We start from the raw sequence: 121896 nt of genomic DNA, 5'->3' as shown, positions 1-121896 counted from the left end.
TCAGGTCAAGAACTCATTGCGCTGCTTCGACGCGTCGCGGTCCGGCCGGGCGGTGGTGAAGGGTCTGGGAGTTTTTCTTGCCAAGCGCCCCCGAGGGCGCAGCCAGGGGCAGGAGGCGCGCCCCGCCGGGCCCCAAGCCGCGGAATTCGGGCTGGAGTGTCGTGGAGCGTCCGCTAACCCTAAACGTTAGAGAGCCAACCGGGACCGCAGACGCGCGGCATAACCACCTATTCCCGCTTCCCGCCGTCCCACCCCTCTCTTAGGCCCCGCCTCTTCCGCCCGTCCCGTCCTCCCCCCGTTGAGCCCGCCCCTTCCGCCGGCCTCGGCTCCCGAGGCCCCGCCTCTTCCGCAAGTCCACGCTCTTTCCTGCCCCGCACGTGAACCCGAGGTGCTTGTCGGCTGTGTGTGTGCCTCTTTTTGCCAGGTCCTCGCGGGTGTGTGATTTCCGTCGCGCCCCAGCCCTCTCGGCCATGGGGGTCCCCAAGAGGAAGGCCCGGGGCGGGCAGGCTTCCTCCGCGGGCGCAGCCAAGCGGGCCCGCAAGGAAGAGCTCACGGGCGTGCGGTTCAAGGCTCAGCTGAGGGACCCGCAGGGCACTGGGCCAGGTGAGTGCGGGGCGGCGGGCCAAGGCAGGGATCGCGTGCTTGCGAGGTGGCCTCCCGGCCTGGGTCTGGGCGGGGCCTCCTGTGTGCCTGCACAACCTCTCTTTTTTGCAGCTTTTGGGTCACCTAGGGTCAGTGCCAAGCCTGCAGTTTTGCAGAAAAGTGGGGCCTTGGTGCCTAGCGTCCAGGGCCCCGGGCCTTCCAGGGCAGCTGCAGGACTGCGTGCTGCACTTCCTTGCCCTGAGCTGTCAGCGACAGCAACAGGGCCCCAACATCCTTGGTTGCGACAGTTTCGTGGGGTTCCACATTTCCCTTGTGCGGGCAGCATCCCTCAGCAAGCTCTAAAACCTCCTTATTGCAGGTGTCAGGCAAGTAAATGTAGCGTCTCACTCATTCACACAACAAATGTTTATTGAGTCAGCTCAGGGCAGTTCAGTGAGACAGTCTGCTACTCTTTGGGCTGTCAGCACCATTTTTAATAACATGTAACAAGCTACCAGAAGCCACTACAACTACTTGTCAGTTGACCAAGATGGGACCAGTGACTGAGATAAAGCAGATTCTGTAATTGAATTTCGCTTTTTATAAAGCGTGACCCCCCTTCACAATTACTTGCAATCCTTTGGAAGGTAACACAATTTGGGAAAAACACAGTTGAACATGTTGCCGTGTGGAAACATTGTGCTAAAATAAAACAGTGAAAGTGTTTCTCCCAGGTTACAGGGAATAAATTAATGGCCAGAATATCTTCAGTTTCCAATTTTTCTACAGATTTTGTTTTTAAACTTTTGATACTTGCACCTGCTAGTCAGTGTTAGGAAGATGATACCTACTTTACCACAGAATTTATACATTTCAGTATTCATTCAATAGGTACTAGGGGCTATTATTTGCTAGGATACAGATAAAATGGTGAAGAAGAATCTGACACTGGCCTTGCCATTGTGGGGTTATAGACAGTCAAGTGGGGAAGGCAGATATCAATCAATAAAGTCACATGCATACAGTTTCAAATAAAAGTCCTACAAAGGAGTGGTACATGGTGTCTGAGGGTGCCTAATAGGCCTTGGATCTAACCTGAGAGATCAAAGAAGGCTCCCCTGAGGAAGTGGCTTTTCACAAGGGTGGGACAGGGACAAGAACCTTCCTGGCAGACGAGAGACAGTGTTTAATTATTGAAAAGATGTAGTATCCATATTTCATGGTCTTGCACAGATAGCATCACAGCATTCAGGTGCTACATCATTTGAACAGGTGTCAGAAGGAAACCTGGGTTGACAGGTGATGGATGTAGGTGAAGTAGTTGAAAGATGGGGCAAAGCTGAAGTCAGTGGTTGAAAGTGACTCCGTTGTGTGAGGCTGTGTTGGATTTGTGTTTGAATCTGGTCTCTGTCTTGGATTCTCTCCCTTTTGGTATGTTCTTATAACTTCATGTGATAGGATCACTGGAAGATCAGGGAAGTGGAATTGATGAATGTTTAGGGGATTTTGTTTTCAAGGCATGAGGGAAGGTTTCTGATTATGCTGCCTTCATGTAGCAGAGGAACGAGAGCTGCAGGGTTAGACTGGTAGAGACTCAGTGGCTGCTCAGGAGTGGATCCATGTCAGCTTCAGGGAGGTTCCCAGATCAAGAAGGTTCTGCTCCAAGCCAGTGCCTTTGAAAGTTTTTGCCCATGACTTCTCTGGTGACAGAGAAAAGGCCGTATTGTAAATATGAGTATACCAGAGGTTAAATTCTGGATCTCCCTACCTGCACATTGCTTCTGAGTTCCCCGCTGGAGTGTGTGATAATTCCAGTCACCTGGATGTTCCTGCCAGAAACTTCCCTCTGCTTCAGTCCATCCCCTGCCCTTGGCAATTCTCCTTCTGAGTATTTCTGGAGCTTCTCTGCTCCCCTCTCATCTTTGTTGTCATTCTAGTCCAGGCATCAGTCGTAGCAGGAGTTACCTAGAGTTGGCCTCTTTTCTACTCTTGCTTCTCTACAGCCCATGCTACATGCAGCAGGCAGATGATCTTTTAAATTGTCAAATCTGATCATGTCACTCCTATCACAACACTGTTCCATGGTGTCCTGCTGCGCTTAGGATGAAATCCAAAGTCATTACCATCTCTTCATCCTGCTTACTTGTCTTCATCTCAGGCTGCCCTCTCCACCTGCTCCCTTAACCTCCCCAATCCACTGTCTCACCTCCCCACCTGCCCGCCCCTGCCATTCTCACCATTCTCATGTTTGGCATTATTCCCTCAAAGAATACCTTCCCAACCTTCTAACTAAATCACGTTCCAAGTTTTAGCTTCTCATTGCACCCATAACTTTTGCTGTAAGGCACTACTACAGTTCGTAATATGTGTCGATTTAAGTGATTGTGGTGGGTGCTTAATAAATATTTATGAAATGTACATTGGCCTCTAATATTAGAGTGTGAGTGCCATGTGGGTAGGGGCCATTTTCAGTTTGTTAACCAGCATGTTGCAGGCACGGCTATTGCCTGGTATACATGGTACGTGCTCAGTAAATGGCAAATGGAAGGATGAACACACAAGAGAGATGGCAAATGCGATAGACAAGCAGTTCCCACCCTCTAACACCTTGGACTGCTGGGAGTTATGTGCTAGAGTTTAGCAAATGATTCCTTTAAAAAAGAATAAGTATTATTAGCACTGCTCTTCCTACATGAATAGGCTTTGCTGTCACTTGCATTCTGTGTGTTTTTGAGGGAGACAGTAGGTACTGTGAGTGGCTCTGGGGTGCCTGTGAGGCTTGCACCCCTGTGACCCATGGCCACCTCTGCCGGAACACGCATAGCGCTTATTCATAATCATCACTAGACTACCCTGTAGACAGGCAGTGATGGAGTCTGGCCCCAGTGCCCAGAAAGTGCCTGCCCACCCAGCAAAGGCGCTTGGTAGCTGTTGAAGGAATGAGGGTGGTCGCTGCAGAAAATGTTGCAGCATAAAACGGGATCTGAAAACACGTGAGGCTGGCAGAGGCTGAATGTGACCAGATGTCCAAGGCTGCTGCTGCAGACCACTGGGAGCTTTTGATTTTATGAGGGTTTACCTGGCCCTAAGTGATGCTAGATGCTTTACATGTAAATTAGCCTTTTTAGACTTCATACAAACCCTGTCATGTAGGTCCTGTTCTCACTTTACTAGAGGTACCCAGAGGTAAGAACTTAGTGGCTCACTTAACACCACGCAGCTAGTAAATGGACAAGCTGGTGTGCATGCCCAAGCGTCTGGCTCCAGTTTACTTTCTTACCTGGTGTGTTCTTAGCGTAAGATCCAGGTCATGAGTCCCAGGGTGGATGTTGCTTATTAGCACTGTGTGCGCATTGGGTGCTGAACGGAGACACACATAGTTGCTGTCTAGAAAGAAAGATGTGTTGTTGGTCTGCTTTGCCCAGCTGGTGGCCTCACCTGCAGTACCCAGTACCAAGTCCTATTCTGGGCCTCATGCCTCAAGGGGACATAGAGATTGATCTGAACACAAAAGGATCTCAAAACTGTAACCTCTGGAGAGAGGTTGAAGGAAGCATTTGGCCTTTAGAGCTGCCGACTGACTCCGGGATGGTAGCTAGTGGGGAAAGAAGGAACCCATTACTTGTGGCCCCAGAGGAGGCAGAGGAAGAGTCCCTTGGGGATACTGGGGTGCTTTCAAAAGCAGAGCACCCTACCTTGGTGTTTATATGAAGACTGTGTACTGAATTTTGTAAAAGCTGTTGGTATTTTGCATTTTACTCATTGATAATGACTAAGAGTGTTTTTAATGGAAATATTTGGTCTCTTCCCTTTTTTTCTAATAAGATTAGGTCCTCCCCCTCCCTTAGAAAAGATGAAGGCCCTAATAAGATGTGCCACCTTTAGCCTGTGGTTTGAGAAGTGTGAACCAAAGAGAGGCAAAGTGTTGAAACAGAGAGAGAGCAGTTTTCTGGAGCTCAGATTCTAAAGGGAGAGTTCCGTGGGCAGCGGGCACCCAGGCGGCTCCCCATTGGTGGGGTGGGGGCTGTGGGGGTTCAGATATTAGCTGGGGGGGTATGTTAATGGGAGGAAATGTAATGGAATCCTCAAGCTGTTGGCAGGGCAGATTTTTGAGGAGGGAACTTCTGGGGTGGCCTGTGCGGATATGAACCTGTAGGGTCTACCCCTTTGGACTTCTGAAGAGCACGACTGTCAGCTGAAGTTCCTGGTGTGCTGATGTGGGCCCAGTGCCGCGTGGACATTGCGTACCCATCTCACTGACAGCAGCAGGTGTCAGTTCCGTGGCGTGTGCAGGAATTGTCCAACTTTAGAAGGGAGAACATGGGCCAGACTGCCTGGGTTTGAGTCCTGGCTCTGCCATTTACTAGCTGTGTACCTTGGACAAGGGCCTCAGTTTTCCCATCTGTAAAATGGGAAATGTTTCATTACTGTATTATCATTTTTATTGTTATATCCATTCAGTGGATGAGGGAATGAAAGCTAAGAGGGGCTCTTAGTAATATTTCATTACCATGTTATCATTTTTATTGTTATATCCATTCAGTGGATAGGGAGTGAAAGCTAAGGAGGGATCCAGGTGAGTACTTTTAGTTTGTTTTATTCCTGCACTGCCTTCATCATTTGTGAGTGTTTTTATAATGTCCGTATGGATTAGTCTACAAGGTCTGCCATAACAAAATACCATATACTGCGTTGCTTAAACAATAGGAATTTACTTTCTTTTAGTTCTGGAGGCCACAAGTCCAAGATGAAGGTGCCAGTGTAGTTGGACCCTGGTGAGGGCACTCTTCCTGGCTTGCAGACAAACTGCCTTTTGCCATGTCTACATGCAGAGCGAGAGCTTGCTACTCTCTCTTCCTCTCCTTGTAAGGACACCAGTCATATTGGATTAGGGCCTCTTATGACTATATGAATTTTGGGGGAAACAGTTCAGTCTATAGCATTCATAGTAGCTTCTGTGCTGTGTATTTAGGTTGGGGAGGGTCACAGAACAGAAAGCAGGTTGTGATTATTTCTAAGGAGAGTGACCTTGTTGACGCTTGAACATAATTCTTATTTTAGCCTTGGAAGCATTTGTTTCTGCTGCCAAGAAGCTACCACGAGAAGACATGTACGATGTTGTGGAAGGTTATATAAAGATTTCTGTTGAGTGTGCTGAAATTTTCCAGCTCCTGAGTGGAGAGAAGCGACCTGAAAGTGAAGTATGTTTTTCCTTACTGGCTTGGGGAAGAGATTAATGCTACTCTTGTGTTAAGCTTGATGAAGAGAAATGTGATACAAATTTCTAAGACATTATCAACTTTTTACAGAAAATTTTACTTTGTCACTGTGTTATAGGAATATATTCATTTTTGCCTCCATGACCTTTGAAAGTGTTTTAGTGGAAACTGGTAACTTCTTATTATTCATAAGGAAGGATGATAGATTCTTAATCAAAATACGCTTTGTTTCCATATGGTTTGTTTAAACAAAAACACAGGTAAAAACTTTGTGTCACAGACTCAGAACACATACTGAATTAATTGTTGTCTTTTGGGGTTAAAATTTGGGGTATTTATGAACCTGTTGAAATCTTAGGGTTCTTGGTATAAGGCTGTAGACCTGCGTATCCCTAAAGCAGCAAGGTCCAGTCCTTAAGAGAAATTTCTCCTTTCGTTTCATTTTGTGTAATTGTGAGTAAGCTGTTCTCTGCCTCGCTAGACTGTGGGAGCAAGGCTAAGTCCAGAGCCTGGTCCTGGCAGGTCAGCCTGCCAAGCTGTCACCCCCTGCCTTTGTCACCTTTGGCTCAGGATCTGGGTAGACTTAATGTTGCACGTTGAAGGTTTGAAGCCTGTGAGTAACTATGGCTAAGTGAGGAGGAGCATGTATATAGGAGGGAAGGAGATGAGATGATGTCTAAGCAGTTCAATTCTGGCTTTGCAGATGCTGTTAATATTTCAAGTTTTCGAGGCCATATTGTTGAGGACAGCAAGTGATCTTTCACATTTTCATGTTGTGGGAACCAACATTGTGAAAAAGCTGATGAACAACCACATGAAGCTCATCTGCGAGGCCCTGTATGCCTCGGGGTACAGGTGAGTTGTCTGCCTCCGTGCGGCAAAGGACTGAGCCTCTGGGTTTGGTCTGCTTGGCTGTCCCCTAGTGAGTGTGATCTCTGCCTCTGCTTGCAGAGGAGCGCTGAGCTGTTTCCAAGGCTGTCATGACTATGTCTCTGTTTCTTCCTCTGTGGACCAGCCCCTGCTATCCCTGAGTCCCCTCCTACCTGTTGTCCTTCTCTCTCTGTCCTGGGGACGCCCCAGACATGCCTTTCCATTGCTGGTTCCTTCTACCTTGATGGCAGAGACAGCCCAGAGAGTCCTGGCTGTCTCTCGGTCCTCAGGCCTTTGCAGAAGTGTCACCCAGCAGGGCTTCCCTTGGCCATCCTGTGTCCAGTAGCATTCCCATTGTCCTTTTCTGTCCCTTGAGCCAGCTTTAATTTTCTCCGTAGAGACAAATAACTATTGGTACAACTGTATTGTTCACACGATATTCTATAAATGTCTGCCGTCTCCCTCCACTAGAATGCAAGGTGCGTGCAGGCAGGGGTCTTGCCTGTGTTATAAAATGCCGCTTTCCCAGCACCTGGAACAGGGTCTTGTATGTAGCAGATGCTCAGAAAACCACAGATTCTGGGTAACTGCAGAACAGCAATGCAGCCAAGGGCTCTCTTGGAGACGCCTCTGTGAAGAAGTCTTACTCTGTGTCCCACATCCCAGGGACTGAGGTGTGGCCTCAGTCACATGATGGTTTACTCTAGAGAAATTTCCATCTTTGGATCTTGATCCTACTCGGTATTAATTTTTAGTTTTTTTTTTTTTTTAAGTTTTTGTTATGCTTTTTTTTTTTTTTAACATGTCATCTTCCTTTTTCTGGTTTGGGGGTAGCAAATTATACAACCACACATGCAGTTGGCTTTGTGGTGAAGTGGCTGTGTGCTTCTGCTGTCCTTGACTGTCTGATCTCCTCATTGTCCCTGTCCCTGTGCAGGTTGGCACGAGCCTGCCTGAACCTGATGGCCGCCATGGTGACTCAGGGTCCCGAAGCTGCCAGGGATGTCTGCAGCCATTTTGATTTGAATAAAAAGACCTTGTACGCCCTGGTGACCAAGAGGGATTCAAAGGTGAGGAAGCCTGAGTGTCTCATGCCTCCCATGTGTCTCTCTGCCCTCGGTTCCCACACAGACAAAGTGAGAGGTGTCTGTGGAGAGGGGTATGCTGTGGCAGCCACAGCATCTGTCTGTGAGGAGGGCAGGCCTCAATCCTGCCTGGCGATGGGGCCAGCCGCCCGGCAGAGCTTGAACAATGGGGACATCTGAGGAAGTTTCTGGTGTGTGTGTGTGGGGGTGGTCAGTGACATGGTGCCTTCCTGGCTGTGAGGGTGACTTAGTTTGTGAGCATCTTTTCTGCTAAGTATGCAAAGTAACCTCCATGTGCCTCCTGGCCATGAAGCTTATAGTGGGTCCCAGCCCTCTGTTCCCGTTCTGTCCACTTTGGAAAAAAACCCTTGGAACTCTAAGCCAGTGACATCCTCAAAGAGGACTTTTATGGCTCATTGTTTAATAAGCGACTCGTGCCTCCCAATTATAATCTTGTAATGGGTAAGGGCTGGATTGTGCCAAAGGGAGTGGGAATGTGGATAGGTGGTTTTCAGGAGAGATGTGAAAGAAAGATTCTATGATGGTTCTGGAAGTTTCACTTGGGTTTGGAAAGGTTCTTGGGGAGAAAGCACAGTTTGAGGACTCATCAGCTTGAGAGAGGGCATGCTCCCATCCTGTGTGCCAGCTACAGGTTGTCAAAGGCCTCTTCCTGCTTGCCAGATCGGCTTCCCTGCTGGCACTTGGCGCTATTAACAGCCCCGGCCAGCATCTCACCCCCTCTCGTGACCATAAAGAACAGGTGGACGGTTACCAGCCCACATTAGAATGATTCACTTCTCTGGGACCATATGCTGCCTTGTTCTCTCAGTATTCTTGGGAATTAAGAGTTTCTACATTGCCAGAAAATAGACTGAAGAATTAATAATAACACCTAGTAACTGTTAATGGCTCTGTGAGATTGGCCTGGTGTTGACGGTTTTGCTGGAATTACAAATAAGGTATTCTCCAAAGAAGAAAATTCCAGGTCTTAGTGTCTCTTAGATACTATGTGTTATTAAGATGTCAACAGATTCCATTCAGTGAATAATGGCTGCTGACATTTAAGTGCATTTCTCATAAAAAGAATGTGTGTGCTATTTGCACACTAGGGCAAATACCATGGCTCTTTGGTCTTACCTGGCAGTAAGCCTGGCAGTAATTGCATCAAATACCCTCCCCCTTCCCATCCCTGTCTTCAGCCCTCCCAGCCTTCTGAGTGAGAAAGGCTTAAGTACCCAGGCCACCCACCAAGCCCAGACACCATAGGAAAGCCCACCTAAGGCTTCCCTTCCTGAACCCTGGCCCTGCACACAAGCTCTCTTATCTCCGGTATCAGTGCAGGTTATTTTACTTCTCTAGGATCTGCAAGATGGGAGTTATTGTCAAATTGAAAGTGTTTTTACTTTCTTTTGTATAATCTTCTGTATCAAGTATCTTAAATACTTTATATGTTATAGGAAATGGAGTCTTGACATTAAGTATTTTTTTAATATAGGAAATGTCAGGGACATTCAAAAATAAAGAGTGCAACATGAGGCCCCCCCCCACGTACCTGCCATCCAGCAGCAGCCTCTGTCTCCCCCATCTTCTCAGTTTGTTTGGGGGAGTCTATTATGGCAAGTCCCAGATGTGAATCACGATTCAGCATAAATATTTTAGCAGGTACTCTAGCAGAAAAAGACCTTTTGAAGATAAAAAAATCACAGTACCATGATCGCACCTAACACCATTAATAATTTCACAATATCATCTGTTACCTAGTTTGGTCTCGGATTTTTCCTGACTATCTCAAAAATGTTTTTGCACTTTGTGGTTCAGGCCAGACAAAGTCCACATGTTGCATTTGGTTGATTTGTTTCTTAAATCTCTTTGACTCTTTGAGTTTTTCTGCCCCACCCCACCCTCTGCTTTTTTTTTTTTTTTCAATGCCATTTAGTTGTTGAAAATACTGGCAGTGATTTTTTTTTTAAATGAATGCATTTTAGCATTTTGAAGGGAATTATTAAAGCCTCATGAAGAAAGAGGATATATTCATCTAGCCAAAGAAAGCATTGTTAAAATCCTGTGCCAAAGAGCAGTTTTACCAAATATGTTTTGGTCTATTTTAGACAGTGTTTTGTAGAACAAGCCCTGAAGAGTTCAGGACGTTTTCTTCCTGGGATAATAACCCTGTGAGGTCACAGGGAAGGAACGAGGAGCAGGCATGTGGCCCTCGTGCAGTGGGAGTGGGATGTCTTTGATGGAGTGTGCTGGAGGGGGAGGGCAGAGGCCTGAGCAGCTGAGCAGGAGCCATGGCAGTGGTGAGCCTGGGGCAGGCGTCTCACCTAGTTCCTCCACAATGTTAGGAAACTGAAATTTGGGGTTATCTGGGATATACAAGGTAAGAGCCAGAAGGTGATAACTAAATCCCTTTTCATTTAGCAGTTCATTGATAGAAGGACCCATGAGAGGATCTAGTCCAATTCTGCTCTGTACTAGCAGGATAGAAAGATCCAGAATGGCAGAAAAACTGGGACGAGCATTCCAAGGCCCTGACTCCCAGTACTGTTACTTTAGCAGTAATCCCTCCACAAAAAAAGTGGAACCTTTCTACTAGCAGGCAAAGGATAAAACCTAATTTAATTTTGCTAGGCAAGTTTTAGCATTTTACCAGCATTCGTTTGAAACACAAGGCATATGTAGACCAAGATAACAAATTAGCTGCTTGAATTAGGTGACATGTTTATTTGAGCGATGAGGCATCTAGATGGCATGGGATCAGTGGTCATTTTAATCCTCCTGATGACAGGGATAATATCTTAGTCATCTTTGCATCCTCTTTAGCCTGAGATGACGGCATCTTGAGTACAGTGGGTGTTTTATAAACATTGAGTTGGTCATTGAAGGCATTGGAGTGTTGCTGGCACTCTAAGGAAGTGTATGTAGCTCATTCCCAATACTGGTTATCATCATACCTGAATTCCTTGTTGTGAGGAGGCACCCAGATAGGTCCCCCAGAATAGAGAGAATAGTTTAAAGCTCTCAATGTATTTGGAGTAAACCCACATTGGTCTAATAAGGTCTTGCTGAAATGCTATGTAACATGAACAGAGATAGACTCAGTAAATATGAGTATGCAAGGCCATGATCCAGTTGTTAGAGAGCATCCTTCCTTTTCTGCAGAAGAAGCATATACCCAAGAAAACAAGATGGAATTAATTAGATACTTGCACAGAGACCTACCTGGTGCCAAGTATGGTCCTTGTACCCTGAGAAACAGTGAAATGAAAATGTCATAGGAACTCTGAACAGAAGAATTTCTCTAGTCCAATGTAAAGCAGTATGTTTGTACAATTTATTACCCCAACTCTGGTACTTACTTACTTAGTAGCTGTGTGACCTTGAGTGAGTTTTTAAAGCCTCAGTTTTATCATCTGTAAAATGGGTGTGTTGTAAGCATCTCTACCTCAGGTTGTTATGAGGAGTAAGTGAGATAATAGATGTGTAGCATTTTGCATGGTGCTTGGCACATAGTATGTGCTCAATAAACATCACTACCATCATTGTCATCACTATGACTTCTGGCAACACCTCTGCTTCTACTACTAAGCGGGCTGGACCTATCTGGAAGACAAAGAATACTCCTTAATCTTTCCAGGCATTCAGGGCAATAATTTGTTGTGATATTAACATATTTCTTGGGAGTGCAGTAAGGTACCTTTGGAATAACTGAAGCAGAGAGAAGTTTCTGGTTTAAGCAGTAGAGAATGTAAATATTTGCGCTAGTTCTAGCACAGCTGATGAGAGACCTGCATGACCACAGCCTTGGGTTCCTTAAATATAAAACAAGAGATAATGAAACACAGCTTTGATGTAACCATACTGGGTGGGGAAACTGATCAGGTGGCCCTAATGGCTTCCCCGAAGTGTTGGCTGCTGTTGTGGCCTTGGGCCCTCACTGAGTGTACCCGCTGCCCTGGATCACGCTTGATGCACATGGGACAGTGCGGGCTACAGCCCTGGGAAGGCTTCGCAGGGTTTGTAACATCTATGCTTTGGTTTCTGGTATGAGCTAATAACTTATTCATAGTATCTAATAAAAACCAGACATGACCACATTGGTGTCTTATCAAAAGCAGCACTAGTCTTTCCATTATTTCTGGATTTTCAAAATTGCTGTAGATTATTTTCTTCAACAAGCAAGAGACGATGGGTATAGGCAGGCTTAGAATCTTGCTCTACTCCAAAGTGGTCCATAAACTGAAGAAATTTATGTATTACGGTTGGGGAAGGGGACACAACTATTTTTTATCCATACTTTTGTATCCAGAGTAGGGCTTGAAAGAGAAGGTAAAGTAGAGAAGATTGAGGGGGAAGAGCAAAGAAAACCCTTTGCTTGCTGTAAAGAGTGAGCCTTGGTTTCAGACTTGCATCCCTGATGCCTGGGGGCTGGTGACATGGGCATGGAAGTGCACGCATGCCCCTTGCGTTCCTGTTTCCTTTGGCTCTGTGTGGAATGTGCATGTGACATGTGGTCTCCTCTGTCTTCCAGGGAGTGCACGATGTTCGGCTGGCCTACATTCAGTTTGCCCTCTCCTTTTTAATTGCTGGTGATGACAGCACTATAGTGCAAGTGTTAGAAGTGAAGGGTAAGTGTTCCCCTTTGTTTCTTAGGAAAACTCATTTGCGATTGTTTTAAAAAACCTGCTGCAAACAGTTTTTTCCTGGTTAGAAAAGTTTGCAGCCATTGCAGCTGCTATGTCCACTGGAATGAGGATGTGTATGTGTGTGTGTGTATGTGTGTGTGGAGGGGGGAGCGCGAAGCTTTTGTCAGTGCTGTTGTGATAGTGCTGTCAGAATGAACAGCAGGGTTCCTGTTACGCCATCTGCAGTTCTGCTGTAACAAAGCATAAATGCACACCTCAGAGCGGCAAGCTCGGGCAAACGAAGGAGGCTTCATGGCTCTAGAACATGCACAGATTCATAGCCCTGGCTACCTGGCTTTCCTTAGGAATTGCATTTTAAATAAAGTTTACTTACTTTCGTGGGTCTGCCCCACGTTGCCAGAACATCAGTCAGAGGCCTTCAGGAAATTCCAGCCTGACCACCTTCTGTGGCTGTCCCCCCAGAGTGAGGCGTGGCATCATTTAATCTGTTAGGGCCGCCTACGTTTTATCAAGAGATTCAGTGAGACAGTAAATGGCAGCACCTACCTTAGCACATGGCAGTTGCTCAGTAATATTACCCGGAATCGTGTAGTCTGGAAATGAGGAGTGGTCCCATGTCCTGGCCAGAACTCTGGGAACTGTTGGAGGAGGAGTAACAGGTTTCTGTAGTCTAGAGTGGTTGGGTCTCCAGCCTTTCTCCCACCTCCCCCTGAGTGGGAGACCTGAGCTCCCTCTAGAATGTGACTGCTGGGGCCGTTTAAGGGAGGTGTTGGCTTGGTCGGGAGTGTGGGGCGCTCCATCACTGCTGTGGTAGGGCAACGTGGGAACAGAGATGCATTCTCTTCACATGATGCAGCAGACAATTTTTTTTTTTCCTGCTTGTTACCGGGAACTAGATTCAGGATGTCTTGCTGCTGCTGGGGCTAGAAGTTTCTTTAAAATTCCCCTGGGTCATCTTAGCCATCTAGCCTTTTGTTTAAAAAGACAATGGGTACCAACCATTTACACTGTTGAAGAGGGCGGGAATGTACTGCAGTATGTTTCTGCTAGGAAGTTTGGCTGTGTGCATAAAAACTTTTAAGATGCTTATGCATGGGTTTGGATTTCTGAGAGGTCCGTACTCCCTGGGTCTCTCATAGTGCCCCATGCTAGAGCAAACTGGCCCTGAACCATTGCCTGGCCTCTACCTGTAGGCTGCTGGCACTGAAATGGGTCACACAGTGGAAAAAGATAAGGAAAAAAAGAAAAAAAACCTTTTAAGATGCTTGATCTAGCAATTATATGTCTATTCGTTTATCTTAAGGAAATAATTAAGGATGTGAGTAGAGGTTTTGTTAGGGAATATTTTTTCCATGGTACCTGAAAATTGGACTCCTCCTAACTATCCACCAGGAAGGGACTGGCTGAGCAAACTAGTCACAAGGTGGAATGCAGCTGTTAAAGATGACATAGACATGTACTTTACTGATAGTGGCGGTTTGTTAGTGATATGTGATCAGGTGTAAAATCAATTGCTAAAAGTTCAGTAGGACAGTATGGGTACATAAGGTTAACAGTTAATTGAGTGTTAACCTCTGGGTAATGGGGTTATTACTGATTTTTAGTTTTATCCTTTTGTTTTGTCTGGCATTTTCTGAATTTTCTTTGTTTAAAAATAAGGAATTGGCTTTTGTAGAAATTACGTGTGCCCATAAGCACATATATGGAGCAAGTAAAATTATAATTGCTTTGATGCTTCTGTTCACTGTCATCAGTGCATTAGTGATGACCCATTGTCAAGCTCTGGTGGCTGTTTCCCTGGGGATCAAAAAGTATGAAGAGAAAGCAAAAGTAAGCAAACAAACAAAATCACCCAAAATTCTACCGCCAACCAGTAAAATGATGACCATCACTTTAAACATACCTCTGAGCAAGTCTAAGCAAGAAATTTTATTAAGTTTATTATACTGTACATTCTCTTACAAACAGTATTATGTTAATTTTACTTAATGTGAGAAAAGGAAAGTAAAACGGAACTAAGAACTACTGAACCACTTTAAATGTCCTGCCATTGGTTCACCTTTAGGTACTCATGATTTCTTATGTCACAGAAGGTGGTTGTTCCTACTGTGAATTTGTTTAGTTAAAAAGACAAAACTTAAAAAAAAGGGTGAATAGAGTTGTTTGTTGTACAATTTACATAGTAATGTTCTCGCCTCTGTTCTCATTTTCAAATACTTTTGAATTTAATGCTTTGAAACTTTTACTTTCAGAATTTATTCCTTGCATTTTTAGCTCAGGCATAAAAGAAGATAGGATTTCTACTATCAATATTTTGTTGTCCACACTGAAAACAAAGGTATGTGCTTGGTGATCATTGTTTCTGTTGTCTACTTTCTCCTTATGAATGAAGAAATGCTCTCTAGTGCTTTGCCTGACTCTAGAGCTACAACATCTCATGTAGGTTGTTCTAGAGGTTGAGTGGAGAACTGTTTCTTAATCTAAAACTTGTTCTTGGTGATGAGCAAATCCTGGACTAGAAATTTAAAGAGTAACTGGAACAGCCCCTGATGTTCAGGCAAGGCTGCTGTGCTATTGAATTGCAGAAAAGTTGTTGATCAGCATTTCACAGTAACCCAGTATAATAATTGTGAGCTGTAAATTACAAATAATATTTAATTTACACATCTAGCAGAATATTATTTTGTGTCATGTTCCGTATTCTGCCTTTTGCAAGCATCTTACATAAATTTAAAGACTTGCTAAAAGGATCACTTAATACAGAAGCACCTGAAATGATCAGTTAGAAAAACTCTGACCCTTTCAATCTGAAAAGCTGTCAAAAGCTCGGATAAAAATCGCTAATAAACATGAAAAGGCTTTACCTTCATAGTATTTAAAACAGTGATTTTTCACTGGGGGTGATTTTACTCTCCATGGGACATTTGGCAGTGTCTGAAGACGGTTTTGATTGGTTGACACAGCTGGGGGGGGGTGCAGCTGGCATCCAGTGGGTAGAGGCCAGGGATGCTGCTCAACATCCTGCAATGCACAGGACAGTCCCCCCCACAGTTGTCAATAGAGCTGAGGTCGAGAAAACTTAAAGTAATGCAAATGGTGACATATAGGTTTTTTCATCTACCAACACAACATTGACTTTTGAAAGCAATAATATTCAATGCTAGCAAAGTAGCTTTGAATCAGATTCTTTCCTGGAGGAAGTGTTACAGTCCCGTTGGAAGATAGTTCATGGACCCTGCCATACGGTTGTTCTAAACTGGGGCGGGGAGGGTTTCATGGGAACTACCTGGAGAATGTATTTGAAATATATACACTTGGGCCTCATCCTCAGAGATTCAGGAGGGGAGGATAGTTTTGGGTAGAGCTGAGTACTTTTGTGCCACAATTCCATTTATAAGAATCTGTGCCAAGCCCATATTCAGAGCTCCAGTGAAGACTTTGTATAAGGATGCTAATCATGGCAGTATGGAGAATAGGCAGAGTTTGGAAACAACCTAATTGTAAACACCAGGGGACTGGTTAAATAAATTATGGTCCACTCGCTGGATAGAATGATATTTAGCCCTCCAAAATGATGTTCTAAAGGAATTTTTATTGATGTGGGAAAAGCTCATGCTCTATAAGTAAAAGCAGGCACAAGATCACATATAAATATAATCTCAGGCCAAAAAAAGACAGTCGATACATATACATGAATATTGTGTGTGTGTACGTGGGGGCTGAAAGGAAATACACCAAGATAGTAACTGTATCCTAGGATGGTTGGGAATTTTTGTGAATTTTTTCTGTTTATCCTGTTTTTTTGGACCAAACTTTCTACCATTAGCATGCATTATTTTTATAATGATAAGAAAGCAAACACTATTTTAAAAATATTTGAACTTCATTTGTTTTATTATCGTATTCAGGTGGTTCACAATCAAAATATCACAAAAACCCAGAAGGTGCGTTTCTTTACTGGGCAGTTGCTGAACCACATAGCATCTCTCTACAGCTGGAATGGGACTGCTGATGTCAACCCAGAAAATGTCAAGGTGCGGTCACTTTTGGGGCTCAGTTGACCTCATCATTGGTATATGATCCTCAGAGAAAACTGTTGTTCCCTTTGGCTGAACAACATCTTAATTTTCCCTGCAGTGCTTGCCTGATAGATCTATAGGATTGATCCAGGCTCTCTCTTCCTCCCCTTGCTTTACTTCTCCTTTTCCCTCCTTCCATTCTTTCATTTCCAGCTTTTGGAGTTTTAAAGCTTCTTTCTTTTACTTCACAATCCTGTGTGTCTACATCCTCACTGCCACGTATAATTTATTTTGTAATAGTTAACTCAAGTGCTAAATTAAAACAGTTGCTCTCAAATTGACTGAGCGCCAGTATGCATTTTAATTTTCCTCAGGGTGTTTCTGCACATGAACTTGGCCAGAGTAGAGAAGGCTCAGACTTCCTGTTAACTTTATAATAATTTACCTCTCAAGAGCCTACTATTTTACTTCCTTTTATCTTGGAGACTTGCCCGTGTCCTCTTGTTTTGAACATGTTTTTGTATGCTCTATTACCAGGAAGCCTCAGGGGCTTCATAAAAACACTCCCAAATGTGGAATTTTATTCAAAAGTATAAGAGAAATTAAGTCATTTTTAAGCTTTTAAAAATACAGGTTTAAACTTGCCGCTTAAGAGTATTCTTTTATCTGAATCAATGTATCTGTTTGGGGGGGGAGGGTTGTTTATTTTGGGGGAAGATACCAAGTACTTAATTTAAAGTGTTTTCTAAGTTGTCATTAGGCAGGTGATACTGTCCTGTTTTCACTCTGTAGCTATTACTAAGGTTTGTGAGCTTGAGATTTTCATCGACTTTTTTGAAAACCCTCATAGGTTTCTGCTGAAGATGCAGGGAAAAGCATGGTGAGGGAGCTCGTTCATAACTTCCTGATGGATCTTTGCTGTTCGCTCAAGCATGGAATTAATTTTTATGATGCATCTTTTGGTACCTTCGGCAGGTAAAGTATAACACTCTTGTGAACCCTAGGGTGTGTGTTCCTCAGAAGTCATTGCTTGCATGACCGTCTAGTGGAAATTGGTTAAATGATGAAATTGTAGTAGGTTAGAAGTAGAATTGTGGACACTACGTAACTCATGTTAGGGATGAGCAATTGGAGACTCAGAGATCTTCTAATCATTGCATGCCTTCAGGGCAGGAGTCTCAGGGTAGCCATTTATTTAGATAGATAGGTAATGGGATATTTCGCCCAGGGAGGTGTGTATGTGTTTACTTAAAGACAGTGGGGTCAACTGGATCTAAGAAAAAGTCTGTTACTTGGCCTTAGAGAGCGTTGGCCCTGACATGGGCCTTGTGGCAGTCCTGAGGTAGGTGCCATGTTATCCTGATTTTGAAGAGGAGGAAAATGGTCACAGAGAGGTCAAGACCTACCCCGGTAAGTGGCATAGCTTGTGTTGAACCCGGGGAATCCTGCTGCAAAACTAGTCTCATAAATAAACAGTCCTCCTCAGTGACAGGCTGCTAATGAGTTAGGATTTCAAAATTGTGTTTTTACATTTTGTTTCATACTTCACAATTAGGATAATGTTTCATCAGTTAGGAAACAAAGTCCAAATCTAATGGTATTGATTATATTCTTTGCAGCTTTCTCTTTGTGGTCGTGTAACTATAATACAGTTGTGTTAGTCTGCTTTACTTTGCTATAAAGGAATACCTGAGACTGGGTAATTTATAAGGAAAAGAAGTTTATTTGGCTCATGGTTCTGCAGATGTACAAGGAGCATGGCATCATCTGCTTCTGGTGAGGGCTTCAGGGAGCTTCCAATCAGGGTGGAAAGCGAAGGGTACCGGACATGGCGCATGGTGAGAGAGGGAGCAAGAGAGGGGGGGAGGTGCCAGCCTCTTTAAGCAAGCAGCTCTCCCGGGAACTAGTAGAGCCAGAACTTACTCATTACTGGGAGCCCGGCTGGGCCGGGGTGGGGGTCGGGGTTGGGGGGCGCGAGGCACCAAGCCATTCCTGAGGGATCTGTCCCTATGACCCAGACCTCCTACTGGGCTCCACCTCAAACACTGAGGATCAATTTTTTTTTTTTTTTTTTACAAATATATATTTTTTTTCCTTTTTATTTCAATAGATGAAGGGGGTGTAAGTAAGTTTTTGATACATGGATGAATTATATAGTGGTAAAGTCAGGGCTTTCAGTGTACTTGGTCGCTCCAGTAGTATACATTGTACCCAATAAGTAATTTTTGACCCCTCACCCTTTTCCCACCCTCCCTACTTCTGAGTTGCCAAAGCCATTATGTCCCTCCATATGACCATGTATATATACCTATTGTTCGGCTCCCACTTATATGTGAGTACATGTGATATTTGATTTTCCACTTTGAAATCAAATTTCAACATGAGATTTGGAGGGGCCAAACATCCAAACCATATCACAGGTCCATGTAACTTTTTTTTAATAACCAAAATGAGCTACTGTTCATCAACCTGTTTTTTTGTCATTTGACAGTTAAAATATTGGACGTATTTTTTGGTCATTGCGAATGACTTATCTTTTACCCCTTGATTGCGTAGCATTTTATTATAAGGATTTAGGCAATTTGATATACTTCTAGTTTCAACCAGTCAGGAAATGACTGACTCCTTCAGAATGGGATAACATGGTGGGAATTTTTCTGGCTGCTTATGACTTTGGACTTGTTTTGATTCTGAGGTTATTATAATTTAACTGGCCACATCATTTCTTTTTTTTTCCCTTTTTTCTCTGATCAGTAAGAATGAGCTCATTTTCTTGCTAAAATTTAACAGCAGACTTTTATAGTCCAATGCAATACAATACCATGCTTAAAACACTTGCAACCCCCTGTTTTTAAAGCATTTCTTCTTTCCATAACTAGACCCATGAAATAGATGATCATTTAATGAGCATATTGCATCACCTTGGAGGTATGGGTCTGTTTGGAGTAAGCTGTGGTTTATGTGAATTTTGAAGCCACAGACAAAAGACAAAGGTTTGTGCTTAGGGGAGAAGAAGGAGTTTTGTTAGTAGGCGGTAATGGAAAGCTTTAAGAAAATTGAAATGCTTGGTTCCCTGGTAGTCATGTGGCTTGCTCCTTAATTTCATTCATGTCCCTGCGCAAATGTCACCACTTCAGGGAGGCCCTCCCAGGCAGCCCCTCCATTGTCACTGTCCTTTTGTGTGGCTTAGGCTTCTGTCTCTTTATTTGCTGACTTATTTATTGGCTTGTTCATTATCTGATTGGTGGGAAGTGGGGAGAACAGAGACTGGTCTGTTTGGATACCCAGTCCCTAGGACGGTGCCTGGCACAGAGTAGGTGTTCGTTGAAAGCAAGGTATTATAGGGTAGAGCAAGGGTTAGCAAAGTGTTTCTTTGAAGGGCTGGATAGTATTTTAGGCTAGGTGGGATATGTAGCTCTGTTGTGACTGCTGAGTTGTGCCATTGTAGCACAGAAGCAACCATAGACATAAACAGATGGGTGCCGCTGTGTTCCAGTAAAACTTTATTTACAAAGATAGGTGCTAGGCCCCCGTTAGCCGACCCCTGGTGTGGAGGTTAAGAGAGCAGATTCTGAAGTCAGACAGCTGCGCTTCAGTCCTGACTTAGCTCTGAGACCCAGAGCCGGTTATGCATCTTCTCTGCCTCCACTACCTCGTTGGTAAAATGGGAGTAAAATCAGTTCCTGCCTCAGAGAGGTGGCGTGTGGTAACTGCCTAGAGGAGTGTCTGGCATGAATCACATGCTATGTAAATATCAGGGCTTTCCATTTCATGACATTGTTGATTAAAATAATATGTGTAGTATTTTTGTAGATTTAATATTCTGTTCATTTGACAGTACAGACTATATTTTGTTCAGGAAATTCATACAAGAAGGGATATTTTTCTGATCAAAATTATGCTCTAATTCAGTTTTTAAAAATTTTTTATTATACTTGAAGCTGCCATACAGTCTTGCAGTTTCACTCAATTTATAAGGGGATACAAGACACTGAGGACCTATAAACCATCAGCATGGTGTACACATGAGGCAGATTCTGAGGTTTCTCTGAATGTTATGACTTCCTAGGTCAAGCAGATAGGAAAAGGCTTCGTGGCAGGTGCAGCCTAGGGTCTTAGGGTTGTGACTCCCTTTGCGGAAGGTTTACTGTCTGCAGGTTTTCCTGCTTCCTAATTTTATCATCTTCTCATATTTTTGAAGACTGCATACCCCTTTTGGGACAAATTTTGAATATTTTTCTACAGTAGATTTTTTTTCCCCATCCAACTTCTTTTCACCCGCCTAAGTAAAGGTGCAGGAATTTGAAATAAGCTAGAAACGGAGAAGGCAGGCAGAAGACCTGTGCAAAGACCTTGCACTGTCTTGTGAAATTTTAGAAATAATTTGATGGCACTCTGGACCGTGTGACAATTCATGAGCACTTCGTTTTTTCAAGAGAAAAATGCCTTATCTGTATTTTTTATACTTACATGCACCTACATATTTACATAATGCTTTTTCATATGTGATTGGAGGAAAGAGGTCGGTAAAATCTCAAAATGGAATCTGGGGTGTGGATTTCTTCCTGCTGACCTTGCCCTTTATTTGCAGTAGCCTCGACTTCGAGGCAGACTGGTAGGTGGCTGGGGTGGTAGAGAGAATGGTTTTTTCCCTCTTCTTTAGAAATCAAATTGCACTCGAGGGAGGGAAGAAGGAAAGAAGAGATGGGAGCAGGATAATTAGACTCTTTCAGCCACTCACTAGAGGACTGAAAGGAAAGCCCTTTGGTGGAGAGCGGGAGTCCCACAGGCTGTGAAAAGTCCCACTTTACGCTATGGGGGAGATTCAACCGCCGTCATGTCACAGCTGCAAACGTTACGTCACAGTTTTGTGGACGTTCCCTGCTGACCTCTCCCCCTCATCTCTTTCTCTAACAGGGGAGGAAACCTGACACTCTTGCACTTCTTGTTGGGTTTGAAAACTGCCACAGACGATGAGCTGGTGGCTGAGCTGGTGGTGAACATCCTTAAAGTGTGCCCAGACTTACTGAACAAGTATTTTAAGGAAGTAACGTTTTCTTTTCTCCCACGAGAGAAGTCCACTTGGTTAAATAATATCAAACTTCTAAACAAGGTAAAATCATGATATTTAGAACTTCATTAGCTATGTGGGGGGCAGAGCTTAAGGAGTTGGGGGCCTGGCAGGCATTCTGATCTGATAAGCTGTGCCATTGAAGACCTTTCAGGGATAAAAGGGGGATATTTTAGACAATGTAAACTTGGTGTCCTTATCTTCTCTAGCATTTTGCTTTTCATGGAGCTGAATTTTGAAGTTTATTCCTTTGAATCTGTTGAGCCAATTTATCTTGTTCACTGAGATTTTGCTTAGAGCAAAATCTTATTGAGTCTCAGCACAGGCTGGAATTAGTAAAATGTCTGAATTGTCAGGTAGATTTTAAAGATTGTTTGAAGTACTTAGAACAACTTGAAATATGCTGTGAAATGTTGGTCTGTCTGTTAAAGTGGAGATGCGTTAACTCCCCTTTGATCGTAGAGGTCAGCCCATCTGCTCACAGAGGTATTACTGTCAGTTCTCTGGCAGTGATGCCTGGCTGGGTCAGCTTTCTCTCTCTGATTTATGGCCTGCCTAGTGCTAAAATACCTGGGATTGTTTTCTTGGGCTTCAACCTGGGCCTGGCCACGGAGGAAATTTACCCATTGCCATGTCACGACTATGTTTACTTGTTACCCTTAAACAAACTTTTATTCTTGTGTTCTCTGAATTCTGCTTGAGTGCCTATGTGTGCAGTCCTATGTTGGGACGAGAAGGTCTGCATTTGCCCCTCGTTGTGCAGACAACCCTGTGGCCAGTACCCCCATGGGCAGCTGCTTCTGGTGCTTCTCTCCCGGTGCCGGGGAGGGGCAAGCGTGTCCTTTGCCGGCCCGGGTTTGAACTGTTGCTTGGTTGTTTACTAGCTGTATGGCCCTCAGGAAATTACTTATCTTCATTGAGGTCCAGTTTTGTCATCTGTAAACACGTCTGATTTTTAATGTAAAGCGTTCCTACCCCAGAGAGTTGTCAGGAAGCTTTAAAAAGGTGGCATGATTTGTCAGGTGCCCATCACTTGCACCAGTAGCTAATAAATGATGCCATTGGCAGTTCTAGCAGTGGTTTATTTGCCATCAGAGGTTTTATGAGATTACCCAGACCCCAGGCCAAGCTCTGCTTTGAAGGTCACTTCTTTGCTAATGGCCAGTCTCGTGACCTGACTTATCTGTAACAAGTGGATTTGGGGGCTAATCTTCCAAACCCTGTCCCTTGTAGTGTGTCTTGGACCTTTATCACTGTAATTATTTGATTGGAATGGCTTCACTGTTGGGTGCCTAAAATTAGCCTCAGGTTTGAAACTTACTTCCAGCACCAACTAAATCTCTTTTCTCCTTTTTCTAGATCTATGAGGCCCAGCCAGAGATTTCCCGGGCATTTCAGACCAGAGAGTTTATCCCCTTGACTCGGCTCCTGGCAATGGTGACGGTGACTACTGTGCCTCTGGTGTGCAATAAGATCATGTTCACCCAAGCATTAAATGTAAGGCCATGTGGTTGCCTGGCTTCTAGAACTTTCTCCTGCTAAACTCACTGGCTATACTGTGTGATTGTTCTGTGAATGCCAGCCTGGACACATTTGGTGGTATATTGTTAGTGAGCCTCTGAGGCTTCCAGGACAGAGCTTTAGTTTGAAACAGCCCATGAGTGGCAGGTCCACTTGGCCGGGGCAAGGACCTTGAAACATTCTTTCCAGGAGGCAACTGACTTCATCACATCCTCGGCTCTGCTCCATCACACAGCAGGGACCCCTGGGTCCCTCCAGGCCTCTCTAGTTCTGTCTGAGGGTAGGAGAATGTCAGAAACAGAGGAAGGAAAGTTCATTTATTAAAATCTTATTAGCTAGGCCGGGCGTGGTGGGTCACGCCCGTAATCCTAGCACTCTGGGAGCCCGAGGCAGGAGGATATCTCTAGGTCAGGAGTTCGAGACCAGCCTGAGCAAGAGCGAGACCCTGTGTCTACTAAAAATAGAAAGAAATTATCTGGAAAACTAAAAATATATATAGAAAAAATTAGCTGGGCATGGTGGCACATGCCTGTAGTCCAGCTACTAGGGAGGCTGAGGCAGGAGGATCGCTTGAGCCCAGGAGTCTGAGGTTGCTGTGAGCTAGGCTGACGCCACGGCACTCACTCTAGCCTGGGCAACAGAGTGAGACTCTGTCTCAAAAAAAAAAAAAAAAAAAAAAAATCTTATTAGCTGACAGTTTGGGCTGGGTAATTTAAAAAAAAGTCTCATTAGCTTAGAATTTCTGAACAGAGTAGGACTGAAATTTACCTAGCAAATCCTTTCCTTTGTGGTTTAAATGAATGGTGTTAAGATGTCTAGGCAACATTTACTTAGAGGAGCAGCTGTTTTTAGGCATTTTTGGAGGACGTATTCGTGGAAAAAAATTGATACTTAAATTTCACATCATGATTATAAAGGTATCCAAGTCCCTTCAGAAGCCACATGTGAGAGGCAAATGTTTCTTTCCCCACAGCATCATGGGCTTAGGTGAGTGGCTGTGGGTTGCTGGGTCCTGGGTCCTACCAGCCCTTCCTAAGCCCCGGCAGGTGTTAGGCCAGGTGTTCAGAGGGGCGTCTCCATCATTCTAGGCAGGCTGGGTTGTTGTGTGACATCAGTGGGAACAGGGTCGGCTGTGATGGGTCACACAGGTGTGAGTTGGCCCCAGTGGTGAAGGGCACAGTCACTGTGAAGTGGTGTAGACTCTTGAGACTGCAGTAGGATGAACCATTTTTTGATAACCCATCCAGGATTTGTACTGAGTGTGGGCGGCAGGGTGAGGAGTAGAGAGAAGGAGGTCTGTGTGGGACTAGGCAGAAAGGTCTTGGGTTCTGTTTGCCAAATCATCAAGCAAAATTAGGACTCAGTTAGCTTGCCCAGCTGTTTTAATTAATTGGGAGACAATATTTCCCAGGGAGCGTACAGGAGAATCGAGTTGAATATGTCAGAGGTGCCTCCTTTATGGGCTGCATTTGTGCTCCCCTCCAAGTGCTCCTGGCGATCCGAGATATAAAGGCCAACCCCTCTCCTCTCACTGTTGTTCCAGAATGGAGGGGTTGTGCCTCTAAAGGGGTGTTTCATCCCCTGGGCGGAGTGGTTGCAAGGAGTGAGAGAGGACACAGCTTCCCTCCTCCTGTTGGCTGCTGTGTCCAATGCGGGGCCAGAGCTGCCGGGCCTTCCCTGCACGGTGCCTTTCCGGGAGCCAAGACCGTGTTTTCATGCAACTCAGAGGAGAGGGCATCTAGGGGCTGGGCTTATGGGTTGTTTTTTTTTGTTTTGTTTTGTTCCTTAATGGTATTATCTTTAAAACTTTTAATTGCATGTATTTTAGAATCAGAAAGAAAAGCTTTAGCTTATTTTAGAAACAAAACAAGAAGGTCTTTAGAAGCAAGGTCTCAGGCTGGTTGAGCTTTGTGCTCCACACCCTTTGGCTGTCATGTGAATACTTGTTTGGGGCCTACCTTTGGAGTGATTATGGGGGAGCTATTATTGGCTTAGGATAGTTCATATGTCCTGCTTTAGTGTACGATGTGCACACAGAGTGGAACCACAGCTAATTGGAATGCTGGGGCACTGGCGTGTTGTGGGTATTAAGCTAAAAGTAAATCAGAAAGCTGTTTGTTTCTACCTCACTGTAAATCTGCGGTATCCCAGCCAGGGCTTCCCAGACTTTAACGTATGTGGGATCACCTGGGTTTTGAAGATGTAGGTTCTGCTTGAGTTGTCTGGGCCAGGACCTGGGATTCTACGTTTCTACCAAGTACAAAAGATGCCATCACTGTTGCTGGCCCAGGAACACATTGTGACTAGACAGGGCCTGGACTCTTTCCTCTTTTTGGTGATAGCACAGGTTCTTAAGCCTGACTTAGTCCCTGCAGTGAGTGACCCTCCTGGCTGTCATTCTGAATAGAAGTAGAGAACTTTGGATGTCAGAGGTGTGTGGTGTGGGTTGCTTGCGTACTGAGCCTGGAGATGGTTTTTCATGCTAAGTAGCTGGTGCATTGTCTTGCCATTTCTCCACCTGATGTTGATGCTTTTCGTAGTGGGGGAGTGGGCTCTGGGGAGATCTTGCTGCTGCTAGCTGAGTGGTTGTCAGAGAAGGTTTACCGAAAAGCAGACAGTAAAAACAAAACTGCTGTCTGGCTCTACCTTTAGTTGCCGGTTTCTCAGCAACTGCTGAGGTCAGACCCAGAGGATGTTAGGAGGGCAAGGTCCCCAGGTCACCTCTTGTAGAGACCATCCATCTCTTGTGGCTTTCCCGAGGATTGACCCAAGAAGGGACAAGGGCCAGGGCTTGGGGAGTCTGTGTCCACCAGTGTATCCTATATACATTCGTGGATTTAACTCTTTTTCTTCCCAGCTGGACAGCAAATCAGTAAAGCACACAGCTTTGTCCCTTATTTCTGTCATTTTGAAGAGAGCATTAAAAACAATTGACTACTGCCTGAATAAAGACATGTGGCAAGAATCAGGCGTGTACACAGCTGTGATGATGGAAGAATTTGTGCAGCTGTTCAGAGAAGCCTTGAGCAAGGTAGGCATCAAGTCCAGGTTTGGGCTCTCCTTACAGACCTCACTTGTAAGCACACCAGGTACTAAAGGCCACACTGGGAGCACGGAGGGTAGGAACTGTGGAGTGGGACAGGGGAGTGGGCAGCATCGTGTAGGTGCCAGGGGTCAGCTGAGAAGGGCTACTGCTTGTGATTATAGGCAGTATGACGCACTTAGAGCTAGTCCAAAAGTCCTTGTGCAGCCTAAGCATTTAGATGAGAACATGTATTCTCCCACAGGAACAGGACATGGGGTTCTGCTTCTGGCAGGGACCTTGGGTCCCATCAGGGTCTGTGGTTGTGCCCCTGCCCCCACCTGCTGCTGTACACACTGGCTGCAGCATAGCCCCTATGAGAGGGTTGCAGTGGCAGATTCTGGGAAATAAGGAGGGCTGGTCTTCTGCAGGCTGGCCGGCTGCTCTGAGAGCCCTGGTCATGCCGGGGCAGGTTCCCTGAGCCTGCCCTGAGGACTCTTTCTTTGTTCACAGTGTCTTTTGCTCAGACAAATGAGTCTTAAGGGGTTTGTTTTAATTATCAGCACTTGCTTGTCCACCGAATCCTTATGGTGTGCAGTTCTAGAAATTATACTGCAGAGCAGAGCTAACAAAAGAGGAAGCCCGTTCTCACCCCACCCTCCCATGTGCTTCTTACACACGGTCACATGCTCACACTCACGCACGCTCATGTAGACTTGCACTCTCCCTTTTGCTTCTTGTTATATGTGCAGTTCATTTGTTTTCCTTCATTGTTGAATATGACTGATTTTTTTTGCTTCTTTTTCTCTTTCAGATTTTGCCAGACCTGAACACTATTGTGTGGGTCTGGCAGTCACTTAAGAAACAGGAGACCAAACAGGATGATGAGAAAGGGAAGAAAAGGGGTGACAAGGCTCCAGCTGCCCATGTGGCTCCCCAGTGCGGTGAGGGCCTCTGCTGTTTGCCTGACACAGAGCTGACCCTGGCGGCCTGGGACAACTCCTATCTGGAGTAGTTCTCATTTCAAGGCACCTCTGGCTATGAATGTATCTGTCCTTTTTTGCTTAGGGAGGAAAATTAGAATGGGATTGTAGATTGAAATTCAGTGTCTGTTAGAAATTGATATCTAAGCATTGTGTAAAGACTTGAACGTCAGGTACCATATGTGCTGGACTTGCAGTGAGTGGGCAGGGGGCTCTCTTGCTCTGTAGATAGAGGTGAGCTACAGGGTTCCCCCTTGTAATAAAATGTGTTGACTAAGACCTTGTTGACCAGTGGGCTTTGCATCTTAACATTTGTATGGGTAGGCCCTGCTGTGTGTCCCTGTTACTCAGATGAGGACACCTGCCCAAAGTCACAGCAGTGAAACAGGGTTTAAGTGTAAGCCCTTTCAACAGTCTTAACCTTTTTGACAGCATTGACTCCTTAAGTCCAGCTACAGGGTGGTCTCTCTACAGCATTGGGGTTTAGCGTGCAGTTGGCCGTGATGTGGTGTCACAACTGGCTCGGCTGCTCCCCTATTGATGATTGAGAACAGCAGTAGGCCCTTGAATTCAAGCTGGGTTTTTGTTTTGTTTTTTTGGTGCAGACGATGCAGAAACCATTCTTTTGAAAGCCGTTCTGCTCCAGGTCATATGTCTCTACCAGAAGGTGGTCCCCCACGTGGTCGTGCAGTACAACTTTGACTTCAGCAAGCTCCTGAAAGGTGGGTCTCCAGAGATTGCAGACAGGCCGCCACTGTTTCTGCGGGTGGGGAAGGAAGTGCTGATAAACCGGAGCAGAGTCCTCAGAGCTGAGGCTCAGGAAGGCTGGTGGCAGTTCGCTGGCGTGTGTGATCCACCAGCCTGGTTAGTTTTCTTGAGACCAACATTTTTTGAACAGCCAGTCTTCAAGGAACTATCAGATGAACACTGAGGAGTAGTGAGAATGCAGAAGCAGCCAGGCCGCTTCTGAGTGCTGAGTGACCTGCGTAAATGATCCACAAATCAGGTCATATGAAGTTAGCTCGAAAGTCGCTTTTCAAGGGAGCAGGGGTACAGGGTGTATAGCAGAAACAAGTCCTGCAAGAGGGACATCCTGTTCATGCAGACACTTTTGTCGTAATTACTTACTTCCCTGTTTTACTCCAGTGAGGCAGATTCAGACTTGTAAAAGTAACATTATACATGTCTGGTCATTGTTTCCTTGGTGGTAAAATTTGTCTAATAAAATCGACTTTATTCAGTTTGCATTTCCCATATGGAAAAAAATAAAAGTAAAAATACAATTGACTTCATAATTAGGCGTACAGAAGAAGACTTGCAAAAATACAATTCTTGGAATTTATATTATATGAGCTATTTAAATAATCCTTTTCAAAAGCTATAATTAACACTTGAATCGTTTGAAGGTGACAAGTTCTGCTGTGGGCATATGAAATCTACTAGAATGTGGCCACTTAACATTTAGTAGCTGTGTACTTCCCAGCAACGGAGAAACCCAGAGACCAGGCTGGGGGATGAGAGACCAAGCTCGGGTGGCTGCAGTCTCTGTCCACAAAATCCTTGCTGTCAGGGAGCAAGGCCTGTGCCGGGCACGAGGGTAGCATATTAGTGAGAGCCGCAGTGGAGGGCAGCGTGGTGGGTGCAGCGGTTCCAGCTGTGTGGGGTTAGCATGGGCTGAGTGGCAGGGAAGGGCTTGCTTGGGCAAGTGGGATTTGGGCTTTTTGCTTAAGGATTTTGGATAGAGCCCGGGGGCAGGGGAAACAGGTCAGGAGAGGTATGCCTGGGCACGGCCCGTGTGAGGGTGAGCTCAGGATACGGGGAGCAGAACCCCACATCCTCCCTTTTTCTTTCTGGGCATTGAGTTCGTTTTCTGGTCCTTCTGGCCGGGGCCCCAGTTGCTGGGCACTCGCCTCCGCATGACTGTTTCTCAGTTTTCCTCTTTCCCACCCTTAGGCGTCATCTCCGAGCAGGGCCTTCGAGAGGAGGTGCCGCCCATTCTGCAGCACCACATGCTGAAGGTGGCCCTGGAACTGCCCGCCAACAAGTTCTTGTGGTTAAAGGCACAGGTAGGAAGCAGAGATCTCCAGTCTTCTGCCATTAGCTGACATGCTGGGCCTGTGGCCTTCTTGGCCTGATGAATTCCTAACTGCATCAGAGCTGGACAGAGTTGGGGGAATGATGGACGAGGTTAACGGTTCTCGTTTTAGGAAGACGTGGAGCAGAGGCCAGGCCCTAATTTGTGAACCAGGAGGCCTGGGAGCCTGTTTGCTTACAGAATATGGTGTTTACCTTGCCCTAACTGCAAATGTATCTCATTATTGGGTGTAGGGAGTTTTCTTGTTTTTTATTTTGACTGTTTTACATTTTCCTCATCATTTAAAAACCTTTTTGGGATGAAGATAAAATAAATTCCTTCCCCTTTGTCCTCATTCTGGAAGAACTTACGAGAGAGGTGGGAATAGATACCAAGTCAAGAGAGGGTTGAGGCTGGAGGAAAAATCAGAAAATATTGCTACCATTTTTTCCTGTGTCTGTAATAATGTCTTTTAGGACTTTCCGAACGTAATGGTGAATCATAAAGGGAAGCTGAGGATGCAGCAGTTGCTTACCTGTGTATTTAAGCCCAGGATGCTGTAGCACTTCCATGGAACGAGGAGGGAAATGTTCAGGCAAAATTAAGCATTGTCTAAGTGTTTCTCATAATCTGAGCTGATTTATTTTTTTAATGACTTAGATCTTATAAGGAACCAATAGTATGGAAATATATTATTGGCATTTTTACATGTGACATTTCCGGAAAGGTTTGAGAATGCTGTGGCTCTGGGATCTGTGTTTTTCTCCCCTAAGCCTTCTTTCTGAGGCTCCACTGCATTGTAGTTGAGGGAAATTCTTACTGAGAACTTAGTAGTATCCAGGGAGGACACTAATGCATCACATGGCCACTCGGTTCACACCACTTAGAGACAGGGCAGCTGAGCATACAGTGTTAGGAACCTTCTGCAAGGTCCCAACCAGGAGTCATGGGTCCAGGATGGGACCCCAGCAGTGCCACCCAGAGCCCAGCTTGCAACCTTCACACCAACCTGGGGGGTCACTGCCACCAACCTCAGAGAGGTGACAGAGGCCTCTTAATTTAAAAGGACTGGTATTAAGATACTCATTTATATCCTTTGCCCCACCTTATCCTTATAAGATAAATCTGCTGGCTCGGCCTAAGTTAACTCCAGCACTTTATGAGGTTCAGGGTCATCCTCATTGCCAAAAGGCTGCAGGGAAACACAGACTTGATGGAGTTTGGGTCAGGGAGCTGGAGCTCCATGTGGTTCTCTGAGATGAGTGTTCTAAGCCTGAAGGCCTTTTAGGAGGATGAATTATACATAAGTAATCAATTACGTTAGCACCGGCATCCTGATGAAATGCAACAAGGACATCCTTTGACAGAGTCAGACAGCCCCGGGGTCCTCCTTCCCCAGCACCCACCAGGCAGCACAGCAGCTGTGCCAGGGCTCGGTTCCCAGTAACAGCCAGTTACCTTCTCGGTGCCTCAGTTTTTACATATGTAAAATAGGGTAGCAACTGCACCCACATTAAGGGTCGTTGGGAGGATTAAGTGAGTCAGTTTATGTGAGGACGCTGGAACAGTCCAGCACAGGAAGAGGGCTGCCTGTGTGTTCTGCTACTACTTTGTTGTTACTACAACTGCTATTTGGGGGTTTTGAAAGAGTTTTACGTAACTTCTGAGATTCCTTATATGTAAAATCACAGTAATCTTGCCCAGGTGTAGTTAAAATGAGATGAAGTAAAGGACCTGGCAGCATACTGGGTGTGCAGTCACCTGTTTGCTCAGCAAGTGATGGCCTTTGTTATTTGTGGAATATGTTATATAATTATATGTTATTTGTATAATATGTTATATAATTATATGTTTAAAGATATATCAATAATGTTGTTCAAACTCTAGGAAGGCCCAGATGCAGAAATTATTGGAGGCGAGCGGTCAGTGTTTTACTTGCTGATGAAAATGTTTGTGACCAGTAGTCATTTACAGCTGAAATCCTCAACCAAACTTCTGATCATGAAGGTGAGCATTTTGTACCAGCCTCTAATTCTGAAAAGCGTTTTGCATAGGCCTGCTTTACAGAAGGTACTTAGTAAACAATTGTTGAATTGGGGAGGTACCAGGACTGTTGTAAATTTGAAAATAGGAGGTTTTAAGGCAGTTTTAATTTATTGTGTCTTAAACTTAGCTGCATTCCTGAGAGGCAGTGTGGTGAACTGGAAAAAACATGGGCTTTGAAGTCCGATTCCTAGATTTGAATCCTGGTTCTGCTGTTTCCTGGGTGCATTGGGCAAATTACTTAACCTCTCTGAACTTAGTTCTCCCATGGTTGCAGAGTTGATTAAGTGTAATAAACTAGGTCATTCCTAACACATTGTAGGTTCAATAAATACTAGATTTTGTTATCTTGGGAAGCTAACAGGCAGTGCCTCTTTCCTCATTCCCAGGCTCTGGCCTTTTGCTTTTTTGCCCTCATCCATCACCCACAGCACAGGGGGGTCAGGGTCAGGGTCAGTGGAAGGGAATGAAGAGTTTGTTTACATCTTTTCCTTCTTTTACTGATACTTGTTTTTCCAGGGTTACATCAGATCTTGCTGTAGCAGTAGGAAATCTAGTTCCTTGTTTCTGTGCAACAGATATCTTGGGGGGGTGGGGATGGGTACTACAAAAATCACATTCACTGTTTTTAGAGTACAAGGATTTGACCTTTCACGTTTATTTGAAGTGCTGATAATCTTGCTGCACTTTAACCTTCTCACCTGAGCTGCTTGAAGAATGAGGCCATCAAAGTCTTGACCTTCACAGGTTGCCATTTCCTTACAGGTGGTGCAGGTGCGAACCTGACCCCGGCTATGTTTCAGGATCACTCACTGTAGATAGGTGGGATGGGCACAATCAGGTTTTCTTTTGGTGCACGGTGTTGCCAGGCTCTGTGCCATGAGGCCCCTTAGACCCTGAGTCTCCCTCTTCAGGCCATTTGGGGATGACATTTAATCATTTCTGTAGATTCAAGTCCTGCCTCGTATCATATTCTGTTCTGCTGGAAACAGTGGGTGCTTCTTGCCCAGGTCTGAGTCTTGAGGTGCCACACTGCAGTGACAGCATGGAACTGGCTCGTGACCTTGGAGAATTTCATACAGGCTGAGGGCTGATGGGAAGGGTCAACTCATCACATTTACCTGAGTCTTTGTGAAAATCCAGATAGAAAACCAGCCTCTTAAGTAGCAGCCTAATCATCTTATTATTATTTAGGAAATTCTTTAGGAACAGGGATACGCAGCAGCAAGACAAGGGGTTGTGTTTTCTTTGATGAGTATGGAATGGTCGTGCTTCCTATTTCCCTCAACAGGGGGATGTTTTTTGAAAGACTTGCTTTTGGAGTAAAACTTGAGATGAAATTTTCACCCCCCTGATGTTCCCTGGGTCTCTGTGGGGTGCTGGAGCATCATGGAATGCTTCAGCTCCCACGAAAAGCAGGGTCTGTTGTGACTTCTCCACCGATACCTGCTTCCTGACAGATTCTGCAGGACACAGGGGTGTTTGAGCACACCTGGAAGGAGCTGGAGCTGTGGCTAGAGCACTTAGACGGCACCGTGGAGGAGAACAAAGAGACTGTGATTCAGTTTCTGGAACGTGTAAGCACATACTTGCCCTGGAAAGGTGCATGTTCGGAGATAATTGTATTAGGTTCTTGGTGCAGTCGAGGCATTTTTGATGCACCGGCGCCAAAAGGCTTTTCGTCCTGGCTCACTTCCTAACTCTCACTGAGACTGCAGAATGTGTGAAGGAGGAATATGTTACAGTGTGCTGTTTAATTTCCTTTTGGGAATTTGTTTTTGCATAAGAAATAGGAGTATATTAAAAGTGATATTAAAAGCAGTGGTATATTAAAAGAGGATTTTTTTTAAATCCCACAACAAAAAATTGAAAAGAAAAACCACTTTGCAATAAAATTGTTCTAATTAAGAACTGAACATTTTAGTGCTTCCCTTGATTTTGACCAGTGATATATTTTTTTTTTTTTTGGCTTTTTTTTTCTCTTCATTTCACTTGTGACCATCTATGCTTTCCACTTGGTTCTTTGATGCCCAGATTTTGTTGACATTGGTGGCGAATCCCTATTCATACACAGACAAAGCATCTGACTATGTCCAAGAAGCAAGCACCCTGCAGGCCACTGCGACGAAGCAAGATGCTGATGATGTCAGCATTCCCATCTCCCACATCGATGGTAGGTATCGGTCTTCTGCACTGCTGGGACGTCTGAAGATGGAGCCACAGTGGCATGTTAGAGACAGAGGAGAAGAACTGCACTAATGCCTCAGGCTAAGTGCAGATGTCCCATTTCTATGCATCAAAGACTAGCCTATTCTGGAACTGAAATCCCCTTATTTTTTCATGTAATGGGATGTAGAACTTACTTGCTGGGTTGTTTTTATTTGTGCAGTGTTTACTGTGTGCCAGGCACCATTCTAAGCTCTTTACAAATCAAAACTTATGTAAACTTTATAAACCAGGAGAGTGTTACGATTGTCCTCATTTTATGTATAGATAAGGCAGCTGAAAGACAGAGATTTAGGAACTTGCTCAAGCTCACACAGCTGCTATGTAGCAAAGTCAAGATTTGAACCCAGATACTCTGGCTCTGGTTTGTGCTGTAACCTCCACACTTTTTGCCTCTCAGATTTTGGCTTGTTTGCCTAAATATCCAGGTTAAAGTTGCTGGGCTTCTCGTGTCACTTGAGGAAACTTCAACTGACTACCCTGCATTTTGTCAGGCAAAGATCATAAAGACCTTACAGGCAATGTCTTCGTCTGTTTAGGATCAAACTGTATTAAGCATTTTTCCCCGAGAGAAATTTAGCTTTTTTTTTTTTCCTTCCTCTTTTTGCAAATATGCTCTTGCTTCTCCCTCGCGGTGGGGTTATTTGCAGTGGAATCCTTTGGTGACCCTTGCCTCAGCTGCCTCCTCTCTTTCCGTCTCAGATGTGCTCGACATGGTAGATGTCCTAGTGGAGGGCAGCGAAGGCTTGGATGAGGAAATTGGGTTCTTGTTAAACGAAGACATGATCCTGCTCACGTTCCCATTCAGTGCTGTGGTCCCTGCGGCCCTGGAAGCCAGGAATAAATTGCTCCTTGGGACAGAAAATGAAGCAGGTACCTGGGAATAGTCAGGATGTTTTGGCTTCATCAGGCCAGCTGGGTCTGTATGGGGTGGGAGGTGGGATTCCAAAGGGGTCTGGAGTAAGGTGCTGGGCAGCAAGAGTTCAGACCCACCGAAGTGGCAGCTACCCAACCGGTAGAGCTAAAATGCAGGGCCCTGAATCTTGAGGCTGCCTAGGCTGTTGGGAAATTGGCCATTTGAGGGATGAGTCTGAAATAATGTGTTTGCTTGGCTGCACAGACACCAGCTGTCACACTGATGTTTTCTCGTCAACATTTATTCTAGATATCTTGATGCTAAGGATGAATCGTTTATACTTACACAGATAAATAGGCATATAGATAAGCTCCAACCTGTCAGTGGTTTAACGAGTAAAGGTCTGTTTCTTGACCTTGTTATGGTCTAGTATAAGCCAGGTGGCCCTTCTGGGTGGCTCTCCTCCAGGTGGTAGCTCAGGGATCCAGGCTGCTCCCATTTTGTAGCTGTGCCATCTCAGCATGTGGCTCTGTGTCCACCGAGAGAGTGGACAGTCCAGCAGGGGGTGTCGTGGAATTGACTAAACCAGGCCTGTGATCCCAATCTACCTGCAAGAGAGGCTGTGTGCCAAGGGAGGAGAAATGGATTGGCGAGCACCTAGCAAGTCCTGGTTCTAGGTGGCTTTGGCCTTGCCTCTTATATGCCTGCGTCTCCACTTGGGGGCTTGGGAGCTGAAGTCTTTCCATGTGCTGTATATTTAATAAAACGGAGCCTAGTACAGTCTGCAGCATTAGCACCTACCTTCCCATGTGGTTGTGTGACCCCTTGTGGAGTTGGCATGAATTTTTCTGGGTCTTGTATGTATTTGGAAAGAGAGAGTGTTGGTGGATTACAAAGGGCAGTCCCAGTAAGCCTCTTCTCGCTCCTTTGCAGTGGAAAGCGTCGTGGCGTATCTGACAGCGGTGCTGACCGACCTCCTCCACACCCAGAGGGACCCCCTCGCTCTGTGTCTTCTGCTCCAGGCTTATGACAAGTTTGAGCCTTCCTGCCTGCCTTGCTGCCATCAGCTCTCCCAGTTTAACAGATACTACAGCCTCTGGATCCCAGAGCAAGCCCGAGAGGCCTGGGTGAGCTGCGGTCGAGCTCATGGCTCCTGTGCAGGGTTTCTTCCTGGGGGCCGCAGGTGGCTGCACCACAGCTGTGCAGTGGGGTAGCCGGCCAGCCTGCAGGGTGAAATTTCTTAACCTTCTAATTTCCCCTGAGTAAGAGAGGAAGCTCAGTAGTGCTACTGCTACTCAGCTAATGTAACTGAAACACAAAGGGCTCAGTGATGGAGCCAAATTAAATTTTCCACTGGCTCCGTAATAATGATGATTAGCTAAACGCTGTCTCAGCCTGGGCAGGAGGTTGCCTTTTTCTTTTGTTCCTTCCTGAGTGATCTGTGCACACTTGTCTCAGAGCTCCCTTCTGAGGACGTAGCCTGCTCCTAGACCTACCATGCTCAGCTGTCAGACTGGCCCCTCAAGGGCCCTGCAGGCTCCATTCTGCTAAAACTGGGAAAGGAAAGGGGGAAAAAGGTTTCCTTTTGGTGGGGACTCCATTCTTCTAACGGGGTTGGCTGCAGTGCAGAGTATCTGCAAGTGCTGCTGGGGCAAGAAATTAACTTTACAATATGCATTTTTGTGTACTCAGTTTTAGCTGCATTTGCAAAAGCAGACAGCTTAGGGCTGCTTTGTCTCGTGACCTTGGTGGGGGCAGCCACATTGATTGCACGTTTTCTGCGTGTTGACTGGGGGCATGCCAGGCCCCAGACTAAGTGTACTATGTGTATTTTAAGGCATTTAATCCTCAGAGCTCTGAGAAGTACGTCAAAACTCTTACCCTCTTTTATATACATGAGGAAACTGAGGCACAGAGTAGCTCTTGCCAGTCAGTGGTGGAGTCAGGATTCCACCCAGGCAGTCTGGATCCAGAGCCCACTGCCTTAACAGCTGTTGCCACCTCCCTCCGCGCAGAGGCCAAAGTTATAGGCAGACAGCGGCTTACTTAGGTGGAACTGATAGAAGTTCCATGCTGCCCCTTGTGGGTGCACGAAGTGTAAGTGTTTACTCTACATTGAGTAAGTCAGAGCAGTGGTTCTTACCCTTCAGGATGTGTCAGAACTTCCCGGAGGGACTGGGCTCTAGTAGGTCTGCCTGTCTGCTCCAATAGGTCTGGGGTGGGGCCTGAGAATTTGCATTTTTCTCACGTTCCCTGTGATGCTGCTGCTGGTCTTGGGACCACACTTTGAGAACCACTGAGTTCCAGGGCACATACAACCTTGAGTTTTACTGGCCTTAGGAAGTTGAGTGTGTGGAGTTATAATAGTATAAGCCACGTTGGGTAAATAGGCAGGATGTTAGAAGAAATGAACAGCTTCAATTTGAAGCAAAAGGATGCCAGAAATTTCTCTTTATTCTATCCATTGTCTTCCTGTCCTTTAACAAGATGTTCTATTAATACGAGGCTCCTGGGGAGGCCTCTGGAAGCCAAGTTGCTCACAGAGCGAGCTCCTTCATGGGCTGATTTCCCAGGATCCCTGTGATTCAGATCCTGTCCCTGTCACACATGGCTCCCTCCTGTGGGCAGGGTCTGTTCTCCAAGGTGTGGACACCTCTCGACTGGCTGCCTTCACGTTCTGTCAGCAGTGATGCACTCCAGGAAAATACGTGCGACTGATACAGTGTTGGAACTTAAATAAAATGCCCTGTGGTCCGGTATTTGACAGGGAGTGATTCTTGTGAGATGTCTCCCGTGCCTGTGTTACCAGCCGTGACTGGTTCCATCTGTGCTCATCTGTCTCTCCCTTCCCTGGCCGTTTGCCTCCTCAGCCGCTCCAGGTGCCGGGCAGCGCCGCACGCTCTGCTCCTCCCTCGGCTGCCTCCTTCGCCACCCTGCTGCAGACGGCCCACGAGAGCCAGACGCTCCGGGACGAGCACGTCCAGACGCAGTTGCAGGCCGCCCTCCCGCGCCTCCCCACGCACCAGGTCCTGCGCGCGGTGAAGCAGGTGCTGCTCTACCTCAGGAGCACCGTGGAGAACTTCGGCCAGGTCGGTGCTGTCCCTCCCACCCCCACGCGTGCCCAGGGCCCCACTGCCAGAGAGCTCGGCCTGCTCTGAGTCAGGCCCACACTGAGGGACACCGTGTGAGCGCCATTCTCTCCAGGCCTCAGCAGCTGCAGACGGGGAGCCAGGGGCAGCCAACTTGGTCGTCAGGGCAGCGCCTGGTCAGGACAGGGCCCTTCCCACGGTGCACTGGGCCAGCGCCGGCCAGGCCTCCCTCTGCCCTAAGTTTATTAATTCAGTAGTGCATTGTTGAGCTTGTGTCCCTAATATTCACAGGTTTTTGGTTTAGGTTTTGATGTAGGCCTGTCCTTGTCATTTTAGTCAAAGTAGACCTTTGTATTTCATCAAGATTTAGGAAGAGAAATGACTTTGAGGGGATGGGTGTTGTACAGAGGCTGCGTGTAAAGGAGGTGCCCCCTCAGCCGGCCTCCTGAGCCTCCTTGTCAGTGTGGTGGCCGGCAGCCCTTCCCTGCTGAGGGTCGTGTGCTCTCCTCCCCACAGCTGGGCCGCAGTGCCGGCCCCCCGCTCCTGCAGCTCTTCTTGGATCTCCTCCGGCGCCTGGTTGTCCACTGTGAGCAGCTGGATGCCCAGAACCGGCAGGAATTCGAGGCCGCCCGGGCCGAATCCAACCTGTTTTTGGACATGAAGTCCGTGGCCTCGCTGGAGTTGGCCAGTGACCAGGTACCACCTCCCTCTTCTACGGGCTCCAGGTAGCCTTTTTCCAGAAAGCCATGGATAGTGGCTTTCTCTTCACGTCTGATTAAAAGCACGTACATGTTCATTGTAGAAAAATAGGGGAATGCAGTAAACTGTGGCAGAGATACTGACAGCCATTCATAAGCCCCCACCCAGAGATGAGCATGGCTCAACTTGGGCATTCTCTTTCCAGCCACTCTTCTGCACAGTCGCCCTCCCGCAGGCAGCTTCCTCACACTGTGCAGGGGTGCCCTTGAGAAATCTGGGTGAATATTTTCCTCCCATACAGTTGCAGCCTGTGTTGAATAAAGGATAGGCAGCGGGTACGGCTTTTCCCAGGAAGGTACACAGCAAATGTAATGCTCCGGGGAGAGCAAGGCTTTCTCTCCTGTCATTAGTCTCGGGAAGCAGGCTGTTTAGCTGGGTCAGGGTGAATATTTCTCTCGCAGTTGGCCATGCAACTAACCTGTTTTACTGGGTTCAGGAGGCAAACATGTTCCTCATTTCACAAGTTACTTGAAATACGTGGCTGTCTTCCTCTGATGTCAAAGTTGCCTTTCTCTCTCTGTGTGTGTGTGTGTGTGTGTGTGTGTGTGTGTGTGTGTGTGTGTGTGTGTGTGTGTCGTGGAATCGTGCTGTTCTGTTTTTAACTGGCAAAGCTCCGTTGGAAAGTGTGATAAGCTCCTCTTTCCTTCCCTTGAGAATAAATAAGGAAAGAAAATGTTTTCCTGTCCCCGGGGCTGGTGTAGCTTCCTTGGCTAGGGATGGTGTGCAGCAGGCTGTGAACAGTTGAAACAAATCACTCTCGAATTCCGCAAAGGATTGCTAAACTCAGTTGGCCGGGTCAGAGCGAGTTTCTCGGGGGTCAGGTGAGCCCCAGACTTCTCTTCAGGGGAAACAGCATTACCTTCCACTGGGGACCGTGGACTTTCATGGTGGTTTAATCCCAATCCCTGTCCCCAGACACATGGTCTCATCTAAGATGTGACCACCCTGCCCCAGTTGTCAGGAGACACCCACATCCCCCAATGGGACTTATTTAGGAGGGCAAGGCCTCAAGGGGAAACCAGCAGGTAATTGACCCTAACCACATTTTGGCATTTCTCTGTGGCCCGTCCCTGCCGTTGAGTGACTGCGGGGGATGATTTTGCCACATGGTAGATGCGTCCGGGCTGGATTTCTCAGTCACGTGCTTGTGACTCTGGGCAGGGCACTGGCACAACACAGTCCAGCCCTCGGTGCGCACAGGCACAGAGGGGAGGCAGTTATGTTTTGATGGGATGGCAGCTTTGCCTGGGCGTTGCTGGGATGCTAAGAGGGGGACTGGAACTCAGGCTTGAGGGTGGAATGGGGTAGGGAAAACTGCTTTGTGTCCCACTGGTGACAGTGAATTCTTACATGGCAGCCACTGCCCCTCTCCTGGCCCCATGCCCTGGGTGATGTCCATGCCTCGTCACTGCATTTCAGACGCTGGAGGAGGTGCTGGTGGCCATCCTCAGACACCCCACGCTGGAGGGCTGGTTCCTGGCCCTGGAGCAGCAGGCCCTCCCGCCACACACCCTCAGCCCCATCCTTGTGAAGCTGCTGGCCGCTCACTTCAGTGCAGGGGTCCTTCAGCTGCTGACAGTGAGCGCCCCGATTCTCCGGAACATCGGTCAGCTGGGCCTCTTGGCCAGGTACTCAGAAGCCATCACCCAAAGCGTGTTGAAAGAGCTGCGGAGCAGGAGGGTGGGCCCGGCGCCGTCATTGCCAAAGACCTTGCCACAGCTGGAGGCCCTGCGGGAGCTGCACCCATACATGGAGGGCACCCAGCTCCGAGAGATCACCCTGGCTCTGCTGAGCCTGCCCGAGGCCCACCTGGTGACTAAGCAACCCACAAAGTCACCCAGGAAAAAGAGACACCTGAGCCCTCTCGGGAAGAGCCTGGTGCAGCTGTTCAGCAGCAGCCCCCAGGATCGGCTGCAGGGCGGCGAGCTCCTGTGGTCTTCCGAGTACGTGAGAGGCCTGGGGGCTCTGCTCCCTGCGCTGGCCATGGGCGAGCTGGACACTGTCCTCCTGCACACTCTGCAGGGAGACCCCATGCTGGCCCCCGTGGTCGGGGTCGACCTGCTCGACTACTGCCTGGCCCGGCGGACTCAGGCGGCCCTCGGCATCGCTGCCCTTCTCCTTCAGCACAGCTGTACCCACCTACTGTGGTTTGAGCGGTGGTGCCTGCAGGCTGGCGTGGGGCTCGGCCTACAGGAGGACCTGGATGACTTCCTCCCCCTCATCCACTCCTACCTCCAGTGCAGGACTCGGGGCCACTTCACGCGCCCAGCAGGGGGTAAGACAAAGGCTGATTTGGGGCCACTGGGAGTTTTAAGTTGGAACTGCGTGTCCATTTTTAAACCCTAGAACTTCATGTTCTGGGATGTGGAGTAATTCCATTTCTTCTCTAGCATTGACCCAACTATGGAGCTGGGAGAGGTGGAGAGGTTCTCAGCAGCCCTCTCCCTGTCGCCTGGCCTCATGCCGTGCCTTGGGCCCTGTCAGTTCCAGGCTGCCCGTCAGGAGGTTGGGGGAGGGGTGGGCGGTAAGTGGGGATATTTGGGGCTGTGTCTTGTTAAGCTGAAGAAATCCTTCAGGGCTGATCTGTCCCTCATCCCATCCCACTTCCCCACCTTCCAGGGAAACACTGGGAAGTTGATGTGAGTCCAGGCAGCAGGTCCAGCTCTCTCCATCGCTGGGTTTCAGATCTGAGGCACTATTTGATTACCTCAGGTTGAATTTAATTCCTCTTTATCAAGGACATGAATGATTTTTTTTTAACTCACTGTTTTACCTCTGTTTTACATAAGTTCATATCAATGATGACAGGTGTTCTAAAAAGTTAGCCCCCTGCAGCCAGGGGTTCTTGACGCACCTTTCCTTGGGCACCCTCCCTGTCCCCTGCCTTTGAGGAATGAGTCCCATGGGAATCCAGAACTTTGCCACACACGGTCTTACCACAAGCGTGGAACCGGGGGCTGTGCCCAGGGCCCACTGGCTGACGAGGTGGAGGAGGACCCTGGGAGGAGATGAGTTTATAGTTTGCCAGTTTCCACGGTGTCTGAACTCCTGCCAACGTCAATCTCAGGCCCCCAGGGTCACAGGGTACCACCACTGCATGCAGTGATCCCTCCCTCGTGTCTCTGCCCTAGTGTGCGCTGCCGTCGTTCCTGTCCTGAGGAAGACCCTGTGGAGACGGCTGCAGAACAGGCTTCTCAGCGCAGATGGTCCCCCAGAGTCTGGGCTGCATGAGGAGGTCCTGGCCCAGCTGGTCCCATTTGCAAGAGCCAAGGATCTCAGTGTCCTCACGGGCCGCCTGCCCAGCGTGCTGCACACTCCGACCAGTCACAAGAGGTATGAAGGCTTGGGTCGGTTGATGGCTGTTCTCTCAGCTTCACTTTTCTCTTTAGCATTTATAAAATCAGTCAGTGCGAAGCTGCTGCAGTACTGTTGTGCGTATCGATGAGCAGGTGGTTCCTGTGAGAACTCCCTTCCAAGAAGTCGTCTCAGCAACCGGTAGCTCGGTCAGATTCTCCGGGAACAGTGGTTCTCAGCTAGGGGTGCTTTTCCCGTAGGGGACGATTGGCAGTCTCTGACGCCGTTTATCATCATGACTGGGGTGACGGGGTGTTGCTTCTGGCTTCTAGAGGGTAGAATTTTCTGACCTAAAATATCAGTAGTACTGAGGTTGAGAAACCCTGATCTAGACAAAGTATGGACATATATCCTTTTTCTGGTATGCTAACATGTTTTCTTGGTTGTAGAAATTATGGTACATCTTTGGCATTTGATTAAGAGTCTGGGGAAGTCTGTGGTTCGTGTGAGTGGGTTGTGTCGGGAGCAGGACTTGGATATCTGTCCCATGTGGTCCTTGTGATGTTAGATGATACATGAAGCCAGAGGGATTTAAGCTCTCCCTCGAATTCTGTGACTCTTTTTTTTTCTTATTTAAACTTATATTTTATTTTCATTGCAGTGGATCAATGTAAGCATTGGTAACTCATAGACTACAGGAAAAAAAAGTCCTGTATGATAGATTTGATTTCAAGTGGCCTAAAACACACTTGAGTTTTCTGAAGATACGTTCATGTTACTTTCCATTATTTGAAAAGTCATGCGTTATTCAGTCTCAATTTACAGTCTTGCTCTATTTGTGTAGTTACCTTGGCACTAACATCCATGCAGAAAAGCCTTTAAAACAAATACTATAGTATCCAAATAACTATGTTAGAATAGTCTACAGAAAACATGTGCTGCTGCTAGCTATAATCCAGAAAAATCCTTAGCTTTTTCAGTTTTTGCTTTAGGTTTCTCTCTTCCCTTAACTCAGTCATATAATTTACCCGACTAAGGAGAACATGTATAGTCATTGAGATGCTTGTGCATGGTCACATTCCCATCACGTGCTTGTACTCTGGGTACTTGTATAAGAAAAATAACCATTTCTGAGATCTGCTTATATCATAAAGTTATATTTATAAATAGAAATTCTTCTGAAGGTTAGAATTCAAACTGCCTGAAGCTGCAAAGAGATTTTTAAACAAGTTAAAACAGCTTTGCCATGATAAATTGAGAACAGCAAATGCTTAAGCATCATGCTGATGAGACGGAAGGGTTATAACGTCCCTTTACGTGGCACATGAGAAGCCTGCTGAGAGCCAGAGTTTTAAAATCAGTAGCTGAGAAGTACTGCAAGTAGTTGTCCATGGCTCGATTACACTTTTGACATCTAGAATGGTTATATTGCTTTAAATAGTAGTTTTAGTAACTTCCAAGATTTCTGAAGTACCAAAATTATATAAAAGCTGTAAAAAATTAGAGATTCTTAGAGACAAAATAAATCCTTGTAGGGAAAGATACTTAGGTACTAAGGCTTGGGCAGATTAAAATACTTCACATCTTTAAATTCTGTTCCTCTTGCTCAAAAACTGCTAGCGCGTAGATTCACAAAGTTACAGAAAGACTGGTAGAAAAATATTAAGATATCGCTATGTGATTTTGCACTAAGAATGAATAAATGATTTACTTTTAAATTTCAGCTATTCTAGAAATGGGAAATATTTCCAGGCAGTTTTAAATTATATTATCCTGTCTACCAGGTAAGCAGAATTAAACAACAGTAGACCCCCCCCAAAAAAGAATTAGTTATAAATATCATCTTTGCAACAATAATATTAGAAACTACAGAGATTTTAATTTTTAGAATTTCAGAAGGCCAATTTTGCTCTACAAACACAGCCATGTTGTAACTTTTTGCCCGAATTAGGACTTGAAAATGCTTCCAAATACCACTGAGGGAGGATCAGTGCCTCCCCATCAACAGAGCTCCCCATGAGCTGAGCATATGGATAGCGTCAGCTGTATGCATTCTAACCTTGAAGTAAATGCTAAACTCTTTTTCCATCATAGATTTTCTGAAATGTGGTTATTTGGCCTTCAACGTCCAGAAATGAGAATTTTAGTCTATGTAGCAGACAAATACATATAATCTTAACACAAATGCTTTTGTTACTTTTAATCAGCTCATTAAATTCAAAATAGGGAAAGAAAAAAGGGGATTGGGCTGAATTTGCAATTTCTAATAAAACAAAAACTAGTCATGTAGCACTTCATGCACTGGACACTAAGACACACAAACATTGCCATTAGGTTGCAAAATAAAATTTTCTGATTTTAAAAATCTCATGCACAGCACACAGCATCCTCATTTAGTGACATGCCAGGATGGAAGTACAATAACAAGCCACACAGAAAACAAACAGTATGCACAGATTTTTCACTGTGAACCACAAAACTTACCCATTCTCACCATAAATCTTTTGAAAGAGTCTAAGAAACCAGAAAACCAAAAATTAAAAAGTCATTTTTTTCCAGTGGTATTAGTTTGTAAACATTCATTGTCTTTAAGAGTCTAACTGGAGATGGACAGATCTCAAAAGGTTGCTTCTTCAACCACATTCTTGATCATGTCTCAACTCTGCGACTCTTGTCTCCTGCTGCAGGTGGATCGTGGCAGACTGTGTCTCAGCAGCCCTGGCAGGGTCAGTGGAAGAGCTGTGTGCCTGGAGAAGGACCCTTTTGGAGTCCTGTATACAGTGGCTGACCGTGTCTTTCAATGGTGGCCAGCAAGATGATGACAGTACTCAGGACCAGGAGAAGCGAATGCTGTTCAGATTAGACGAGCTGTTGGTAGGTGCCGTTTTTTAGAGATCCTGGTTAAATTTTTAAGAGAGGCTAGGTGTGGTGGCTCATGCCTGTAATCCCAGTCCAAGATAGAAGGATTGCTTGAGGCCAGGAGTTTGAGGTTTCAGTGAGCTATGATGATGCCACTGCATTCTAGCCTGGGCAACAGAGCGAGACCCTGTCTCAAAAACAAAAATATTCTTTTAAGGTGCTAGACACACCAAGCATTACAGATACATTGCAAGGCAGAAGGCATGAATGTGGCCCTATAGAAACTGAGAGGGCCATGTCTGGGGGCAGAGTGTCAGGTGACGGTAGCCTTGGAACTAATGAGCCATCTTTTATCAGGGATGGGTGTTGGATTTTTGCATCTACTGAGATGTTATGTAAGGTCTTGTTTTTTGATTAGTCTATTGATAAAGTGAATTATGTTAATTGATTTTTGAATATTAAACCAACTTTGCATTCTTGAGGTAAACCTACTTGATCGTGATGTAGTATCTTTATTACATATTGTTGGATTTGATTTGTGAATATTTTGTTAAGAATATTTGCATTTGTGTACATGAGGGATGTTAGTTTCTGATCTTATTTTCCTGTAATGTCTTTGTCTGGTCTTAGAATCAGGTAATGCTGGCCTCATAGAATGAGTTGGGAAGAGTTTCACCAGGTGTAAAATTCTAGGTTGACTGGTTTTTTTTCTTTCAAGTATTTTAAAGATGTTGCTTTATTGTCTTCTGGCTTTGTTTTCAATCAGAAATCTGTCATTCTTATCTTTGTTCCTCTGTAGGTTATGTCTTTTTTTCCTCTGGCTGATTTTAGGATTTTTTAAAAACATGATTTAAAGCAATTTGATTATGATGCACCTTAGTGTAGTTTTCTTCAAGTTTCTTGTGCTTGGGATTCAGTGAACTGTTTGGTCTATGGGTTTATGGTTTTCATAAAATTTAGAAATATTTGGCCATTATTTCCTTCTATTAAAATGTCCTTTTTTATAAGTATTTTTGCACAGAAATAATTAACATCCTGAAGGTTAACATAAGTATGTGAGTTATTCCTCAGTGCATGGTATAAAATTACGTTAATAGTCCTAGAGTCTATGACTTGTGTTTGAACTCTGAACCCAGGCCTTAAAGGAACTAACCTTTTAAGGTTAGTAACCCTGGGTAAAGATGAACAAGCGTATGGCAAACATTCATAGGTCATAGACCAAACCATTTGCTTTTTTGTTTTGAGAAACGATAACCTGTACTTTCAGATTTAGTTTGTACAGCACAGGTTTGTAAATGTAAGGTGCACAGGCACCCAAACATATCAAAACTGAGAAAGAGGAGGAAGGTGCTAGAGACCTAGGGAGAGCTGAGCTGTTGAGGGGGGAGTTTGGTACTCTCCAGCTGTTGGCCCACAGGAACGTTCCTGTCTGGCCTCACGGTCATCCCCTTCACCAGCCTGTGGGCTTGATGATGGAGTGACAGCCTGGGCTCTTTTAGGGGTTTGCCTCCGTCCTTATCCCTCTTTTCTTTTAACTGAGGTATAGTTTACATATTGGGAAATATATGTAATCCATATACAGGTGTACCCCACATTCCTATCCAAAAAGATTTTCATCCCAGAAAGTTTCTTGTTACTCTTCCCCAAATCCCCTTTCCTCCAAAGCAACCACTCTTTTGATTTCTATCACCATTAGATTATTGTGCCTGTTTTAGACCTTCAGAGACTTGGAATCATACAGTATAATCATGCAGTATGTACACTTCTGTGTGTACAGCTTGTTTCGGTTCAATGATGCTTTCCCAGTTCATCCATGTTATGGGAATGAGTAGTTTATTACTTTTTGTTGCTGAGTAGTATTCCATTGTATGATGTTCACCCTCCCCAGCCACTCTCACAAAATTTGGAATTACTGGTTTTATGATTATAAAGCTAACAAGCATACTTATGGCATATATAAGCAATGCAAAAAATATGTAAAGAAGAAATTAAAAGTCTTCCATCTCATTGAGGCTATCCCACTGTAAATTTGGTGAATATCCTTCCAGAGATGTTGCTATGTATTGCTGCATGTATACTTGATAAAACTTGTGTAATTTTATGTATTAATAGGATCTTATTTAATATTATGCATGCTGTGTGTAGCCTGATTTTTTGTTTTGTTTCTAGTGTAATACTATATTTAGAGATGTCTTCCCACAACAATGAATGTGGACCTGCCTTGTTAGTGGTGCAGTGGTCTTCCCCTGGGTACATTTGTCATAGCATATTTAGGTAGTTGTATGTTGCTGGACCTGTGAGTGGCTTCTTGTCTTTTGCTGTTACAAAGAACGCTGTGATGAACGTCGTGCATGGTCCATCCTCGCACACTTGATCAGTTATCTCCTGGTGAATCCCTGAAAGAGGAACTGTTGGGGCAGAGAGGACATATTTCAAAACGTGATGAGTGTGAGGTGTGCCTCAGCTGAGGGGTCCAGCTGCTCCGGGATTTCGTTTGCAGTCTTGGCACTGTGGTCTCATCTCCACTGCACGGCCAGCCTGGTAGAGACAGCAGCCTGAGGACACAGGCCTTTAGTGGGTCTCTGACACCAACATCAATTCTTTAGTCCCGCAGACCTCTTCATGTCATGTAGCCAGTGCCCTTTGACCTGGGGGCTGGGTGAAGGTGTCACACTAGCGGTTTTCATTTGCTGTTTATTAAAAAGCTAATTGTAAATCCATTAGTTCTGTCTGGAATGGTAGGCAAAGGAAAAAATAACAGGACTACTCAGGAAATTTCCTTTTGCCTATTCGGTGATCATAGATGTGTTAGTAAAATGTCAGTGTGTTAGCAGAAATAACCAGTTTTTTAAAAAGTAAAAAAAATAAAATGCTCTTGCGGATTGTTTAGATAACTGTGTTTCATATTTACTGACTTTAATTCCATATTCTGCATTTTAGTTTTTGTTTTAAGATTAATCTTGGTTCTGCTCTCCGCCCCTATATGTTTGAGCTGTCATGTGCTTATCAAGAATTACTCAAAGAGGGGTTATCACTCTGTGATTTTCCCCGTGTGTTGATAAGTTTATAGGCTTGTTCTCCAACTAAAAAAAAAAAGAAAGAAAGAAAGGGAAGGGCACAAAGAGGCCTGAGCAGAGGAGCTGCTGGGTGGCATCCTAGGTGTCAGAGCAGGAGGGGACACTGAGCTCCTCTTTCTCAACCTTCTGATCCTGTGTTTTACAGAGGAGGCATTACAGCTGGGGCCCTTCCGTATTTTTTAGATTAATTGAGATGTTTCTTGTATATGTCTTGTTTACTTTATTTGTAGCATGCACTTAGTGAAGTTGATCCTGGTGATTGGCAGAAATTTGTGAAGACAGGACTCAAGTAAGTTGATTTTATTTTCTTGGTGCCATTTAGTAAAGGTATGAATGTCGTTGATCATGCACAACCTCTTTTGTAGCTTGTTATTAGCGTAATACCTGTGGTAAAGCAAGTGTGCTCCCGTTTTTTAGAGATAGAAGATGAGGATTGTTAGAGAAGTTAAATGATTTGCCTGTTGCCATGCAGGGTGCTTCTAATGATGAGAGAAGCAGCCTTTTTAACAAATAGAATATTTTAAAAATACAGAAAAGTTCTGAGTAGCTGGAAGTGAGGAAGGAGGGAGGCTGCTGGGGTGAGGTGAGCTGGGGGCGCTGGGTGTTGTTGGCTTTCTCAGCTCTGCTGTTCCCATGCCTCCTGGCATTTCTGTTAAATAGGAAGTTCATTTGGTGTTTGAGTCATAGAGGAAATAAAAAATGCATTGCATCCCTCCCTTGTTTCCAGAAGGGCTCCCTATGAATGGTGGCCAATGGGACGTGGTAGAGTGAGTGTCGTGCTTTGTCAGTGGTAGGATCTAGGTGTTGGGTACAGGGACATTCACTGCAAATTGCTCAACTTCGTGCTGTGTTTGAAAATTTTCTTAATAAAATGCTGGGAAATTTTTTTTTATTGTTTCATGTGAAATAAAATCCCCCTTTAGTGAAGTTCTTTTCCCTTTGACTCTTGCCCCCCAGGTTTCGGTATCAGGACCACACATTTTTAAAGACCCTCCACGCTGCCGTACAGCTCCTGTACCGCCCAGAAAGCTCCACGAGCGAAAAGCTCGTCCCGCTCCCCGTGGTCCACATGATGCTTACCCAGCATTCTCTGTTTCTGCCGACTCTGCTGAAGTCTGAAGAGGGGGACATCCCAGACGCTCAAGTAAAAGGTAACCCCTCACCGCCACCCTCCGATTTCAGACCCAGATTTCATCCCATGATTTCATCAGGCTAGCTGTGCCCCAAAGCCTGTCTCCCACGGCTCTCAGACTCACCACAACAGTATCAGAGTGTTTTGTTCCTGCCAAATGCAGGGTCAAGAAATGTTTCCTTTGACTTACAGTCAAACAGCACATGCACACCCGTTTCCAAGGCCTCATTTGACTGACAGAAGTCTGATTGCGCCCTTACTGCTGTGTCACGAGCTAGGTTAGAATCTGGGAGTTAGGGGAAGTTAGGAGATGTGGGGGGAAAAGTGTGGGTATCTGACCTGAGGGAAATCGATTAGTTCCATGAAGTTTCTTCATGGGAAGATTGAAACTTTTATCAAGGAAAAAGGCTTAGAAAGTGGCTATTGATATTTCACTGCTAGGGAACTCTTCAAAAGCCCGGGTTTAGCTCCATCCCTGATTCAGCAAGTGTTTGCTTTAGTCCCACAAGTGGGCTTGTGGAAATGGCAGAGAAGATGGTCCCAGGTTTCCTGCCCTCTCGAAGCCATGCTCTATTTAGAGAGGCAAAATTAAGACCCCAAAACTGTTACGAATCACTGCAGGGTTAGTCTGTAACAACCTGATACTTAATGACAGCCATTAGCTAAATGACTGGTGTGAGGGGTAGGAAAAGTAAAAAGGGCTCCACCCTTCTATTCAGACCGAAGCGGAAATAGCAGAGGTTTGGGTAGCATACTCATGGGGGAAAATGCTTGGATTTTAAAATCTTAGGTGGCTTAAAATTTGGGAGGGGAGTGAGCAGGGACTGATACTCAGCCTGTCAAAGGCCTAAGAACAGGTGATTGTTAAGACATGTTTATATTTTTTTAAAAATGGAGAAGGGATTAGATGACAGTCCATACACCAGGATTCAAAGGACGATATGTCAGGCATTTAAATATTCCCTGTGATGCTTCCTCCTCGACTTTTATTCCGAGTACGTACGTCCCCTGTGATGCTTGCGTTTCAGCGCTGTTTTCTTCCAGAAGCGCTGGTAGACCTGATGTCAGCGGTGGTGAGGCTGTGCCCCTCCGTCTGTGAGAGCAGCCACTTTGCGGTGCTTCTCGGGGCCTACGGTGCCACTCTCAGCGTCTTGGGTGAGCGCGGGAGGACCAGGCCGGGAGGGGTGGGCACGAGGGTCTGGCAGTGTGAGCAGCGGGTGTGAGGACCTGGCGACGTGAGCAGGGGGAGGGCGTGAGGACCAAGTGGTGTATCCTGGGGTGTGTGTGCGGGCTTCAGCTTTCTAACCTGACCCTCGTTTGACTTCTAGACCAGAAGATTTTACTTCTGCTCCAGGCCTATGAGCACAACAAGCTCAGCCTCATCAACTTCAGGTGAATGTAGGGGCTGGTGGTCCCAAGACTGTAGCCCCTTCTCCATGCAGCAAGCTCCAGATGCAAGACTTTCTTTTGTTCCATTTTGATTCTCAGGGAAAGGGCGAGGTGGATGGAACTCCCCTCGCTTACACCGGCCCCAGCGTAGGCTGCTCGTAGGCTACTCCAGAAAAGCTTGGCCTCACACCATCAGGGTTGTGTCTCTTGGCAGGGGACCACCAGGGTTGGGCTGTCCCTGCTGTCTGATGAGTGCCTGTCTGTCATGCATCTGCCCCCAAGCTCCCTCCCCACTGGGGCGTCTCATCCTGTTTTATTAGTTTTTCTGAAAACCTTTCTCTTGGTGCCTTACTTTAGGTGGGATGACTTATGCCTTGGGGATTTCTAGGGAATGTGAGGAGGGCTGACTGGACACAAACTCTGCTCTGTCCTGTCTGTGTGCACACACGCGTGTGTGTCTGTGTCTCCTGGGGTCCCTGGCGCTGCTTGGCTGGTGCAGCTTTGGCCCTGAGTGGCTGGCCTGACGCCTTTCCCTGTGGGCCCTGCCCCATCTCTGGGTTGCCTGGGCTAAGCGGGGACTTGATCAGATGTGCTGTTGATGGAAGGTGGTGTTGGATCCTCTGTGCTGCCCTAGATCCTCCTTTTCTTCTCACCTCTTGGGACCAGCACCCTGACATCTGCCAAGTGTGTACCTGGAGAGGGTGTTGTGTGTTCAGACAGGACATGAGCTGGCTGGGCCGTGGAAAGCGGTTCAGGAGAGCTCTAGGGAGGAGAAAACTATCTCCATTTTGGAGTGCTTGGTTTAAAGATAAAAACTGCATTAGTTCAGAAGACACCCCCTCTTGTGTGCTGGCCTGACTCTCACTGTTTGTTTGGGAGCCGGTACTGCGTCAGTTGTGTCCTTTCTGGAGTAGAACTGTCCCTGCTTATGTGGGGAGAGCAGAGTAAATCAAACTGAAGGCAGGTTCTGTCACAGCGAAGAGTCCTTCTGACCATCTGTTTCTGCGTTAGGACACCTTATAACTTGGAAAGTCACATGAGGATGCCCAGTGAATAAACGGGCTAGAGCTGGTTACAAGGGAGTCTGGTATCAGCTCCCAGGAGAAAAATAGTGACTCAAGGAGGTGGCTCTCATGGGCTCTGTGTTTCAAAGGAACACGGAAGCATTTCCTTAGATTCCAAATAAATGTCCCCTCAGCTGAAGGATCAGGCCTGAGCCTGGGGATCTGTGCCGGGAGCTCTGGACGTCCAGGGGGCGGCTCCCTGCCGGTCAGTGGTGGCCGGTCCCACAGGGAGCACCCAGCGTGCGTGCCGCCTGCCTGCCAGACACCGCAGTTGGCAGCCAGCACCCTCTGACAGGATTTGTTCCTTTTTTAATATTAGTAACTTTTGTTTACTTGCATAGAAACAGGTCTGTATTTAGAAGAATTTCGTTCAGAAGTATTTAATTCCATTGATGTTTGCTGAGCACCTGGTGTTTTATGAGGCGCTGGGCTCAGCGCTCGGGAAAACTAAGAGGAGTAAGACACAGTCTTCCCATCTACCGAGGGTGTGAGACTGTCATAAATTTAATCCTTTTTAAAGTGGCAGCTGACTCACGCCGGTGGTGTGAGCCAGCTGTTACAGGAGCACAAGAGCAAGGTCGTGCCACCTGGGGGTGGTCAGGGGACACTTCTTGCCAGGGCTGGCGTGTGAAGGTTAGAGAGGGATCCGATTGCCGTGAGGTCACTGGAGGCGTCCAGAGCAGCAGGGGGAGAGGACAGCACGCGTGACAGCTAGGAGATAGGAGAGTCGGGACATTTCAGAGAACGGTGAGTGGTCAGCTCATCTGCATCATAGGATTCGTTCAGGGACGCGGGTGGGAGGAAGGCCAGATGGGTTGGCTGTGAAGGGCGTAAGTACCAGCCTGAAGCGTTTCCACTTCCCTCCAGGATACAGCAGAGAAGTGGCCCTCATCAGAGCTGGGCTTTTAGCAGTGGGGCAGTGGGTGGGGCTGGGGAGGAAGAAGGAGGCCTGGGTCGTGTTCCAGGAGAAAGGCGAGGTGGGTGCCTGGCAGCAGCACTGCGGGCTATGGTGTGAAGGCTGTGCGTGGTGTGCACACAGTGGACCCGGCTGGCAGGCTTGGGCGGGCAGACCTGGTTCACTCCTGGCCATGCGTAAGCAGGGAGAAGGTCAGGATGCCAGCGCAGACCCTAGAGCCAGACTGCCGAGTGTGAATCCCACCCAGCCCTGCCGCCGACCACTGGGCAGGTGACCAGCTGAGCGGCTTTCTTAACCCTCTCTGTGCCTCTTTCCCCATTTGCACAGGGGGGTAATAATGGTACCTACCTTACGGGCTTGTTGTACAGGTTGAGTGAATTAATACACGTGAAGGGCTTAGGATAGGGCCTGGCACATCGTAAGCTCTGTGTAGGTGCTGGCTTCGTCATCATCAGTGACACTGTCACCCACCCTCAGCGTCGCCGTCATCACCAGCTGCTTCATAAGCTGTGATGGTAGTTCAGTGATAACACACATAACATGCCCAGAGCTGCACCTGACATGAACTTGTGGCTTGACAAATGCTACCTATTGTGGTCATTATCGTCATCACTATTGTTATTAATTCTCCTCCTGGGGGACCCTGTGACCAGTCTGTTTTCACCTTTCTGGCTGTAGGGTGCTACTGTGGGGCCCAGCGGCCGTGGAGCATCACAAAACGTGCCGGAGCCTGGGCAAGTCGCTGTGGCAGCAGCCAAGCATCGGGGACATCCTCCGCCTGCTGGATCGGGACCGCATGCTGCAGACCATCCTGCACTTCCCCCAGAACCGGAGGCTGCTGCCCCCTGAGGTGCGGCTGGTGCTGTTTTGCCCCTTCCCCTCCAAGGGCTCCGTCTGTACCCTCAGCTTTATTTATTTAACTTTTTGTTAATTTCCAACCATATACAAAGGTACAGAGACTGGACCCCCATCTGCTCACCACCCAGCTTCAGTGGTTGTCAGCACTGGCCACACTTGTTTCATTTATCATACCCCTGGCCCCCAAAAATATTTTTTGGAGCAAATGCCAAAGATTCTATCATGTCATGTATAAGCACTGCTTTTTACAGAACCACTTTTGTTTTATGTCCTTAAATATTCAAAATAATTTGAGCTCTGGCAATGTGGGTAAACATTAACATGGTGCAGGTTGAGTGTCCCTAACCTGGGAATTTGAAATCCAGAATGCTGCAGAATCCACAGTGTTTTGAGCACTGACATGAGGCAGGGACATCTTTGCTTTCTGATGCTTCAGTGTACGCAAACATGTTTCATCCACAAAATTACTAAAAATGCTGTACAAAATTGCCTGCAGGCTATGTGTATAAAGTATATATGAAACATAAATGAATTTCATGTTTAGACTTAGGTCCCATCCCCCAAATATCTCATTATGTATACGCAAATATTCCAGAATCTGAAATCCAAATCACTTCTGGTCCCCGGCATTTTGGATAAGGGATACTCAGCCTGTATTACATTTGTGCGGTGGAATGGCCATTTTTGTTGGTTTCCACTTTATCAGGATGCACAGGAGCTGATATTCAAAGACAAGAGCGCGGTGGATCTCGACAGCCTGTACGACCCTTGCTTTCTGCTTCAGCTGTTCAGCGAGCTGACCCGGCCAGGTAACCGCAGCCTCCCTCCCGGGCCAGGCCCTGCGCGTGGCTCCTCCGGGGCCAGGCTGGTTGTGGTGGGTGCTGCCATCATTACCACGCAAGGAGCTGCAGCTTGAAAATAATTCTTAATAGATCTTCAGCCATCTTTTTACCTTTTTGTTCATTTCAGCAGAGTCACAGCGTTTTGAATGTACAGGTTTTAAAAAAAAAAAAAAATTGTAATTTAAAATCTGGGAGTGTCCCTTTGTCCTTGATGTTTTCCTAATTCCTAATGATAAGCATTTTCTGAATTTTTACTAGATAGTGGTAAAATACAAACAGAAATGAGAAACTTTATACTTGGGAATGAGTCAGAGGCTGCTGAGGTTGGCTTTTTCTTGGTTTAAGTATATTTTAGAAATTGTGTTTTGTGTCTAGTGGCCTGAGGGTGGGAGTCTCTGTGGGTGAATGGGGGGTGGAGAGAGAATGAGAACACGTACATGTGCACACATTAACAAAGACAGAGTGATCTTCCCAAATCAGTCAGGTCTGTTGGGTTGGGGCCTTCTGAAATGGTGTAATGGTAGCTCGTTATGGTTTGAATTTGCATGTTTTAATGGCTAATGGTGTTGAACGTCCTGTGGCTTATTTGCCAGCTCCATATTGCTTGGGTGAAATGTCTGTTCATGTCTTTCGCGCATTTTCTAATAGGATTATTATTTTTTTTTTTTGCTGAGTTTTGAGGGGTCTTTATATATTCCAGAGACTAGTCCTTTGAAGGATTTGTAGTTCACAAATATTCTAACAATCTGTAGCTTTTCTTCCTCTTTATAGGATCTTTTACAGAGCCCAAGTTTTTAGTTCTGATCAAGTCCAGTTTATCACTTTTTCTTTTTATGGATCATGCTTTTGATGTCACAGAACTCTGCCTATCCCTAGATCCTGAGGAATTTTTCTTATGTTTATTTCTAAAAGTTTATAGTTTTGTACTTTACATTTAAGCCCATGATCTATTTTGAGTTAGTTTTTATACAAGAGGTGAGGCTTAGGTCCAGGTTCATATTTGATTGCCTATTGATGTGCAGTTGTTTCAGCCCCCATTTATTGGAAAGGGCGTCTTTCCTCCTCGTGGGTGCCGGGCCTGGGGGCGAGTCCCAGCTGCCCGCTAGGCCTGCATGGATCTTTCCTGGCGGGGAGGGCTAGAAATGAGGGGAGCCTTGGCACCCTGAGCAGTGGTGAAAGTCCCTGCTCTCTGCTAGGCTTCCTCTGACACCCCAGTGTGTTGTTACTGTCCAAGTGGGGAGGAAAGTCCTACCTTCCTAGTTGGCCTTCGCCGATGCCGATGCCATCTAGCAGGGGCTTTGGGGCCTCCTTCTAGTCTGGCAGGGGTGGGAGCCTGGGCTCCCTGCTCTGCCTTTGTTGGCATGGCCAGGAGCGGGGCACAGTGAGGTATTTGGCTGGAGTAGAGCCATTATTGTGTAAAAGTTTTCTGTTTTTCTAGGCAGTTCCTTTTCCATTCTTTTTGCTAGAGAGAACAGGCTTTTGTTTGAGCTTTTTTGTTTCAGGCTTGACAGCTTCTTCAGCTCTTCATTTAGGACATACAAGGCAAAAAGACAACCCAGGAACTAGCTGGTCTACTTTTTTTTCTACCTTTCAGAGTCATCTCATCAGAGGCAACACAAAGGGCTTGTTTTATATATAAAGCTCAGAGTTTTTAGTTGTACTTAGTAGGAAGAATAGCGAAAAGTATATCTGCTCCACCTTCACAGAATTAGAAGTACAAGTTTTAGTTATTTAACGTTAGATAATACATTCACTGTTCCAAGTTCAGGAGGCATTGAAGGGTATACAGTGAAAATTCTTCCTCATGTGACCTCTGGCTGTAGTTTTCTGGTTCTAGAGGGAACCCATGGTTCCAGCTCCTTGCATGGTCTCCTGGGGCCGGCTTGCTGTGGAGGCCTGTGAGCGCACGGGTGGGTGTGGTGGTGGGAGGTGGAGACTTGTGTCTCACTTATGTGCCCCTTGGCAGAGCCAGCGTGAGCCCTTAAGGGCTCCCCAGGCTGCTTTCTACCGAGTAGAATTAGGTGCTGTTGGAGAGACCATGTTCCACTGTTTGTCCTGTTTTCCCTCGCTTTAAACTTGCAAATTTCTTTATTGTGCAAATGCTCCTACTTATATACAGATTTGCTGATCCTCCATCACTGCTTTTTATATCCCTTTTAAAAAGATCAAAGGAGGCTGCTGGCTTTTCATAGCAATTTCCCCACAATTGCCCTTTATGTTGGCTCTGGCTCCCCTTGGTGAGCGCTGTGCTGTGTTGCTGAAGCTGGTTTTATTTGCAAGAGAGCAGGGGGCATTTCATACAAGTGTCAGATTATGGTAATAGCCCATGCATATCTTAATTGCCTGGTGAAGATTAAGCAGCAGGCTGACTGAGACAGATCTGTGGCCAGGATGCTCTTCTGATTTCCCCCTGTGCCTTGATGGTGCTGGATAAGTCAGCTTCTCGTCAAACATGAAAATAAATTTTCCACAACCTAAAAATGCTGAACGTTGTAACTTTTGTGAATAATAACAAATCACTTAGTCTATTCCTCTGTCTTGCAATAGAGCTTTTAGTAGACAAAAGGCAATGGCTTGGGAAGTATTTGGTAGCAAAATGAGGTTGGTGTTTTGCACAAAATCTTAAATACTGTACTTTTTTTTCTTGATGTGGGGCAGAGTCTGGGAGGCTATTTGTAAAGAGTGGTACCTAGTACATGGTCTTTCAAATTAGAGAAATGTACTAGACAGCAGTTTTCTTATCTTTAACTCTCCAAATACATCCTATTTTAAGTTTTATTGGTATAATCAGGTAGAAAAATTTATAGAGCATGTCCATCCTAATCTTGAAAAGGATTTGCAATAGCTTAAAATACTGGCTACACTACAAATTCACAGGGAAATGGAACATTTCAAAAATCTAGAGGTGGAGAGGGAAATAGATATACCAAAAAACCAAAACAGCCCCCAAAAGGTAGGTTTATTAGGTGTTGCTCTGGGCTACCTGTCATCCTGAACAAAAAAATTGAGGTCTGATTTGTAAACAAATTTCATTGACTACCAAAAGGAAGGACATCAATTCATTGGCAGGAGAAAATTCTTAGCACTAAAGTTGAAGTGTGACACACAGAAAAGTACACAAATTACATGTGCATGGTTTGAGGTTTGGTGAACCCACTGGCGAGATAAGGAATAGAGCACATTGGCAGCTCCTCAGGCCCCTTTCTCCCCAGAAGGGGCCAGGGCCCTGTGCTTGAACTTTAAATGATTTTATACATGATGTGATTATTTTCTGTTGAGCTCCATTTATGCCACATTGTATCTGTGAGATTTAGCTGTACTGAGCGTAGCAAAAGGTCTCACAGTGTGTTTTTACTTCCTGCAGTGGCACCTGGGTCCAGGCATTGCTAAACTTTTTGCAATCCTAAATTGGGCATGTGATTAGTTTTTCTGTGTGGCTGCCAGTCTTCAGAGTAACTGCAGTCTCACTGCTCCATTTTCAACCCTGCTGAAAATGGGAACCTATTTTCTTACTGCTTCCCTTCTTTGAGTCCTTGGCCAAGAAACAGGGCCAGCCAAGGCTGTTAGCGATGGCAGTGACAAATGCTTTTTCCACAGTGAACTCTTGTCCTCAAGGAACTGGGCTGAAATCTGCAGCTCATTATTCACACACGCCACAAAGCTGCCAGAACAGGAAGCCCATTGGCAGTTCTCTGAGCCTCATCACCAGATGACCAGCGTAAAGGCCCCATGGACTTTTCTCCCTGTGATGAGCCTTACCCAGCAGTACACCTCTGGGGGATGTTGTGGAAGAAGAGGCTTAAGGAAGATTTCTGATGCTCCAACAGCACAGTTGCACTGCTTCTAAAGCCCACTCAAACTTGGGGCACTTTTTTTTTAATCCTTCATAATTGTCCAAGTTAAGACATTTTGATCTGAAGGTCTGTTATTGGAAGGCCAAACTGCTGTTCGTGAGGTTCTTGAAACAAAGAGAATGGCATTTATAACTATTTTTGAGTAGCCTATTATATTTTCCACATCCCAAGGGCAGCTCTTTTCCATAAATGTTACAAAGCCAAGACTTCCATAGACTAGCAGAGATGACCACAAAGCATGAAATTGACTTTTCCTCATGGACACTTGGAAAATCCATTTGTCTTATATATCAGTAATTACTAAAAATATCCCAGCCAGCTGAATACTGGCTGTTTTTAGTGAGTATAATATTAAATGTTTAGACTGTTCTGTTTCCCAAGTGTATTCCATTTATGTGTGCTTGTTATGTAGGTGTCTCTTAAACACATTTCGTCTTTTCCAAAACAATATAATTTTATCCACAGTTTGATGCTTTTAAAGCTTTGGAGTTCTTCTCCCCCCCCATCAAAAATAGTCACGTGTTAAAAATGAGAAAATTAGAAAGTTTTGTTCCTTAGCTGTTGGAGCCCAAGAATCATCTGATTATTTTTTCATCCTTTCACTTTTAATCTGTATCTTGATATTAAAAGTGGTTTTCTTGTAGGTAGCATGTACTTAGGTTCTGCTTTTTATTTAATCTGACCATCTCTGCCTTTTAATTGGAGTGTGTATACCATTTATATTTAATGTGATTATGATATGACTCCATTTTATATCTTTTTTGTTGACTTTTAGCTACAACTGTGTATGCGTTTGTGTTTGATGGTTGCTTTAGGGTTATGGTACATACCTGCAGTTTAAGGCAGTTTACCCTTAAGTGAGATGGTACCGCTTCATGTATAGTATAAGAACCTTGAAACAGTGAGATGTGAAGTATAGATCCATTTTACCCGTTCTGGCTTTTGTGCTATTCTTATTATATATCACACTGCAGTATGCTAAAAACCCCATAATAGGTTGTTATTTTTGCTTCAAGTTATTATTTTTTAAAGAGATAATAAATATTTGATATTTGCCACATAGTTCCCATTTCTGGCTCTCCATTCCTTTGTGGAGATCCAGATTTCTATCTGGTATCATTTTCCTTCTGCCTGAAATACTTCCTTTAAGGTTTCTTATAATAGTTCAAGTCTGCTGGTGACCAATTCTTTTAGCTTTTTGTATGTGTGAAAAAGTCTTAACTTTTGAAATACTTTGATGGGGTTATAAAATTCAGGGTTAACAGGTTTATTTATTTATTTATTTTTAACAGTACTTTAAAGATGTTCCTCCTGGTTTCTGGATTGGATTATTTCTGTCGAGAAATCTGCCATTATTATGTTATATGGCTACTTTTAAGCTTTTTTTTTTTTTTTTTTTAATCACTGGTCTCAAACAATGATTTTCTTTGTGCTTCGTGTGCCTGGGGTTCATTGCATTTCTTGGCTCTGTGAATTTATAGTTTTTTGGTCAGATGTGGAAAAATTTTGGTCATTATTTCTCAGATTTTTTCAGGGACCTTAATTACACATACGTTAAGCTGTTTGAAATTGCCCCGCAGCCCACTGATGTTCTGATCATTTTTTCTTTCTGTGTTTCGTTGTGTGTAATTTTGATTGCTGTCATCAAGTTCACTAATCTGTTTCTTTTGCAGTGTGTAATCTGATAATCCCATTCAGTGCAGTTTTCATCTTGGATATTTTAGTTTGTTTTCATCTCTAGAAGCTTGGTTTGGGTTTTTATATCTTCTGTGTCTCTACTTAACATGCTCAGTCTTTCCTCTAACTTTTAAAAAATGTTATCGATGGAATATATTTTATTAACAGTGTATTCCAAGATTACTCATTTGGCCCAGTCATCTCAGTTGACTTGTGTTTGGTTCCTAGATTTATTAGGTCACTGGTAACTCAACCTAAAGAACATCATTGTGGGTAATTATCATGACTGGTTTAATCATTTTGAACAAGGTGACCTATCTATTCTGAGGTTCTTCTTGACAGTGTTTACCTTGTGAAAAGGCCTGGGTTTTTATTATAGAGCAGTCGCAGTGTCCTGAAGGTTGTGGGAAGGCGGGTCCCCATGTGTGTCTGGCTTCCTCTCTCTCAGCCTCGTCCTTTCCTGGAGTGATCGAGAGCTTCTCGAGGCCTCACAGGTGGCAGGTGGACATTGGCCACTTTTTACTGTGGCTTTTGCTTAAGCTTGGTGGGCCACTCCTCCCTGAGATTTTTCTTACTTGTTTGAAGAAAGAACTAGGGTTGCAGAGTGGATGGAAGAGAATCCGTTGTCAGGCTGGTCTGTGCCGGCTGAATTTTCCCGCTCTCACGGCCTTACGTATTTTCCTCAGTGGTGCTTCTAGACAGGAACCTCGGGGCAGTGGGCTGGACGAGGCGGACACTGGGGGCCGATTTTCTCTGCTGATTCCCCACTTGTGTTTCTCAGGCCGCTGGCATCTCAATAGTGGGTCTCAGTGTCACTTCGTTCTCTGGCTCGTTGAGTGTTTATGAGAAGTAATGACATTGTCCTGGTTGGGATGTACAAATGTTTTAGAAACGAAGGCAGGGTAATTATTGCCATAGAAAGGAAGTCTTTTGTCTAACTTTAGCAGAAATTAGGGGGAGCTGAGAAAAACTTGCATTCCTTGTGCCTAGCACACATAGCTGACATTGGTAAGATGCAAAAGGAAATTTAATTCCCCAGGTTGCACAGAATCATGAAATCACATTGTGTGTGTTTAATGCTGTATTTTGTTTCCTGTAGAATTTGTGGTGGATTGTCGGAAATTTCTGGATTCCAATGCTCTGGGCCTGACTGTCACAGCCCTCAGCAGCTACGACCCCCAGATGCGTGCTGCGGCCTACTCTGTCTTGGCGGCCTACTACTCACACGTGGAGGGGGCACGGTTCCGAGAGCAGTCCCAGGTAAGTAGGAAGAGGGGACATCCTCCGGGGCTGAGGGTAGGCCTGGTGGGCTCCAGAGAACTGGCTGTCGCCCCAGTTTGGTGGAAACCAGGAGACCTGCCAAAGAGCCAAAGTCTGTTCCCTTCAGGAGGTGATGCAGGAGGTTGCCTTTGATCCTCAGCCCTCTGCAGAGGTTGAGAAAGGTTTCTCCTTACAGACTCTCTGCTTGTGCTTGGGTAGAAAAAACGGTTTGACTTCTGTGGAACACTTCTTTGGTCTGAACTCAGTTGTTAAGGTAGCTCTTACAGCACACTGAGCATCAGAAACCCGCACACCCTGGTGGTAGAGAGACAAGAGCGGATTGGATTTTCAGGCCATGGTGCCAGGCTTCTCTCTGCTGTTGAGCACATGCCTGACTCCAAAAAGGAAAACAAAAGGTGTTCCTGAGATGGTGGCAAGCAGAGCGTCTGCCACTGTGAGCTCCGTCTCCGGGGGCCCCAGGGCTGTGAGGAGCAGGCACGTGCTGCAGAGCTGTGGTTCAGCTGCATGAGGCAGCACCAGCCACAGTTCTGACAATGCTCGTCTTGTTTTTTCTTTTCTGTTTTTAAGCTCCTTTACCTGTTGGATGTAGTCCGGAATGGGATTCGAACTCAGAACATGAGACTCACTTTTACCTTGGCTCTCTTCATTGCCAAAGCGGCCTTGCAGATTTTGAAACCAGGTACTGCTGATGGAATTAGGTTGAAGAGAAACTGAAAAGTTGAGGCTGAGCAAGTCCACTCCTAGGAATTAATCCAACAGATACAATCGATCACACATCTGTGAGAAATGACATGTTCAGGGTCACTCAGTTTTCATAGTGGCAAAGGTTTGGAGCCACGTAAATGCCCATCATCGATAATGGACAGTAACTAAACAATGGGTGTGAGGAAGCTCTGTATGGACCCCTGTGGGATGAAATCCAGAAAAAATGAAATGGAAAAGCCAAGTGCAGAACAGTGTGTTCTGGGGGGAAAGGATGCATAATCATCTCTGCTTGTAGTTGTATAAAACTGAAATAAAAACCTGGGCTGATCACAGCGTAGGAACTGTAACCCCAGGGCTAAAAGCGCAGACTCAGAGTGTCCTGGACCTCTCCCTGCCTCAGTCTCTTCTCTGCATGATGCGGGTGATAACAGCACCCCCTGCCTCTGGGACTCCTGTGAGGGTGACACAGATCGTGCTCTGTGCCCATCAGTGTTAGCTGCCGCCATGACTGCAATTACTAATCATTGATTCGTGCTTAGGCTAGAAAGCCTGTGGCCTGTGAGTACCGTGCATGCGTAACCCAAGGCAATGGAACACGGCTCCTTTCTGTCACTCATGAGAACAGGGGTACCACAGCTAAGGTAGTGTGACTAGGAGGAGTTAGTTCATCATAAGACCTATATTTATGTTATCAAGAGAAAAATCATAGAGTATTGTACCATCAGGGCCCACAAGGGTCTTTCAGTGTAATGTGGTCACATTTCAGATGAGGAAACAGCCCCCCAACTAACTTCCCCCCACACCGCCCCCCAAACTGAGGCCCCAAGCCAAGGCCCCATAATTAGTTTGTAATCAGTTGCTATTAGAATTCAGATCTGATTTTCATCTGTTCCCGTTTCATTTTTTTCCTTGCCTTGTAAATCTGGGGAGGAAAGAAAAGAATTAGCAGAGACCAAGATGTTTTTGGTCCCATATGCAGCTCTGTCCCCGTGGGGACATGTCGGGGTGGGGCATGTGTAGGGAGGGCAGCAATCGTCACAGGTGGACTCAGAGGCTGCCCCTGGTCTGGACAGACTGGAGCCCGTGATCCAAGGGTGGGAAGTGGCAGGAGGGGTGACTGTCCTCCTGCCTTGTTGCATTCCAGAGCCCAGGGGCCCGGTCGTGTCAGTGTCGAGCCGCCCCTGCTGTGATAGTTCCTTTCAGTGAGAGGCTGGGGCAGGTGGGGCAGGTGGGTGTGGTATCAGCCCTGATCTGTGCTGGGTGTGGCCCAGTCCCCCTCCGCCCACCCGCTGGTTTGAGCTTGTGCTGTGGGACCACAGCTGGGGAGAGGGCGAGGTCTGTGAAGGGCTCCACTCCCAGCAGTGGTTTCTGAGCCAGGAGAGGAAGCCTGTGTTCAGTGTAGAACTGAGGTGTCTAATTATATTCTCGTTCTCAAGAACTAGTAATCTGGGTAAGGGGACAAAAGCTCCATAGGAACAGTGCCTATGGAGCTTTTGTCCCCAAAATACCTACCCCTGATTCTGCCAGACCGTGGGGTGTCCTGCCGGTGCCTGTTGTGAGTGACTGTTTGCCTGTGTTCTCAGAGGAGCATATGTACTTGAAGATCAGCAAGTTCCTGCTGTCACATGAGTATTTGAATATGGACAAAGTGCCAGGCTTCTACCAGTTCTTCTACAGCTCCGACTTCGAGGTAATGCTTCCAGTCCTCTAAGTCCCCCGGAGACTCCTGGATTGAGTTATTCCGCCACTGTTGTCATTCTGACATTTTCCCCATCAATTCTGTTTGCTGCACAGTCAGCATGATTGAATAAGCAGTGTGAGAGCAAGAAGGTCACAAAACTAACAGCTCATGCAGATGGGCGCGTAGGAATGTTTTCATTCCAGGAGTTAATTTTTACGTAGCTTCTAAACCTTAAAAACTCTACTTTAGAGTCTTGAGTTTTATGGTTCTTGGTGAATCACTGGGTTAAATATTAAATATTCTTTTATAAAACACCTACCTGACTTTAAGTTCAGTGTTTAAACTTGACTTGGTCCTTTATTCCTGAAGAAACAGAATCAAAGGTGAAATTAAGGATGCTCAATAACGCAATCAGAGAGGGAGGTCAAGGCTGCTGCAGCACAGTCTTTGCCACTACTGAAAACAGAGGTGTTTGAAGGATGGTCAGATAAAGGGGCTTCCGCTTATCTAACAGTGGTTTCTCGTGTGCCTGGGTTACAGCAAAAGGTGGAGCAGGAGTGGGTGCTGGGCGTGCTGCGGCAGGGCATCCGAGACAAGCACTGCTACGAGCTGTACGCGCGGCGCGGCGTTTTCCACATCATCCTGTCCTTCTTCCACAGCCCGCTGTGTGACGAAGGGGCGCAGGTATGTGGCTTCTGCAAGGTTATTTACGGCCCAAAGGTCTGTGCCCTTCCTCAAGGTTTTACTCAGAAGCCGAGTCCGTGGGAATTCTGTTCCCGGCCTGGACACCACAGACCCCAACCCGCCTTTCCACTGGGGAAAATGAGGAACTGCTGATGCTCTTCCAGTTGCCGGCCGGTGGCACGGGCGGATTCATCCGAGGCCACAGTGTTGTAACTGCCCGTATCATTTGTCCTCTGATGAAATGCTTTCACTGTGGCCCTCCGGCTGTGTCCTTGGCTGATACGAAGGCCTCTTTATTTTGCCATAGAGAGAGAGGGACTGATCAGCAGTAATCAGGAGTCTTAGGAGCTGGCCAAGAAGTCTGGGAACAGATTCTGCCCATGAGTGATGGAGGGACTTTGTCTGAGGAGCTCTTGAGCCACCAGGATTTCACGTACTGTCCAGAAGCTGTGCGTCACCAAAGCTTGGCTGGGAAGCAGGAGTCAGGGTGGAACGGACCGTCTCCCTGAGCTAATCGGGGAGCCTGTGCGTTAGCTCTGTCCCCTAGAACCGTGAGCTGATCCATGTGTTTTCTAAATACCACAGGTAGTTAGAAGAAGTAAATAGGAAAAGCTTTAGGTATTTTGATTAATTTCTAGCCTGGTCAGCTCATACGTCTGATATTACATAAAATGTGGGTAAATAGGAACAAGTCAGGATGGAGAAACACAGTTGAACAAACTGAATCGGAGCACTACAGTAGCTTTTTGTTCCCATAGCGTGTGAGAATTCTGAAGCAGCCTGCGAACGGTTCAGGAGGCAGTCCCGTTCTATGTCCTCCTTTCCAGGTGGTAAAACCTGGGGGACAAAGTGGACTGCCTGCATTTTCTTCCGGCTCAGGCTGCTGCGTGTCTGGGCTGCTTGGTTTCCATGGTGTATCTTTGCTTGTGGATGGTGCCACATAATGGATTTGCAGAAGTGGGCATTCCCCCTGGGCTGTGATTGCTATAGGAGTCTGTGTCCTCTGGCTGTCACCTGTGGGGAAAGGTGAGTTCCTGCATGGCCACCACTCTGACAGACTTACTAAAGCAAACTTCATTTGCAACAGGCACCTATAATTGTAACATACCATTATATTTTAAAAATTGTTCATTTGATCAAGCAAATAAGGTTTTCCCACTGAAAAGTAACATTTTGTTTTGGGTTTTTAGAATTGTATTCTGGAAATTCTACAGAATGCTGCCCAGGTTGCCAAATCTGCCTATGAAATCATACGGGACTATAGCCTTTTAACGTGGATCTTACACATCCTTGAGAGCAAGTGAGTACCGTTTGCATGAGGGGTGTGTGTCCGATGGGCAGAGAGTGGAACGGAGACGGTGATCATCGTTACTGTCAGTTGGAAATGTCCAGCAAATTCCATGCACTCTGAAACAGTGTCCTTGAACGCCACCATAAGCCTGATAAAAATGGCTCCTGATAATACCAAAATGGTTTTTCCTCCACGTAAATCCCTTTTTTTTGAGTGTCTCTCATCTGCCGTGGAAGGACAGACACCAGCTGCTGTTCACATTTGGCAGAGGCTCCGCCGGCCCTTCTGGCTCTGTTATGTACACTTCGAACTCCCCTGGTGTGCTGGCCGGCAGTACGTGGTCTGAGATAGTGTCCTGTTATCTAAGGCTATAACGACTGCAGCCTCTGCCTGAGGTAGAAAGGTCGTAGTCCCCAGTGTGACTGTGAGTTACAGGGCTCCACTGTCCACACGTGGTCTGGGCGCTCGGTGAGGAGCCGGGGCTGGAACAGTGGTGAGGGGCTGGGGGTGATGATGTATCGTGATTCCTGGTAATCTCCTCCTGGGTTTGAGGCTGTCTGGAAAGGTGAAGGCCGAGTCACAGCAGACAGCGCTTGGCAGGAGGGCTCTGTCTTCCCAAGAACTCAATGCTGTAAGCTGGGGAATTAAGTTGTGTCTTTGGACATCAACTTCAAGACTGTTTAAGATTTATAAATTGCATAATTGGCTAATTATCTATTCTTAGCTGATAATTTTGTTTTAGAAATTTGAGTTGTCAGGAACAGGACAGCTTTTATGAGTGTACTGCAGTGGCTCCAGAATTTCCGGAGGGACTTAGGGCAGTCTTCTGGTTAGAAAGGAACAGGGGGCCTTGTCCTGTATCAAAGCTGCACTTGTACAGCAGGCACCCTGTTTGCTGGGGGTGGGGGGCATGCCAGGCCACTGCTCAGTACCGTCACTGCTGTCATACTCTGTTCTGAGGTTCCCACCCACCCTACCTCTAATGGTCTGATCTAGTTGAAAGACGAGGTTGTGGCCAAGATCGAAAGCTGCTGTGTTTGGTTTCAGGTTTCTGGAAACTCCACTGCTGTCCAACGTGATCTCCTTGCTGCATACACTGTGGGTGACCAACCTGGGGGACAAAGGAGTGGAGTGGGAGAGCCAGCCCCCCGGCCAGCCCAGTCCCCGGGAGCCCCCCAAGCTGCTTGCCCTGCACCTGGTCAACGAGTTCCTTTATGTTCTCCTCATACTCATGAAGCACCTGAGGTGAGCCCTCCCCCCACCAGGGTGACCCCTTAGTGTGCCTGTTTGGTGCTGTGTTGGTCTGTCACCTGTGGATACCATGCCTCAGTCGTGACTCACAGGTGTGCAGGTGTGCTCAGGACGGTGGCCTAGTGTGGACTGGGGCAGAGTGCCAGTGTCAGGTGTAGGTGGCATCAGAACATCTATTTTAGCTCCTTCCTTCTTTTCAGGTTTACAAGGCTTCTCGTCAAGCCCCTGAGTATTTACCATACTTTTAGAAACCTAGAGTGTGTCATATGGGGTCATTTTTAGCAGGCGAGCCATCTACCTCGATGTTTTGATTCAAACATGTGAATAAAGTGATGTTTTGTGGAAAGAACATACTTTCCATGACCCTAACCTAAGACAGGGTGGTCCCAAACTTGCCTTTTTGCCTTTATTAGCCTGCCAAGACTCACTTGTCCATGAATTTTATGGAATATTTCAGTATTTTCATCTGATGTCTTTTAATTATACTTTTGGTTTCCTCAGGAGAGCTAAATGTTTCTCACATTCCTCCATGTTGTAGGAAATACTCATTGTGCACTCAGTATTTCTGATTTGGGAGCTGGGGTATGCTAACTAGAACCAGAAGACTGATAGCAAATGGATTGTGATCTCAGAGTGAAAAATGTTTTCATAAAGAACAGGGCATTTTGTTTCATATTGTTCTAAATTGAATGAAGTCAGTGCTGGATAGTCATGTTTCTTATTTTGGGGCTGTCAGAAGACACGTTGGTGTCTGTGAACTGATTTGAAATAATGATTTTACTTTTAAAATTGTGTGGAACATACGTTATAGGATTTAAAATTTCTTGGAGTTCAGAGAGATCTTCCTGCTGGTGACCGTCACTCCGGTTTGCAGCCGTGGGTGGGAATGCTGTCCCAGGGCCTTCCTGGGCCTTTTTCACATGAGGCTGATAGTCCGTGAAACGGAGGGAAATCAGCAGTCCTGGAGTGGAGTTTGCTGGGCTCTTAGCACCCTGACCCTCAAGCTCTCTCTGCTTGGCTTCCTGCTTTAGCCAAGGTTTCCCAGGAGATTTCTGTGCCTTCAGGGTAGAGATCGGACTCTGGGTTCCCCTTTCTGCCTCCCTGGAGTGGCTCACTTTTTCCTGTTCTGTGTCCCGGGGGCCCACACTAGATGTCTTTTGTAAAGGGAACCTGGTTCCCGGATGGCCTGTTTGTACCTCTGGGTATGCAGGGTTGACAGGCCACCCCAGTCCTGGCTGCCAGGGCAGGAGGCAGCTTTTGCTCAGTCTGTAACATTGGCTCCCAAACAGGCCCACCTTGGCCTCCGCCCAGCTGATCGCCTTCTTCGAGACTCTTGACTCAGTGCTGAGGTACAGGGTTACCGTCATACGGGCCTTCAAGGACATGAACCGATTCACGGTGAATGAGACAGTGCTCTCCACCAAGGACGTCCTTGTCCTCTTGCACAAGTGGAGCCTCATTGAAAGAGACATCAAGCTTCAAGAAGACCTGAGAGCAGCCATTGAGAAGTGCCAAGTCAGGGAGCTAATGAGTGAGTGTGAGAGCCCGTGACTGTCCCCAAACTGTGCTCCAGGTCCAACCAGAGCGGCCACAGTGTGCGTCTCTCTCACCTCCTCTCTGAGTAGCGTTTCCAAAGCCGAGGAGGCTCAGAGATGGGACACTTTAGTGTTCGAGCTCTAGGGAGCGGGTGGGAGCCTCTGCTGCTTAGCCGCTCTTTTCCTCTGGGTAAATCACTTAACCTGCCTGAAGATCAGGGTGCTCACCTGGAAAGGGGGCAGGGAATGGCCAGGAGTTATGTGTCTCCACCTCGCCATATAGCGCAGGGTCAAAAGAACAGACCGGTGCCAGGCCTCCTGGATGTGAGCTCTGATCCCTCATATGTGAAGGAGGATAATGATGGCACCTACCCATGTTGTGAGGATTGATGAGTTCATTATAATAACAATGATGACAGCCCCAGTGAAATATTGTGCACTTGCCATGCTCCGAGTGTGGGAGCAGTGCCAAGTGCCCAGGATAAGTCAGCTTCCTCCTGTCTGTCCCCATCCGCACACACAACCCTCCCCCTGCAACTCTGGGTCTGTGTGGGCTGGAAGGACACCAGTGTCATTGCCCTTCTTCTCTGTGCATTTAACAGAAATGCTCAAGGATAAGAACAAGCCTGTCGTGACAGCCCGAGCCAAAGGCCCTCGGGGCCGAAAGAGGAGGCCCGGGGAGGCAGAGGAAGTGGCCGACGCTGGGCTGAAGGCATCCAGCTTGGAGACGTGCAGAGGCCTCCTGAGGTCCATACTGACTCACTGGGGGCCAGTGATCCCCAGCCCTGAACCTGCTCAGGAGCGCGCGGACTGGGCCAGCCCCGGGACTGAGGTACCGGGTCCCATGGACGCCGCCGCTTCCCTGGCGGCCAGCTGGGTGCTGCGCTCTGTGGCCGAGCACCCGCTCAGCAGGGCGGAGGCTGCAGGACTCCTCGGCTGGCTTAAGGGCCACATTTTGCCACACCGGGTGGTCGTGGCTGACCTTCTTGGGGACAGTGCCGTGAGGAGCAGCATATTCAGGCTGTACAGCCGGCTGTGCGGTGCCGAGGGGCTGGCGGGGCCTGCGCAGGAGGTGGCCTGCGTGTTCAACACGGTCATGCTGCAGCTGGTGGCCGCCCAGGGCCGGGCGGGGAGCCCCCTCCACCCCGCGGTGGAGGCCCTGTCCCTCTCCGCCCTGAGCCAGGAGGAGGGAGCCACGCGAGGTAAGGCTGGTTCTCCCTTCAGAGGCTGAAGAGACACGTGAGTGGGCGTGGGGGTGGGGTCACTTCTGTTCTTAGAGCCTGTTAGGTTTCTGCCGGAAGCTTCCCCAGCGTGGGACTGTAAGTATTGCGGCAGCCCCTCGCCACAGTCCTGGGCGTTGCCGGGAGTTTGCTGTTCGGCGCTGAACGTGAGGGGAGGGAAGTCTCTGCCGTGGCTCTCGGGAAAGCGGCAGTGCCGGTCGTGGTGGCAGGGGAGAAAGGGCCCCTCAAACCTCGGTGTCCCGCCAGGGCCTCCTGCCCCTGCACAGCAGGTTTTCTGACCATTACCCAAATGAAGAAGTCTGCGTCGCACCACACCCAGGTGTGTGTGTGTGTACTTGCACGCTCACGTACGCACGCGTGTCTGCACAAGCACTCGGATACACGAACGGCACCCCACGTGCCTGGCATAGAGCAGGAGCCTGAAGGTTTGACTGCGTGAGTGAGCGAACGAATAAATGAACAGCGCTGGCCTTGGATGGCTGTGAGAGAGTTCGAGAGGTGGCTGTAGCCTCCTTGGCCCAGGAGGGCTGTTCCTTTCGCGGAGGGGAGCAGGGCACGGCCGGCAGCCTGGCAGGTGAACTCGCCTGGTAGCAGGGGTGACCGCTGTCTCTCATCTGGCTGAAGTCTGAGAATTGAGTCTTTTTGCCTGTGAAACTTTCTCTTTTCCTCCTCACCCGTACCACTGAAGAAGTGATAGGAAATGATTCCGGAAGGTGCTTCTCAAAGTTCAGTTCTGGTTCTTGGCCTGGGTGGTGAGAACCAGGAAGAGGCTTGTCTTACGGTAACTCTTTTAGGGGATCCACATACATTCATCAGAAGAAACACAAATGGCAAAGTGAACAAAAAAGATGAACGCGAAAGTTAATTATGTGATTATCAGTGGCACGGCTCACTGGGGTGGGTGGCAGAGCGCCTGGTCGAGGGCGGGATGACTGGCTTTACGCCGAGGCGTGTGCGTGCTGATGGCCTGTTTCTCACCCTCCCCCAGCCTCCGCAGCCTTCCTGGTGTCTCTGTACGTGAAGGACGTCTGGCTGGGGGCCCCGCGGCCAGACACCCTCTTAGCCCACATGCGAATGGTCTGTGACGCCGCGGAGGATGTGCCCAGTGGTGAGGAGGAGGCCATCGTCGTGCTCTGCAGGGACCTCAGTGCCGCAGCCTCGGACGTGTAACTCCCTGCTGGCTGCGGACTCAGCCCGGTGACCAGCGCCTCGAGCACCAGCTTCTAGAAGTCTGGTTCAGCCAAGGGTCTCTGGGGAAGGTGTGTGAAGTGACAGGTTCAGTGCACTGACTCAGTTCTCTGACAGGACGAGTTGAGAAGACTTTATTTAACCAGCCAGTGAATCATAAATTCAAGGGACTGTGTACCGAGCACCCAGCTGTGATGAGTGTGGGGCCCTTCAGGCGAGTTGGGTAAGACCTTCCCTCTCTTGTTCTTCAGAGAAGTACCTCAAGCTGAGGTAGTATAGTCCTGAGTGCAGAAGGGATTCGTGGATGTTAAAGCTAAAATGTCAAAAAATATGTCTGATATTTTTTGATGAGCACAGGAGATGTAAAAGTTTTTTCCTAAGAAGTTGGCTAACAAAGTTTAGTGTGACTTTTTGAATAAATTAGTTCCTACCAGTGTTTGTTATTTTATTAAATAAAGGGATGTTGTGCTGAATTCTTAAAGTATAAAAATGATTACACCTCTGCTTTGCAAAGACAACCCTGTATTTTTTAAAGTTATGTTTCAAGGAGGGGATTTTGAACTTTATAACTTCTTCTTAATAAATGTCTATTTTTGTAAGGTTTTTGTGTTTTGCTCTAATTGAGGTTAACAGTCTATTTTTATTCCACAGAGGCCTGCATTTTGTAGGTCAGAATTTGACGTGTAAGGTTCATGTATTAGTGTTGTAGCTGGAAAAAAAGTCAGTATGAAATTTCACAGTTTTCACAGATAAAATCCTTGTCTGCTTAAAACCCTCCTGCACACACTGGGCTCCTGGGGTCTGCTCTGTCACCTAGGAGGTGGCAGTTTTATTTGCCACATGGTATACATAGCGCTGGAAATGGCTTGGTTTCATCTTACACATTTACCCTGTAATTTACCCTGTATACCACCAGTATTCTTTAGAATTTTTCCTATGTGTTTAGGTGACTTGAGGTTTTAACCAAGGCAAGAGTGATGCTTGTTTGCATGCAGTCCCTTCCCCACAAATAGGGCTCGTTGTCTAAAAAGCAAGGATCACTTACCTCCTCTGTCCCCTTCCCTGCCCTCACCAAAAACCTCAGGGCAGTACTCCTTGAGACTATACTGAGGTGGAAATCCTGCATTTGGATTCAAGCTGCACTCACCCAAGCACTGGTCAGTAAAGGCTGCGTCTTCCTTTCTCTTCTCTTCCTGGTTCCCTGTTATCCTTACCTGTCTGCAGCCTGTGTGCGGAGATGTCCTCTGGTGCAGGCAGTTCTGTGCGCTGGTGCTGAGGGGCGCTGGCCAGAAGGACAGTGGCCTGGGGAAGACCCTGAACTCCAGGCCTCTGGGAGTGCAGGGAGGGGTGGGAGTGGGGCGGGTTTCCACGACTCCAGCCCAGACTCCAGGCCTCAGCTGCCTCCCAGGTTCCTAGGCCCCAACGCCTGGGTGGGATTTGATTCCCCTGCATGGCTGGGTGGGCTCATGCCAGCTGACATGGTGACACCCTTCCCTCTGCTGTCGTGAGTCCTGGGGAAGGGGGAGTTGCCCTGGAGCTCCCTGGTCCTGCTTTCCTTCCCTGGGTGCCCAAGCGCCAGCACTGGAGAAACTCTGTCCCCCGCTCCTTCTCTGTGGTGAGCCGCCCTCCAGGAGCAGAGTTGCGGTGGGCGGTACCCGACAGGAACAAGTCAAACAAGGACAGGTGGCAGCAAGCGCTCCAGAGCTGGCTCTCAGCTGAGTAAAGTGAGGACACATTTCCAGCGTCTCTGGTCTCTGGAGCTCGTTGGTCTGCCTCCCACGTCTTGCCTTCTAGGTCACTGCCCTGGAGGGTGGGGAGGCCGGGCCTGTCCTCACCTTGTAGAATTATATTTTCTGGTCACCTGGGGTAGGGGAAGAGTCTCGCCCCATGGAGAATAGACTGTACATGCTCTTCACTCTGACTTAAAATACAAAACACTAAATTATAATACTTTAAATGCTGTGGTTAAAAAAGCAGAGGTACATTTATTTTAAAAATCCACCAGCCCCCTCCCCTGAGACAGGGCTGCCGGGGACTGGAGCACTAGATCCTTCGAGCATCTCAGATCTGCAGTCACATAAAGTCACATCCCGAATGGGACCCTTCCTGCCGGCTTCAAGAGCTCTCGTTCTGTGACAGCATTTGGGCGTGGGCGCTGGCTGCCAGGCCGGGCTGCCCTCCCTCCAGGGGAGCTGCTGCGTGGGCTCTGTCTTTGAGAGGCTGCAGGGAGGTCAGGGGTGTGACTCGGGTCCCCTGACCCGGCAGGGCAGACACTACCATGTCTGGGCCTGTCAGTGGAAGACGGATGGGGACCCTGCAGGCTTCCCCAACGTCCCAACAAAGCTACAGATGGACCAGGTGAACTTGGGGCTGAGAAAACATTACGGAAGGAATAGGCAAGTGGCACAGTAAATATCAGTAAGCGAGTGTTGTTTTCTCTCACTTCATATATATTTATTTTCCCGTCCTTCCCAAAGCGAACATAACCATAGGTAAGCAGCTTAAGTGCGCTAAATAAAATCAGTACCCGGGACAACTCTTCTGTGCTCGAAGGGCCATTTGCACGCCTTTGTCTGAGGCACGTGGTGCACCTCCTGGAGTCGCACCTGCTGCTGCGTGCAGACAGCCTCTAGACAGACTGTGTGTGCCCAGGTTGGTTTGATTCACCAGTTCACTCAGCTACGGCCTTGGCCTGCTGGTGTCAATTCTGCAATTGAGAGGTTTTGTCTCGGGGGAGGCTCCCTGGGCTTGTTCCTGACGTCAGCTGATGCCTTGGGGCCCACCGTCGAGGGCCAGTTCCCAGAGGAGAGTGGGTTTGGCCTGGGGGTCCCTGGGGGGGCGAGGCTGAGGGGCTCTCCTGCTGCGGCCGCTGGTCAGGGCCAGCTCTGCTCCCTGGGTCCTCCACCGAGCTTGCTGGAGCCTGTGAGGTCCCCTGGGGGGGCCCTGTGGCGTTGCAGGTGCCTCTGGATGCAGAGGGGCAGGTTGAGGCTGTGCCCCCAGGGGCAGGTTTGGTGGTGCTGGGTGCTGTTCCTGTGGACAGAGCAGGAGAGACAGGCGTCAGGGGAGTGGCTGGAGAAGGGTCGGCACCGGGGCGCTTTCCTGCCGCACCTTCCTGCCCGCCCAGAGCCCGCAGGGAAGGCCACGGGAGCCACCTCTCAGGGCCTCGCAAAGGTGGCCATTGTAGAGAGAGCTCAACAGGGAGGAAGTACTTTGTCAGGACAGGTCTAGAGTCTTCTCCTCGGGGTCACTCATCTTACATTCATTTACAATTGGGACAGGTTTGACCTCCCTCCAGCCACGTGTCTGAATGTAGCTCTTTCATAGCCGGCCCCCAAGCCAGCTTGTGTCTTGACTAGAAACGCATCCCTACTGGGTGGATTCTCGCCGCTGGAGGTGCTGGGGCAGGGGACATGGCTGCCTGGCGTGAGCCCCGGCCAGCACTTCCCACCTGCTTTCTGTGTCATCCCTAAAATGGGACACTAATCTCCTCGTAGGTGTCATCAGGATGAAATGAGGTGCTGTATCAATGGCTGTCCAAGCTAGAAAACAAGCTTGCACGTGGTTACGACGCTCGTGTGAACGAAGAGCACCAGGAGGGACCCACTGGGGCAGAGGCCCTCCTTCCACATGGCGCTAGCCCGGGACATGCCTGTCCTCCCTCCCTCTAGCCCTCCACGCCTGCCTTCCTCAGGAGATCAACTCCTCTTTTCTAAATCTCGCTAAGGATCTGCTTTGCTGCGGGAAGCATTCCACGTCTGTTGCAGAGTTCCTCTAGAGCATTTCCTTTAGTGAGCCCTGCGGCTGGTCAGGATGAACAGCGTCATCAATTTGCGCCTTTGAAATTGTAGCCCAGGAGGCCTGTGCCGGCCGCTGGAGCTGGACTTGGCAGAGGCGGTCCCCGTGTGCCCTCCAGAGGAACTTTCCACTGGGAGGGTTACTGACAACCCTTGTAAACGGCCCCTGACACAGGACTTCACCTCGGAAAAGTGGCAAAGAAAGATGACTTCATTCATTTACCCCTTGCCTAGATGTCTTGGGGGAAGGCTTAAAACCTGCTTAAATTCAATGTGAATTCTAAAAACGAACAGAATGGATTCTTCATTGTTCCAAGGCTGCCTCCCACGTGTGGCCAAAGGTAAGCAGAAATGACCCGGTGTGTGCAGACCCGGTGGGCGAGACTCCTGGGGAAGGGTGGGCACTGGGAGGGGAAGAGGCAGAGGCCGCTCCGAGGTAGCTCTGTGCTGTGGCTTGACACACGGTTTGTCCCCACCAAAACCCATGTGCAGGCTTAGTCCCCAGCATAGTGGCGTTGGGAGGTGGGGCCTCTAAGGGGATCGAATAAATTCTTCCCTCAGCACGAGGCCCTCACCAGGAGCCAAGCAGAGGCCAGCGCCATGCTTCTTGGACTTCCCAGCCTCTAGAACCGTGACCCAGGTAAACTTTTTTGTAAATTACCCAGTCTCAGGATTTCTGTCACAGCAACCGTAAATGGCCTAAGTCACCCTGAAATTGCATGAATTCCCATGTTTCTCACAAGAACTGGGGTGGGACCCCATCAGGTACAGAGCCTGCCCTCTGGTTCTCTCAGGGGTTCCAAGGCCCCTCACCTCCTCCTCTGTAGAACAGCTCTGCCCGTCTCTGTCTGACGAGCTTCCTACATTACTCATGGTTTCCGCTGCCCAAGACTTATGTCCACAGGGACATGAAGGTCCATAGTGACACCAGCCCTAGTCCTCCTCCTGGACCACTCAGCACAGGCCCCATAACCACCTGGTCCATGTCTCAGGTTCCTGAATCCAAATTCCAAAGACAGGATCTGGCCTCAGCTCTTCTGCCAGTACATGTGGCATTGGCCAGTCTCTAGGGGATGGGCCCTCTTTGGGGCAGTTGCCCACCATTGGTCCTGTGAGCTATGGCAGGATATAGGGTCCCTTTTAAGAACAGTTAGTAGAATAGCAGCAGCTGTGAGGGCTGATTGACCTAGATGGGAAAATGGGATGTGGCAGCTAATTGTTCAGCACAGGGGAATTAACATAACCAGCGAGATTCTAATTACTACTTGGAGCTCCTGCGTTTCCCCTCCATTGAACCACTGCAGTGCACAGCAGGTACTCAGTGACAGATGGTGGTCCTAGATGCCCGACTTAGGGTCCCGTTTTCCTGGTGAGCTGTAGCTGGCAAGACTTACCTGGAACAAGGGGTTATTTGGCTTTATTTTCTGTAACAGCTTTATTGAGATACATTTTACATACCATAAAGTTCACTCACTTAAAGGATACAATTCAGTGGTCTTTAGTACATTCACAGAGTTGTGCGACCATCATTATAAATCTCATTTTAGAACATTTTTGTCATCCCCAAAAGAAATCCATGGCAGTCACTCCCGCTCCCCCTGTCCTACCCCCAGCTTTCTGTCTGTCTGGATTTGCCCATTCTGGACATTTCATGTGAATGAGATGGTACAACATGTGGCCTTTGTGTCTGGCTCCTTTCCCTTAGCACAAGGCTTTCGAGGTCCATCCGTGCTGTGGCACGAATCTGTACTACATGCCTTTTTATTGCTGGGTGCTTCATTGCATGGGTGTCCAGGCTGAGCATCCCAAATCCAAACATCTGAAATGCTCCAAAATCCAGAACTTTTTCAGCACTGACATAATGTTTAGGGAAATGCTCATTCAGGCATGTCAGAGTTCAGAATTTGGATTTGGGATGTTCTTCTGGCAAGGATAATGCCAATATTCCAAAATCTGAAATCAGAAGCACTTCTGATCCCAGGCATTGTGGATAAGGGATTCTCAGCCTGTACCAATACTCATCATTCGGCATCTGAGTTGCCCACGTACCCACACCCCTTCTTACCTCATCTGCGGGGAGCCCGACCAGGACATGTAGAGCAAGATGAGGAAGAGGAGCACCACGAAGGCAGCCAGGCTCACCCAGAAGGCAATGACAATGGAATCTGCAGGAGGAAGAGATGCAGCTTGATGTCAGCGAGCCCCCAGCTATTGCGGAATTGGGGCCCTGAGTGTAGGTGTCCATGCTCCTTCCAGCCTCTCAGCTGTTACCGTTGGGAAGATTTTCCATTAACCATAAAAAGAAGAAGGAAGCAAGGAAGTGGCTTTTTGTCAGGGGAAACGGTGAATAAAATTGTGTGGCACCACATGGCTCTGCTCAGAGGAAAGACCTGAAGGGTGGGTGGGCCCTCTTTCCCCTTGCCTCCTGGGAGGGAGAAGAAAGGGCTCTGGGCAGCTCTGTGTGACAGGATGGACTCCTGTCCCTGGAAGGGGTGTGGCACCTACCAGGGGCCTTTGGTGGAGCAGCCTCAGAGACCCCAAGAGTTCGAGACTTGGAAGGAGGATGGTGCGGACCAGAGCCCTTACGGCTCAGGGGAGTTAGCCACGGCCTGCTCAGGCCGGGGATCGGTGAGGTAGAAAGAGCGAGTCCCTTTCTCATCTCAGGGGCAGGGGCAGGAAAGAAAACGCACTTTTGGAGCTGGCATTGTGGCTGTGCTTGTGGCCTGAGGCTCGAGGGGCAAGGAAAAATAAGGGAACGTACTTAGCCTCTTCAGGGTCCTGGGTGGAACGTGGCGGGTCTGGAGGGGCCTTTCTGCAGGCTCCAGTTTGGGAACATTTGGCAAGTTGCCAGGGAGCAGCTGCAGTGGGACAGTTTTTTCCTTGGTGGTTGTCTATGGCTACGGGTGCAGGTGCGTCATTGGCGTCTGCAAGTGTCTTATCCAGACCAACTGGATGACCCCAGAACAAGATGCCCCAAGCTGGGATATTCTTCCCTCAGCACGAGGCCCTCACCGGGAGCCAAGCAGAGGCCAGTGCCATGCTTCTTGGACTTCCCGGCCCCCAGAACTGTGACCCAAATAAACCTCTTTTTTGTAGACACCTACATATGTGCCTATTGAAGGATGGAGCCAGGCTCTGCGAGGGGCAGTTAAGGACTCAGATGGGCCAAACCAGCACGTCAGAAATTGCCGATGCCCTTCACCCCTCACCTCCTCTGAACTCCTGCCACACTTCCGGCACTAGCCCTGCACAGCTGTGTTCAAACAAAAAGATGATGATGAGCGAGTGAACAAATGAATGAGGGAGTGGACAAACCACCGAAGGATTGGATGGGGTGTTAGAGACGTGAGTCCTCTACAGGGAGGTGGAGGTAAAAGCTTGAGGGTGAAGAATAGTACTTGAGTAAACGGTGTCATCTCTGCTCTCCATGAGCCCAGACAGGTAGAGGGAGAAACTGAGGACTTGTGAGTTGATCTTCAACCTAACAGTTAACATTGGAAACAGGGTATAATAAAACAGTGCATCATGGGTGCCCACGGCCTTGTAACGCATCGGCAACTCGGCGTTTACACTCCAGAGAGGCAAGCTCAGCAAAGACCACCCCCCGCCAGGCTGGCTCTCGGGGCTTCTTTTTCCTGTCCTGAGCTGAGAAACTGATGGTGGCATCCTAAAGCTTTAAACTGATTAGGGGGACCTCGGGCTCCTGGGGGATGGGAAATCAGAGTGGACTGTCTGTCCTAAGCTTAAGGACTTTTAAAGAAGCCTCCCAACTCTCCTGGCATTCCTTGCCCGCCCACTGCTCAATGTTCTAACTCCCCAAGAGTCACAATTTATTTCATAATCCTTAAAGCATAAGAGTACATGTGCCGGCAGAAAATTGTGTTTGGGATTTTACTCTGTAAGGATATTTTAGCTCTTTTTCCTTCACAAAAATAATGCAGCATTTGAGGTCTTTCGCACCTAGATAAGTTCAGCCAGGGACTCTAAGAAAACAGCTTCAAAAATTCAGCAGCTGAGAGTGCCCCTTCTCCTGGGCTCAGGCTTGTTTGCTTTGCCCTTGTCACTGCCCCCAGACACTGAGCACAAAATGAGACGACACCGTTCATGGAACACAGTGTCTTCAGGTGAGTAGAATTTAAATTTCGTCAGACCAAAAAAGCGATCAGCAGCCACTAGCCATTTTCTGTACTATAATAAAATCGCTTTCATCATGTTCTGTTGAAAAAGGCAGCCAAGAAAATACGGTTCTTTTTCTTCTTCCTACTGAAGGTTCACCCAAGTGCTTGGAGAGAACACTATGTTCCCAAGGGCAAGAACTGCTATTCCCCAGCCACGGAAATGTTTAAACATCCCCATCTTTTCACAACAAGGAGCCCCAGGCTGAGTTGACAGTGAAACTGGTCTAGCCCTGGAAACTTCCCTGTCCTCCCATTCTTTCCTCCTTTCCTTCCCTTCCCCCTTCTCCTTCCCTCGCTCCCCTCCTGCCTCCCTCCTCTCTTTCCTTCCTTTCCTGTCCACACTGGTAGGATGAGGGGAATTAGACATCATCAGTGGAGTGACAAGAAATGGTTCTGGGCGCTGGGTGCAGTGGCCCAAGCCTGTAAACCTAACACTTTGGGAGGCTGAGGTGGGAGGATCACTTGAGGTTAGGAGTTCGAGACCAGCCTCAGCAACATGGTGAGACCCCATCTCTACAAAAAATAGACAAATTAGCCACCTTGTCTCAAAAAAATAGAATAAAATAAAAAAAGAAAACACTTCTGGATGGTGTGAAGGGCTTCATGCTTAGGGTTAGCAAATTAATTCCATCAAAGGGCGCATAGAAGGCACTCAGTTTTGTTGAGTGAAAACTGCTAAGCCTTAGTTTCATGTTCTTCCAAACGCTACCAACATTTGAGTCCCAGAGTCCTAGCAAAAAATCAGTGTTTTCAAGATCTTTCCCTTATTGGGGAATAACAATGTAGTCAAGAGCCCAGGCTCTGGAGATGGATGGTTTTGAGCTCAAATTCTAGCTCTATCTGTGTGATCTTGCTCAATCTGGGATTTTTACACCTCAAAATCTGTTTGCTTGTTTGTAAAATGGGGATGCCAGTACCTATTATACGGTGTATTAGGAGAATTAAATAAAACAATATGTGTGTATGACGCACGTGGCACAGTTTCCTGTTCAATGGCCATGAAATGATTTATAACTAGAAATAAAATTATTTCTGTTAAGAGCATTTTGTGGCAAGTGATATAACTTCATCTTTCAAGCTCACCAAAATGTAAGCTGTAAGCAAAGGTAACTGTGGCATAGATTACTAGTTGTCAATCCTAACGTCTGCTCTTGCATGCCTCCCTGGTAGTAGAACCCTTGCTTTTAGCTGGGCACATGGGTGCCTGGGATAAAGACTACATTTCCCAGCCTTCTTTTCAGCTAGAACCATGTGATGAGTTCTGGCCAATGAGATATGAGTGGAACCATCACAGGGCAGCTAGACTTCAAGTGCCGTGTGCCCTTTCTTACTCCCATACTCCATTTTGCTGCCTGGACGTGGATGTGATGATGGCCAGAGCATGGCTTGCAACATGAGGATGAGGGACACATCACAGGCACGGCAGAGTGACGAGCTAGCAGGAAGCTGGTCCCTAAGGATTTCATGGATTCCACTCAACACCCCAGTCCTGCAGAATTTTATACAAGAGAGAAACCAGCTTCTGTTTCATCGGGTGCTCTGTTTAATTGTAATCAATTTTCTTACCAAGTCAGTAAAGAAACTTGACTTTCTCAATGAACATACCAGAACTTAAAAATCCAGATGAAGGATGACCTTCAAAAGAATCATCCTTTCTCTACCATAGAGTCATATCATTTTTACTAAAATACTTCTGTTGATCAACCATTTATAGAACTCCTCTTTTGGAATTACCTTCAAGGAATAGTTTGTGAATCTCTCTCTCTCTCTCTCTCTCTCTCTCTCTCTCTCTCTCTCTCACTCTCACTCTCACACACACACACACACACACAATTTTGCTATTTTATGAGATTATATTTCATTTTTGATACCCAGATGGTATCAATCAGCTTAATCACCCATTTCATTCATCTAACTTGTCTCTGGGTGAATCTTAACTATTTTCAAAAAGAAAAATCATCCACAAAATATATACATAATTCATCACCACATATGTTTCATAGAATGTGATGTGGCCACCAAAAGTCAGTTCCAAAAAGTTTTTGAGCAATAACAGAATCTATCAAGCATAGCGCCTCCCTGGGGTAGCTTGCTGGAAATGTATTCAGAGATCAACATTCTGGGACTGTTGTTTAAAAATCACTTTCACTACTTATGTCATGTCCGTGAGGCCAACCATTTGCTGAAGAGTTTGAAGTCACGGTTGAAGTTGTAGCCTGAAATCAATTGCTCTGAATGAGAGAAAAGAGTTACATGCAGGTCCTTCGTTCGATCTGTACCTTGAATTCTCCATACTGTGTTGAGCTTGGTTGGTGGTGTGTTTCTGTTCTCCTGCTCACAGCTCTCAGAGAAGCAGATGAACTGACTGTCTTATTATTGAAGTTGCCAGAGGCAGCGAATCAGTGGAAGTCAATATGCACTATGACAAATTCTTCCTAACCCATAATTAAAGGGAAGGAGATATATTGACCCAAAAGGTAAATAATAGAGCATTAAAGCCAGGCATTACTCAAGGGGAATCAGTCCATCTTGCTGCTTCTCTGCGAGTGAACATTAGGCCAGTGCCTGGAGACTCATCCTATTAGAATAATCTGTGTTGCTGCTATAAGGTTAGAATATGGGCTTGGCAGTGCCTGGAGACTCATCCTATTAGAATAATCTGTATTGCTGCTATAAGATTAGAATATGGGATTGATTTTCTCGTAAGCTTAGCCTCTGGAAAGGGCACAGATAGAAAAATCAAACATATAGTTAGTCGATTCAGGCAGAGCCTCAGAAAACAGATTTGCATTTTCCACCTTGTTGATGGTGTTGGGGAAATTCTTAACTTTTCCTTGAAACAGTCAGAAGTCACCTCCAAAACTCACAAGGGTGCAATGATTTTCACTTCCTTATAAAGTGCCCGTAACAAAATCACACCAGATTTTGAGCTGTCCCCAGGAAAGGGCAGCCCACCACCTTCAACTTGGCACTGATTGCTTTATATATATATTAAAAAAAAGTAGAAATCCCTAGATGTTTCCAAATATCTGCCCAACCATGATGGAATATATTCCAGCATATGGACATGAACACAAAAATCTTAACATCCATCCTGCTTGTTAAGTTAACACAGGAGCCCTGGGATTTTTCTTTCTATTTTGACTCCTTTATGCAGCACAAGAGTCAAACCTAGCCTGGCCTGACACATCTCAGCCAGCGGCCGCAGGTGACCTTCTAGTGAGAACATCTGAATCAAACCTTTGCCTCTTTATTCCCACCTTGAAGCGCCCCTGGGCTCTCAGAGCCACTCCCAGCTTCTTCCTGTCTTTGACATGCACTGCTGCAGAGAAGGTTGCAGAACTGGGGCTTGATGTTTTCCAGTTTGTTCGACTAAGGAGGGGACCCAGGTGAAAGTCAGATTCATCAGCAAGGAAGCCAGAAAGGTGACCTGCTCTCTGCAGCATGGTGGCTGTCCACCTTCACCTAAACTCATGCTGACCTGACCCTGCTTCTAAAAGCATGTTACAGAGCATCCCTGAGACCGCCCTACACTGCCTTTTGCCTATTATTACAGAAAACAAAAGTGACATAGTGATAATGATGTCCATCAGACACAGTGTGAATGATGGTTTCTGTTTTTGCATTTTTTAAAAAACTTTTTTAGAGACAGGGTCTCGCTCTGTTGCCCAGGTTAGAGTGCAGTGGCATGATCATAGCTCACTGCAGCCTCCAACACATGGGCTCAAGTGATCCTCCTGCCTCAGTCTTCCAAGCATCTGGGACTACAGGCATGTGTCACCATGCCTAATTTTAAAAAAAATTTTTTGTGGAGATGGGGTCTTGCTATGTTGCCCAGGCTGATCTCAAACTCCTGACCTCAAGTGATCCCGCCTCAGCCTCCCAAAGTGCTGGAACCACAGGTATGAGCTGCCATGCCCAGCCTGTTTTTGCATTTTTTAGAATGTTTTTAGTAGACTTATTTGAATTTAAATACTGAGAACAAAAGTACAGAGGAGATCTTCACTTGACACACAGCAGTGGAAGAAGTTTTACTCTCCTGAAGGCCATTGTTTATAATAGCAAAATCCAGGAAACATTCTGTATGTTCAAAGCCACAAATTTCTAGAATATCATGCAGCTATTTTAAAGTTTGTTGAAGAATATTTAACAACAGGAAACAAAACATTGTTAGGTCAATGAGAAAGGAGTACAAAACACGTACATAGTAAGACATTCTGAGGGACTGGGAGTGAGGACTCCAACATATGAATTTTGGCCCTTAAGATTCGAGGAAAGATGATCTTGGATGGGGTTCAGACCTCTTTGGAGAAGGTGTAGTTTGGCCACCAGACAGCAGAGGTGGCGGCTGGTTTAGCCAGGCCTGGGCTGACCTGGAACTGATGGATCAACAGTAAACAACCTTCTATTGACTAGCCTAAAAAAAAAAAAAAATAGCCAACCTTCCAGAGTGCCCCGGGGGAAGCAGGTGTGGGGGTCCGGCCAGGAGGCAGTGCGTGTCCCCCGCCACAGTGGCTGTGTGCAGGCTGCACAGGGGCTTGGTTTCTGCGCTGAGATGGCTGCACAGAGGTTATTGGCCCACTGAGGCTGCGTGATGTCAGAGGGGCCGCTTCCATCAGATGTCCTCACACTTACACTGCCATCCCCCACCCCACCCTGACCCTCCTCTAATATCTCTTCGGAGCCCTGTCCTGTGAAAGCCCAACACCGCTCACTTTAAAGGAGAAGCGCTGAAAGGAATCCCATCGTTTATCTCAGAGCATATTTTGAAGGGTGCATTCAGAGCTGAGGAGCAATAAATGAACAGCTGGCACAGACATTCATCATGCAAGTTAATAACGTGTGCGAGAGCTGCCCATTTCACGTTGGTTTACCCACTCATCCATTCAACGAGGATGCATTATGTGCCAGGCAGGATTCAGTAGCTGGGTCCAGGTTGCGTTCCCTGGATCATATGTCCTGGTAAGAATCTGCCCATTGGTCACTGCAAGTGTCCTTGGAAGAGTCCTGGAGGCGTCGGAACCCCAGTTCTGTGAATACCTAGCTGGGCAGCCTTGAGCAAGCCGCTTGGCCTCTCTGGGCCCAGTACCCCTACATGCTTCTGTTTCCGTATCTAGGACACTGTAGCTCACTCGCTTATTAAGTCGGCCTCTGCCTCCCAGACTGCCGACTCTTAAGGGCGGGAATCTTTCCAACTTTATATTTCTAGCCCCAGCACCTCACACCTAGTCCTGCCCGGAAGCCACTTACCACCCTCAAATATCCCTTAAACTGGAGGGATGGTTTTAGCAAGCAAACTGGCCCTTGTCTCTCCTGTGCTCACCACGTTAGCTGCCCTAAGGGACATCACAACCAGATGCAGTGCATCAACGTGGGTTGGACAGGGCAGCTCGTAGGCACGTGCTGGGGAAGTTGGGGAAGGTTGAATATAGACTGAGGACTAAATGCTAAGAAATAATCATTGGAATGTTTTAGGTGCACCAATGTTATGTTCTTTGTTAATGGTTTCCTAATGAAGCATTTGGTGGAGGAATGTCATGATGTCCGTAATCCACTTGGCAATACGTCATCACACAATGAATAATAATGGCAACAAAATAGTTCTTGAAAAATAATCAAGGGCATGGATTTAGTCTTTTTGCTTTTGTGCCTCGAGCTCCCGTTGCAATGTCTAGCCCATAACGGACAGTTACACAATTTTGATTGTTGAGTTAAACACAAGCAAAGGCCAGAAGGTAAGAAAAAGCAGAATGTGTCTCTGGTATGGTGAGGAAGTGAGTCTCACTGGGAAGAACAGAAAACTAACTTCACAGGACCAATTTCAGACGGCCCACCTGAAGGAAGAGGGGAGCTTAGGCTTATTGGGTAGGGCAGGAACAGAGAGTGAGGACAGGGCACATGGATGAGCCTGGACTGCCTCCTGCACACGCACCGCGAAGAGTTGCACAGATTGTGCACTGCTCAAGAAACCCCAGCTGGATGGGCTGTGACTAGCTGTGTGCCCAGAGGAAGAGGATTTTTTCTAATTTTCTTTACGATATGAGTTAATGGCAGCTCTGTTCCTATTTTTGTGGGACTTGAGGAAGAGGAGAATTAGGACCACCATGATGCATCTGGCTTTCCCAGGATGTAGAACTTTCCATGCTATCACTGGGACTGTCCTGGGAAAACTCAGAAGGTGGGTCTGTCGTCTTAGTCCATTCAGGCTGCCGTAACAAAATAACATAAACTGGGCGGCTTATACACAACAGCAATTTATTTCCCACAGTTCTAGAGACTGGGAAGTCCAAGATTAAGGACAGCAGATTGGTGTCTGGCGAGGGCCTGCTTTCATAGAGGGAGCTTTTTGCTGTGTCCTCGCAGGACAGAAGGGGAGAACTCTGGCCTCTCCAGCCCCTATGAGGGCACTAACCCCATTCACGAGGGCAGAGCCCTCCCAAAGGCCCCGTCTCCTGATACCATCCCTCGGGGGGGTTAGGGTTCAACACGACGTGAATTTGTGTTAACACAAACATTTAGGCCATGCAGTTGCCCCAAGGAGAATGCAGCGAGGGAAAGAAGACAGAGACTGAGATGGAGACTCCCAGGGGCCGGGGGAGGAAGGACGTGAGGGAGACAGGCTGAGGGTTTCTGAAGGGGTGTTTCGGGTTGGGGGGTGCAGAGCCTAATTGCAGGGACCCAGAGAAGGGGGAAGTAAGGAGCAAGTGGCCACTCACTCAGGAAGGTTTGCATCCGGGAGTGGGAGAGACACTGGCTGATGGTCCAGCGGGGCAGCAGGGATGCGCGTCGTGTGTGCGTTAGACCCAGAGGAGGAAGCCAGTGGAAGGGGTGAGATGCTGGGGGAGGAGGTGCGCCCCCAGACTGAGCATGTGACATGTGGGGGGCATGACGGTGCTGTGGACGCCCCACACTGGGTTCCTGTGCCAGTTCAGCTACGCCCACACTCAGCGCTCTTGTGACCAGGTCTCCGGACATTCTGCTGTGGCTACTGTTCCTGCCACTCAGGGGACTCCCATGTCCCCTCTGCCACCTCAGAATAGTCTTTGGCTGGTGACCAGTTTGTTTGGTTCACATCACCGGGCTGTGAGTGTTTGTTTCTGATGTCAGGAGCCTGTCAACCTCAAGGTGACATCTGTAGAAGTGGCTGCCTGTAAACGCTTTATTTTTTTTAAAATATATTTCATCTTCTCAGAGTGGGGGAGTAGATTAAAAAAAGAAGAAGAAGAATATTTCACTCTGGCCGGCTGAGGCGGCTCACCCCTGTAATCCTAGCACTCTGGGAGGCCGAGGCAGGAGGATTGCTTGAGGCCAGGAGTTTGAGACCAGCCTGAACAAGAGGGGGAACTCGTCTCTAAAAAAAAATAAAAAATAAAAAATAAAGAGGATCCTTGTCAAAAAGATGTCATTTGATCCTAAATCAAAATGTCTAAAATTCTGTCAAACCACCCATATATTAATACCAGCCAACAACATCACAACTTTCTACAGACTCAGGGTCCCTGTCCTCTCCAGCTGAGCTCAGCCCCCCATGGGTGAGGATGGCCCCTGCCCACCCACTGGGCCTGGCTTCACCCAGTCCCAGACAGGCCCAGGGAGGACAGGGCCGACCCAAGGAAATCTCAGTTTCCCCTCAGGAGGGGCCGGCAAGAGGTTATTGGAAACAGCGTGTAGAGCAGGAGTCCATTTGTGTGTGGGTGTGGCTGCGTGTGTTTGCGTGTATGTACATGCACACACGTGTGTGTCTCTGTGCACATGAGTGTATGGACACAGAAAAACCCTCGCTGGCTGGGCACTGAGATGTTAACGCTGAACTTTTTCCTGAGTGGTGGGGCGAAGTCATTTACTATCTAAACCTTTTACTAACAACATTTTCACCTTTAAAATACATATTTCAAAAAAAACATCAAATGTGTTGCCATATTTGATCCAGGTGCTTTTTTTTACGAGAACAGAATAAAAATATTACAGATAGAGCTGGAACCTCCTCTGTCCTATTGTGCCCCCTCCAGGGGAAACCGCGACCTTGGAACTGACGTGCACAGCTGTGCTCTGCCATGCATGTGTGGCCCCATTGACAACACAACACATGGATGTTTATGTTCATAAATTATGTAAACTAAGTATACAATTAATTATAATAGATTCATTTATAATTTAGATGTAATTATAGATGATGTGATTAGTAATAATTAATATCATTTAATTCTGTTGGGTGTATCATTTTGCCTCTTGCTTTTTTCCTTAATTACATTTTAGTGATTTATTCATATCGACACATGTAGATCTGGTTCACGCACTATAACCACTGTGTGTTATTGGTTGTAGTGATACGACCATAATTTATTTATCCCCTCTCCTGTTGGTGAATATTAGCTCATTTTCAGCTTCTGGCTCCGCACACAGTGGACTCCACGGGTTCTAGCATTTCAGTAGGCGGATGCCTACAAGGGGGAATGCTGAACTGTGTGACCTGGGGGAATCTTCAGCTTTTCTAGTCCTTGCCAAGTGGCTCTCTGAAATGTTGGACTCTGTTTTCATCCCATCAGCAACATATGACAATTCTAATTTCTCTACTTCCTACCCCAGCACTTCGAATCTTTTAATTCTTGCTAACCCAGCGGTTGTGACGTGGCGCCTCACTGCGCTTTCCCAACTCATTTCCTCAACCGCTTGTGAAGCTCCATCGTTTCTCATATTCATGGGCCATTTGAGTGTCCTCGTCTGTTACTCTCTTTTTATATCCTTTGCCCACATTTCTACTGTTCTTTTTCTTGTTGAATGATGGGTTGTATCATATTATGAAATAAAGTGATTTCCATTTTAATAAAAAAAATATTTCCAGGGTAGTTTCCAAAATTATGAGATAATAGTCACTTTGTTCCCAGGTACGCGCCTGCCTCAGAACCCTTGCCCAGCTGTTCCTATCTGGAAAGCTCCTTCCTGAGATGTCCTCAAGGCTTGACGCCTCACCTCCTCCCAGGTCACCTTGGGTGGGCTTCACCTGCTGCCCTGTCCAAGGCTGCCCCGGCTCCCCAGCTCTGGTTTTGTTTTGCTGTGAAGCACCTAGTACCATCTGCCATATGTTTCCCGTTGGCGCATTACAGACTGCTTCCCATGGAGAGGTGGGTTCTGATTCTCTCCTTCTGCTGGCTAGTCTTACTAACACGTCTGACCGAGGTCCCACAGCCAGTAAGTGGCAGAGCTAAGACATGATCCAGAGGGCTGGCTCAGGAATCCCTGTGCCCAGTCTCTCACAGCCCCTGCCTCCTGCCCTGTCCCCCAGAAAAAACTCGGCAACCACCTATTTGGGGTTTAAACATTCTTGTGTGTCGTGGGGGAATTTTTGTCTAGTCCCAAACTTCTCTTCTAGAAAACACAGAAATTAAATTCACGTAAGACATGAAGACTGGGATACCTACGATACACACAGGAATAAAAGCGGCCTGAAGGAGCATCTCTCTGTGGGTGTGAAAGACTCCTGACATCTAGGGACTTAGGGGGTAAAATGCTAAGTTATCTTCTGTAATAAATTTGGAATTAACCTCGTAAGAAACTAAGACACTTTTGAAACAAAATATTTTTTTAATATTGATTTCTTGATAGAATTTAATTTGCTTGGGTCTCAAATAAGCTGGTGACTTTCTTCAAATTGTAGAGTTCACATTGTCCATTGTCTGCATGCAGAATTGGGAGAGAGTTATGATGTCTGTCCTCTAAGAAGCATAACTTGAATTACATCTATAAAAATACCTATAGCTGTTTAATCTTCATGGGAGGGACCCAGCAACTGGTCTTTCTCTATAGGTGTCAAGCCCCCAACATTTAGGGTGTCTGGGGGCCCAGCGACTGGCCCTTCCCCGGCGACACGTTCCTCACTGAGATGGTCTTTGTTAGGTTTGGAAGCTAGCGGAGGACTTGTTTGTTTTGCCTCATTTCTATGATCGAGGGCTGTAAACTTCCAACTCCAGTTCATGTGTGCAAGAGAGAACATCTTTTCAAACCTCACACACAGCTTACAGAACACCAACCACTTTTCCCAGAAATGGAAGTTGTTTATGAGAAAGAGGGAGAAGGCTGAGATTGTGGGTTCTAAGATGGCAAACTGACCCCCCCCCCCAGCCAAAGCTTTGGAGCCTACGTGGTGGCCCAGCAGGGTGTCTGGCTCCCAAAAAGATGAGAGTGGCTAAAGCTGACCCAGAATTTTATCTAATTTGTGTTAATTGAAAAAAAATAAAACCTTTTCTGAAGCCTACATTTTGTCCAGATCAATATGTGTCCTGAAGTTCTAAACTTTGGCCATATTTACGAGTGAGCTATCTTTCTTCCATAGAAAAGGCATTTCATTCCTTTGACAGACACAGTAGGTGATTAGCGTAAGTGAGATACCCAAGGAACCCAAGACTTCTTACACCATAGCCAGTGGACAGGTTTCGAGTGCTAAGATCCAGTACTGCAGGCTTTTGTTTTTCATGCTCATTCCCTTAGCTCACTTATTATCTTGACCTAGTAGCTGGACTGATCAGAGAAGATCGTCCACAGAGTGCCACGTTACCCAAGAGAGAAGGAGCAGGAGGGCGGGTGACTGAAAGGATGCTGACTCTAACTCATGCTGGTTTGTCCTTGCAGAAACCATGAAGATTAAACATTTGGTGGCATTTTAATAGAAATTCTCAAGTCCTACATCTTAGGGGTGGAGAGAATAACTCCCCTAAATCTAAACATAAACAATGGAAAAGGCAAAATCTACAAATCTCACTCAGCTTGTTGGAGCCACAGATAAATTAAACTTTATCAAGAAATCTAGCAACAGAGCAAGACCTGGTCTCAAAAATAAATAAATAAATAAATAAATAAAGGGAACCTGGCCGGGCGCAGTGGCTCACGCCTGTAATCCTAGCATTCTGGGAGGCCCAGGTGGGAGAATTGCTTGAGGTCAGGAGTTCGAGACCAGCCTGAGCAAGAGCAAGACTCTGTCTCTACTAAAAATAGAAAGAAATTATATGGATAACTAAAAATATATATAGAAAAATTAGCCGGGCATGGTGGCACATGCCTGTAGTCCCAGCTACTCGGGAGGCTGAGGCAGAAGGATTGCTTAAGCCCAGGAGTTTGAGGTTGCTGTGAGCTAGGCTGATGCCATGGCACTCACTCTAGCCAGGGCAACAGAGTGAGACTCTGTCTCCGAAAAAGAAAGGAAGGAAGGAAGGAAGGAAGGAAGGAAGGAAGGAAGGAAGGAAGGAAGGAAGGAAGGAAGGAAGGAAGGAGGGAGGGAGGGAGGGAGGGAGGGAGGGAGGGAGGAAGGAAGGAAGGAAGGAAGGAAGGAAGGAAGGAAGGAAGGAAGGAAGGAAATCTATCTTAAAAGAAATATGCCAGCCTGAACAAGAGCAAGACCCCGTCTCTACTAAAAATAGAAAAATTAACTGGGTGTGGTGGCGTGCACCTGTAGTCCCAGTGACTTGGGAGGCTGAGGCAGGAGGATCAATCGCTTGAGCCCAGGAGTTTGAGGTGGCAGTGAGCTGTGATGACGCCACTGCACTGTAGCCTGGGTGACAAAGTGAGACTCTGTCTCAAAAAAAAAAAAAAAAAAAAAAATTCTGCTTCCAAAGTGTCTTAGTTTCTTAGCAGGCTGATTCCAAAGTTAGTACAGAAGATGACAGACACAATTTTGCCCCCAAGCCCCATTCATTTTTGTCTACATGTGCACTGGCCATATTGTTGCTTACCCGTGACATCTGCTGGAGTTAAGTGAATACAGAAAAGGCCAGCAGTGCCCAGTCATTTGGGCCAACCCCCTGCCTGCCCGGCTTCCCTAGTTCAGACTTACGTTTGTGGGCTTTCAGCTTTTTCTCGTCCACAGGAATGAGGTCCAGGTAGTCCAGGTAGTACTCATAGCTGTAGTACGGGGCGGAGGCGTTGGTCCCGTTGGCCATGGCTGCAGCACCGGGAAGCCAGTGTCCGGGCCAGAAGGCTCGCCTCCAGAGCCGGGCGCTGCCCCGTGGAGGAGATTGCCCAAGTGATTTCTGTATGAATGACTCATCCAAGTGTGTCTGTGGTCTCCAGGCTCAAGGCTTGCCCACTTATCAGAGCCATTTAGCTGGGAGAAAGGTCAGGGGGTGTGCCTGACATCTGCAGCACACAAGCGGAGCGTCCATCCTGCCCCTTCTTGATAAAACTCCAAAGCAAACAGAGCTGGGAGGCGGGAGAACGGGTTTCCAGGCCAGCTCCCGAATGCCCTCTGCGTCAGGACAGAGAGCTGGGCAGGAATAGGGCTACAAAGGACAATCACTTTTCGCCTTAAATACTTGAAAAGTTAATAAAATCAAAATGAAAGCCCAGCTTTCAAAACGAGTGCCCTTGACTTTGATTTAGGCAATTCTTGGTGCTGTTAAGCAACTAGCAAACTACTCACAGACTTAGATTCAGTATCTCAGGGCAGAAATTGAGTGTTATCGGCTCTGAGCTTGCAACCTCATTCATGTTCTCAGAGACAGTTAATGAAAACCAAAAGAGCCCCCTGCCCAATTGTGTGCACCTCTCATCTTTTATCTAAGCCCCGAAGAACCAGCCAGTCGGCTGCATTTGTTCAGACTGAAGAGGCTGCTTATCCAGCCCAGAGCCGCCCGGCTCGAGCTCTTGGGAAACAGGGTCCACCCGGTGCTTGGTTGGCACTACGTGTGACGGGGATTCTTCTGGGTTTCTGTAGGGACTGACTCCAAGTTACACACTTGCTCTTCCAAGATCCTTAAACGCTATCAAGACAGACATTCTGAACACAGGCTTACGGGGGCTTTCTCTCCACTATCCCAGCTTTCCTGTGTTCTTGATTCAGGTGGACACTGCCAGGGTAAAGCTGGTGTGGACAGTGTAGACAAGTCAACCCAGATAACCTGGGCCCCTCTGCTGGTTTGGGTCAGGCCTGCCATGCCTGAGGCATCCCTTGGGCAGCACCCAGAGGCAGTTCAATTGATAAGAAAAGGAGGAATGAGCTCTTGGGTTTCCAAAGGGCAGAGGCAAAAGGTCCTCATGAAAAGTAAAAGAAAACTCTGGCTTCCTCTACGCTCTATACTTCCAATACCAGATGCCTGGGGTTTATCCACATCAAGCAATTTCTAGTTCTCAGCAAACACTAACTGGGTGTCCTACAATTTAACTCAATTCCTTTTTATGTTGTTGCTTTATTTTTTTATCTTATTTTTTATTTTAATAGATTTAGGGGGTACAACTTGAATTCTGTTACATGTAGATATTGTGTAGTGGTGAAGTCTGGGCTTTTGATGAATTTAACTCAATTTTGACACTAACTGTCCAGAGTTGTCACAGACCGCACAGATTAAGGGCTCAGTCCCACAAGACTGCCCCCACTTCAGACACCAATTACAAGTCAAAGGTTCTCATCTGTATTTTTTTTTTCAAGACAGGGTCTCACTCTGTCACCCAGGCTGGAGTGCAGTGGCCTGTTCATAACTCACTGTAACCCCAAACTCCTGGGCTCAAGGAATCCTCCTGCCTCAGCCTCCTAAGTAGGTGGGACTATGGGCATGTGTTTACCACACCCAGCTAATTAAAAAAAAATATTTTAAGAGATGGAGTCTTGCTATATTGCCCAGGCTGGTCTTGAACTCTTGGCCTCAAGTGATCCTCCCACCTTGGCCTCCCAAAGTGCTGGGATTACAGCTGAGAGCCGGGCTCCACCTATATTGAGGGTGCCCACAACCGCATCCTCAGGTCACTTGTTAGCATGGCTCACAGAACTCAGGAAAACAGTTTAGCTCCTAGATTACTGGTTTGTCATAAAGGGACATAACTCAGAGCATCAGATGGAAGAGACGCATAGGGCAAGGTACTGGGAAGAGGCACAGATTTTTCCTTGCCCTCCCCAGGTTCACCACGTTGCCAGCACCTCACTGTGTTCAGCAACTTGGAAGTTCTCTGAGCCCCGTTGTTTGGGGTTTTTACAGAGGTTCCATCACACACGTGTGACTGATGAAGTCACTGGTCATTGGTGACTGGACTTCATCTCCAGCCCCTGCCCCCTTCCCAGAGGTCCAGGGTGGGGGTGAAAGTTCCAACCCTCTAATCACCTGGTTAGTTCCTCTGACAACCTGTCCCCATCCTCCAGGAGTCACCACATTAGCGTAACTCAGATATTGTTGAAAGTGGCTTATTATGAATAACGAAAGATGCTTCTCTTACCCATCACTCAGAAATGCCAAGGGTTTTAGGAGCTCTGTGCCTCAGAGGAGCCTCAGAACGAAACCAACCGTACTGACAACTTGATCTTGGACTTCTACCTCTAGAATTGTGATAAAATAAATTTCTGTTGTTTAAGACACCCACTTTGTGGCACTTTGAGCTACTAATACAATATCAGTCATCCAGGTCTAATTGCTTATACAGAATACCATACCAAACAGTGGCAGAATGCACATTCTTTTCAAATGTAATTTACTAATGTTTAGTATTAATTTTTTACACTACTATAAATGTTTTCTCCTAGTGTCAAAAATGTAAAATACATAGAAATAAAAAATTAATGGAAGATGTGCAAGACTAAAAACTGCAAAATATAATATTACTAAGATAAATGAAATAAGACCTAAAACATGGAGAGAGATACCAGGCTCATGGGTTGAAAAATTCAGTGTTATTAAGATGCCAAATGACCCCGATTTGATCTATAGATTGTATGCGATCCCAATTATAATCCCAGCAGCTTTTTAAAAAATAGAAATTGACATATTGATAAATTATATTTTGCTGGAATTTAAAACATTTGTTTCTCAAAAGAGATCACTAAGAAAATGAATAGGCAAGCCACATACTGGAAAGAAATATTCAAAAATTATATATACAATAAATAATTTATACTCAGAATACATTAACAATAAAAAAGACAAATAACCCAATTAAAAAATTGGCAGTAGATTTGAACAGACACTTCCCAAAAAAAGATATAAGAATAGCCAATATGAACATGAAAAAATGCTCAACATCATTAGTCAGCAAATTAACTGGGAGATAGCCCTACGCCTAACAGAATGGGTAAAATTAAAAAGACTGACGCTGCTAAATATTGATGAGTATGAAGAACAACTGGGAATCTCAAAGATTGTTCTTAGGAATGCAAAGCGGTATAACTGTTTTGAAGGAAGGAAGCCAGACACATACAGCCTCACACAGTATGATTCCATATATGTAAATGCTCGAATGGGCAAAACTACTAATATGTGAAAAAAATCTTTTTTTTTTTGAGACAGAGTCTCACTTTGTTGCCCGGGCTAGAGTGAGTGCTGTGGCGTCAGCCTAGCTCACAGCAACCTCAAACTCCTGGGCTTAAGCGATCCTACTGCCTCAGCCTCCCGAGTAGCTGGGACTACAGGCATGAGCCACCATGCCTGGCTAATTTTTTCTATATATATTTTTAGTTGGCCAGATAATTTATTTCTATTTTTAGTGGAGACGGGGTCTCACTCAGGCTGGTCTCGAACTCCTGACCTGGAGCGATCCACCCGCCTCGGCCTCCCAGAGGGCTAGGATTACAGGCGTGAGCCACCGTGCCCGGCCGAAAAAAATCTTTTAAAAGCGGTTGCTTCTGGGCATGGCAACTGGAGAGAGTCTGAGGATGTGCAAAAAGGAACTTTCTGGAGGTGATGAAAATGCTTTACACAGTCATGTGCCACATGACGACACTTTAGTCAACAGTGGACTACATATAAGACAGGTCCCATAAGATTAGAATACCGTATGTTTTACTGTACCTTTTCTATGTTTAGACATGGTTAGATACACAAATACTTACCATCATGTTACAATTGCCTGTAGGATTCAGTACAATGACATGCTGTACGGGTTTGTAGCCTAGGAGCAATAGGCTACACCATACAACCTAGGTTGTAGCAGGCTGCACTATTTAAGTACACTCCAGGATGTTTACAAAATGACCAAATCACTAACAACGCATTTCTCAGAATGTATCCCCATCATTAAGTGATGCATGATTGCTTTTCAACACAGATATGAGTTACATAGTTGTATGCATTTTTAAAAACTCATTGAACTGCACACTGAAGATCTGTGCTTTCCACTGTATATAAATTTTACCTAAAAAAAAAAATCTGCAAACAAATTAAATACTGTTTTTAAAAGGGCCATCTCAAAAAAAAAAAGAAAGAAAGCAAAATCCCAAATATAAAGAATCTTGGGTCAACTGCCTCTTTCTAAAGGAATTACATTTATCAATTATTGGAATTTACACACCAGTTTTAAGGGATTATTCTCCATGAGTACAGTTCATCTTTAAGATGGGACAGAGCTCTGGCTGACAGTGTCCTAGCGACATTCCTGGGTGCCACCTGTGCACATGAGTCGGAACCTCCTCCTTTCCTGGGACCCACCTCTGGAGAAGTGAGGCTGGTGGTAGGACACACACTGGACTTACCTCTTAAGGCGTAACACAAGGACTGGGGCCAGGTGGGTGGGGCATGGCTCAAGTGCAAGTTTTCAAAAGGTTATAGGCTTTCCTAAAAGTCATCAAGTTTATGTAAGTAAATCTATAAATTGAAATTAGGAGGTTGGGTGGGGTTTGGGGAGGATTTTTACATTTTTATGTAACTTTTTTTAAATTGGGAAATCATAGGTAAATTTACCCCTTCCTTCTCCCTCCCTCCCTCCCATCCTTCCTTCCTTCCTTCCTTCCTTCCTTCCTTCCTTCCTTCCTTCCTTCCTTCCTTCCTTCCCTCCTTCCTTCCTTCCTTCTTTCCCCCCTTCCTTCCTCCCCTCCTTCCTACAGTTTCCAATTGAGCATAATTAAATTCTATTAGTTTGAAATTTTCACTTCTTTCTGACAAAATATTGATTGTTAAGGTGAATTTATTGGTCTGATAATAATCTTGATTTTAAAATATCCATGAGAATATCCTGGTAGAAGAACAATTTAGAAGATTTTCCCCCTTGGACTTCAGTAAGAACTAATACTCCCACCAAGGTCAGCTCTCAGATAATAATGGCATATTTATATTAACAAATACCTCAAAGACCTTGACTGTTAGCATTGTTTTTCTCCCTCCTTTAATTTATGACCCCATTCTGATTCAGTGAGTCTAAGAAAAAGAAAACAAGAAAAGAAAATAATTTATAACCCCAAGCTTGAAGGTGAAGTTGTTTGTCTAGGGTGTTTTCTATTACAGGACATGTGCGCACTCATTAGCGGTCACTGAGACTACAGATTGAGTACAGGGGAGAAGCCAGAAGGCAGAGAAAGGGAAGGGCACAAACATTTATTGAACAGTCACTTGAACAAGGCGTTTCATGTGATGCTCACAATACTAGGCCTCAGGTGTTGGGAACCTCATTTTCCGGTCAAGGAGCTGGGATGCAGCCAGAGAGGGCAGCCTCCAGGCCATGCCCTGTCTAGCACCTCTGGGCTTTGCAAACTGGGATGCCTCAGTGTCCTATAGCTGCTGCAACACATCACTACAAACTTGGTGGCTTAAAAAAACATAGATTTATTATCATATAGTTCTGGAGGCCAGATGTCCCAAATGAATCTTATGAGGCTAAAAGCAAGGTGTTGCCAGGACCAGTTCCTCCTGGGGGCTCTAGGGGAGATTCTGTTTCCCTGCCCTGTCCAGGTGCTGGAAGCTGTCCTCATTCCTTGGCTGGTGGTCTCCCATCCCATCACCTTTTCCTCCATTTCCGTCATCACATCACTGTCTTCCTCTTCTGCAGTCAAATCTCTCTTCTTCCACATCTTCTCTTCTTTAAAGGACACTTGTGATTACATTGGGCCCACCCAGATAATGACGGATAATCTCCCCATCTCAAAGTCCTTAACTTACCCACATCTGCAAAATCCCTTTTTCCATACCAAGTAAAATTCACAGGTTTTCAGGATTAAGATACGGATATTTTGGAGGCCATTAACCAGCCTACCACATGGGGCCAAACAATGCCATGTTGTGGGCAGACACATCCTCAAAATAAACACAGCACTTCTTTCTGGAGCATCTGTTTTTACCAAAGATTTTTCACATAAAACTACATTTTAATATTGAAACAAACATAAGTACATAGTGGAGTAAATGCTAAATTTGCACGACTTTTTAAAAAGTGAATTTTTATCGTAGATAATTTCAAACATTAGCAATAGCAGCAAGCATAATGAAACCCCACGTAACCATCACTCAGCTTCAAAAATTATCAAAGTATTATGGCTAATTTAGTTTCATCTTTACCCCTATCCACTCCCCTCACTCTGGATCACTGCAAAACAAATTCTAAGTATATCATTTCATCTATAAATATTCCAGTATATATTTCGGAAGGGGACTCTATTGTTTTTCTAACAAAACCAAAATACTATTCTCCCACCTAAAAATTAACAATAATTATTTAATTGTATCAAATATCTAGTCAATGTTCAAATTTCCCTTAATTGTACATTAGTAATTTCTCATAATTTCTTTTGCAGTTAATTTGCTCAGATCAGAAGCCAATAAAGTCCATGTGTTACAAATGGTTGATATGACTCTGAAGTCTTGTTAGATATATAGGTTTCCTCTCCCTCCTACTCTCTGTCTCTCTTTTTCTCTCTTTATAATAGACTTTATTTTGTTTAGAGCAGTTTTAGGTTCTCAGCGAAACTGAGAGGCAAGTGCAGAGATTTACCATATACTCCCACACACATGCATAACTTCCCCATTACCGCCCCCCCCACCAGAGTGGTACATTTGTTACAACTGATGAACCTACACTGATACATTATAATCATCCAAACTCCATAGTTTACATTAAGTACTGTACATTCTATAGGTTTGGACAAATGTACAATAATATGCATCTACCATTATACCATACAAAGTAGTTTCACTGCCCTAAAAATCTTCTGTGCTCCACCTATTCATCCTTCCCATCCCCACCCTTGGCAACCACTGACCTTTTTACTGTCTCCATAGTTTTGCCCTTTCCAGGACATCATATACTGGGAATCATACAGTATATTAGCCTTTTCAGATTGGTTTATTTCACTTAGTAATATGCATTTAACTTTCCTCCATGTCTTTTCATGTCTTGATAGCTCATTTCTTTTTGTGCTGAATAATATTTTGTTGTATGTTTATTTATCCATTTACCTACTGAGGGACCTATTGGTTGCTTCCGAGTTTGGGCAATTATGAATAAAGCTGCTATAAACATTTGTGTGCAGGTTTTTGCATGGACATAAGTTTTCAACTCCTCTGGGTATATATCAAGCACTGTAATTGCTGGATCATATGATAAAAGCACTTTAGTTTTATAAGAAACTGCCAAACCGTCTTCCAAAGTGGCTGTACCATTTTGCATTCTCACTAGCAATAAATGAGAGTTCCTGTGGCCCCACATCCTCACCAGCATTGGGTGTTGTCAGTGCTCTGGATTTTGACCATTTTAATAGGTGTGTAGTGGTATATTATTTTTGTTTTAATTGACATTTTCCTGATGACATATGATATGGAACATCTTTTCATATGCTTATTTGCCATCTCTATGTATTCTTTGGTAAGGTGTCTGTGGCCCATTTTTAAATTGGGTTGTTTGTTTTCTTATTGTTGAGTTTTAAGAGTTCTTTGTATATTTTAGATAACAGTCTTTTACCAGATATGTCTTTTGCAAATACTTTCTCCCAGTCTGTGGCTTGTCTTTTTATTCTTTTGACAGTGACTTGCAAAACAGAAATTGTTAATTTTAATGAAGTTGAGCTTACCAATTCTTTCTTTCATGGATTATGCATTTGGTACTGTATCTAAAAGTCATGGCCATACCTAAGATCATCTAGATTTTCTTCTATGTTATCCTCTAGGAGTTCTACATAGTTTTGTCTTTTACTTTCAGATCTGTGATCCATTTTGAGTTAATTTTTATAAAGCACATAAGATCTGTGTCTAGATTAATTCTTTTTGCATGTGGACATCCAGTTGTTTACAGCACCATTTGTTGAAACACCATCTTGTCTCCATCATATTGCCTTTGCTTCTTTGCCAAAGATCAGTTGAGTGTATTTATGTGGGTTTATTTCTAGGCTCTCTATTCTGTTCCATTGATCTGTTTGTCTGTTCTTTTGCTAATAGCACACAGTGTAGATCCTGTAGCTTTATAGTAAGTCTTGAAGTTGGGTACCCTCCAATTTTGATCTTCTCCTTCAATATTGTGTTAGCTATTCTGGGTCTTTTGCCTCTCCATATAAACTGTAGAATCAATTTGTTGATATCCACAAAATAACTTGCTAGGATTTTTATTGGGATTACATTGAATCTATAGATCAAGTAAGGAAGAACTAACTTCTTGACAACATTCAATTTTCCTATCTGTGAACATGGAATAGCTCTCCATTTACTTAGATCTTTGATTTCTTTCATCAGAATGTCATAGTTTTTCTCCTATAGATCTTGTACATATTTTGTTAGATTTATGCCTAAATATTTCATTTTGGGGGGTCCTAATGTAAATGGTATTGTTGTATGTTTATTTATCCATTTAAATTCCACTTGTTCATTGCTTGTACATCGGAAAGTGATTAACGTTTATATTAATCTTGTATTCTGCAACCTTGCTAAAATTGCTTAATAGCTCCAGTAGCTTTTTGTTGATTTGTTCAGATTTTCTACATAGACAATTACATCATCTGTGAGCACAGAAAGTTTTGTTTCTTCCTTCCTAATCAATATACCTTTTATTTCTTTTTCTTATCTTATTTCATTAAATAGTACTTCCAGTATGATGTTGAAAAGAAGTGACAGGGGACATCCTTGCCTTGCTCCTAATCTTAGTGTGAAAACTTCTAGTTTATTTTTGAACTTGCAATTTATTTGTTGAAGAAATAGGTTATTTGCCCTGAAGAGTTTGCCAATTTATCCCATGGTGGTATTAGTCATGTTTTCTCCTCCGTGTATTTCCTAGAATGTGAAATTAGATCTTACAGCTGGATCAAATTTAGGTTCAAATTTTGGGGCATGAACACCTCATAGGTGGTTTGGCATACTTTTCTCAGGAGGCACATAATGTCTGGTTGTCTCTTTCTTTTATGATGTGACTAGGCTGTGATGATCATTGCTGAGATCCTTTAGTTCACAAGGGCTGTAAAAATGGTGATCTTATTCTATCATTCTTTCTTCATTTATTAGATGCTATTCTTATAAAAAGAAAAAAAGCATTCCCTCTTGAACTATTTTGTTACCTGAGATATAGTTCATATAGGAAAGATGGGATAAATGCTTGATTTATTCCTTTTTGGGGAGAACAGTTTTCAAAGTAATGATTGGGCTTTCTAGCATCTTCCAACAGTGAATAATGAGAAGCTTTTCAAAAACAATTATGAATTTGTGAATTTAAATCTATTTTATGTGTTTCAATCCAATACAGCTATTATCTTTACTGATATGCAAATGACCTCATCACCTTAAAGATTGCTTTTTTGGACAGTGATAAACTGTTCATGTTGGTTACATCCGTATTTTGTTTGTTTGTTTAATATCTTCTTTGCTTTCTGGAATGACAAGATGCTCCAGCCTCTTCTTGTACACTTCTTGCTTTTCTTTTATTGTCACCATCTTCCCACATTTCTTGTTGCAGGACATTTTAAAATAAGAAAGGATGTGTAAAAGATAAATCTCTGAAGTTCAGTTATATCTGAAAATGTCAACTGTACACAGATCATGATTTGAATGGGTATGTAACTCTGGTCTGAAAATCATATTCCCACTAAACTTTGAACTTTCTAGCTTCTGAAGTTGCTGATGAGAAGTCTAATGCCAGCTGATTCTTGCACCTTTTTTCTCTTCTTTGAAACTTTTGGAAACTTCTCTTAAGGTTGGAGTTCTGATATTTTACAATGCTAAGCCTTAGTGTGAGATTATTTCATTCCTTGTTCTGGGCAATTAGTCTAACCTTTCAATCTGAACAATCTTTGGGACTTTGTATTATTTCTTCTCTTTATTTTGTCTTTCCTGTATATTTGAACCACCTACTAGTCACATGTTGGTGGTCCAGTTCCCTCCTGGACTGACTGCTTCTGCCTCTTATCTCTTCTCTCATCTTTCACATTTCTTAGTCATTTTATTCTATTTCCTCTGAATTTCTTTATCTTTCAATCCTTCTACTATGAATGCAACATTTTCTCAAATCTTTCCAAGAATACATAATTTGCAATCTTAAGCATCTCTGATATTATTCCAGATTCAGAAGTCACAACCCTCACTTTTTGATTAGTCTGTATTGAGCTTAGAGATCCCTCTTTTAGTTAAAAGAGAGATTTACAGATGTTTGGCATAGGTGTTAAAAACTGTCATTCTCTAGTTGATACCTTATTCTGGTTATATTCAGAAAAATGAACAGAACTAGGGGGAAACAAAGAGTGCCTGGAATGAAAGTGTGGGGCTGTCTTAAGAATTTTATATTGGAAATGTACTCTTCTCTTACATGATATTGTAATTCCTCAGTTTGCCTCCTTGGAAGACTATATTTTGAAAACTTCAAGGCACTATTAAATGTATGTTGTTAAATTTCAACTATTTGGTCTAGTGGTGTGAACACTGTACTGGTCCAGAGACCTAGGTTCTACACTGGAATCTGTATTTGCTCAGGATTCTTTTGGGAGGAAGTGACAGAAACCCATTTCTCAGTAGTTTAAACAACAGTGGTGACTAATGGGAACATGCTATGAGGGTGGCCACAGTGCTGGAGGGAGAGCAGTGGGAAGTGGGGTGCTGCTAGGACTCCGGGGGTCCACTTTGCATCTTGCTTCTCTCTTAGGGTCAGTGTCATGCCAGGCTGTTTCATGTGGGTAGGGACACAGCTTATGACAGCTCTGGGCTCATGAATCAAGAGGAAAGAGTGAGCAGAAGACTATTTCTCCAAGTTTTGGCATGAAAAGTTCCAGGGATAGACATAGACTGGCTCTAGTTCAGTCACTTGCTCACCTTGGACCAGGTGCCGTGACCTGGAAGGTGAGACTGGCCCCCAGGGCTGGGACATAGCCCACCTCTGGAATGGGACGGAAGAGGATAAGACCTTCAGGATGGGACCCACCATAGCCATACTGTTGGAGTAAGGGAGGAGAAGACTTCCCAGGAGGGGAAGGGTACCAGATGCATCTCAACTCAGATGGCCACAAATCTCTGACACTAACTAGATCCATGACTCTTGGACCTCAGCTTTTCCATCTGTAGAAAGAGACATGCAGATTAAGATGTGTGGATTCTTTCTCAGCTCAAATATGTTATGATTTTGCTGAAAATCACATTCTTCGCCTTATTCTTTTTTAACTTGCATGAGAACCAAATATCTCTGTTAACGACTGGAAAATCGTGATTCCACACACTAAATAGGAGAAGGAAACAGATCTATTTAAAGAACATCCTGCCTCTGAGGATTTTTAAGAAGGTAAAGTATATTCCTGTAGTTATTGTTTCACTCTTGGAACAGAGATATAAATATCTATCCCCACTTTTCCCACAGTGCATTTTACCCTCTAAGGAGGGCTTTGATTGTGGCAGCAGGTCCCTGGGGGCTGAGCGCTCGGCATGGCATTCTCTTGGTGCCAGCTGGTTGGGGAAGGCAGCCTTAGGTGCCATTTGGCTCCCAGACATATTTCTACCAACATGAGTTGGATCAAATGGTCCTCACATGCAGCTGCAGCTGGCTCTCCACATACTGAAGAGGTCAGCTGACAGACTCCAGAGACCTGTCGTCACATCTTATTGTCTTCTTATGTATAAATGTAAGGAAGTGCACGCAATTAAAATCTAGCCTGCGATTGTATTCAGTAGCCATTAATTTTTGATTTTCCCCAATTGTACTTTTAAAAAGCCACAATTTTTCCTGCACAATTGTCAAGGTCTCATTTCTTTCTTCTCCCTTTTTCCTTATTCCTTCTCTCCTCTAGTTATATTCTCATTTTCTCTCTCTCTCTCCCCTCCCCCAGTGCTAGCCATTGATATTGAATTGGACTAACATTTGTTAATTGTTTACACCAAGGCTTTTGAACCAAGCCAAAAAAGAGGGTTGAATGAGGCAGTCTGAGCAACTGACATGTTGAGTAAGAAAAGATTGCAGGATGGAAATGAAATGGAACACTACATTTTGCTTCCCACTATGTCCTTAGAACCTCTTCAGGGAGGATGGCCTGTCCCTTGCCCCTGAACAAGGGCAGGCTGTGTATAGGATTCCTTCCCATGCACACTGCCCCCTGCTCTCTGCAGACGGAGGCGGACCTACACGGATGACGTCAATAGGCTCCACACCCTCTGGACTCTGGTTGGATACGGGCCATGGGGAGTTCCAGCAGGAAACTGGAAGGAGGGAGGAAAGCGAGGTCAGGGAATTTAATCTCCTGCCTCTCTCCCTTCGAGGTCATCCAGCTGGCTGTGACCCTTGATGAAAAGGTGATCCTCTCAAAGTGGACCTCTCACCTTTGGGCTTCTGGTGAGTAACCTCTTCCCACAACCCCGCGAATCGAGGGGGGGTGGTGATGTTGGCTCCAGTGCTTCCAGTCTGGATTCCTGCCCAATCCCCCATGGTTCTCTCTCACATGCTGTCTACATCTTTGCAAAGAAACCCTCCCATGTTATTGGAATTTGAGTGTGCCCTCTGTGTTCTGCCATGGCCCTCTTAGGACGTAGACAATTCTGCAGGTACGTTAGTTGCAAATAGAATCTCAATGAAGAAATGATAGCATCTAGTCCAAGATATTAATCAACACTGCAATCTTCACTCCAGGATAAGAGTGGGGTTGTATCAATGCTGTGCCAGAGATACCGTGCTTAAAAACAACAGTCCAGGAAGGTCAGGGTTACTTAGCTCCATGAAAGCAGGAGAGATGGAAATTCTATGGGTCAAAAAGCAAAAAAAAAAAAAAAACCAAGCCAAAAGACAAAAACCTAAAATATTTGAAGCATTTTCTTCCAGTTGGAAGCTAATTATAGAACATGGTATGCTAGGGTTAACAATGTATTTTCATGTGTATTATATCACTTGATCTTCATTAACAACCCGGTGCTGTACTGACCCATTTACTCCATGAAGACTCAGACTCAGGGGAGGAAATAGCATTTCCAAAGTTTCCTACACACTTACTACTTTGAGGAGGGAGAGGTAACCCAGGCCTTCTGACTCCAAAGCTTTTGCTTTTTGCTAGTGGCAAAAAGACATCATTAGCAAAAATTGGAAGTAAATTTTACATAAATAGTTTACCTAACACAGCAAAGCGGGCAGTGACTTGGGGAACACCCAGAGCATAGTAGGAACAGATGTAGGTAGGTCCTTGGGGATAGCTTTCTTCTCAGATACACTGCCAAGTTGTCAGCGGTGTGTCTGCTCTGTTCTCCAACAGCTTTCTCTCCCGACCTGTGGTGTTTTAAAGTCAGAGGCTGGCTTTCTGTGAGTGTTGAGGAAATCTGTCCTTACCACCCCGATGCTCATCCCTTGCAAGGGCAAACGGCTCCTTGATCCGAACAGCAGAGGCCCTTCCATGCTTTCCAGCATGGCTGCTGCTGCCCATACCGGTTTGTTCAACTCCCTTGCAGTGCTAGCTTGAGTGATCTGGGGCCCTTTCTAGGTGTAAACCAAAATAAAATCCACCTCCCCCATCCCTGCCAACTGAACGGACCCCCTGCTGGCCAAGGGGACCCCAGAAAAACCTTAAAACTGAGATCCGGGCCATGAAGGGAAGGGAGGTCCAAACATGCCTCGTTATGCCCTCTTCTTTTTGGAGTTTGGATACATGGATTGACCAGCATTAATGTTAAAACAGAGATCATAAGACTGATAAAACACATTCTTGTGACAATAAGACACTAAATTATTAACGGGACCGAAGGCCATGCAAGGCAAAGGTTAAGTCACACCTACAGGCCATCAATTTGCTTCACAGATCACTGAGTCAGTATGTTGTGGTTTGCTCTCTGATTAGCAGACTTCCTTATCTGAAAACATTCTAAGCCTTTAGACAAATCTTTATTTCTTTAACCAATTACCAATCAAAGAATCTTTGAATCCACCTAACCTGTAAGCCCCTCTCCTCCCCTTCAAGATGTACTGCCTTTTCTGGCCAAACCAACTACACCGTCCATGTACTGATTTATGATTTTACCTACAATTTCTGTCTCCCTAAAATGTATAAAACCAAACTGTAACCCCACCCCCTCGGGAGCACTTACTCAAGGCTTCTTGCGTGGGGCTCCCCAGGCTGCAGTCATACTTACTCGGCTCAGAATAAACCTCTTTAGTTTACAGAGTTTGGTTCCCCGCTCCCATTAGCCGTGGGTCTCATTGCAACAGTAACAATGCCCAAAGGAACGCGAGATGAGGGGGCTTCCAACAAGCCCCGCTTTCTCCACCTCAAGGAAACTTGGCCCCCAGAAGCAGACACACTAGCGCAGTGGTAATCAAAAGTGAGGCTGCCTATACACAACCATAACTTGTCAATTCACACACACACACAAACTTTTTTTTTTTAATTAAAGTGGAGTTGCCAAAGCTTACAACGTCCACACGCCCGCCCGGGATTTTGTCAGAAATGCAAATTCTCGGGCTAAGCCTCTACCTACTGAACCAGAATCTGAAGGTGGGGCCCAGCAAGCCTTGCTGAACCAGCCCCCCAGGTGATTCTTAGGCAACCTAAAGTCCGAGGGGCTGCAGCATCTCACGGCGGGAAGTGTGCTCCCAACTCCGCTCCCCGGGCACCGTGCCGCGGCATATTCGCTGTTACTAACCATGATGAAGGTCTTGGTGAGGAGCTAGTAATTTATTTAGAGCCCTTAACTTTCTAAACGACGTCGTCCCTCCCCGGCGAGGGGGTGAATAACCGCCTTAAGCGGACAAGGCAAGCGATCGCCAGCATCCTCACTCTCCTTAGGGTGGAAAATCTGACGCAGGCGCAGTGACTACCAGGCCCGGCCTTGCCCTTGCCCAACCGCGAGCATGCGCACTAGAGGCTCCTCGCTGGCCCGCCTCCCTCAGCCCTTCGCTCTATCTAGGCCTCCGTCACCTCGCCCCGCCCCGCGCATGCGCAGGGGAATTTTTCCCGTGGCGCTCTGGGGCGCGGGAGATTTGTAGGTGATGGCGGGCGCTTGGGCGCGGAATTGTTGCGGAGGCGCCTCTACCAGCTGTACGTGTGGCGATAAGGGCAAGTGGAGTGACTCCTTGCTGTTGGGCAAGCGGCTCTCCGAAGACTCGAACCGCCACCAGCTGCTGCAGAAATGGGCGAGCATGTGGAACTCCACAAACGGGGACGCGTCGGTGGGCAACGCAGAGAAGGCGCGGCTCGAGGAGGCGGCGGGGGCAGAGGAGAGGCCGCTGGTGTTTCTGTGCTCTGGCTGCCGGCGGCCGCTGGGCGACTCGTTGAGCTGGGTGTCCAGCCAGGAGGACACCAACTGCATCCTGCTGCGCTGTCAGTTTGGGCCGGGCCGGGGTGGGGTGGGGTGGGGCGGGGTGGGGCGGAGGTTGGGATCGCCTTCTCCCCAGGTTTGCCGCACCTGGGCGGCCCTAGATGGGGAGGGCTTTTTAGCGCTGCCCAGGAACTTTAAAAGCAGAAAAATCTTGAGAGTGTTAGCTGTCTCAGCAAACGGGGAGAAGGGTCACCCTGCACTTGGGCTCACGAGTGACATGCCTTTTTCTGGGGTTCCCCCATCCCGTAAGAGGAGCGATTGAATCTGCATCATTGTGAGCATTACTTAGAAACAAATGGCAATACTTTTTTTTTAAAGACCCTAAAAAAAGGGGGCCATTAGATTGTAAGCATTTTATGATGTAGCCAGTACTATTAATCCCTACAGAAATTAGTGAATAATGTTTTAGTGGTTTATTTAAGAAATTAAACTTTCCATCTGCCTGCTTCCTGCAAGGGGTTGTCAAGATTGATTTCTCAGATCTTACTGGTTCTATTAGTGGATGCCTTTACAGTCTCAAGTGTTACAAACATGGAGTTGCAATAAAAGCACCAACAACCCCATCAAATTTGGAGAGGCAAGAGGACATAGTAAAGGAGTTAAGAAGAAGGCCAGAGTTCTAGCTGTTAATCCTGGTTCTACCAGTTACCTCTGTGTTTTCCCAACATTCCCTCATTTTGTTGTTTTCACAGTATTTGTTTGGCGATAAAGTGGCTCACATACATTTTCTGAATTGGTGTAATATTAGGGTGTTGCTTTTGGATTGTGGTTTTCAAGATGACCTTTTTGCTGTTTGAATTCTGTAAATATTTTGATGGCAGAAATTCTCCACCAGCTTATTGACATATGTGGAGTATTTTCCTTCCTGAGTGTAATAGTGGGAATAAAGGGGCATACCAGTGTCCACTAGTGGAATGGAACTTTCTGGGACTTGTTGTTTTCCATAAGGATACATCAGATTATGAACTATTATTGCTGAATCCATTTACAGTAGTTAAACATAAGCCAATAACATACATTTCCTGTAATGATTCATTGAGAGTAACCCTTTGCGCCCATTAAAATCAAACCCTGCAGAGGGGTGTACAAGTAAAAAGGACTTATCCCTTGACCCACACACTACCATAGTCTCAGAATTACACATGCTTTATTCTCATCTGTAGTCACAGATAACATTCCATGCATGTGTGAACATATTTAAACATGTAAATTTTTAACACACTTGAGATTATATTATTCATACTATTAAGCAACCTTTTTTTATTCCACATGTACTGAATATTTTTCCATATTAGTGTATGTAGATATACTTCACTTTTTTGGCAGCTGCTTGGTGTACCCTTGCTGAGATTGCCACTTACTAGCTGTGTATCTTTAGGTAAGCCACATAACCTATTTGTGCCTCTCTTCCTCTGTAAAATGGGGATAATATTCACATGGGGTAGTTGTGGGAATTAAATGAGTTAATGTGTGTCATGTACTCAGAATGCATAGCAAGTGCCACTTAAGTGATTTCTCTAATGGGGGTGCTGATGATCCACCCAGTCTGTCCCTATTGATAGAGGTCTAGGTTGTTTCCAGCCTTGCCACCATTAGAATAGCATATATTTGGGTTGAGATTTTTGATACTGTAGAAGTTCTTTCTTTGAGTAAGTGAGTTTACTATGCTTACAGCTTTTTAAGAAATAACATGTTTAGTATTACATCTTTCATTTTATTTGTAGTCTGTTTTTATAACTTTTCTATCTTTTGCCATGTGGGCTCTTTTCTTTGTTTTGCTTTACATGGAGAAATACTATTATTTCTGTTATTTAGTTTTTTTCTATCAGTGGTTTTTAAATTTTAAAAACTATAAATACCTCGATTTGTTAGCTTTAGATAATCTGATTTAACGATTTAACACCTCCCTCAAGACAAAGAAATGAACTCTTAGATTCTTTTTCATTCCCTCCTTACCTAATTTGAGTTGGTTTAATTATTTTTACTTTGTCAAGGTTTATAACATTTTCGTTTTGTTCTGTAGCCATAACATGGCCTTAATATAATGTTTATATGGATTCATTACTTGATTTCAGTACTCTTATTAGTATAAGAAAGCCTCTTAGTAGCTTTCCCATTCCTGAGTTTGTTTGGTTAATCATCAATGGTTCCCTCATCCCAAGGAAACAAGTTTGAGTGGTTGAAAATGTTTTCCTACTTTCATGTCCACTTGGCAGCAGGTGCAATTCTTGGGAGTGCTGTGGCATCAGCCTAGCTCACAGCAACCTCAAACTCCTGGGCTCCAGTGATCTTGCTGCCTCAACCTCCAAGCAGCTGGGACTACAGGTGCTCACCACTACACCCAGCTGATTTTTTCAGTTTTTACTAGAGACAAGGTTTCACTCTTGCTCAGGCTGGTCTCAAACTCCTGACCTCAAGCAATGTTCTCACCTAAGCCTTCCAGAGTGCTAGGATTACAGGCATGGGCCACCGCACCTGGCCTTGATCTCAATTTCACTATCTGACAGAAACTGTTTGCAGTCTGTGAATTGAAGTTCTAATGGTTCCACGTTTCACTATCGATTGAATTTTCTCCTTATTCATTTTGTTAACGTCAGTGGTTTTCAGGGAAAGGAAGGAAATAACTCTTACTTTGCCATCTTTTTCCAGAAGACCCCAGGATGTTTAGTTTTGAACCATGTGTGTGTGTGTGTGTGTGTGTGTGTGTGTGTGTGTGTGTGTGTGTGTGAGAGACTGAGCTCTTGTTTTTTCTGGTCCTCCGAATTCTAAAATAAAAGTTGGACTAGAAATTCTGTAGATGTCTGCATGTGTATTTACAAACCACATTAATACATTATTGTTCTCTCTTTGTAGGTGTTTCCTGTAATGTTTCTGTGGATAAGGAACAGAAGCTATCCAAACGTGAAAGGGAAAACGGTTGGTGAGTAAGGCTTTATCTATGTGAGTGTGTACGTTAGGGAAAATGTTTATTTTTCAAGTAAAAATCCTTAAAAGATCATTACCAGTAAGGTTACTTGGGATAAAACTGTTTTCATGGTAATCAGTATAAAATCAGTCATTCACATATATTAATTCTTGAGCGGTTATGGTCGCCCTTAGATTTATAAAAACATATTCTGACACTCTCATTTTGGGTGTTTGGGCTTGGTGGTGGAGAAAATCAAAAATAAAAATAGAAAAAGAAAATATCTGTATCATAAAATCTCAGAGTCAAATGGTGCTTTAGACCAGTGCTACCCACTTTTTTCATATCATGGCACACATAAAATGCTAATATCACTCACACACACACACACACACACACACACACACACACACACACACACACACACACACACACACCCCACCCCTCCCCCCATTGGGGTAAACAGACAAGGCTGCTTGTGATCAGAAGCAACAACACAGGAGCTCCAGCAGTCCCAGGCCCTACAAATCTTTTAATAGTGAGATCAGACATCAGGCTGAGAACCAGCCAGGCAGTAAGATTTCAGCTAGAACTAATAACATTTGTTTCATTGTAGTTATCTTCTTTAAACTGTCTTTAACTCTTATCTCTTAGTTGCAAATCTTAATGCCAGATTGAGGAGTTTATATTCTAGAAAAACACCACCTCAGTATCCTCTCTTCTTATTGCTTTTTTATGTTTCTTGTCATTTATGCTTAAGGCATTGTGGCCTGGAGATGACTGTCCTTACATTTGCATTGCAAATATCTTACTATCGTTTTTTTTTCCTATCTTGTGTATATAACTTAATATGGTCAGAATAACATGCTTGAGAAACTTAAGTGTTTGTGGATTTTAACAATGGGATTTTTATTATAACGAGTTGCTACTTTCTTTCCTAAAGTGATGACATTTCTTTATTGCAGCATTCTTGAGACTTTGTACTGCACTGGGTGCTCACTGAATCTTGGCTATATATATAAATGCACTCCCAAGAATCTTGATTACAAGAGGGACTTGTTTTGCCTCAGTGTTGAAGCCATTGAAAGGTAAGTTTGAGATATAAATGATTACCTAACAGCTGATGTCTCAGAAAGTTAAGTTTGCAAAGAAATTAGCATTGAAAACATCAGAACTAAATCACCACTGGTTAAAATATATTTTCAAGTAATAATTTCTGGCAATAAAGTCAGTGATTTTTTTGCTTTGATGTGATTTATTTGTTATTAGAAAAGTCAGACACTCTAAATTGTAGCAGAAAACACTGAAAATTTTTTTGGAGTAAAAATATGTTCAGTTGTTTTTAAAAATTAAATGTAGTTTAATAGGATTGTTTTGAAGCAATGGTTTGGATCAATATATATAGTCCAATTTTCTTCCCCCAGGGTTTTTGTTTTGTTTTGTTTTTCCTATCTTTTTGTAGAGACAGGGTCTTGCTCTTGCTCAGGCTGGTCTCAGAACTCCTGGCCTCAGGCAATGCTCCCGCTCCGCCTCCCAAAGTGCTAGGATTACAGGCTTGAGCCACCAAGCCTGGCCTCTTCCCCCAGTTTTTAGCCTCCTTGGATATCATGAAGAAATAGAAATTTCAAAATGGTTAGGAAAGAAATCCCTTTGGTTTTCTGGAAAAGCAGAAATACAAAGCCCAACTATTTCCTATAGTAAAGAATTGTCTGCTTTTTTTGAGAAATGCAAGGAAAAGCCTTCGTTCTCTAAGATTTCTAAAAAGTGTTAGGAAAGTGTGAATTAGAGGCTGAAGACAGACATCAGTTATAGAATTTCAGACATCTTTTTTTTGAGAGAGGGTTTTGCTGTGTTGCCCAGACTGGAGGGCAGTGGCTTGATCACCACTCACTGCAGTTTCAAATTCCTAGGCACAAGCAATCTTCTTGCCTCAGCCTTCCAAGTAGCTAGGATTACAGCCATGCACCACCACTCCTGGCTAATTTTTAAAAAATTTTTTGTAGAGATAGGGTCTCTCTATGTTGCCCAGGCTGGTCTGAAACTCCTGGCCTTAATTAATCTTCCTGTCTTGGCCTCCTGAAGTGCTGGGATTACAGGCATGAGCCACTGCACCTGGCTGCAGATATCTTAATGGTCTCCCAATTCATTGGCCTTTAAAGATAGCACAAAAATAAATCAGTTGACTGCAGTGTATTTTCACTTATCCTGGAAAAGATGTAACCCTCAGTACTTCAAGGATGCCTAAGAAATCTGACATATCAGGAAAGAACAATTTAAGAAGGAAAGAATGTGCCTAGATTTCATTATTCAAGCTATTTTATCACTCCTGTTGAATATCTTAGATTTTTTCCTCTTCAAAAAATTTAAAACAGTATTCTTTTTACTGTTCTAATTATTCCTTGATTGAATTGTTCCTTAGTAACAGTAGTTTTGCCACCTTTTTGGAAACTAGACAAGTTTAGATCAATTTTTTTTTTTTTGAGACAGAGACTTGCTCTGTCACCTGGGTAGGGTGCAATAGCATGATCATAGCTCATGGCAACCTCAAACTCCTGGGCTCAAGTGATCCTCCTGCCTCAACCTCCCAGTAGCTGGGACTACAGGCATGAGCCATCACACCCAGCTAACTTTTTCTATTTTTTGTAGAGACCAGGTCTTGCTCTCACTCAGGCTAGTCTGGAACTCCTTACCTCAAGCAATCCTCCCACCTTGGCCTCCCAAAAGTGCCAGGATTATAGGCGTGAGCCACCGCTACCCAGCCTAGATCAAAATTCTATAATCTGCAAACTTTATATAGCTCTTACACAAAAGAATAATGTAACAAATACTATTCCCTGTTACAAAGCGTTTAGGTCTGTCTGGAGAGATAATCTATTTTGGTCTTAATATATGAATTAAGACGGAGGCCCAAACAAATCCTCTGTTAATCTCTGTGAGAATTTTACCAAGGTTTGTGGAAATTAAGTAAGGGAGAATACGACTATAAACAACATGAAATCTTAATACAGTAGAGTTGGTACAAAACTTTTAAAACTGATATTATTTTTATACAAGAAAACTCATGGAAGATTTTTGCCCAAGGATCATAGTATTGAAGCTATTTTTCCTGAACAGTTGAATTTAGGGTAAAAGTTGCCTCTTGGGGAAAAATTTTAATGCCAAGAAATCTGGTTTTGTTTTAGAAGTTTATGCCTTCTATAACGTTTTTTACAGTTTTATAAATTACTCAATGCCATTTAATTTTTCTGCCTTATCTTCCTCTCTTTCTCTCTCTCTCTCTCTCTAAATAGAACGTTAATTGCCTTCTGCAATTTTGCCTACTGTGCTGTTTTTTAGGAATATAACCCATAGGGTTTCCAAGCGAAGACTATTCTTATTTGACAAAAGAAGCCATGTACTGAAGTTGCTGCATATGACAAAAAACTTCTACTAAAGAAATGCAAATGAACCAGTTTTCTTTTGAGAAACACTGGCATTTTCTTCCTTGCTGTTTAGATTTATTTTGTTACTAGCACTGGGCCTGTTGTCATCCTGTTGCCAAGTTAGTTTTTCTGGTATTCAGTACTTTTCTAAATTATAGCATCTCATAAACTCTAAAGAATCAAGCAAAGCATAACCTGGAGGATGACTGTTGAAGTTGGCCAAATTTAGGTAATCAAGAGTTGACTTCACAAATTATTTATTTCAATTTTAACAGCAGAAATTTATTGTCTCACTGTTTTAGAGGCTGGAAGTCTAAGATCAAGGTGTAGGCAGGATTGGTTTCTCCTGAGCTCTCTCACCTTGTCTTGAAGATGGTTGTTTCTCCCTGTGTCTTCACATGGTCTTTCCTATGTCCAAATTACTATTAAAAGTCAAATTTGAAAACACTTGTCTCCAAAAAGTTATATAAAGCGAGAAAGCAATGACTTTGCAGGATCTTTAAACTTGCCCTTAAAATTTTGAACTGTGAGTGAAAATATTTTGCCATTCAGCTTACTACAGAGCAAGTTTATTCCAATAATGAAATACTTAAAGATTAATATGTAGAATTATCTGGTAAAAGCTGTTAAGGAGAAAGGCATGATATCATATAGTCCAGCTTCCTAGGTAGGTTGCTATTCACAAGAATAGGGGTTTTGTTTACTTGTTACTAACATGCACTGTAATATACATAGAGTTTCAGTATTATTAACTGACATAAATTTTGTATTTGTTCCTTTTTCGTATTTTAACTTTGTTTTTGTTTGAGACGTGGGTCTCACTATGTTGCCCAGGCTGGCCTCAAACTCCTGAGCTCCAGCACTGTTTCCACCTTAGCCTCCCACGTAGCTGGGATACCATGCTCAGTTCATATTTTTACTTTGTACTGTACTTTAGTTATATTTTAGGGTCCTCTGAAAAGCAAATTGTGCCAGAAGATAAAGAGCTTTTTAATCTTGAAAGCAGAGTTGAAATAGAAAAGTCTTTAAAACAGGTAATTTTATTCTGTACCTTTTATGTCTTTGTACGAGCAACTTCTTGCCGGTGAACAAGGGCTACTCCACAAACAATAATTCTCATAATGTCATCTGTTTTGATCTTAGAACTTGTACAGTAAGAGAGTGCTTATTTTATTTCAGTTGCTAGTAAAGTTGATATTTTTGGGAACCAGACTATAAATTAAGCTAAAGCTTTATCAACAAAATAATAAGGAAGGCATTTCATGCCGAAATCAAAACAGTATGTGTTCTAAAACTGTTAAATTAGACATATATCTTTGGCTCAAATCAATATTTTATTTGATTGAGTTCTTGTGGTACAAACAGCTTTATTGTTGAATGTTAGCATCTTTTCATGGCCAGATAGGCAAGATGGGGATGAGTGTATAAAGGAGCCATAGATTACAGGTGGAGAACTACTGTCAATAGAATTATGTCTTATTTAATAAAATTTAGTTTATGCCTCTATATAGTTATATTAGACACTGAATAAATATGTATAATGCATGAAATGTTCAAAATTGCATTAACAATGTATATTTTCATGTTTAACCATGTATAATTTTTAATCATATTCATGTGTTTATTTTAATTCAACAGATGGAAGATGTCTTGAAAGCATTACAAATGCAGCTGTGGGAGGTTGAATCAAAATTGCCCTTTACCAGTGACCAAAACTGAGCCCTACTCTGTGTCCCTCACTCTGCCCTGTCCCTTCTACTCTTATTTGTTAAAAGAGAAAAATTGTAGCGTTACTTTTACAGCTATATTTTATGGTAAAGAGGTGATTGTTTCCCAAATCCCAATTTTAAAGCCATTTTATGGTACTTCTGGAATTGGAGTTAGGAGTATTTATTTTGATAAGAAAGTGGGATAATTTTCTGAGCTGTTTTCTCCTCTGTATCAAGTTCATTATTCTTCCTTTCCTATTTTTTAAGAACTTTAATTTACCTTTAATATTTGGGACAATATTTAACATGAATAATAAGAAAATCTTATAGGTTTTTCTATCCACAGTGTGGTTGAATCTTCTCTGAAAATGAAATGCATAATGCAGCTCTTTGGAGAAACTCATCAGTGGAATTATTTGTCAGAACTATTTGAAAACGTGCACAGGAACAGAATAGCACCTATGTACAGTAGGATTCCACTTTATCCTGTTTATTTACTGCTATATGCTTTAAAAATCTGGAAGAATACTTATCAAAGAGAGTAGGAGGGATGGGATTCCCTCTGATGGTGGGATTCTGGGGGAATTTTTAATTTTTCAGTTTTCTATAATGTAAAACTTTTATAGTGTATGTATAATTTTTATAATCAGGAGTAGAATAAAGATTAAAGTGCTTTAAGGTTGATTTTTAAACTGAATTGTGGTATTTAACTGAGTTCAGAAGTCCTGGTACCATGAAATGTACACATTAATGAGTATGGCACTGTGAATGTAAGTAAGATAATCTAAGGAATAAAAAGTAACCCCAAATTTCCCCAGGCCCCTTTCTGTTTCTAGGTACAAATGAAGTCACATGGCAGTACTCACTGCATATAGTGAGTCACTTAGCTTTTGCTCAGAATTTCCCTAATTGTTTCTGAGGATAGTAAAGTTATCAGAGCAAAAAATCCTAAGTCAAGTTGACTTGATCATTATGATTATTGAGTTCTTTTTTAAAATTTATTTTTTTAATTAAAAAAATTTTTTTTAAAGATGGGGTCTGGATATGTTGCCCAGGCTGGTCTTAAACTCCTGGGTTCAAGTGATCCTCCCATCTAGCCTCCTGAGTAGCTGAGACGACATGTGTACCTGGCAAGTTCTTTTTGACAGATTGTTGACAACTTCTACTAATTAACAGTGAGTGAGCCCTCTAAGTTTCCTCTCTCACAAACTTGCTAAGAGATAGACTATGGTACTGTGAAAGCAAATGTCAACACCCACTGGCAATGAGGCAGTCATCCTGCCTTGATAAATTTGATGAAATCCCAGGTGTCTGTCCTCTTAGGTGCTTTGGTGGCACCTTGTGTAAAAATTTATTCAGAACAGATGGGAGGGTATTTTAGCCACAAGATTCAACCAACTCTCTGGTTATACAGGTTAAAGAATATCCAACAGTCATTTTCAGGTACCATTTCAAACCTGTAGGCAGTTTGGCCCCCTGAGTCCTTATACTCTGTTCATACTAGGCCAAGAGGGGCTGTACGATATTTGCACAATCCACATTTCTTGAAAATTCATTTTACCAATGACAAGTAATTTCTAATGCCCGTGGTGCTAATTAACTAAGCCTCTGTTGGGAATCAAAAGATAAGTGTAGCTCAGATGCTTTAGTGGCTTCCTCTAGAGTGGCCTTTGATTAGCTTTCCCTCCCTGCACTTGCATTCCGGTTAGGGTACTTCAGATGAGGTGAACTGACCACCCCTGGGGTGTAGATGGAAACCAGCAGACACACATTTGTATCACGTGGTCTCCACTGAGGCAGCTCAGTCCCAGGAAACATTGTGTCTCTTAAGAAAGTCCTCACGTTGGCCTCTGCCTGTGGTGTCCGTGAAGGAGTGGCCTTGCCACTGCGGTGGGCAAAGGCTCCCTGAGCCTCCCAGACTGCCCACTGTGAGGGGTCCAGGTGGGACTGTGTTCTTTCTTCGTGTTGTATGGTGACACAGGAGAGGGGCCTATCTCCCCCTACAGGCCACCCCCTCCTGGGGCCTCCTGTTTCCCTGACACCTGGTGGCCTGGCTTTTCTTGCTGTGCATGAGGTCTTGTCAGAATGCTGGGGGGTTTTCTGTTTTTGTTTTTCAGCTTGTCCTGTATATCCACTAAAACCTACTACTTGAGGCAACAGGTTCTTACTTTGTCCCTTATAATTGAAAAACCCGATGTGCTGCTGTTTCTGGTGAATGAGGCCTGGTAAAGCACGGCCAGTGAGCAGGAGTGCGGATCCAGGAGCAGGGGACAGACGCCAGCCCAGGCCACAGAGGACCCAACAAAGTCTTCAGACAGCAGCTACCAGAAATTGTTCGTTCAGCCATTCCCATAAAGGGTGTTCCCCCTTTCTTTAGGAGAAGATATGGAAATATACCAGAACCTGTTATGTGTCCTTTAAAGATTGTTGTAAATAGGTGGGTAGAGAATATCGTACATAGTTTTCGAGCCAGATTGTGGGTTCTGTCATTCTCAGCAAATTCTCCAGTCATGTTCATCATCTTCAAGTTAAAGAATCCACTGTAGCTGTCGCTTTCTGTGGTGTTGGTGCCTGGAGGGCGTGTGCCCTGCCTAGATGATTCTGGTCTCTAGACTCAGCTCTGGGCGTTTAAAATGGGAGAGACAAGGAGAATGACCCCTTGCAGAATCAGGTCTAGATGTGCAGTAGGAACTTGAACAAAGGAGCCATGAGCGAAGCTTCCCTCAGCTTGTTTTTGAGGGAAGGTCTCAGGGGTGGCACTCAGGAACCCAGGAGAAAGTCCCAGTTTAGAGGCTTTACTAGCCATGCCAGCAGGGCTGAATCATTAAATTGTTTCAAGCCTCTGTTTTCTCTTCTGCAAAATGAGACTATAATAACCTGCCTTCCCTGCATCAAGGATGAGCAAATTAGATTATGCATTTGACAATCTCTTTTAAAACAGTAAGACATCACAAAAATAAATGACAAAAATTTAACCTTATTTAAATAGAATTGATCTGATTCGATTCTCTAGCCGGTCTACCCATAAGATTCTTTGAACCTAAAAGAATCTGAAATGCTGTACGTTTTTCCTAAAATATGTAACATTTATTGGATTTTTTTCCAGTTTTAACAAACATTGCAGAAAATTTGAAAAACATTAAAAGGACAAAGAAGAAAATAAAACCTACACATGACCTCACAACTAATAGATGATTACTATTCACATTTTGGGTATATCCTTCTAGTCATTTTTATATGCATATTTGGGCTCGTACTGGGCACACTGTTTTCACTGAAAGGATTTCCTAAATGTATTTCTGCACCATTCAATATAACCTGAGTTTTAATGACTAACTAGGATGACACACCATATTTAATGTGATCATAGCCTAAAATTCACATTTTTTAGTGGTTTAACAATTGAGTTTACTCGCTAAATAGAAAGGCATGAAAGAAATTTTACACCAGTCACCTCTTTGTCTAGCTCTAGTGGTGTGCAGAAGCCAACTTTTGAGAGCGGTTAAATTTTCAGGAATTTTGAGCTGGCTGTTGGTAGCATGGCTATGTTGAGGGTGTTTACAACAGAGAATCAGCAAGTGCTAAGAAAGTCAGGGCTTTCCCCTGCCCTGTTTTGCTGGTTTTCCAGCACATTGCAGTGTATTTTGAATCTCTCCCTATACTATTTGAGTTAAAATTTAAAAGAATAGAGAAAATGATTTCTCTTTTCAATACCCAAAAGAGCGTGTGCTAACATCTTTTCATTTAATAAGTCTAGAGTGAAATGCTGTATCTTAGCACTTCAGGGCTCACAGTCACTTTCTTCACCTCTCCTGGAGATAAAGCAAAATACCCGAAAGCAAACGACTTAAAAGTTTATATCAACAGTGGATATTGTATACATCTATTTTGTTTTCCCTGAATAAGATGAATAGCTGGGCAGCTGCTTGCCTGTGAACAGGCAGGGACAGTGGGCTTATAATCATTTTTGAACTGAGGGAGGGTAATTTATTCTTTGATCTAACCCAGACATATTTTGGGTGCTGATCATTAATTTTTTCAGTGAGAGCTGAGTTCCATCTGCAGGCGAATTCATTATTTAGGCAGCTGGTCACGGGGGTGCCGGTGCAGTCGGGGCCAATCTATATCCTTATAGTATATCTCTGGGACATTCACACTTGTCTAAATCCTTGTGGTAAACTGGAAGGCAGAGCGGGAGGTGAGGGTGGTCTGGGGGAGTGATGTGCTGGGACCCAGAGTTTTATTGGCCCAAATGTGATTTCAAACAGAACTGGCCTCATTTCCCTCAGGTTGGCGCCCGTGGACCTCTGCTAATTAGCTCGACAAAATTAAATGAACTGTATAACTTCTTTTCCCTAAACAATTACCACCGTGGTTGTTAGATATACTCTATCTACTTTTAAGGCAGAGATGAACAAGGTGACCCCTCAAGGGCTCTTCAACCTTATAACTCACGTAACGTTGAAAGGAAGCGAGAAATAGTTAAAAGGGGGGAAATGAGAATCAGCGAGCCGACTTCGCAGACGTGAGGGAATGGGACGATTCAGCTCTCTTTGTAACTCCATCACAGTCACATCCCATTGTCTGTTCTTACCAGTAGCTGCGGGCTTGTAATTTTGGAGGTTTGAGGACAATAATAATCTTGACAAAGTAGGATGTGTGTTTAATTGCATAACATTTTCCAATTCAAAAAGAAGAGTATGTAACCAATTTTGAAGAGAAGTCTTGTGAAGCCTTCTAAGGGTTTTCTCTGAAACAGGACAGCTGCACTTTGTCAAAGCTGCTTCCTGGGATGGCTTTGCTTTTCTCAGACAGCATTAGCGGTCATTTAGTGTGAACCTAGCACTGTGCCTGGAGCTCCGCATGTATAATCCTATGTTCACAAAACACTTACATAGGAATAATTGTTCCCATTTTACAGATGCAGAAACTGAGACTCAGAGAAGTTGAATAAATTGCCCAAAGTCCACTTGGCTGATAAGCAGACCTGGTGGTTTCCTTCTATGCATTGCTGCCTCCTTGCTCTGCTCTGAGCCACAGTTGTGATGTCCTCTTGGTTTTTCGCAGTAAAATATGTAAAGGGAAGTTGTGTCCGTTCATGTAGTATTAGCAGTCTCAGTGTCTAGAAGGGCTTAGAAGTTATGAGCTTCTCCCTTTTTTCTGTAAAATGAAGCTGATTCAGCAGGAGTTCCTGCCGTTGCCTCTGTGCCTACCTTGAGATCCTCTGGCCTCCGCATGCCCCACCGCTCCCCAGATCTGCCCCGAGGGGCTGTCTGGCCTGTTTCAGGCTCTCCCCTCTTCATGTACCTTGGCTCGTGGCTGTCCACTGCACCCCCTCCTTTGAGTCATTTATTTTACTTTCTTGTACTTATCACTATCGAGCATTGTATTTCACAGGCTTGTTTATTATCTGCCCCCCAGCAGAGTGTTACCTCCGCGAGGGCAGGGATTTTATCCATCTCATGGCCTCTCCCAAAAGGAATGCAGCCACGTAACACGGGCTGAGTTAATATTCAATGGAATGAATGAATGTTGCTGCATCACATTACCTCTTTTCTCACATCTCCAGCCTCTGGCCACTCTCTTGGTCCTTTATCTCGACTTGCAAGCATGCTCTAATCTCTTTTTGGTGACAAAGATCCTTCCTGTGGCCCAGCTGCCTTGATGAACTACCATCCTATTTATAACCGCACCAACTCTGCCCACTGATGACTTCATCTGTGGCTTTTTGGTCACCCACTCCAGGCATTTTACTGAAACTCTTCTCTTGAAGGCCATCAATGGGTTCCTACAAAGTGTTACTGTCGGCTGAAATCCCTAAAACTTACAACAATTTAAAATTGGCTCCTTTGAAATTTTCTTCTCAATTGTCCATATTTCTTAGCGAGGTGTGATGAAATATGCAGAGGCCAAATGCCATGGGGCCTGGGGTTTGCCATTAACTATGTCAATAAAGTAAACACACAGCAAAAGGAGTGCGGCCACGTCTTTGGCCACAACTTTGTTCTTTCTTATGAATGGGTATGGGGGGCGGTTCATTCTATCTCCACTTTTGTGTATGTTTGAAAATTTTTATGAGTACAATATTTTCTAAGTACAATAAAGTAAAATAAATGACTCAAAGGAGTTGGTGCAGTGGACAGCCACAAGCCAAGGTGCTGTCACCCTTGGGCATTGATGGTGTCTGGCGTGTCCAGTGGCCTCCTGGCTCCCTTGCTGTTGCTTTGCTGGCAGCTCTGTCCTGCTCCCCCTTGTCTTACTCTCAACAGTTTCCCTTGGATACTTCAGCTCTGCCAGGATTTCAGTGATCATTCCCACAGCCCTAGGCTGTCTCCCCCTGGCCCTGGTCCTGAATTTCCAGCAGTCTGCAGACACCTCCAAACACTCTCCGTGTACTCTCTGTGTCACACACTTGCCCCTTTCCTATAGACACAGTTCTTACTTGTTCTCCAAGGTCCTGCTTGAATGCCACTCCCTCCAGGAAGCCCTTGCTGATTTCTCAGCCAGAAGTAATTTCTCCTACCTCTCTATTCCTAAATCCCTTTGGGATGTTCTTTTTACCTTATTATTTACATTTTGTGTTCTGGTTTTGTGGAAATTGTTCCTGTAAGACTAGGATTGTTTTCTCTGGAGACCCAACAGAGACCTTCAAGCGAAGAGAGCAATTTTTGTCCACTGCCTACTTTGTAGATGGCAAAATCTGAAAAAAGTCTAAGCTGAGAAAAGTGGTTGTACCAAAGTGTTCTAAATTGCTTTTAATATTTCAGAATCGACATATAAGAATAAAAAAAAAACTACCCCAAAATGCAGCGGTAGTGTGGAGTTAATAAAATGTTAACTGTGTAAATAGGAATTCAAGAGAAAATTACCAAATTGAACTCATTTACATGTGTAATTACCCATGTGTGATCATTCTGTCATATTTATTCCATCTTTCTCTTCCCACACCAGGTTAAAAATACTTTGTATTAAAATTTTTTTCCTAACCAAATACAATGAGTCTTGGAACTGGGGAGTGTGGGGGGTGTAAATGCGACTCTGCCACCAGAACAAGATGCTGGAATTACAGTGGGCCTCGGCGGTGCCGTCCGGGTGTGTGTGAGAAGCCCAGCACGTAGACATCACAAACCACGCTCCACTGTACGAATCACAAGAGGACATTTGGAAATAGATGGCGCTGGAAACAACCTGCTGCTCTCAGTGACCAAGACAGCCATGGAGAAAACCCACTGTGGCTTTCATTAGTGCGGAATCTGTAAGGCACAGCTGGATGCCGACCTGGAAGTGGTGTCAGGGAGGAGGGCTTTGTCTCTGGGAGGACACTCTTTCCTGAGGGGACACGATGACTTCAGAGCTGGGGTAGACACAGCCTCAAGCTTGAAGGCACAAAAGGAAAGTGACTTCCCAGGCTTGTCAGTGCTTGGGTGTGGGCAGGAATTGCAGCCCCGGGAGGTGGGGGTGGGGTAGGGCAGGAGTGAGGCTGGGATGCCCTCCAGGGGCCCGCGGTCTCCAGAGTGAAGAGGTCCCGGTGGAGCAGCCCTGGGCCACCCAAGGGCTGGGGCCTTCCCCGAAGCCCCTGGAGACCCTCAGAGTGGGCTCATCGGAAATGCAGACTCTCCGGCCTCACCCAGGCCTGCTGGGGCCCAGGTGGTCCCCAGGCACATTCAGGTGTGAGAGGAGCTGGCTTAGGGGACAGTTCTCCCCAGCTCTCTCAAATAAAGTGGTCCTTTCCGATGCCCCTCTGTTTGGGCGCAACCACTGATTTCCCCGAGTACCGCAGTCGTTTCTCAGCACCGCTATCTGACACCCTGTAAAGTAGGTTAGTATTACTCTCAGGCTGAGTCGGATTTGTTATTTTTCCTGAATCAGACCACCAGGGGCCGCATTTCACCACATAAATATTCACGGCGCCCGGCCTGTTCGCAGCCGCGGTGGCAGTGTCTGCAGGAGCCTCGTCCAACAGGTGGGTTGCCTCATCCCAGCCCGGAGTTCATCCCTCGGCTCTGGTAACCAAGCGCCTTAACCAAAACACTAGTCGGCCTCCCCAGCCCCAGCCGCCACCAGACCGCCAACAGCTTAGGCTACTCAGTAGTCATCCCTAAAATCGCTCACACCTACACTTCCACCGCATCTTCTCGAGACACTCACATCTTACACTGGGAAGTTAATTATGTTTTCTCCTTCAGTCATTTCCTATGTTTCCGTGACTCAGATTCACTACCAAATCACCTCCCCCAATGCCTTCTGAGTCCTTAGCGCTGTGTTTGTCAGCGCGGTTTGGAACTGCCAGCTGAGAGGTGTCAGACTTCCGCAAGGAGTGCATTTCTGATCACCTTGCTGATGGCTCTGACTCACAGGTGACTTCCCAGGAATCCTCCCTAGCCTGTTATTACTGCCGTGGGCTCCTTTGGAAAGGCTAAGGAACAGTGTCATTTTGTGTGGGACAAGGCATCCCAAACCATGCTTACTCATTATTATTAGAATATTTCCCAAAACTTGAAAGTAAATTCAGACAATTACATTCTATGCCAGACTTCCATGTGCTGAAACAGAATTTTTTAAATACTTGTGCATTAAGTTATTAT

General features: G+C 45.4%; 3 protein-coding genes and 1 non-coding gene across 5 annotated transcripts; 3 read left to right on the top strand and 1 right to left on the bottom strand.

The window, feature by feature from the left end:
• The first annotated feature begins 345 nt into the window (after positions 1-345).
• URB1 (URB1 ribosome biogenesis homolog) lies at positions 346-70483 on the top strand. 2 transcript variants are annotated; one of them, XM_045540543.1, is made up of 39 exons: positions 346-603; positions 5644-5783; positions 6505-6656; positions 7609-7741; positions 12288-12384; positions 14655-14740; positions 16311-16436; positions 17272-17396; positions 21339-21534; positions 22852-22989; positions 25871-26044; positions 26850-26979; positions 27624-27740; positions 28972-29084; positions 30980-31099; positions 32596-32712; positions 33170-33308; positions 34064-34234; positions 35151-35344; positions 37088-37306; positions 37823-38002; positions 39485-40340; positions 41197-41398; positions 44047-44233; positions 47526-47584; positions 48253-48446; positions 49475-49582; positions 49756-49819; positions 52475-52646; positions 53361-53463; positions 60127-60287; positions 60876-60987; positions 62597-62703; positions 63235-63378; positions 64569-64678; positions 65717-65914; positions 67210-67451; positions 68058-68657; positions 69685-70483. In XM_045540543.1, exons 1-39 carry the CDS (start codon positions 471-473, stop codon positions 69864-69866), a joined length of 6801 nt encoding a protein of 2266 aa, XP_045396499.1. In that variant the 5' UTR covers positions 346-470; the 3' UTR covers positions 69867-70483. The 2 variants fall into 2 exon arrangements, with proteins under 2 accessions (XP_045396499.1, XP_045396498.1); XM_045540542.1 differs by having other exon boundaries at positions 49472-49582.
• On the top strand, positions 13493-13625 carry LOC123630870. The gene has a single exon (XR_006732811.1). It is a non-coding gene; the product is annotated as a small nucleolar RNA SNORA42/SNORA80 family (small nucleolar RNA).
• A 1845-nt stretch (positions 70484-72328) lies between the features above and the next one.
• LOC123630684 (melanocortin 2 receptor accessory protein) lies at positions 72329-75837 on the bottom strand. The gene is given in 6 exon segments (XM_045540544.1): positions 72329-72613; positions 72615-72655; positions 72657-72710; positions 72712-72825; positions 72827-72914; positions 75744-75837. Coding segments are annotated over 6 exon segments (354 nt in total). The 5' UTR covers positions 75773-75837; the 3' UTR covers positions 72329-72585.
• Positions 75838-104808: 28971 nt separating this feature from the next.
• MIS18A (MIS18 kinetochore protein A) lies at positions 104809-114003 on the top strand. Its single transcript, XM_045540541.1, has 5 exons — positions 104809-105277; positions 108129-108195; positions 109146-109268; positions 112540-112636; positions 113241-114003. The coding sequence occupies exons 1-5, from the start codon at positions 104947-104949 to the stop codon at positions 113319-113321; spliced, it is 699 nt and encodes a 232-aa protein (XP_045396497.1). The 5' UTR covers positions 104809-104946; the 3' UTR covers positions 113322-114003.
• The last annotated feature ends 7893 nt before the right edge of the window (positions 114004-121896 follow it).

This window comes from Lemur catta, chromosome 1 (assembly GCF_020740605.2).
Source record: "Lemur catta isolate mLemCat1 chromosome 1, mLemCat1.pri, whole genome shotgun sequence".
Taxonomy (NCBI): Eukaryota; Metazoa; Chordata; class Mammalia; order Primates; family Lemuridae; genus Lemur; species Lemur catta.
Note: the sequence above shows the minus strand (reverse complement) of the source record. Positions and strands in the feature narration are given on the sequence as shown.

Excerpts from the sequence above, each read along its gene's own strand:
- MIS18A (XM_045540541.1), top strand. The coding sequence starts at position 104,947 with ATGGCGGGCGCTTGGGCGCGGAATTGTTGCGGAGGCGCCTCTACCAGC. Across the intron at positions 109,269-112,539 it reads AGTGTTGAAGCCATTGAAAG|TTATATTTTAGGGTCCTCTG; the intron begins GTAAGTTTGAGA and ends ACTGTACTTTAG. Across the intron at positions 112,637-113,240 it reads TAGAAAAGTCTTTAAAACAG|ATGGAAGATGTCTTGAAAGC; the intron begins GTAATTTTATTC and ends TTAATTCAACAG.
- URB1 (XM_045540542.1), top strand. The coding sequence starts at position 471 with ATGGGGGTCCCCAAGAGGAAGGCCCGGGGCGGGCAGGCTTCCTCCGCG. Across the intron at positions 37,307-37,822 it reads CCGTGGAGAACTTCGGCCAG|CTGGGCCGCAGTGCCGGCCC; the intron begins GTCGGTGCTGTC and ends TCCTCCCCACAG. Across the intron at positions 63,379-64,568 it reads TGTGTGACGAAGGGGCGCAG|AATTGTATTCTGGAAATTCT; the intron begins GTATGTGGCTTC and ends TTGGGTTTTTAG.